Source organism: Delphinapterus leucas, chromosome 18 (assembly GCF_059928025.1).
Source record: "Delphinapterus leucas isolate spDelLeu-1000000601 "Yukka" chromosome 18, BTC_Dleu_Yukka2, whole genome shotgun sequence".
Classification (NCBI taxonomy): Eukaryota; Metazoa; Chordata; class Mammalia; order Artiodactyla; family Monodontidae; genus Delphinapterus; species Delphinapterus leucas.
In genome coordinates, this window is record NC_143146.1 from 74,717,045 (window position 1) to 74,840,415 (window position 123,371).

The 123,371-nt window shown below is 46.3% G+C and overlaps 1 protein-coding gene across 2 annotated transcripts; it reads right to left on the reverse strand.

Annotated features, from left to right (window-relative positions):
- Positions 1 to 59,720: 59,720 nt before the first annotated feature.
- Positions 59,721 to 101,545, reverse strand: WASF3 (WASP family member 3). 2 transcript variants are annotated; one of them, XM_089899706.1, is made up of 8 exons: positions 98,124 to 101,545; positions 80,656 to 80,790; positions 78,199 to 78,352; positions 74,547 to 74,664; positions 66,465 to 66,631; positions 65,410 to 65,673; positions 63,738 to 64,105; positions 59,721 to 61,795 (listed from the first exon to the last, which is right to left on the reverse strand). In XM_089899706.1, exons 1-8 carry the CDS (start codon positions 98,254 to 98,256, stop codon positions 61,638 to 61,640), a joined length of 1,497 nt encoding a protein of 498 aa, XP_089755832.1. In that variant the 5' UTR covers positions 98,257 to 101,545; the 3' UTR covers positions 59,721 to 61,637. The 2 variants fall into 2 exon arrangements, with proteins under 2 accessions (XP_089755832.1, XP_030618325.1); XM_030762465.2 differs by lacking the exon at positions 66,465 to 66,631 and adding an exon at positions 69,498 to 69,673.
- Positions 101,546 to 123,371: the final 21,826 nt, after the last annotated feature.

A 123,371-nucleotide genomic window follows, 5' to 3' on the forward strand; every position in this document is an offset into this window, starting at 1 on the left:
CTGTGTCTATACAACCAGTGGGAGAATTTCTGGACAGCCCATCAACTTAACCCATTCAGATGTTGGAAGACCAGTATTTCAGGGTCCTTGGGGAATCATCTGTAATCAGGTAACCTCATTGGTCCGCCCCATTGTGCCCGTGGTGGTCTGAGGTCCATTCTGGCAGCCTGCGTGCTGAAGCCCTCTCTCCAGAGCACCTCCCAGGGCAGCGCGAGTGTGAATCGAGCCTACACTTGAATCCGTGCCTCCTCTCTTACGTCACTTACGGTAGAGGAGAAGGGTTGAAACATTTCAGAAGTGGGAAAGGATTTTCAGTCCACAGAACTGGATGACCCATCTCAACCTTTAAAAAATTCTTCAGGGCTTCCCTGGTGGCGCAGTGGTTTAGAGTCCGCCTGCCGATGCAGGGGACACGGGTTCGTGCCCCGGTGCGGGAGGATCCCACATGCCGCGGAGCGGCTGGGCCCGTGAGCCATGGCCGCTGAGCCTGCGCGTCCGGAGCCTGTGCTCCACGGCGGGAGGGACCACAGCGGTGAGAGGCCCGCGTACAGCAAAAAAAAAACAAACAACAAAAACCCCCCAAATTCTTCAACATGTGATGGAGTTGGTAGGTTGAATGTGATGAGTCTTGTTTGTTTTTAATCGCTTGAAAGTTAATAGCATCTCCACGGGAGAAATGACTAAGGTCAGTTGGTTTTGACGAGAGCTGGGAAATATCCATAATGAGGTTTGAAAGCAATACATGTGTTTTTGTAGAAATGGTGGTTGCCATTTGCATATCTCTAATAGTAATTATAATGATCATAGTAAGTACGGTTTTTCACCACGTGTTGTGTGCCGGGCCCCGTGCTGGGCGCTTTACCTGCTCTGTTGCTGTATTCACAAAAACACACATTTATAGTTAAGGAAACTGAGGCTCAGAGAGGCTAAGAAATTTGTCCGAGGCCACAGAGCTTCAAGGGTAAAGGAAGGATATGAATCCAGGGTTTCCGGAGTCTATGCCTGTCTCCTTCCCTGCACGGGACTAACTTTGATGCCTACCTGGATATGAGGGAAATGATATGTAATATGTTAATGTCACTAAGGTTTTAGTCCTACAATTAAGACATAAAGCTTCCTGTTTAAAATTACGTGGGGGACTTCCCTGGCGGTCCAGTGGTTAAGACTATGCGCTTCCAACGCAGGGGGGCGCAGGTTCAATCCCCGATCAGGGAACTAAGATCCAACGTGCCACGTGGTGCAGACAGAAAGTAAAAAAATAAAATAAAGTAAAGTAAAATAAAATAAAAGGACATGCTATTAGACAACAGTGTTTTAAAAAAATACAATAAGATTACGTGGTTTGTGACTATCAATGTGGTCCTACCTACAGGAACGAGGCCTGTTTTTATTATATTCAGTTCTCTTCTTCCCTAAGCATTTCCCCCGTTTGGCGCCAAGGCCATCCCCCAGAGGCACATGGCAATATTTTAATGCAAAGAGGTGAGGGCACCCTTATTGTGCAGAGATTTTCCCTTCATTTACTATTTTAAACTTCCCGTTATATACTTACATCAGTATATAATGGTCTTATAAATATTAGCTAAATGGCTGCTTTTGCCTCCTGTTTTTAAAACATCTGATTTCAGCTGAGATTTTTTCAATCAACTGTAACATGTTCTTACTGTTTACTTTCAATTGTGAAGATTTCTGGATGTTTATGTGATTTCCTCAGAGCTTCTTTGTTTCTGTGGGGTTAATGATTAAGAAATGTGCACGTCTTGATATATATGTGTACGTCTCTGTCTGTGTGCGTGTATACATCTATATATGCATATATACGTTCAAGAATGTGAACTTTGCAACAGGACTAAAAACATCATAGAAAACAATCATATTTCCAACAGTCCTAAGGTTAGCAGGTAATCTTTTACTCCATTTGATTAAAACTTTCAGCTACCAAGATATTTGTATTATTTCCAGTAGAAAGAGTTAATCCTGTAACAATGACAGTTCAGTTACTTTACCAGAATCCTTAGTCAAGGCTAATTATCCAGGTAGTGGCTATCCTGGGTTTTGTTTCCTTTTATCCCTGTAACTCTGTTTCTTTGTCTCAGTCACGTTTGTTTCTTGGCGGTAAAGGGGGCTCTCTTCCCTCTTGGTACCTGGAGGCAGAGGGGGTGATGGGAAGAGCACCTCCTTTCCCAGAAGCCTAAATGGAACAGTCGTGTTCAGTAGGGGAAAATTCCTCCACTGACTTGGCAGGCAGGAACAGTCTTGGAGTCCTGCAGAATTTAAAGCAGGATTTAAACACGTTTAAAAGAGAAAATGAGAAATAAATAAAAGTATTTTGGAGACGTCGTAAACTTTTTGTTTTTAGAGAACTGCTTACTCCATTATTAAAATAATGATTAACTTTATCTCATGATAGTATATACATCATATGAAATTAGGACAACTTACCATTTCAAATTTAAAATACATATTAAGTAAGTGACTGCGATGGTGTTTTATTAAACAACGTTTATGTTTCCACTTTGATTATATGTCTGGTGTAATGAAGGAACAGACTGCTTTCTTGTCCCCTTTAAAAAATGGAATAATTATTGGATGGTTTTGATATCTGGTTGGAATTTTAAAATCTGGTTGGAACTTTTAGAATCATCAAACATAGTTTATATACATCAAGGAAGTAAAAACATGGTTGGAATTAGCAAACAGATCTACTGACCTCTGGCAAACAATGCAGAAAAAATTACTGGTAATTTCGACTAGGGATCCTCAAAATTGAAATATTTAAAAGGCATACAGATCATCTGAGATTCTTATTAAAATGCAGATTCTGGGCTTCCCTGGCGGCGCAGTGGTTGAGAGTCCGCCTGCCGATGCAGCGGACGCGGGTTCGTGCCCCGGTTCGGGAGGATCCCACATGCCGCGGAGCGGCTGGGCCCGTGGGCCATGGCCGCTGAGCCTGCGCGTCCGGAGCCTGTGCTCCGCAACGGGAGAGGCCACAACGGTGAGAGGCCGGCGTACCGCAAAAAAAAAAAAAAAAAAAAAAATGCAGATTCTGCTTCAGGAGGTCTGGGGCATTGCTAAAGTTCTAGCAAGTTTCCAGGTGATGCTGACAGTGTGTAGCCAATACTTTGAGTCACAAGGCTAATTGTCATGCCTTTAGCGTTCTTAAAAAAAAGTATATATATATAAACCTCTGATAAGGATAAATAATTTTTTAAATATATAATTATAATATAAATACACACTTAAGTTATATAAATATAATTATATAATATACAATACAAATAAAATACAATACACATTTAAATTATAGTATATTAAATATATATTATATATATATATTTAAAGTGTTCATTCTTGTCAGAAGTTAAAAGGTAACTAGTATGAACTTTGAACTTTTCCTAGAATTTCTCAGGATCTAGTAAAGACTTTTTCCTTGTTAGTATTCTCACTTTTTGAAATTCGGATTACTATTACCTTCGGGTAATTCTTTCAGAACTTAATATAACAATGCAATATATACATGAGTATACATAGCAAGAAAGGTTTTCATCTCCATATTTTCAAGAAGGATAGTTTTCCCTATGACACATGTGGTTTGTATTTGGGGGGCTGTGTGTGCCTGCATGATTTCATCTTGAAATAACTGAGATGAAAACTTTTGTTCTCTGTGTCCTAAAATTCAACTGAACTGATCCTAAAGCAACCCTTTTCTAGCCAGGCAAATCAGAGAAATTTTAAATATCTCACCTCGATTTTTGACATTTATCTGTAATCTTCTGTTATTTTCAGCATTGAAAATGCTATTAATGTTAACAGTTATGATGGTCATTACATCCACTGTACTTCTTTTCGGCCCAAGGACGTAAGAGTATTTTTTTTTCCAATAGAAGTATGTTAAAGTACATAGTTAAAGTGGATTTTAATAGATAACTTAAATATCTCCACAGTATAAAATATTTACAGAAGAAATCCAAGAATTTTTTAATCATAAAAATTCAAATAATAGCATCAAAGCGCCAGGGAACAAATTTTCAATTGAAAATAAGTTTGGAGCAGAAATGAAAGCACTTCCTAGGGCACAGATTTCCCTAGTAATTGACTAGTTGAACAGACAATTACAAGTAGTGTATATTAAAAGGAAAAAAGAACATCTTAATGGCATTCTCTGAAAGGTAACAGAAGTCTAGGTTACTGAGCTAAAACCTAAGGGAAAATTGGTTTGATCCAACTCTATCCTTACTCCTTCCAGGATCCTTTTGAAATAGGAGCAAATTTATTCTTGGATGCTATAGAATCTGACAATCGGAAGAAAATTTACAGAGTGGAATCTTCTATATCGAATCTAAATCATCCAAGTCAGGGTATCTTTGGAAACTAGAGTCCCACACTTACCCTCAAAGCTTAGCAGCATTTTAATATCCCTAATCACAGTCTTCCTTGTAACACTCTAATTCTGCTTACCTTGGCCCAGCCCTGGAGATGCAGAGAAGGCCCTAGTCACAGTCAACATTTATACATTGAAAATATCCATTAAACAGCATTCTCTTCTTCTTCAAACAGTGTTATCCCAATGACTTAAATCATTTTTCCGGATTGATTTCATTTTATATCCTTTTGATCCTTTTCCTTTTGATCCTTTTTTCCATGTCATCTACCATTTCTCTACAGCCTCTTCAACTCTAGTAATCAAAACTGGGCTCCAGTGGCCCACTAAATGTGGAACTTCTTGAGGCAGAACGACCGATTACCCTCTGCATCTGCTGGCCGGGTGGCCATGGGCCTTCAAGCAGGGGCCCCAACCAGAAGCATCAGCATCTCCTGGGAACATGTTAAAATGCAGAGTCTCAGGCCTCAGCCCAGACCTACTGACTCAGAAACTTGGGACGTGAGGCCCTGCAGTCTGCCATTTAACAAGCCCCCCAGAGGGTTCTGATGCACACTTGAGTTTGAGAACCATGCCATGCAGCTCTGACCAAATCCCGACATCGTTCTGACATAACTAAGGGCATTGAGATCTCATCAGGCCTAGGACCCCACTGGCTTTCCTGCTGCCTGAGCCCTGATGGATGATTCTGGTTTGTGGTGTGCTGCCTTGCACTAATTACTGTGGCACTTGTCGCTTTTTTGGGGGGTTATTTCCTAATTCGTCAAGGTCAGTTGAACTTCTGCCCCTTCCAGCAGGGCCGTTCCACTGTCATGCACCACGTATGTCGTGCTGGATGGCAGTCTAATGGATGTAGAGACACTTCAGTGAGAGGGGAAAAGTCCAGCCAGACCTCCTGCTTGGCATCGTAGAGACTAGTCTGGTGCTTTTCCTGTACGTGACCTATCTGTGAACCTTCCAGAATATTCCACAGGCAGGGCGGTGGTCCGGCCACGCATCATCTATCCACACCCACCATCTCCGGCTGTGGGACTTGCTACTCACACCCACACGTGCATGTACACAGCACACCCTCGCCCCTCCTCTCTCACTGTACGTACCTCAGCCTTCCTTCTCCGTTGCCCAGGTCTGAAGTCGTCGGTGGGGTGGGGACGCCCAGAGGATGAGGGCCTCGAAGGTGGTTGACTGTGTGTCTGACCCTCAAGCTAGTTCAGTGGTGCCAGGACAAGAACACGGACATGACTACACAGGGAGCGCGGTTCCTACGATATAGGCTGGCGGTCACCTCACCCCCCGCCCCCAGTACACACACATCAACCTCCTCATCCTGTCGCTTACAGTCCAGAAAGGTCAGGAAAGAAGAGCAATAGTCAGGTATTGAGCAGGACTCCTGTGGATTCTAGGGACTGCCTGGAGGCTGGAGCCAAGCTGCATCTGGTGACTCAGCAGAGTAAGATGTCATTTCCATGGGCGCGTACCCTTCCAAACCACTGCACTGATTTGGTCACTTTTCTTTAGGAACGTTTGAAGCGATGAGAACATTACCTGTTTTAAAGATCAAAAAATGATTATTAAAGACACTGTCTTTGTCAGTTCAAGATCCAGTGTAAGAGGCAGCACATCCTGCAATAAAGGACACAGAGGCTCTTTGCCCCCTGAGGAGGCTTTGGGACAAAGGTGGCTGCTCTCCCAGCCCAGTGACCAAATGCTTCACAGATGTGAATGCACAGGAGAATTTGGCTTGTCTTCAAGTGAAAATCTAGGTATTTTCGAGACATCTGAATCCAGAGTTTATGACTGAAGTTAAGTGAAAACACTGGTCTCGCAGCCCCCAGCGCTACCCCAGGGACCTCGCTCCCTCTGAATGTTTCCACCCCGTGGGAAGGTTGTCCTGGGACAGGGGCTTCCTCTCAGCCCTCCCACCCTCAACAAACTTAACCTTGTAAACAGGCTCCACCCGGGGTGAGAAGCAGAGCCGGCCCTGGTTCAGGCTGTTCTCGTTCAAAAGCCATCGCTCTGCGTTTAGGTCATTGCTTTAGTTCTGGGACAGGTGACAAATCCTGAGAGGTCTTTTCACTTTTGAAAAGTGAAGCTTATTTCACTCTATCCCACCCTGCTGTTGGTGTGAAGATGGTTTCTTCCATCTCTCAGACTTGGTTTCCCCTCTAGTCACTGGCCAGCTCTTACTGACTTCCTCCAGGAAGCCCCCCTGGGTTGAAGAGGTTTGGGAAAGAAAACCTATCGGCCTCAGTGTGCCTGCCTCTACCTGCAGACCTACCAGAGTGACAGGGCTTGAGTCAGCAGTGTTGACCATAGCTACCATTTCTATTGGAGTAAAAATAGGTTTATGATTGTAAGAGGGAAGATGTCAATCAATGGCTACGTAGTCTTCATGAATAAAATGATTGGGAACACGGGCTCTGGACACAGACCACCTGGGTTCACATCATTTCCGATTGCCGGCTTTGGGGTGCATTACACAACCTCTCTGAACCTCCGTGTCCTGGTTTTATGAAACGAGCATGACCTAGAAACCCACCACACAGCCTGGTGATGTGGGGCACAGGAAGGGTTTAGCATGTAGCGCTTTGCACAGACCTACTTGAATGTTATTTTGCATTAGTGCTGCTGCTAATGGGTGTATTGACTTACTCATTCTTTTTTTTTTGGCTGTATTGGGTCTTCATTGCTGCGTGCAGGCTTTCTCTAGTTGCGGCGAGCGGGGGCTACTCTTCGTTGTGGTGCACAGGCTTCTCATTGCGGTGGCTTCTCTTGTTGTGGAGCACAGGCTCTAGGTGTGCGAGCTCAGTAGTTGTGGCTCACAGGCTTAGTTGCTCTGCGGCATGTGGGATCTTCCTGGACCAGGGCTCGAACCCGTGTCCCCTGCAGTTGGCAGGTGGATTCTTAACCACTGTGCCACCAGGGAAGCCCCGACTTACTGCTTCTTCATACCCTTGAAGGTAGTATTTGAAAACTAGCCTTCAAAGGGGGGATGCTTACACATCGCAAGTTGAGAGCCAGTCCTACAAGGCTCCTCCTCCTGTGGACCCTGGTGCTCTGCTCTGCTTGTCCTGGAGCTCAACACACTTCTGGGCCCAAATCGTCCAACAATTTATTCGCTTAATAAGTGACGCTGCATTTCAGAAGTCATTGCGTTTTCAACACAGGCGCTATGATGTTTGCATGCCCAAAACATCAGTACAAAACTTCACAGACGCACTAGTCAATGCCATTCTTTGTCACAGCAGGGCTGGCAAGCTCGGAAGAGGGATTTGCAAATTTGAAATTACAGGAATATAGGTAAATTGAAGAAACTCTCAAAATATGCTAACCAACAAAAACAGAATTTTTTTAAAAAGCAGGACAGCTGCTTTCTTAGTTCTCCTGAGGGAGAAAAGCACAGATTGTCTGTTTTCCAGTCAGCCAAGTTTACAGGCTTTCTAAGAAGACGGTCTATATATTTGATAAAAGATTTCACTGAAAATGATGGATTTGGCAGTTCATTTCAGCATAGCAGTCAACTGACTCACAGAACTTGAGACCCAAGAATAATAATCCTTACGTCAAGCAACATCTAGTAAGAGGATATTCAGTGGAGTGTGTGTGTGTGTGTGTGTGTGTGTAAACTATGTAGTCTCATTTTAGGTTTTGAAACAGTTTGAGAAACTGTTGAGGATATATAAAATCAAGCTTGATTTTTCTGCAAAAGGTATGAAATAAAATGGGAATAGGACAAAACTGAAGCATTCAAGAACACATACTCAGTTTTTCCAAACGTGTTTTTATATACTTTTAAAAGCATACAATTCCATAATTAGTTATTCTTACTGTCAGTGTTACATATTTTGGATTGTATAATTTTGTTTGGTAAATATTTAGAACTATCAAATGTAAACAGTTACTATTAAAAGCTGTATCGGGCTTCCCTGGTGGCGCAGTGGTTGAGAGTCCGCCTGCCGATGCGGGGGACACGGGTTCGTGCCCCGGTCCGGGAAGATCCCACATGCCGTGGAGCGGCTGGGCCCGGGAGCCATGGCCGCTGAGCCTGCGCATCCGGAGCCTGTGCTCCGCAGCGGGAGAGGCCCGTGTACCGCAAAAAAAAAAAAAAAAAAAAAAAAGCTGTATCAGTGGTTACTTAAGAGAAGTAAAATAAAATAACCATCAGCCCTATTTCTGTTTATTCCTATGTATGTCTATCTATTTTTATCGCCTAGAAAAACTCTGGAGCGGGGCTGTCTGATGGAACTTTCTGTGGCAATGGGAAAGTTCCACGTGTGCTATTCGGTACGGTAACTGCCAGGCTTGTGTGACTACTGAGCATTTGCAGTGTGGCCAGTGAGACGGAGGAGCTGAATTTTTAATTTTGTTTCATTTCAATCGATTTAAATGAAATTTAAAAAGCCATGCGGCTCTTAGCTACTGTACTGCACGGCACATATCTAGATGTGCACTACCTCTCTCATGCAGACAACCACAAGAAAGACTCGTTCCTTTGGGTTTGTTTGATTTAGGAGTCAGCCAAGGCAGGGAATGCCCAGGATCCCGGGATGGATGTAGAGAAGGGTCACCCAGAGAGCTTCCTAGACCAATGGGTCTCGGGGGTGTGGAGTCGGCTTTACTGAGAACAGTTCTCCATGGGTCAGTCCTTTGGGGTTGATAGCAACTCATGGAGCCGTGAAGGGTGCACACACACACCCCAAGCCAGCCCCAGACAACCAAGCCAGCCCCCCGGCTTCCCACCCACATGATCTGCTTGCTGTGCGTGGCGGCAGTTCAGACCCCTCCCTGTGGTTCCATCTCCCGCCTCACTCCTTCCTGAGTGTGGACGCTGAGGTCTGGGTCAGATCCGAGCCCCCAGGTTTACTGGCTGCCACACGTCTCGGGCCAGGTGTCCTGTGCTAAGGTGGTTGGTTTGTGCCTGCCGTTGGGGACGCCTGTCCGAGTCCTGGGCTCTCGCTTTCTGCCTGTGCCGCCTCGGGTGAGTCATTTCACTTCTATAAGCACAAACGTCCTCCTCTGTGAGATGCTGCTCTTGAGATCACGGAGATACAGTTGCATCCCTGACGGACTCCCAAGGGGGCTGTTGTTATTATTGTGAACGAGAATCTTCCTGAGTGTCAGCATAAGCAAGTGTCCCCTGACCTAAAAAAAGTCAGATATTATTTCCCAAACAGGTGAAGCAAGCCTAGAGAGATGAAGGGCGGCATCCACAATCACAGGACTCGGAGTGGGTTGGTCCACTTCCCGCTTCCCAGCACAGGGCTCTTCGTCTGAGGCTGGTCTAAAGTGATGGAGCAGAGGAAACTTAGCAGATTTCAGTGAGACTCTTGTCACACTAAAGAAGTAGAAGTCCTGGTTCATTGACTGACACTTCAGAAAATTCAGAAAAGCACAAAGGAGGACACATACATGTATCATTCTTTTTTTTTTTTTTTTTTTTTTTTTTGCGGTACGCAGGCCTCTCACTGTTGTGGCCTCTCCCATTGCAGAGCACAGGCTCTGGATGCGCAGGCTCAGTGGCCACGGCTCACGGGCCCAGCCGCTCCACGGCATGTGGGATCTTCCCGGACCGGGGCACGAACCCGTGTCCCCTGCATCGGCAGGCGGACGCTCAACCACTGCGCCACCAGGGAAGCCCCGTCTATCATTCTTCTACCCACTGATAACGACTTGGAGTAGTTGTGTATTTTCTTTCATTATTCATGAATGCTTCTCTAAAACCTCAGCTCATACTGTTGTAAGTGATGATCGCTAACACATACAGGGCCCGGCACAGTGCTGCGTGCCTCACCTGCATTCTGTTGTAGACCATAATTTGTTAACATGCTGTTTTGTCACTTCATGTATGGTGAACACATTTCCACGGGCATGGCCTGGTCTCTGACCACATACATACTTTTTAGTGACTCTATAGAATTATATCAGATGCAAATACTGTTGTTATTTAACCAGTCCTCTTTTTATTGATTATCTAGCCAATTTCCAGTTTTATTATTGGAAACACACTTTAAGGAATAGCCCCGAACGCACATTTGCCCACATCTAGGATTTTTCTCTAAAAATCCTAGAAGTGGGGGAGTTCCCTGGAGGTCCAGGGGTTAGGATTCGGTGCTTTCACTGCTGTGGCCCGGGGTTCAATCCCTGGTCAGGGAACTAAGATCCCACAAGATGTGGAGCGTGGCAAAAATATAAACAAACACTACATAACTTAGTATTGTTTGTCTTTCATTTGTATAAAAATTAATATGATGCTATTTGCATCCTTTAAAAAAACAAATTAATTAATTGAAAAAATCCTAGAAGAGGAATTACTGCATCAAATTTCCAAACTGCCCTCCAGGTAACAATTCACAATCCTACCATCAATTCATGCAGATGTCCTCAGTAGATTCGATTTTATTCTAGGTATGTTTGCACACATGACGAAGCCAGGATGATTCGCATGATTCTGCTGAGTGAGTGACGGCCTGGTAGGTCATACCCCAATGGTACAGTGGGCTCCATCTCAATCCAGAGGCACAAAGAGGAGAGATGTAAGACTCCAGGCAAATGCGGAAGGAGGGCTGAGGACGACCTCGCCCCTCCCCTCGGCACCGGTTGCATTTCTGTTAGTCGATGCGCCCATGTGGGGACACCATATTTGGAAATGGTTACAGATAAATTGGAATAAATTCAGTTTAAAAAGTGATTAAAGGGTCAGGAAATAAAGTCGATGGGGAAAGATGAAAAGAATTGGATTATCTGTCCTGGAGGAAAGGAGGCCAATTAGTGACCTAATTACTACCTTAAAGTTATAAAGAACTTGAAAGAGAGCGTTTTCTTCAGTATGAATGGAGTATTGAATAAGAAGGATAGATCATATTAAAACTGGATTTTTTCCAGTTGGATACAATGAAAAGGCTTTCAATGCATTATCTCATTTAATTTTTTTTTTTACATCTTTCTTGGAGTATAATTGCTTTACAATAGTGTGTTAGTTTCTGCTTTATAACAAAGTGAATCAGTTATACATAAACGTATGTTCCCATATCTCTTCCCTCTTGCGTCTCCCTCCCTCCCACCCTCCCTATCCCACCCCTCTAGGTGGTCACAAAGCACCGAGCTGATCTCCCTGTGCTATGCGGCTGCTTCCCACTAGCTATCTACCTTACGTTTGGTAGTGTATATATGTCCATGCCTCTCTCTCGCTTTGTCACAGCTTACCCTTCCCCCTCCCCATATCCTCAAGTCCATTCTCTAGTAGGTCTGTGTCTTTATTCCTGTCTTACCCCTAGGTTCTTCATGACATTTTTTCCCTTAAATTCCATATATATGTGTTAGCATACGATATTTGTCTCTGTCTTTCTGACTTACTTCACTCTGTATGACAGACTCTAGGTCTATCCACCTCATTACAAATAGCTCAATTTCGTTTTTTTTTTATGGCTGAGTAATATTCCATTGTATATATGTGCCACATCTTCTTTATCCATTCATCCGATGATGGACACTTAGGCTGCTTCCAGCTCCAGGCTATTGTAAATACAGCTGCAATGAACATTTTGGTACATGACTCTTTTTGAATTATGGTTTTCTCAGGGTATATGCCCAGTAGTGGGATTGCTGGGTCATATGGTAGTTCTATTTGTAGTTTTTTAAGGAACCTCCATACTGTTCTCCATAGTGGCTGTACCAATTCACATTCCCACCAGCAGTGCAAGAGTGTTCCCTTTTCTCCACACCTTCTCCAGCATTTATTATTTCTAGATTTTTTGATAATGGCCATTCTGACTGGTGTGAGATGATATCTCATTGTAGTTTTGATTTGCATTTCTCTAATGATTAATGATGTTGAGCATTCTTTCATGTGTTTGTTGGCAGTCTGTATATCTTCTTTGGAGAAATGTCTCTTTAGGTCTTCTGCCCATTTTTGGATTGGGTTGTTTGTTTTTTTGTTACTGAGCTGCTTGTAAATTTTGGAAATTAATCCTTTGTCAGTTGCTTCATTTGCAAATATTTTCTCCCATTCTGAGGGTTGTCTTTTGGTCTTGTTTATGGTTTCCTTTGCTGTGCAAAAGCTTTGAAGGTTCATTAGGTCCCATTTGTTTATTTTTGTTTTTATTTCCATTTCTCTAGGCGGTGGGTCAAAAAGGATCTTGCTGTGATTTATGTCATAGAGTGTTCTGCCTATGTTTTTCCTCTAAGAGTTTGACAGTTTCTGGCCTTACATTTAGGTCTTTAATCCATTTTGAGCTTATTTTTGTGTATGGTGTTAGGGAGTGATCTAATCTCATACTTGTACATATACCTGTCCAGCTTTCCCAGCACCACTTCTTGAAGAGGCTGTCTTTTCTGCACTGTACATTCCTGCCTCCTTTATCAAAGATAAGGTGACCATATTTGCATGGGTTTACCTCTGGGCTTTCTATCCTGTTCCATTGATCTTTCTGTTTTTGGGCCAGTACCATACTGTCTTGATTACTGTAGCTTTGTAGTATAGTCTGAAGTCAGGGAGCCTGATTCCTCCAGCTCCGTTTTTCGTTCTCAAGATTGCTTTGGCTATTCGGGGTCTTTTGTGTTTCCACACAAATTGTGAAATTGTTTGTTCTAGTTCTGTGAAAAATGCCAGTGGTAGTTTGATAGGGATTGCATTGAATCTGTAGATTGCTTTGGGTAGTAGAGTCATTTTCACAATGTTGATTCTTCCAATCCAAGAGCATGGTATATCTCTCCATCTCTTTGTATCATCTTTAATTTCTTTCATCAGTGTCTTATAGTTTTCTGCATACAGGTCTTTTGTCTCCTTAGGTAGGTTTATTCCTAGATATTTTATTCTTTTTGTTGCAATGGTAAGTGGGAGTGTTTTCTTGATTTCACTTTCAGATTTTTCATCATTAGTGTATAGGAATGCCAGAGATTTCTGTGCATTAATTTTGTATCCTGCTACTTTACCAAATTCATTGATTAGCTCTAGTAGTTTTCTGGTAGCATCTTTAGGATTCTCTATGTATAGTATCATGTCATCTGCAAACAGTGACAGCTTTACTTCTTCTTTTCCGATTTGGATTCCTTTTATTTCCTTTTCTTCTCTGATTGCTGTGGCTAAAACTACCAAAACTATGTTGAATAAGAGTGGACAACCTTGTCTTGTTCCTGATCTTAGTGGAAATGCTTTCAGTTTTTCACCATTGAGGACGATGTTGGCTGTGGGTTTGTCATATATAGCCTTTATTATGTTGAGGAAAGTTCCCTCTATGCCTACTTTCTGGAGGGTTTTTTATCATAAATGGGTGTTGAATTTTGTCAAGAGCTTTCTCTGCATCTATTGAGATGACCATATGGTTTTTCTCCTTCAATTTGTTAATATGGTGTATCACATTGATTGATTTGCATATATTGAAGAATCCTTGCATTCCTGGAATAAACCCCACTTGATCATGGTGTATGATCCTTTTAATGTGCTGTTGGATTCTGTTTGCTAGTATTTTGTTGAGGATATTTGCATCTATGTTCATCAGTGATATTGGTCTGTAGTTTTCTTTCATTGTGACATCCTTGTCTGGCTTTAGTATCAAGGTGATGGTGGACTCGTAGAATGAATTTGGGAGTGTTCCTCCCTCTGCTATATTTTGCAAGAGTTTGAGAAGGATAGGTGTTAGCTCTTCTCTAAATGTCTGATAGAATTCGCCTGTGAAGCCATCTGGTCCTGGGCTTTTGTTTGTTGGAAGATTTGTAATCACGGTTTCAATTTCAGTGCTTCTGATTGGTCTGTTCATATTTTCTATTTCTTCCTGATTCAGTCTTGGCAGGTTGTGCATTTCTAAGAATTTGTCCATTTCTTCCAGGTTGTCCATTTTATTGGCATAGAGTTGCTTGTAGTAATCTCTCATGATCTTTTGTATTTCTGCAGTGTCAGTTGTTACTTCTCCTTTTTCATTTCTAATTCTATTGATTTGAGGCTTCTCCCGTTTTTTCTTGATGAGACTGGCTAATGGTTTATCAATTTCGTTTATCTTCTCAAAGAACCAGCTTTTAGTTTTATTGATCTTTGCTATTGTTTCCTTCATTTCTTTTTCATTCATTTATTTCTGATCTGATTTTTATGATTCTTTCCTTCTGCTCACTTTGGGGTTTTTTTGTTCTTCTTTCTCTAATTGCTTTAGGTGCAAGGTTAGGTTGTTTATTCGAGATGTTTCCTGTTTCTTAAGGTGGGCCTGTATTGCTATAAACGTCCCTTTTAGAACTGCTTTTGCTGCATCCCATAGGTTTTGGGTCGTCGTGTCTCCATTGTCATTTGTTTCTAGGTATTTTTTGATTTCCTCTTTGATTTCTTCAGTGATCACTTCGTTGTTAAGTAGTGCATTGTTTAGCCTCCATGTGTTTGTATTTTTTACAGATCTTTTCCTGTAATTGATATCTAGTCTCATAGCGTTGTGGTTGGAAAAGATACTTGATACAATTTCAATTTTCTTAAATTTACCAAGGCTTGATTTGTGACCCAAGATATGATCTATCCTGGAGAATGTTCCACGAGCACTTGAGAAAAATATGTATTCCATTGTTTTTGGATGGAATGTCCTATAAATTTCAATCAAGTCCATCTTGTTTAATGTATCATTTAAAGCTTGTGTTTCCTTATTTTCATTTTGCATGATCTGTCCATGGGTGAAAGTGGGGTGTTAAAGTCCCCTACTATGAATGTGTTACTGTTGATTTCCCCTTTTATGGCTGTTAGTATTTGCCTTATGTATTGAGGTGCTCCTATGTTGGGTGCATAAATATTTACAATTGTTATATCTTCTTCTTGGATCGATCCCTTGATCATTATGTAGTGTCCTTCTTTGTCTCTTCTAATAGTCTTTAAAGTCTATTTTGTCTGATATGAGAATTGTTACTCCAGCTTTCTTTTGGTTTCCATTTGCATGGAATATCATTTTCCATCCCCTTACTTTCAGTCTGTATGTGTCTCTAGGTCTGAAGTGGGTCTCTTGTAGACAGCAAATATATGGGCCTTGTTTTTGTATCCATTCAGCCAGTCTGTGTCTTTTGGTGGGAGCATTTAATCCATTTACATTTAAGGTAATTATCGATATGTATGTTCCTATTCCCATTTTCTAAATTGTTTTGGGTTTGTTATTGTAGGTCTTTTACTTCTTGTGTTTCTTGCCTAGAGAAGTTCCTTTTGCATTTGTTGTAAAGCTGGTTTTGTGGTGCTGAACTCTCTCAGCTTTTGCTTGTCTGTAAAGGTTTTAATTTCTCCATCAAATCTGAATGAGATCCTTGCTGGGTAGAGTAATCTTGGTTGCAGGTTTTTCTCCTTTGTCACTTTAAATATGTCCTGCCAGTCCCTTCTGGCTTGCAGAGTTTCTGCTGAAAGATCAGCTGTTAACCTTATGGGGATTCCCTTGTGTGTTATTTGTTGTTTTTCCCTTGCTGCTTTTAATATGCTTTCTTTGTATTTAATTTTTGACAGTTTGATTAATATGTGTCTTGGCATGTTTCTCCTTGGATTTATCCTGTATGGGGCTCTCTGTGCTTCCTGGACTTGATTAACTATTTCCTTTCCCATATTAGGGAAGTTTTCAACTATAATCTCTTCAAATATTTTCTCAGCCCCTTTCTTTTTCTCTTCTTCTGGAACCCCTATGATTCGAATGTTGGTGCATTTAATGTTGTCCCAGAGGTCTCTGAGACTGTCCTCACTTCTTTTCATTCTTTTTTCTTTATTCTGCTCTGCAGTAGTTATTTCCACTATTTTATCTTCCAGGTAACTTATCCGTTCTTCTGCCTCAGTTATTCTGCTATTGATCCCTTCTAGAGTATTTTTAATTTCATTTATTGTGTTGTTCATCGTTGCTTGTTTCATCTTTAGTTCTTCTAGGTCCTTGTTAAATGTTTCTTGCATTTTCTCTATTCTATTTCCAAGATTTTGGATCATGTTTACTATCATTATTCTGAATTCTTTTTCAGGTAGACTGCCCATTTCCTCTTTAGTTGTTAGGTCTGGTGCATTTTTATCTTGCTCCTTCATCTGCTGTGTGTTTTTCTATCTTCTCATTTTGCTTATCTTACTGTGTCTGGGGTCTCCTTTTTGCAGGCTGCAGGTTCGTAGTTCCCGTTGTTTTTGGTGTCTGTCCCCAGTGGCTAAGGTTGGTTCAGTGGGTTGTGTAGGCTTCCTGATGGAGGGGACTAGTGCCTGTGTTCTGGTGGATGAGGCTGGATCTTGTCTCTCTGATGGGCAGGTCCACGTCTGGTGGTGTGTTTTGGGGTGTCTGTGGCCTTATTATGATTTTAGACAGCCTTTCTGCTAATGGGTGGGGTTGTGTTCCTGTCTTGCTAGTTGTTTGGCATAGGTTGTCCAGCTTGCTGGTTGTTGAGTGAATCTGGGTGCTGGTGTTAAGATGGAGATCTCTGGGAGATTTTCGTTGTTTGATATTACGTGGAGCTGGGAGGTCTCTTGTTGACCAGTGTCCTGAAGTTGGCTCTCCCACCTCAGAGGCACAGTACTGACTCCTGGCTGCAGCACCAAGAGCCTTTCATCCACATGGCTCAGAATAAAAGGGAGAAAAAAAAGAGAGAGAGAAAGAAAGAAAGAAAAGAAGGAAGGAAATAAAAGTAAAATAAAGTTATTAAAATAAAAAAATAATTATAAGAAAAAAATTTTTTTAAAAGCAAAAAGCAAAAACGGACGGATAGAACCCTAGGACAAATGATGAAAGCAGAGCTATACAGACAAAATCTCACACAGAAGCATACACATGCACACTCACAAAAAGAGGAAAAGGCGAAAAAATCATAAATCTTGCTCTCGAAGTCCACCTCCTCAATTTGGGATGATTCATTGTCTATTCAGGTATTCCACCGATGCAGGTACATCAGGTTGATTGTGGAGCTTTTATCCGCTGCTTCTGAGGCTGCAGGGAGAGATTTCCCTTTCTCTTCTTTGTTCGCACAGCTCCCTGGGGCTCAGCTTTGGATTTGGCCCCGCCTCTGTGTGTAGGTCGCCGGAAGGCGTCTGTTCTTCGCTCAGACAGGACGGGGTTAAAGGAGCCGCTGATTCGGGTGCTCTGGCTCACTCAGGCCGGGGGAAGGGAGGGGTACGGATGCGGGGCGGGCCTGCGGCAGCAGCGGCCAACATGATGTTGCACCAGCCTGAGGCGCGCCGTGCGTTCTCCCGGGGGAGTTGTCCCTGGATCCTGGGACCCTGGCAGTGGCGGGCTGCACAGGCTCCCCGGAAGGGAGGTGTGGATAGTGACCTGTGCTCGCACACAGGCTTCTTGGTGGCAGCAGCAGCAGCCTTAGTGTCTCATGCCCGTCTCTGGGGTCCACACTTTTAGCCGCGGCTCGTGCCCGTCTCTGGAGCTCCTTTAAGCAGTGCTCTTAATCCCCTCTCCTCGCGCACCAGGAAACAAAGAGGGAAGCAAAAGTCTCTTGCCTCTTTGGCAGGTCCAGACTTTTCCCCAGACTCCTTCCCGGCTAGCCGTGGTGCACTAACCCCCTGCAGGCTGTGCTCATGCCACCAACCCCAGTCCTCTCCCTGCGCTCCGACAGAAGCCCGAACCTCAGCTCCCAGCCCCGCCCGTCCTGGCGGGTGAGCAGAGAAGCCTCTCTGGCTGGTGAGTGCCGGTCTGCACCGATCCTCTGTGCGGGAATCTCTCCACTTTGCCCCCCGCACCCCTGTTGCTGTGCTCTCCTCTGCGGCTCCGAAGCTTCCCCCCTCCGCCACCCGCAGTCTCCACCCGCGAAGGGGCTCCTAGTGTGTGGAAACCTTTCCTCCTTTACGGCTCCCTCCCACTGGTGCAGGTCCATCCCTATACTTTTGTCTCTGTTTATTCTTTTTTCTTTTGTCCTAACCAAGTATGTGGGGAGTTTCTTGCCTTTTGGGAGGTCTGAGGTCTTCTGCCAGCGTTCAGTAGGTGTTCTGCAGGAGTTGTTCCACGTGTAGATGTATTTCTGGTGTATCTGTGGGGAGGAAGGTGATCTCCGTGTCTTACTCTTCCACCATCTACCCGGAAGCCCTCCATGACTCTTTTTAAATTATGGTTTTCTCAGGGTATATGCCCAGTAGTGGGATTGCTGGGTCATATGGTAGTTCTATTTGTAGTTTTTTAAGGAACCTCCATACTGTTCTCCATAGTGGCTGTACCAATTCACATTCCCACCAGCAGTGCAAGAGTGTTCCCTTTTCTCCACACCCTCTTCCAGCATTTATTGTTTCTAGATTTTTTGATGATGGCCATTCTGACTGGTGTGAGATGATATCTCATTGTAGTTTTGATTTGCATTTCTCTAATGATTAATGATGTTGAGCATTCTTTCATGTGTTTGTTGGCAGTCTGTATATCTTCTTTGGAGAAATGTCTCTTTAGGTCTTCTGCCCATTTTTGGATTGGGTTGTTTGTCTTTTTGTTACTGAGCTGCACAAGCTGCTTGTAAATTTTGGAGATTAATCCTTTGTCAGTTGCTTCACTTGCAAATATTTTCTCCCATTCTGAGGGTTGTCTTTTGGTCTTGTTTATGGTTTGTTTTGCTGTGCAAAGCTTTGAAGTTTCATTAGGTCCCATTTGTATATTTTTGTTTTTATTTCCATTTCTCTGGGAGGTGGGTCAAAAAGGATCTTGCTGTGATTTATGTCATAGAGCGTTCTGCCTATGTTTTCCTCTAAGAGTTTGATAGTTTCTGGCCTTACATTTAGGTCTTTAATCCATTTTGATCTTATTTTTGTGTATGGTGTTAGGGAGTGATCTAATCTCATACTTGTACATGTACCTGTCCAGTTTTCCCAGCACCACTTCTTGAAGAGGCTGTCTTTTCTGCACTGTACATTCCTGCCTCCTTTATCAAAGATAAGGTGACCATATTTGCATGGGTTTACCTCTCGGCTTTCTATCCTATTCCATTGATCTATCTTTCTGTTTTTGTGCCAGTACCATACTGTCTTGATTACTGTAGCTTTGTAGTATAGTCTGAAGTCAGGGAGCCTGATTCCTCCAGCTCTGTTTTTCGTTCTCAAGATTGCTTTGGCTATTCGGGGTCTTTTGTGTTTCCATACAAATTGTGAAATTGTTTGTTCTAGTTCTGTGAAAAATGCCAGTGGTAGTTTGATAGGGATTGCATTGAATCTGTAGATTGCTTTGGGTAGTAGAGTCATTTTCACAATGTTGATTCTTCCACTCCAAGAACATGGTATATATCTCCATCTATTTGTATCATCTTTAATTTCTTTCATCAGTGTCTTACACTTTTCTGCATACAGGTCTTTTGTCTCCTTAGGTAGGTTTATTCCTAGATATTTTATTCTTTTTGTTGCAATGGTAAGTGGGAGTGTTTTCTTGATTTCACTTTCAGATTTTTCATCATTAGTGTATAGGAATGCCAGAGATTTCTGTGCATTAATTTTGTATCCTGCTACTTTACCAAATTCATTGATTAGCTCTAGTAGTTTTCTGGTAGCATCTTTAGGATTCTCTATGTATAGTATCATGTCATCTGCAAACAGTGACAGCTTTACTTCTTCTTTTCCGATTTGGATTCCTTTTATTTCCTTTTCTTCTCTGATTGCTGTGGCTAAAACTTCCAAAACTATGTTGAATAAGAGTGGTGAGAGTGGACAACCTTGTCTTGTTCCTGATCTTAGTGGAAATGCTTTCAGTTTTTCACCATTGAGGATGATATTGGCTGTGGGTTTGTCATATATGGCCTTTATTACGTTGAGGAAAGTTCCCTCTATGCCTACTTTCTGGAGGGTTTTTATCATAAATGGGTGTTGAATTTTGTCGGAAGCTTTCTCTGCATGTATTGAGACCCTTTTATTTTTAAATTGATGCATAGTTGACTTACAGTGTTGTATTAATTTCTGCTGCACAGCAAAATGACTCAGTTATATATATAGATACAGATTTTCAGTCATATAGATATCCTTTTTTTACATTCTTTCCCATTATGGTTTATCACAGGATATTAATAGGGTTCCCTTCTACGGTAGGACCTTGTTGTTTATCCAACACTTTTGAATAAATAAGACCAATTCCACCACTCAGCCAGTCCACCTTCCTGTTCTATGGGTAGTTCACACACATGTGGGATGAAAAGAGCAAACAATAGTTATCGCAGCACCCTTTGCAATAACAAAAAACGGCAGGTTGGAAACCAACTCATATCCACTAATAAATCAGGGTTAAATCCATGAAGTTCTTTCCATACAATGCAACGCGATGCACTCATTAAAGTTCAAAAAGCCAGCTCTTAAGTGAATAAGATACGGAATAATCAAAAGCATATCGTGTTAACTTATGTGGAAATAAATGAAGAGCAACAGGTGCAGACCATTTATTCCATGCCTGCCCGGCCTCTATCACGTGTGTCTGGGCAGAGACTCCAAGGCAGGCAGAAGAGTGGGAGGTCCTAGTGGACCCAAGGGAAGGTTTCAGGTGGGCCCTGACTGGAGGCTGCCGGGGTGGGGCGGCTGGAAGCAGGCCAGCCAGGAGCAGGGCGTCCTGTGTCATTGGTTACGGGGACGTATTTGGCCTTCTCTCGCGGGTCCTAAGTTGGAAGCAGGGCCAAAAATTGGGAACGTCTTATTTTTCGTGTCAGCAGAATCTTTTGTAGAGAAGAGCTGCTTTTGTTTGAGTCAGTGATGGCCAGGGTAGAAGCCCGTGGATGCCCAGATTAACGAGCTCTGCATAATGAAAGGGGGACGGGGAGACTCAAAGGTAGAGTGGAGACAGGGAAAACGGAGAGAGCGAGACCCCAGGAGTGGCCACTGAAGAACAACTTTGAGAGAAAACAAAAATAAGGAATGGGGATTTAACTAAGCTGGTTGCTGTGAAGTGTGGGAGGTCACATCCTGTCATCCATTTCCCTGTGAATTCTTAAGGAAAATCGGCACTGCTCAGCCGTGCTTTGTACGTGGGCTTGCTTTGGGGAGGGGCTGCAGCGCAGTCAGGGTTGCTATGGGAACAACCTGGGGGCCACCGTGGGAGATTAGACACACAAAGTGATGCCGCAACTCGTTCTTCTCAGGTAGCGCTATCTTAAAGCAGGCCCTGCCTTTGTGGAATTTTGTGTCCGCTAAGTTACTGTATTTTCCTTAGTCGTACTTTGGTTTTCAGGTAACGTTATCATTTCAGTAAAACAGTGTCTGTGGACAAGAAAAAGTCTATAGGGGTAACTGGGATTTGAACATAAAGGAATTTATAATCAGCTGGAGGCCATGTGCAGGGATCATCTCTTCCAGAAAGTTCTTAAGGCGCCAGGCTTTTAAGATAAGCAGTGGCACAAAATATCCAAAATGATGAATAGCGTGGGAATGTCACCATCCCTCTGAGTTTCTAAGTGAAGGCGCAATCTTGCTTCGTCTTACTGGTACCTTGCGTGAGCCTCTCCTTGAGGATATGAGCTGGGTCTCCTGAGGTCCTCCACACATTTTAGTATGAAAATGAAAATTGCTTGGGATGCTGGGATAAGATTTATCCTCCAATATGAGTTTTCTCCTTCTCTTAGTATTATACCCAAATTTTGGCTGGGGTACATGCCTGCCCAGAAGAAAAACTACACTTAACCTTCCTTGCATCTGGGATGGCCCATGGGATAGAAGCAGGATTGGTGTCCACAACTACCTAGAAATGTCTTTAAAAGGAAGAAACACACCTTTACCTCCCTTCTTTCTTCTGGCTAGCTGGAATGCATATGCGATGGCTGGAGCTACAGCAGTTATCTTAGCCTTGACATGAAATCTGTTTTGCTGAGAATCAAGGCAGAAGGATCTGGGTCCCCGACATGTGGCATCCCATTCCAGTCCATACCACTTACACGGATTAAATAGATTCCTTTGATTATTGACAAATTGCCCTCCATTGATGGGGGAGGTGCTCAGGGGCAAGGAGGTGTACAAAATCAGATGTTTTGATATGAACTTGCATGTAATAGGGGCTCAATATATTATTGTTTTATGTGAATTGGGGGAAAGATGAAAATTCCATAGAATGAACATTTGGGAAAGAGTGAATATCCCTGACTCTTATAGAGATGAAAATAAAATGCAGGGCTGTGGAGGCAGACCAACTGCAGCCAAGACTGAATGCTGTATTTTAGGGGGAAATAAAGCATCGTCTAAAATAGTCACCTCCATCAGCAGGTTGCTGGCAGCGCAGCCCACCACCCACCCGCCCCTCCTGGACGGACAGCTCACAATAGCCCCAAGCACGCCGTCCACTGTTCAGGAGTAACCTCAGTGAGCTGTTCTCGGGCAGACGTGGCTGAAAGGCTCGTTGAACACACCCAGTAAGGACAGGGATCAGAGGCTAATTGCGGGAGTCCAGGGCAGCTCTGCAGGGTGCCACCTGGTCCTCCTCCGCCCTCCCGCTGTGCTCCTCCACCACAAGGAGTCAGGTGGGACCGCCCAGGCACAAACGTGGCACTCATTGTTCCATGGAGCCTGCAGGGATTGCTTTGAGGGTTAGTTTTTTGCAGAACAGGGAAAAGTCAATGCACCACACACGCCCTCTGGAGAAACACTCTGCAGTGTATTCGCTCTGCCAGCCAGCTTTGCGTGGGGACCAATAGTCAGTTCCTGGAACCATCTGAAGACACTGCAAGAGGCCCGTGCAGGGGCTGCATGCTGTCAGAGCACAGTCTGGAGGCACACAGGGCCCTGAAATAGCTGAAGGGGCCTAAAGCCAGCATGTGTCTCCCAGGCAGGCCTCCCAGAGTGGAGCTGGCTCATTAGAGGCAGTTTGCCTGGCTGGGTAAACTGATGTGGATATTGATGTGGGAGGGGCATAAGGAGAGCTCGTGCTCCTGGAGCCCCCTTTGCACCCAGGGAGTGGAGGATGCTCCTGCCTCTCAGGCTCCCGAGGACTCTGTCACAGGCGACCACATCCCTCCTGGGGGCTGAATTTGGTCGTGCATCTCTATGTATAGTATCATGTCATCTGCAAACAGTGACAGCTTTACTTCTTCTTTTCCAATTTGGATTCCTTTTATTTCCTTTTCTTCTCTGAGTGCTGTGGCTAAAACTTCCAAAACTATGTTGAATAAGAGTGGTGAGAGTGGGTAACCTTGTCTTGTTCCTGATCTTAGTGGAAATGCTTTCAGTTTTTCACCATTGAGGACGATGTGGGCTGTGGGTTTGTCATATATGGCCTTTATTATGTTGAGGAAGGTTCCCTCTATGCCTACTTTCTGGAGGGTTTTTTATCATAAATGGGTGTTGAATTTTGTCAAGAGCTTTCTCTGCATCTATTGAGATGACCATATGGTTTTTCTCCTTCAATTTGTTAATATGGTGTATCACATTGATTGATTTGCATATATTGAAGAATCCTTGCATTCCTGGAATAAACCCCACTTGATCATGGTGTATGATCCTTTTAATGTGCTGTTGGATTCTGTTTGCTAGTATTTTGTTGAGGATTTTTGCATCTATGTTCATCAGTGATATTGGCCTGTAGTTTTCTTTCTTTGTGACATCCTTGTCTGGTTTTGGTGTCAAGGTGATGGTGGCCTCGTAGAATGAATTTGGGAGTGTTCCTCCCTCTGCTATATTTTGCAAGAGTTTGAGAAGGATAGGTGTTAGCTCTTCTCTAAATGTCTGATAGAATTCGCCTGTGAAGCCATCTGGTGCTGGGCTTTTGTTTGTTGGAAGATTTTTAATCACAGTTTCAATTTCAGTGCTTCTGATTGGTCTGTTCATATTTTCTATTTCTTCCTGATTCAGTCTTGGCAGGTTGTGCATTTCTAAGAATTTGTCCATTTCTTCCAGGTTGTCCATTTTATTGGCATAGAGTTGCTTGTAGTAATCTCTCATGATCTTTTGTATTTCTGCAGTGTCAGTTGTTACTTCTCCTTTTTCATTTCTAATTCTATTGATTTGAGGCTTCTCCCGTTTTTTCTTGATGAGTCTGGCTAATGGTTTATCTATTTTGTTTATCTTCTCAAAGAACCACCTTTTAGTTTTATTGATCTTTGCTATCGTTTCCTTCATTTCTTTTTCATTTATTTCTGATCTGATTTTTATGATTTCTTTCCTTCTGCTAACTTTGGGGGTTTTTTGTTCTTCTTTCTCTAATTGCTTTAGGTGCAAGGTTAGGTTGTTTATTCGAGATGTTTCCTGTTTCTTAAGGTGGGCTTGTATTGCTATAAACTTCCCTCTTAGAACTGCTTTTGCTGCATCCCATAGGTTTTGGGTCGTCGTGTCTCCATTGTCATTTGTTTCTAGGTATTTTTTGATTTCCTCTTTGATTTCTTCAGTGATCACTTCGTGTTAAGTAGTGTATTGTTTAGCCTCCATGTGTTTGTATTTTTTACAGATCTTTTCCTGTAATTGATATCTAGTCTCATAGCGTTGTGGTCGGAAAAGTTACTTGATACAATTTCAATTTTCTTAAATTTACCAAGGCTTGATTTGTGACCCAAGATATGATCTATCCTGGAGAATGTTCAATGAGCACTTGAGAAAAATGTGTATTCTGTTGTTTTTGGATGGAGTGTCCTATAAATATCAATCAAGTCCATCTTGTTTAATGTATCATTTAAAGCTTGTGTTTCCTTATTTATTTTCATTTTGCATGATCTGTCCATTGGTGAAAGTGGGGTGTTAAAGTCCCCTACTATGAATGTGTTACTGTAGATTTCCCCTTTTATGGCTGTTAGTATTTGCCTTATGTATTGAGGTGCTCCTATGTTGGGTGCATAAATATTTACAATTGTTATATCTTCTTCTTGGATCGATCCCTTGATCATTATGTAGTGTCCTTCTTTGTCTCTTCTAATAGTCTTTAAAGTCTATTTTGTCTGATATGAGAATTGTTACTCCAGCTTTCTTTTGGTTTCCATTTGCATGGAATATCATTTTCCATCCCCTTACTTTCAGTCTGTATGTGTCTCTAGGTCTGAAGTGGGTCTCTTGTAGACAGCAAATATATGGGCCTTGTTTTTGTATCCATTCAGCCAGTCTGTGTCTTTTGGTGGGAGCATTTAGGCCATTTACATTTAAGGCAATTATCGATATGTATGTTCCTATTCCCATTTTCTAAATTGTTTTGGGTTTGTTATTGTAGGTCTTTTACTTCTCTTGTGTTTCTTGCCTAGAGAAGTTCCTTTCGCATTTGTTGTAAAGCTGGTTTGGTGGTGCTGAACTCTCTCAGCTTTTGCTTGTCCGTAAAGGTTTTAATTTCTCCATCAAATCTGAATGAGATCCTTGCTGGGTAGAGTAATCTTGGTTGCAGGTTTTTCTCCTTCATCACTTTCAGTATGTCCTGCCACTCCCTTCTGGCTTGTAGGGTTTCTGCTGAGAGATCAGCTGTTAACCTTATGGGGATTCTCTTGTGTGTTATTTGTTGTTTTTCCCTTGCTGCTTTTAATATGCTTTCTTTGTATTTAATTTTTGACAGTTTGATTAATATGTGTCTTGGCGTATTTCTCCTTGGATTTATCCTGTATGGGACTCTCTGTGCTTCCTGGACTTGATTAACTATTTCCTTTCCCATATTAGGGAAGTTTTCAACTATAATCTCTTCAAATATTTTCTCAGTCCCTTTCTTTTTCTCTTCTTCTTCTGGAACCCCTATGATTCGAATGTTGGTGCATTTAATGTTGTCCCTGAGGTCTCTGAGACTGCCCTCAGTTCTTTTCATTCTTTTTCTTTATTCTGCTCTGCAGTAGTTATTTCCACTGTTTTATCTTCCGGGTCACTTATCCGTTCTTCTGCCTCAGTTATTCTGCTATTGATCCCATCTAGAGTATTTTTCATTTCACTTATTGTGTTTTTCATCGTTGTTTGTTTCATCTTTAGTTCTTCTAGGTCCTTGTTAAATGTTTCTTGCATTTTGTCTATTCTATTTCCAAGATTTTGGATCATGTTTACTATCATTATTCTGAATTCTTTTTCAGGTAGACTGCCTATTTCCTCTTCATTTGTTAGGTCTGGTGGGTTTTTATCTCACTCCTTCATCTGCTGTGTGTTTTCTGTCTTCTCCTTTTGCTTATCTTACTGTGTCTGGGGTCTCCTTTTTGCAGGCTGCAGGTTCGTAGTTCCCGTTGTTTTTGGTGTCTGTCCCCAGTGGCTAAGGTTGGTTCAGTGGGTTGTGTAGGCTTCCTGATGGAGGGGACTAGTGCCTGTGTTCTGGTGGATGAGGCTGGATCTTGTCTCTCTGATGGGCAGGCCCACGTCTGGTGGCGTGTTTTGGGGTGTCTGTGGACTTATTATGATTTTGGGCAGCCTCTCTGCTAATGGGTGGGGTTGTGTTCCTGTTTTGCTAGTTGTTTGTCATAGGATGTCCAGCACTGTAGCTTGCTGGTCGTTGAGTGAAGCTGGGTGCTGGTGTTGAGATGGCGATCTCTGGGAGATTTTTGCCGTTTGATATTATGTGGAGCTGGGAGGTCTCTTGTTGATCAGTGTCCTGAAGTTGGCTCTCCCAGCTCAGAGGCACAGCACTAACTCCTGGCCGCAGCACCAATAGCCTTTCATCCACACGGCTCAGAATAAAAGGGAGAAAAAGTAGAAAGAAAGAATTAGTAGAAGTAGGAAGAAAGGAAGGAAGGAAGGAAGGAAGAGGAAAAGAAGAAAAGAGGGAAAGAAGGAAAGGATGGAGGGAGGGAGGGACGGTGGGAGGAAGGAAGGAGGGAAGGAAGGAAAAAAGAAAGAAGATAAAGTAAAATCTAATTAAGTTATTAAATTAAAAAATAATTATTAAGAAAAAATTTTTTTTTTAAAAAGGATGGATAGAACCTTAGGACAAATGGTGGAAGCAAAGCTATACAGACAAAATCTCACACAGAAGCATACACATACACACTCACAAAAAGAGGAAAAGGGGAAAAAATCATAAATATTGCTCTCAAAGTCCACCTCCTTAATTTGGGATGATTGGTTGTCTATTCAGGTATTCCACAGGTGCAGGTACATCAAATTGATTGTGGAGATTTAATCCGCTGCTCCTGAGGCTGCAGGGAGAGATTTCCCTTTCTCTTCTTTGTTCGCACAGCTCCCAGGGCTCAGCTTTGGATTTGGCCCCGCCTCTGCGTGTAGGTCGCGGGAGGGCGTCTGTTCTTCGCTCAGACAGGACGGGGTTAAAGGAGCCGCTGATTCGGGGGCTCTGGCTCACTCAGGCCGGGGGGGAAGGGAGGGGCATAGAGTGCGGGGCGGGCCTGCGGCGGCAGAGGCCGGCGTGACGTTGCACCAGCCTGAGGCGCGCCGTGCGTCCTTCCGGGGAAGTTGTCCCTGGATCTCGGGACCCTGGCAGTGGCGGGCTGCACAGGCTCCGCGGAAGAGGGGTGTGGAGAGTGACCTGTGCTCGCACACAGGCTTCTTGGTGGCGGCGGCAGCAGCGGCCTTAGCGTCTCACGCCCATCTCTGGGTCCCGCGCTTTTAGCCGCGGCTCGCGCCCGTCTCTGGGGCTCCTTTAAGCAGCGCTCTTAATCCCCTCTCCTCGCGCACCAGGAAACAGAGGGAAGAAAAAGTCTCTTGCCTCTTCGGCAGGTGCAGACTTTTCCCCGGACTCCCTCCCGGCTAGCCGTGGCGCACTAACCCCCTGCAGGCTGTGTTCACGCCGCCAACCCCAGTCCTCTCCCTGCGCTCCGACCGAAGCCCGAGCCTCAGCTCCCAGCCCCACCCGCCCCGGCGGGTGAGCAGAGAAGCCTCTGGGGCTGGTGAGTGCCGGTCGGCACCGATCCTCTGTGCGGGAATCTCTCTGCTTTACCCTCCGCACCCCTGTGACTGCGCTCTCCTCCGCGGCCTCGAAGCTTCCCCCCTCCGCCACCCGCAGTCTCCGCCCGCGAAGGGGCTTCTAGTGTGTGGGAACCTCTCCTCCTTCACAGCTCCCTCCCACGGGTACGGGTCCCGTCCCTATTCTTTTGTCTCTGTTTTTTCTTTTTTTCTTTTGCCCTACCCAGGTACGTGGGGAGTTTCTTGCCTTTTGGGAGGTCTGAGGTCTTCTGCCAGCGTTCAGTAGGTGTTCTGTAGGAGTTGTTCCACGTGTAGATGTATTTCTGATGTATTTGTGGGGAGGAAGGTGATCTCCGCATCTTACTCTTCCGCCATCTTCCCCTCGTCCCCTGCCCTTGATTGTTGAATGTAGTTAACCAGGTGTCCTGGGTGGGCCAGAGCTGAGGCTCAAACTGTCCAACAAGTAGAGTCCGTGCTTCTTCAGGAACCTCTTTATGGCCCTAATTTTCAGCTGGGGGCATACACCCGACCTTTGTCTACAGCTGACACCCAGACGTCTACAGGCCCATGTGACATACATGACGGGGGTGGCAGATCGAGGTCAGTTTTCAGTGAGCGCTATCAAGCCTCCCAAGAAAAAGTGCACCACGGGGACGAGGAGGTTGGGCAAAACACACAGCCCCCGCTCCTGGTCAAGTTTCCAGAGGGTGTGGTACTTAGACCCACCCTCACCAAGACACCCGGCCACACTCATGGTGCGGCCTGAGGAGCAGAGTAGCTGACTCTGGGACTTGCGGGGGCCCCTCCCCGAGGTGCCATCAGGGTGGTAGGTTCTCTTCTGTCTCTGGGTGTCGCTGACTGGGAGAAAATTGCAGGGCCTGACATGCAGGCAGAGGAAGACATGGCCTACCAGGTGGAACACTGGTGGCTCTGCCAGCCTTCCATGCAGGGTGGGTGGCACCTGGCCTTCTGTGCAGGGTGCCCAGAATCACCCAGGACTGCTGCGTGAGGCCTGATGTCATTGTTCGAATAATTGCTTTCAGACCAGCGGAGAAGCCAAATCCTTGGGTGGTTTGTGGGGGGGGGGAAAAAAAGAAAGAAAACCACAATCTAAACTACACAAAAAAACAACAACAACCCAAGTAGGGAATGTTTGTCCTAGAGACTGTAAGATAGGGACTTGAAAATCGCCAGGCCACACGCAAGCTTCTCGACTTCAAGCCACAGACTTGAGGCGGACGTTCTAGGCAAACCTTCCAGGAATCTAATCAGAATCACACTGAGTGCCCGTCAGTCATTTTTCTGTAAATGTCTGCCCCTTAAAGACGACGTCTTGCTCGGCTGTGACATCTCTCAATGCACCCGTGTCACAGCCGCCCTGGTGAAGCTCGTGTCTGGAGAAGAAGGTCCCTCAAAGCTGCTGTGAAGTCATCGGCTCCCAGACCCTCACAGCCGTCCCTGGAATCTCACTGAGGGACGTGGGGACCTGGGGCACACATCATGGTGCCCAGAAGTGCCAGCCCCTCCGCGAGATCACAGCAGCCACAGGAGGCCCAGGTGCTGGGGGCACAGAGCCTTTGCCCCAGAGGAGAGGGGTGAACAGACTACAGGCGTGACAGACGCAGGCTGATAGCTTTTAAGCCGCCCCCCTGCATCTGTTCACGGCTGGTCAGGAGCCCCCTATGGTACATTTTATGCCTGTCAGACATTCGAACCACAGGAGCCCCTCCCAGCCTGTGCACGACCCTCGCCCTGGCCCCAATCCCTAAATACCAGAAAAACCCCACGCCCGTCTTCCCCTGCAATCTCAAGACATTTGGGGACCTGCTTGGGAAGCCTGCCCGCTCTCCCCAGGAAGCCTCCTTGTGTGAGTAAAGAACCTTCTACACCTTCTTGGCGTGTGCGGGGTTCATTGTTTAAACACCTGGGGCCAGCTTCCGATGAGACCCACCCTGGTTCCGCAGGTGCCCCCAGCGTGGCCACAGGGAGCACGGCCTTGGGCTCTGGATTAACGAAATGAAATGCAGCTGTTGAGTGGGGGTGCAGGTGGGCCCCTCCCCCACCGAACTGTGCACACAGCTAGGATCGGGGGCCAGGTGTGCCTCAGAAGACATTTGCATAAAGCTTTTAATTAAATTCGCTGGCTGATAAGGTCATTCACGAGGAGCGCTGCTGCAGGCCTTTAGGGGAGCCCATCCTAACCCCCCAAGACCTTGCATCCTGTGGCGATCAGTCAGTCTGCTAGGGCTGCCATGCTGGGGGGCTCAAAGCAAGACATCTTTCCCTTGCGGTGCTGGAGCTGATGGTCCAAGGGCAAGGTGTAAGGGGGGACTGTTCCTTGCCACCTCCAGCTCCAGCTCACCCCGTGTTCTACAGGGCAGCATCCTTGGACAGGCGTGAGGAGGGCGCCCATCCTGATCTCTAAAGAGGTCTGACGGGAAGGTCTGCCCTTGACACTCCTCCGCTCTGCCCAGCTACAGGGGCTCCAGCACGCAGAGTGGACCAGCCAGCACCCTCCCCTTGCCGAGTGGCCTCCTGAGGAAGCTGCCCACGCCCTGTCTGGAGGCTTCTCTACTGAGTTTGGCCATGGCTTTAGGGAACCGTGCAGCAAAATCCCAGCTCTGGTCCCCTAGGAACTCGGGACCTGCTGGCCCCCAAACGAACTGGAACCCTCCTCCTGCACTTCAGCACTGACTAGAGCAAGGCTTCCACAGGCTTCTGAACACAAATCACGGTAAGAAACATGACACCTCACAACCCTCTACGCACGTACACTAATTGTTCTATTTCTTTTTGCTGATGCTGTTTATGACCTAGCAAGTCGATTTCACACCTTCTAATAGATTGCAACTCGCATTTAGAAAAATACTAGACTAAGGAATTCATACCTCGGGGATCTGTTCATTCTTTCAGCGAAAAATTTTGAGTCCCTCCCACACGCCATGCCGACTGGACACCTAATACATAGTGCCGAGCTAAGAGGAAATAATCCCCGGCCTCAGGAAGGATACGTTTTACAAGGTGGGCATTCAGTAAACAAGTACATTTGTAACCGTAAATTGTATGAAGGGCTTGGGAGGAAAGAGCAGGAGAAGGGGACAATTTGTCTGATGTGATCAGTGAAAGCAGCTCTCCAGGCAAAGGGAACTCCGTGTGCCATGGACCTAAGACCGGGGAGAACTCGACAAGTTCAAGGATGAAAACCAAAAGCCAGTGGACCTGAGCGCAGTGAGCCTGGTGGACACTGCAGGTGGGTGGCAGCCAGAGGTGGCAAAGCTGCCCCATCCAGTGAGGGAGCGGCTGTCATGGGCACCGCTGAGTGTTGGAACGTGTGTTGAGATGTGTCGTTCCTGGAAAATATACCAGGATTGCCAAGACTTAGGGAAAGAACAATGTCAACTATCTCAGCAACTTTTTATATTGATTTCGTGTTGATACTGTATTGGGTTAAATATATTATTAAAATTCATTTCACTTTTTAAAAACTTTGCAACGTGGCTTCTAGAAATAGAAAATTACACACGCGGTTGGCATTTGTGGTTTGCCTTAGAATTCTCTGCAACGTGCTGCAAATCGCAGAGGTTTAATCAGGAAGGTTATGAAATGACCCGGCCGCTCTTCGAGAGGCAGATTTCAGGAAGCAGAGTGACACAGAGACTAGTGGGATGGGGACGCCCCACCCAACAAAGAGAGGGGGAGCGGGAGGGAGAGAGCGCTGACCTGGATGAGGGGGGTCGTGAGGACAGAGAGAGGGGGATAGTGTCCAGATGTGTCTTGGAGGGCGTGTTTGTGAACCCCAGCACCTACCCTGAGCATCGGGAAAGGAGCCTGTGGCCACCTCCTTAGTCTTATGCGTGTGGCGCATAAATCTTGCCTATGTCCCTTAGTGGCATTATTAGTAGCAATACTGCCGTGTCCCTTAGCCTGTTTTGGTACGTGTGCCAGCTACAGCCACCCACTATTACCTGTGAGATATGGGCAGATCCCTCATTTTAGCATTTATGTCAATAAGGGGGGCATTTCTATTTTGAGCCAGAGCCGACACCTTGATCATTCCTTCAAGAGTTTAGTTCATTGCACATGATCAATATTTAATATAACTTCCTCGGTTATTAAAGCTCTGCTTCTTTAAAAACAAAGATTTGCTCTCTCCTGCCATGGGACTCAGTGACACCGGAGCCCTGGGAGCCTGTGATGCTGGTCACTCTGTGGTAATGATGGATTCCCTTCGTCTGCAGGTATATTCTTCTCTTTGTAAAACTGCACTTGATTGGGACAAACGCATGGATGATGTTTTGAAAAATGACCCAAACTCAGCTTTTGGGAGAGAGTAAGATCTCAATATAACCAATCTTTGCAAAGAAGAAAGACAGGAAGGTAATAAGTGACTCAAAAGAACACTAGGGTTGGGGACAGGAAGGGCCAAGGGCTCCCCAAATAAGAGGCTTGTTCGGTTCAAAGTGCTAGTGATGGGATCACCTTCCAACGTGGTCCTAGGAGTCACAATGCTTGGGTTTCAAATCCTCATTCTGCCTCTGTGACACAGGCACGTGAACTCAATCCTCAAAACAGCTCCCCCTTCCCTGTGTTCCAGATGGGGAAACTGAGGCACGGAGAAGTTAACATACGCAGAGAACTTAGAAGATGGCTCAACACGTGGTGAGTCCAATATAAATGGTAGTTACTCGAAAACTGGCAGCTGGCTAAGGGCTACGCACGAGATGAATAGGGTTCATCTCCTAAACTACCAGCAACGGTAGCAAGGTTGCAGGATACAAGGTTAATACACAAAAGTCAACCGCTTTCCTATTCACCAGCACAACCTGGGCACTTGGACTTTTGAAATCGCCCCAGGTGATTCTTATACACAGCCAATGTTGGGAACCCCGGCTCCAGGGCATTAAGGCACCCCTGACCCACCAACCGAGGCCTGATGAACAGGTGGCTTTACATGATCGTGATATCAAGTTTGCATTCTGCTAAGAAAAGTCAGCTATCTTGCTATTTTGCTACCCTAATCATGCTAACGTTGTAGTGCATGGCATAATTTGGAATCTTAATGAGAACTACTTTCTTAGTCTTAATTGGATTCCAAGTTACATTAATTCTTCATAAAATCTCTCAATATATTATGCTTACTAGGCCAGAAATATTTTGTTCACGCTGCATTTTAAACATGAGAGAGAGAGGGAAAAGAAAAAAGAACAGAGCAGATAGCTCATTTTAAAATACTCTGAAAGGCAAAAGCAGCCCTTCACACACGCCAGCGTGGCAGACGTGGATTTAGTCCCAGCTCACGTTGTAGAAACGAGACTTCTTTTTGCAGGAAACGGAAAACAGCAGCCCAGGAAGCAGCGTGACTCGGGACTCATGACCTGCCCGGCTGGAGACACACCCCTGCCGAGGCCACCTAACCTCTTTGAGCCCCTGTTTCCTCAGGTCAGGAAAGAGAAGAAACCGGCTCTCACTACCTGTGTGGGGCAGGTGCTGGGCCAGGCCCCTGTGTTTACAACTTAATGAGATAAATTATAAGATTTGCTTTAAGTCAGGTGAAATGGAGGCCCAGGCACATGAAGTAAATCGTCCAAAATCACACAACCAGGAAAGGCAGAGACAGGACTCAAAGCTGGGTACCTCTGAGTGCAAAATCTTTCTGTCTGCATCACTCTGGCTTAACAATTCCAACTGAGATTAAAAAAAAAACCAGTTAAGACCTGAAGACACCATGCCAAGCAAAATAAACCAGACTAAAAGGACAAATACTGGGTGACTCCGCTGACACAAGGTGCCTAGAGCAGTCAGATCACAGAGACAGAAGGTAGGATGGTGGGTGCTGAGACTGGGCGTGGCAAGAAGGGAAGTTAGTGTTTAACGGGGACAGAGTCTCCGTTTGGGAGGATGAAACATTTCTGGAGATGGATGCCCAGGGATGCGGACACACACGACGCTACTCAGCTGTCCACTTAAAGATGGCTAGGATGGTAAATTTTATGTTATGAGAATTTTACCACAAGAAAAAAAGATAAACTATATTTAAAAAAAAACCAGGTGCTGAGAAATGAGCAAATAGAGGGATTGAGACCCACTTTAGGGCATGAAAAGCAGTGGAATGCCTGAGCCCATGACTGCCTGCCCAGCAGCTGGCTCCTCCCACCAAGGGCTGAGCCCAGGGATTCGTCCTCCAAGGCGGGAGGGAGAGGAAACCCAGAGCTCCTGATGTCAGGTGCCTGGTGACCTGGGACAGCTCCTCAGTAACTTTTCCAAACCCCACCAGGAAGCCAACGACATCAGTTGCCATGAGACGCGGTAAGACGCGGCTTTGCTTCAGGCTAACCCCCTCACCCCGGGGGAGGACGATCCGGTGGCCAGGGGCAGATGTGCTGCACCGCATCCTGCAGGGGTTCATCCACTGGGGGCCCGACTCAGCAACGGCCCCACCCCGGACCTACTGAATCAGAAGCCCAGGGAGGGACCCCGGCCATCTGGGCTTTAACATGCCCCCCAGGTGAGTCTGCTGGCCGCTGGTGTTTGAGGACCAGCTGTGTGTCTCGCTCCCCATGAGGGAAACACAGTCACCTGTGTACTCACGGAATCGCCAACAGGGCTTTTAGAAAACATTAGAAACACGGAGACGGGAGGGCTGTCATGACAAATGTACACTCAGTGTGGACGGCCTTGGTGACAGTAGCTAACGTTGCCAGAGTGACCAGGACAGTCAACGTGGTCAGCGGTTCGAGACAGAGACGGGACTCGTAATGCTGGTGACCGTTCTGAGAAGCCAGGGAGACCAGGGTCTGTCCTCAGAACAGGGCAGATGAAAGAAGGAAAAGTGGGACCTTGGAGAGGAGGCACTGAGCAGGGTAAGAAGTGCACCGGAGTGAAGACCAGTGAGATCGCACAGCACCCAGATCGTAGGGGGCAGAGAGGCGGGGCGACAGCCGCAATGTTGGGGGTAAAAGTCACAGACCGTTCTTACCAAGGCCACGCGCTCTTGGTATCAGACCCTGAGCAACCCTGACAGCGAGAAACCCCTTACACAGTCCCGTGTGGGCAGCAGGTGCGTCCCTGGTGGGCACACCGTCAGCGGCCGATGCTGTGTGCTGTCGACTGTCCTATTGTGGCCTCACCCTTCACCCCAGATCGACTGGATTTGGAAGCAGAAGGGGGTCACTTTCACTGTCTTTGAGCAGAATAGTAAAACTCTCAAGGCAGGACTTCTGCTGGTGAGACTTGTGTGTTTGGGACTTGCTGGCCCTCATTCTCTCGGAAAGGGATCCTGAAGCATCTAGGGTTGCACCCCTGCTCACACTGTGATGGACAGGGTGTCAAAGGGCTGTCACCTGAGGCCACATCAGGGATTACACCTGAGGTGAAGGTCAATAGGTCATACCTTATAATCCAGAAAATCCAGCTTCATGTTGCTCTCTCTTTTTTCTTCTTTCAATCTTCCTGAGGCTTAGAGAAAGGCTTCTCTGAAGTCCAGCCTGGTCTTAGTCATACTCTGGGGATATGAAGATACAGTCATAAGTCCCTGCGTGGCTGAATAAGTATAAGAACACATACAGGTTAAAAGTAAAAGGATGGAAAAGATACATGATGCAAATCTAGTCCTAAGAAAACCAGAGTGGCTATTTTTTTAATTAATTTATTTATTTTTGGCTGCGTTGGGTCTTCGTTGCTGTGTGCAGGCTTTCTCTATTTGCCGCGAACGGGGGCTACTCCTCGTTGCAGAGCACGGGCTTCAGGCGCGCGGGCTTCAGTAGTTGTGGCACGCAGGCTCAGTAGTTGTGGCACGCGCGCTTAGTTGCTCCGTGGCAGGTGGGATCTTCCCAGACCAGGGCTCGAACCCGTGTCCCCTGCATTGGGGGTCCAACGTGAAACCATGGCTCCATTGGTTCTGTTTCTCCAGGGAATCCTGACCAGTACGGGGACATGAAGACAGCAACGGTTCTGTATCCGGGCAGGCTCACCCTGTTTCATACCTATTTCTCTGGATGGTGGGAAGCGTGCATCAAGCCCAAGTAGCCACAGGACTCGGGAGACCTGGCCCCAGGGGACCCTCACTCTCACACGAGGACATTCGCCGGGGCCCTCTGCTTCGGCTCTGTCCCGTAGGTCGGGGCTGAATGGCAGAAGGAGGGAGCAGATCCGGCCACAGCCAGGCTCTCGGAAATGGGGCTCGCCACCTCCACTTGCAGATTCCCAGGCCAGGCAACGTCAGGTGCCACAGGCACAGGCCCTGTTTCCTCCGCTCCTGCCTTTCTCTGCTGAGCCTTCTTACCAAGCACACACGGCAACGTAATCCTTCTCACAACACCAGCCTGCCCAGAAGCTTCGGCCCTTAGGGCACCGCGGTTGGAAGACTTTACTGCTCAGAGTGAACGAGGCCAGGCCCCCAAGATGCAGAGCTGACAGGGCAGGGAGACGGGGAGTGCGCTCAGCTGGGAGCCCAGCCATGCAGAGGGTTTGCGTGGGGAGTAGATCAGGGTCAAGGGCAGAACTGAGGTGCCCACCTCCTAGAACCCGGCGCTGAGAACCTGTGGGACTGGTGGATGCAGGGCAACTTCCTGCCGACGCTTGTCGACCTCCACAGGTGGGTCTTGGCTTCCAAAAGAGACTAGAACTTAGAGATGATAATCTCATCTCACCCACCGTGCCCTCGATGGAGCTGTATTGTCACTGAGGCAGCTCAGTTGAGATTTCTACACTGTAACGTGTTTAGAATCAAAGCCACTGATTCAGAAGAAATCCTCCGAAACCTTACATGGAGCAAGCCCGCCTGCTCCATTTCTTTGCACAGGTACCCTAACCTCCAACACCAGAGGGCCAGTTGGTATGTGCCCGTTTCACTCTACTTCTGGGAGAAAAGAAAAGTACTCAGAAGTCTTCAGCGAGGTGAAGCACAAAACCAGAGAGCCGTAATGAACCTGCTGGCAGGAAGATTACGGTGGATAAAGGGGTTTCTCAGGCCCAAGGCGGTAAGTAGCAGAGGTGGGGACCAATTCATTCTTTCACTTGAGGTGCCTTTGGCCATTCAGCTGCTAACTCCAGGAGACTCAGGTCCCCTCCCACAGCGTAAGGGGTCCTCCTCCCATCGGCCCAGGGATGGGAACGGGATGCGGGGGCCAGGGAGGCGAGGGGACGGGGGTGCACACGATGAGGCACGGCCAGAATCCTCCCTCGCCATCCTCGGAGGCCGGCCCTCCCTCCCTCCCTCCGTCTCCAGCCCCCAAGAGGGCCTCAGGGTCCCAAAGCACGGGTGCAGGTAAGTCTGTGGCTTTCCTCCCCCACCCAGCCCCCATCCCAGCCTGTCCAGGGGCCACGGCAGCCTCAGCTGGCCGGTCCAGCTTGCTCTAGCCTCGGTTTCTCTTGTACAACAGCCTGGCAGCTCTGAACATGGAACTTACTTCCTGTGCTTCTTGTCACTTCTGTTTTTGAGTCAGCGGCTCCGTGGAGCAGAAGATGCTGTGGGGAAAAGCTTCCAGGTCAGGGAGGCGCTCACCCACCGGCTGCTCGGTCTGAAGTGACAGCCGCCTTCACTGAACACGCAGCTGTGTCCACACAGCCCCCAACCCCCCATCGAGGTCTCTTAAAGTGTCCTTCAGGCCCATCAGGCAGCGGTTAGAGAGCAGACGAGGGCTACGTGACACAGCATCCTGCCTGTGAGGACCCGCCCACTCAGACCCACGTCTGGATGCAGAACTGACGGCCTGCAGTTGGAGGAGGGCGATTTAATACCTGCTCCTTCCAGGCAGGAGTGAGGACCCAGGCCGGGCACCGACACCAGCCCGCTCTCCCAGGCTCCATCAGGGGCACGTTCCGTGCGGTAGGAAATGCCTACTTTCAGGCAGAAGTAGCCTTGGGAAGCAGAAGTTTTGGGTTAGACCACTCTGACTGCATACCCTACACTCAGAAGGCTCAGCTGGAGGGCCGGGAAGCTGCTGGGCTCCAGACCCCGGGGTGGAGGACGGGCCCAGCGGCAATGTCCACCTGCACTGGGCAGCTGGTCACTTGAGGGCAAGGGATGACAAGGCGGGTGGGAGGCCCCAGAGGGGTGCTGAGGGTCCCTGCGCCGGGTGACACCTCATCCTGGTCCTTTCGGATACATCCAGGCGGCAAGCTTCCGAGGTGCTCGAGGCAGTGCTGACCCCCTGTGGAAGGTCCCTGCGCTTCTCCGTGAACTAGCTTCCCAGCCAGCTGGTTCCGCACGTGTAGCAGCAGCGCTAAAATCCTCTCATCGCTGGATTTGGGTCCACCGACGCTCCCGCTATGGAGTAGGCATCATTCTCACCTTGTTACAGGCGAGGAAACTGAGGCTCAGAAACCGTATGTGAGTAAGGCCAGCAGGTCCGGGGAAGGGCCCAGGGAGCCAGACGGAACCCCCGCCAAGGAGGCGGATGCAACCGACACCCAACATTGCCACAACACCCGAAAGATTACCAAAAAAGGGGGCTGCTTCACACAGCAAGCGCCTCCCCTGCATCCACCCCTATAAATTTTGTTGGCGCCCGCACCCGGGCGCGACTTCTCTGGCCCCTTTCTCTCGGACCAGTGAACCTCGCCCGGGAGCGTTCCCAAATAAAGCTTGTTTAAGCTCTCCTCCGTTTTTGGTGCCCTTCCTTACATTTGGTGCCGAAACCTGGGAGGGGTACCCAGCCCCACAAATTACTGCGGGGCCACCCCTCCCCACCAGGGGACGACCGGCGACCTCTGCTCACCCACCCGATCCGGCAGAAGCGGGGTAAGTTCCTCCTTCGTTCCCCTCGACCCCCGGGGTCCCTACCCACCGGACTTCCTGTCCTTAGCCGCGGCCGCGTCAGGGACTCCTCCATCCTCCCTCCGAGCCTCGGGCGATTGTGGAGACGTCCCAGCCGCCTGACTGCTCTCCGATCCGCCGTGACCAGAGATTGGTCTCTCTCTTTCTCTGTTCACCCGGGGACAGACCGGAGGTCATGGGGACTTCAGAATCCAAACCAGATCCTAAGGCACCCCTGGGGTGTCTCCTGGCCAACTTTACAAAACGGCTTTTCTCAAGATCTCCGCCGCAGGTGGCTCGTATTCTATTCCACCGAGGCCTGGCCACGGTACCCTCTAGACAATCAGTCTAAATGGCCTCCTGAAGGGACTTTCGATTTCAACATGCTCCGCGATTTAGAGAACTACTGCCGCAGGACGGGTGAATGGTCCGAGGTCCCCCACGTCCAGGCCTTCTGGTATTTACGCTCCCGCCCTTCCCTCTGCGTCGATTGTTCCACTTCCCAGATCCTTCTTGCCTAACAGACATCTCCTACATCCAAGCCCCTAATTTCCTTTGACGATGACCCCTCTCCACTAGCCGACCCACCCGAATCTCTCGCCTCCCCCCTCCAGAGTTCCTCTCCAACCCCCACGCTACCCTGGACCGGCCCCTCTCCCTCCCGAACCCACTCCAGCGCCCCCCCACCTCTCCCCCGCTCCCCCCGGCCACCTCCCCCTTGGCCCCCCCTTCCCCCACTTCCTCTCCCTCCGTCTCTCTCCCATCACCCCTCTCCTCGCCAGTCAGCTCACACACCCGCTCTCACCACCACGACTCCCAAAACCCAAACCTTCTCTGTCCCTTAAGAGAGGTGGCCGGAGCGGAAGGATTAGTTAGGGTTCATGTTCCCTTTTCCCTCCAAGATCTCTCTCAAATAGAAAAGCGATTAGGCTCCTTTTCTGCCGACTCCTCCCGCTACATCAAAGAATTTCGCTACCTCTCTCAAGCTTACGATCTAACCTGGCACGACATCTTTGTGATCCTATCTTCCACTCTGACCCCCGACGAGAGGGAACGAATTCAAACTGCTGCCCATAACCATGCAGATCAGGTCCACCTCACTGATAACTATGCCCGTCGGAGCCACTGCCGTTCCTGGCACCGATCCGGGCTGGAGCTATCAGGACGGCCAAGACGGTCACCGCAAACGTGATCTAATGATCCAATGCCTCTTGGCTGGTATGCAGGCTGCCTCCCACAAGATCATCAACTTCGAAAAGCTAAAAGAGATAACCAAAGAGCCCAATGAAAATCCAGCCGTTTTTCTCACCCGCCTTACAGAGGCCCTAACTCTCTACACCCGCTTGGACCCTGACACCCCCGCAGATGCAACGGTCTTGGCCACCCACTTTATCACCCAATCAGTCCCTGATATCAGAAAAAAACTTAAGCGGGCAGAGGACGGCCCCCAGACTCCCATCCGAGACCTGGTAAAAATGGCCTTTAAAGTCTACAATGCCCGTGAAGATTTGGTAGAGTCCAGCTGACAGGCTCGGATGCACCATAAGGTGGCCCTCCAGACCCAAGCCCTCGTAGCCGCCCTGCGGCCGGCCATCTCCCTTGGACAACATCCACGGGACCCGCCGAAGGCAACCCCGCCAGGGGCCTGCTTCAAGTGCGGAAAAGAAGGACACTGGGCTCGCCAATGTCCCAATCCCCGGCCTCCTTCCAAGCCCTGCCCTGGCTGCGGGCTAACAGGCCATTGGAAGAGTGACTGCCCTACGGCTGGCCCTCCCTCAGCGCCTCCACGCGGAGGGCGAACCGACCCGACGGCTCTACCACTCGGAACTCCTGGGATTGGCTGACGACTGACATCACCCGGACTCGAAGACCCCCATCACCCTTGCCGAGCCCAGGGTAACGCTACAGGTAGCGGGTAAGTCCATCTCATTCCTGGTGGACATGGGTGCTACCTATTCGGTCTTGCCTACATATTCTGGGCCAGTTTTTCCTTCCCAGATCTCGGTTATGGGCATTGACGGTAAGCCGTCCTTCCCGCTCCAGACCGGCCCCCTCTCGTGTTACATCGAGAGGCTCCCTTTTACTCATTCTTTCTTAGTCATACCGTCCTGCCTGGTTCCTCTGCTAGGTCGTGATGTTCTCTTCCAATTAGGGGCCTCTCTCCAACTGGCCAGGCTTGATCCTAAGGCCCCCTCCTCTCAACTCCTGCTCCCCCTCCTCGGTCTGGTAGCGGAACCCTCTCCCTCCTCCCATCTCCCCCAACCTGATAGACCCCCAGGTCTGGGATACATCAAAACCCATAATAGTGACACACCACCCCCCTGTCCTAATCCGTCTAAAAGACCCCTCCAAGTTTCCATCCAGGCCCCGATTCCCCAGCTCTGAGACTCATCTAAGGGGCTTACAACCTATTATCACCAGATTCTTAGACCAGGGGCTCCTCGTCCCCATGGACTCTCCCTGCAACACCCCCATCCTGCCTGTCGGCAAGGCCTCAGGAGATTACCGCCTGGTCCAGGACCTCCGACTGACCAATGAGGCGGTAATTCCCCTCCACCCAGTTGTGCCAAACCCATACACTTTGCTCTCCCATATTCCCCCGTCCACCACCCATTTTACAGTCCTCGATCTCAAAGACGCCTTCTTTTCTATCCCCCTACACCCTTGATTCCTACTTCCTTTTTGCTTTCACCTGGACAGATCCGGATACCCAGGCTTCCCGCCAGCTCACCTGGACGGTTCTTCCCCAGGGCTTCCGCGACAGGCCCCACCTCTTTGGCCAGGCTCTAGCGCGGGACCTCGCTTCCTGTTCTCTCACCCCCAGTATAGTCCTCCAATACGTGGATGACCTCCTCCTCTGTAGCCCATCTCTCAGCCTCTCAAAACAGCACACTGCTGACCTCCTCAATCATCTCGGCTCTCGCGGCTATCGGGTCTCTCCAGCCAAGGCCCAACTGTCTACACCCTCAGTAACCTACCTGGGAATCCACCTCACCCCCACAACAAGGAGCCTGACAGCCGACCGCACCCAGGCCATCCGCGACCTCCAACCTCCAGAGACAGCTGACCAGATTCTCTCCTTTCTGGGCCTAATAGGATTTTTCCGACACTGGATCCCTAACTTTGCTCTTCTTGCTAAGCTCCTATATTTAGCTGCTAAAGAAACCCCCCAAGGACCCCTTACCTCTCCCTCCACTGTTCAACGGGCCTTTCTCACCCTCAGGGACACCCTGATATCCTCCCCTCCCCTCTCTCTGCCTAACCCAGACCGTCCTTTCCACCTCTTTACAGATGAACGGACCGGAATAGCTACTGGACTCCTTGCCCAGCCCATAGGGCCTTCCTACCACCCCGTGGCCTACCTCTCCAAACAACTTGACCCAACCATTCGGGGATGGCAACCATGCCTCCGAGCTGACCAAACAAACACTCAAACTGACCCTGGTCCGCCCGCTGACTGTATTTTCCTCCCACCGACTGGCCAACCTCCTCAGCCATAAGTCTCTCTCTCTCTTGGGCCCCTCCCGCATCCAGGAATTCCACCTGCTGTTCATTGAAAACCCTGCTATCTCCCTCGACCTCTCCCCCGCCTAAACCCGGCCTCCATCTTGCCTATCTCTGATACCAGGACCTCCCCTTCCCACTCCGGCCCCCAAGTCGTAGAGGCCCTCAGCCCGCCGAGGGAGGGACTCTTTGATACTCCACTGTTAAACCCGGACCGCACCCTCTTCGTAGATGGCAGCTCAATACTCGGCCCCGACGGACGCCGCCGGGCGGCCTGCGCGGTAGTAACCATCTCAACCATCATCGAGGCCAACCTTCTCCCAGAAGGGACAGCCTCTCAAAGGGCTGAAATGATAGCACTCACACGGGCCCTCGACCTCTCTAAGGGCCAAAGGGTCAATATCTATACAGATTCTAAATACCTTCCTGATTGCGCACAGCCGTTCAGCTCTTTGGAGGGAGCGCGGATTTTTGACCACCAAGGGCTCCCCGGTGGTCAACACCTCCCTCATCGCAAAACTCCTGGATGCCGTCCAGCTGCCCGAGGAGGTGGCAATCATCCACTGCAGGGGCCACCGGCTCCCTCTAACCCAACAGCACAAGGTAACTCCAACGCCGGCTCCGCGGCCCGCGAGCTCGCCAAAGAGGCCCCTCCAGCTCCGATCTTGTTCCTCACCACCTCAATCCGACCCGCATACGACCCCCACGAAGAGACGGCCCTACTATCCAAAGGGGGCCACCAGGCCGAAAAAGGATGGATTTTTATGGACAACAAAGTTGCCCTCCCTTCAGCCCAAGTGGCCAGCCTCCTAGCAGACATCCGCAAGTCCCTACACATTGGCCCGAGGGCGACGTTCCGTTTCCTAGATCCCCTCTTTTACATGCCTGGACTCAGAGATGCCATCTCAAAAACTCACGCGGCTTGCCAGACTTGCGCGTCCGTCTCTCCACGAGGAGGGCTACGGCCCCGAATCCCTACTCACCAGATGCGCGGACACCAACCTGGCGAGGACCGGCAGACTGACTTCACCCATGTGCCCCGCCATAAACGCTTCCGATATTTGCTCACTCTCGTTGACACCTTTTCAGGTTGGATCGAGGCCTTCCCAACGGCCCAAGAAACGGCAGCTACGGTCGCCACCATCCTTCTCCAACATATCATCCCCCGATTTGGCCTGCTGATCTCCATCCAGTCGGACGGCGGACCCACCTTCGTGTCTCAGGTGGTTCAACAGGTTTCTCCGCAGCCGTATGCAAGAAGCCTCTCGGGTGGCGGTGAATCAGATGCTCCTCCACCCACATGCCTCACTACCCACAGAACCCCCCGCTGCCGCCCTCCCCTAACCTCCGGACCGCTGGCCGCCCGACTCCCTTCCGGCGCCCCCGTACAGCAGGAAGTAGCCAGAGACCAAACGTTGCCCCGTTACACCAAAGAAGTCGGGATGTAAGGCCAGCAGGTCCGGGGAAGGGCCCAGGGAGCCAGACGGAACCCCCGCCAAGGAGGCGGATGCAACCGACCGGTCTTCCCGCTCCCCGAGGGGCGGAACCAATGGCCCTGAGGCTGATGCAGCCGACACCCAACACTGCCACAACACCCGCAAGATTACCAAAAAAGGGGGCTGCTTCACACAGCAAGCGCCTCCCCTGCGTCCACCCCTATACATTTTGTTGGTGCCCGCACCCGGGCGCGACTTCTCTGGCCCCTTCCTCTCGGACCAGTGAACCTCGCCCGGGAGCGATCCCAAATAAAGCTCGTTTAAGCTCTCCGCTTTTGGTGCCCTTCCTTACAGTGGCCTGCCCAGGGCCATGCAGCCAGCGGAGGGCCGATGGGCGACCAGAGCTCCGGCCACAGGCAGGGCCCTGCTCCCCGCTCCACCTCCGTGCCGCCCCTCCCCTAACCCCACCCTCTCCTGATCACTGCAGCCTTACAGTGAGTCTTAGGCAGGAGCGCCAGCCCTCTGACTGTTTCCTCCTTCAGCATCGTGCTGGCTGCTCTGTGTTTTGCCTCTTCCAGCCACACCCTCTCCTGAGCCCAGCCCCCCTGCACCGCACCCTGTGGCCAGGCCAGGCGCCTGCCTGCCCATCCTCCAGGAATAGCGGCCGCTGTATAGACCGGTGCCAGCCCACAGCCTGGCAAAGGGCTTGTTTTGTCTTAGTCTGGTTTCCCCCCAGCAGACTGCGGGTTCCTGCGGGACCGCCGTGTGGGAGGGGTCCCTGCCCTAATCCTTCATTCCTTCATTGCCCCCTCTTGCCCAGCCGAGAAGCAGTAGCTGTTCTTTCATACCTCTTACCTCTGCACTCCTCGGGGTCCTCTTAAGGAATTAACCACCTGGTAGGACTTCACCTGTTAGGAATTAACCACCTTGTCTTGTTCTACTTAATAATTCTTTATAGAATTCCCTGGTGGTCCAGTGGTTAGGATGCCACATTTCCACTGCGGGGCACACAGGTTCAATCTCTGGTTGGGGAGCTAAGATCCCGTAAGCTGCAGGGCCAAAAAAAAAAAAAATCTTTATATTAAAATACCCCTGTTCCAATAAGCAGTAAGTTTCTGTCTCCCAATTGGACACTGACAGGCCCCCTGCAGAGTTCCAGGCTGGCAAGAGGGGGAGTGTCTCTGGCAGACTCCCCGCCCCAGGGCACAAAGCAGGGTGGGGATGGGGGGTTGGCGGACGGGGTGTGCCTGCGGAGATAAGGGAGAATCACTCAACTACGAACTGAGGGTGAAATAAAGATGTTTTCAGATGAAAAGAATGAGTTTTTTTCCATCAGCAGATCCTCACTAAAACAAATTCTAAAATAACATACTTCAGGACAGAACGAAGTGATCCCAGATGGAAGTCTGAAATACGCAAAGAAAGGACGAGCAAAAATAATAATAAATATTGGGATAAATCTAAAAGGACATGAAACAATGCTATCTTATGAGGTTAAAAAAAAGGAACATGCAAGTCAGATGGCGGGGGGGAACTATGGACAGAATCGTATTTCCCCAAAATTCACACGTTGAAGCCCTACTCCCACTGTGATACCATTTGGAGGCAGGGCCTTTGGGAGGTGATTAAGTTATGAGAAGGGCCCTCATGACGGGATCGGTGCTCTTATAAGAAGAGACCCCAGGGACTTCCCTGGCCGTCCAGTGGTTAAGACTCCGCCTTCCAGTGCAGGGGGTGCGGGTTCGATCCCTGGTCAGGGAGCTAAGGTCCCAAATGCCTCGTGGCCAAAAAACCAAGACATAGAACAGAAGCAATATTGTAACAAATTCAATAAAGACTTTAAAAATGGCCCACATCCAAGAGTAAATCTTAAACAAACAGAAAAAGAAGAGACCCCAAACAGCTCTCCCTCTCCCCCCGCCCTGCCGTGTGAGGACACAGTGGGAAGGCGGCCGTCTGCAAACCAGGACGGGGGGCCCCACCAGAATCCAGCCACACTGGCACCCTGATCTTGGACTTCCAGCCTTTAGAACTGTGAGAAAATACATTTCTGCTGTTTAAGCCACGCAGGCTGTGGTACTTCATTACGGCAGCTGAGCTAAAACAGGGATAAATGCTGCAAAGACCCTTGTATTGTCCTGAAGGAGTGAGCAGACAGGGCTGGCACCCAGGCGGCGTGAACCTGTACATCGTCCCAAGTGAATTGGCCACTAGGGTTCTGATTGGTCCGTGTGTGTCATAAAACAAATATTTTCATTACCTCTGCAGAAAATTACTAACTTTAGACTTTGATAAATTAAGCTTTCGTATTATAATTCTTAGAGTAATGACCCATTAAAATTTTTCCATTTAAAACACAGAAACTGTCAGAATGAGGAAAAAATCCAAATATTTGCTAACAAGAGGCATATCTAAAACGTAAGAATACAGACGTTGAAAGTAAAAGGACAGTAAAAGATGCAACAGGAAGATGTTAATCAAAAACAAAAAAGCCACTGGAACATTATAAATATTAGACAAAATAGATTTAAGGCAAAGATAATCACCAGAACGAAGCTCGTGTCATAATGATAGAAGCTCTTTCAGTAGAACAATGTCAGTTTGGTTAAAAGAACAGGTTCCAGAGTCAGTCTGTTCAAATTCCAGCTCGGCTACTGACTATACGTGTGATCTTCAGCAAATTGCTTCGTCTCTGTATTTTTCAGTTTCCACACGTAAACGGGATACTAATAGTAAGTACCTTGTAGGATGGTTAAGAGGATAACAGAGTTAGCATATATTTAAAGCACTTAGAACAATGCCTGCCATGTATGGACATAGTAGGCGTTACACACATAGGGCATGAAATTGCAAACCCTAATAACATGCATCAAAATATGTGAAGACAAGTTTAACAGCACTACAGAAATGAACAGATTACCGGTCCAAATTCTCAATGGGCTATTTTAAACACATCCTCTGAGTGACTAAATATTCAGTAGCAATATGGAAGAGTTGACAATACAAAAAGTCTATGGACACATAAAACACTGCATCCAGTAACGTATACGTTATTTTCCAAAATTTGCCGTATACTGGGCCGTAAAGTGAATCTCATCAAATTTCATACAAAGCATGCGTGAAATCATGAGAAACATGTTCTAGAACTACATGCAGTAAAGCTAGAAATCAAGAACAAGCCAAAAAACCTAGAAAATCCTCATTTGGAAATTAACATTTCTAAATAATTCACACAAGTTGGAAAATGTCTTGAACTGGGTGCACCGTCACTCCCCATTGTACAGAGGAGGAAACTGAAGAATCGGTCATTTGAGTAACTTGCCCAAGGTCACAGAGCAGAGGCAGGATTTGAACCCCAGAAGCCTGATTCTAGAGCCTCACTCTTTACTGTCGTACTTTACTGTTTCCCTTAATTGTAGAAAAATAAGGTGAATGTTATGATGGTCAGCAGCAGTCTTTCGTCTCTATATCACCATGTCCAGCATATCAAAAGGCCTTTATACATTTAAAAATAATTGATCCGTTTTTTTAGGTAGGTGAACATTTACTTGGTTACAAAATTGACAGGTACTGAAAGGGGAGTGTAGCAGAGATTCCCCTCCCCACCCCCAGACAGCCGGGTGCCCTCCAGAGGTAATGCTGTCACAATCTTATGGGTCCTTTCAGAAATATTTTATGCACATATAAACGAAGACATATATTTTTTCTTTTAATCTAATGAATAGCATATATGCACATTTTTCTGCTCTTTGTTTCTTCACTTTAATGATCTATCTTGAAAATCACGTTAATGCATTTGAAACACCCTCATTCCTTGTACAGTTGCAGAGTATTCCATTGTGTATGTACTATAATGTAATCCATATTCTGTTGCTAGAACAGTAGGTTGTCTCCAATCTTGTTATTTTAAACCGTGCTGTGGGGAATATGTCATTTTGCACATGTTCAATTAAGTCTGAAATACCTATCCATCCCAGTTACTGGAATCTGTCTCGGTTCCTAAAGATGTATATAGCCAGTTACACCAAACCTGAGTTACCTAAAATGATGACATTTATTTTTGCTCACGGATCTGCAGTTTTGCCCTGATGAGCTCTGTCGGGATGGATGTCCCTGCCTCAGCAGATGTCATCTGTGGCAGTTCATGGCGGGGACTCTGAAGGGGTCTTGCCCACTCACGGGGCTGGCAGGTGATGTTGGCTGCTGGCTAGGACCATGGCTGGAACCAGACTTTGCATGTGGCCCCTCAGGTGGCCTGGGCTTCCTTACAACATGGTGGCTAAGCCCAGAGGTGGGTCCTGAGGGAGAGCCAGGCTTCTTGCCTTTGTGACCTTGCCTTGGAAGTCAGGCCTGCAGTGAGGCAGCCCCCAAGTCCCATCAGCTCCAAGGGGAGGGAAATAGAATCCACCTCTTGCCAGTGGAGGGGCAAAGTGCTGGAGGAGAACGTGGGGCTGAAAATACTGTCCTCACACTTTTGGAAAATCCACTCTAGATGTGGATTTGCTTGATCACGCATATGTACAGTCTTTTTTTTTTCTTTTCTGTCCTTCGTTGTTGGCATTGCCTACCATTATTACTATTATTATTATTATCATCTTGGCTGTGTTGGGTCTTCATTGCTGTGTGCGGGCTTTCTGTAGTTGTGGCGAGCGGGGGCTACTCTGTTGCAGCACGCGAGCTTCTCATTGTGGTGGCTTCTCTTGTTGCAGAGCACGGGCTCTAGGCGCGTGGGCTTCAGTAGTTGCGGCACGCTGGCTCAGTAGTTGTGGCTCGTGGGCTCTAGAGCGCAGGCTCAGTAGTTGCGGCGCATGGGCTTAGTTGCTCTGCAGCGTGTGGGATCTTCCCGGACCAGGGATCGAACCCGTGTCCCCTGCATTGGCAGGTGGGTTCTTAACCACTGCACCACCAGGGAAATCCCCTACCATTATTTTAAAAAAAATTTTTATTGGTGTATAGTTGATTTATCAACACAGTGTTGTGTTAGTTTCTGCTGTACAGCAAAGTAAATCAGTTACACGTATACATGCATCCACTCTTTTTTAGAGTATTTTCCCATACAGGTCATTACAGAGTATTGGGTAGGGTTCCCTGTGCTATACTGTAGGTCCTTATTAGTTATCTATTTTATATATAGTAGTGTGTGTATGTCAATCCCAATCTCCCAGTCTATCCCTCCTCCTCCCCCCGGTTTCCCCCCGGTAACCATGTTTGTTTTCTACATCGGTGACTCTATTTCTGTTTTGTAAATAAGTTCATTTGTGTCATATTTTAGATTCCACATATAAGCGATATCACATATTTGTCTTTCTCTGTCTGACTTACTTCACTCAGTATGACAATCTCTAGGTACAGTCAGTGTTGACAGATGTTTGCTAACTGCCCTTTGGAGAATGTGTCCCAATTCACTCCTAACAGCAGGGTGCGAGAAACACATGCAGGACGGATTGAGGGAAAGAACGGGTTAGTGGATGTGCCGCAGGAGTGAAGCTGGTGCACCATGTGGCCACTGGGCGGCGGAGCTGCGCCCTCGGGAGGCTCCCTAGCACTTGGTGACACGCACTTTAGCAGAGGGAGGCCGGAAGCTCCCTGCATCCGGTCCGTACTTCGGGGTCACACGGCACGGATGCCTCGGTGGACGGAAGAGGGGAGCCGGGATCACAGATTTCCGTTTCTCTAGCTCATCTGTACAGGGGGCGTCTGTTCCCCGTGGAGAGTCCTCCCCAAACCACAGGACCGGGATTCAGAACCCACCTGTCTTCTGCAGGGGCCTCAGGGGGTGATGCAATTCCTTTACAGGCAGGTTTCCAAACGGCCTCCGTGTTAAGCCGGGAGTCGCTCCGCCCCGGGAGAACAGGAGACGCTGCTCTGCGGCCGGGACCGTGTGGATGCTGAGCCCCGCGCTCCGGCTGTTGCCCAGGCGATTCCAGGGGCGCCGCTCCTCGCCCCACCCTCCCGCGTGCAGAATCCTCAGTCGCTTCCAGGGACCCCAGACCAGAGACCCCGAGACCACGGGCGTTGTGGGCTCCGGGCTGGCATCCTACGGGCAGCAACACCCACTCTGCAAACGTCGTTTGCGGAACCTCACATCCTGAGATGCAGGCCCGCCCTGGTGTCGTCATCATAGAGATGCCTATTCCTGACAGACCCAGTGGGGACGTCCGCGTCCACCCCTGAGACCCGGGCGGGGCTCGGGACCTGCTGGAGTCAGGGAGGGTCGCGGGAAGCAGCACAGCGCCTCGGGACATCCAACAATTTGCTTTTAGTCCAAAGTGGGGGACCAGCAGCCCTCTTCGGCTGAGCCCTGCCGCCTACCATGAAGAGGCCGTGTTGCCCCTTGCACGGGCTCATCTAGTTCTGGGGTCCATTTGTGCCCCAGCCCCTCGCTTCCACCTGCAGTCCAGCCTCAGTCCGGCAGCGGGGAAGGCTGCCCAATGAGTCCTCCTGCAAATTTCTCCAAGGCCTGGGAAGGCGGGGGCGCGGAGTCCCATCAGGAAGGCCTGCTTTGAACCTCAATCCTGGGACCCTGGGCGGGTCACGTGGCCTCACTTTTCTCACCTACGAAACGGATCACAGCCCCCACGGCACAGAATGGCTGTGTTCAGTCAGAAAGCACACGCAGCCATCCTAGCGTGAGGCCTGCCACGGGGGGCTGGCAGGGGGTCAGCCCCTGTGCCCGTCCCGCCACTCTGGCCCTGCCCTGACCTTACAGCTCCCAGCCCTGATGCCTTTGTCCAAACGGGAGATGCAAGCGTCCTGGCCACACTCACAGCAGAGACGGGCCACGCTGAGACCAAGGCTGCCGGGGCTCACGAGCCTCCCTCCAGCTTCCGCCCCACGCTCTGTTCCTCCAGCTGACGTGGACAGGCCCTTGGGGACACGGCAATTGCTCCCCCTGCATCACCTGTGTTGGGGGGCAGGTTGAGTGTCAGGCCCCGAGTGCCGGCTCCACCAGGGCCCAGCCCCGCCTGACCCTCTGACCCTCTGCTGGACTAGATGGATGCTGGACTTGGCCCTGAGCCCGGCGCTGGTGGCTCCAGGCCACAGAGGGGTGAGATGCCCTCCTCTCCATGCCGTGGCTGGCCCCTCACTGCCCTCTATCCCCATCCACTAAGGAGCCTGAACACGGGGAAGCCTGCCTCCTACCCTCCCAGGTCGGAAGCGAGGCCTCTGTGCTAACCTCCTTTCGGGATTGCTTTCTTGCGGTGGCCTCGGAACAGACTGCGTATGATTCCAGCGGGCAGGGCCGGGAGGGGTGGGCAGGCTCCAGCAGGCTCCCTGGGCCCCCAGGCTGAGCACAGGCGCGTCTTTTTCATGCAGAGGTGGAGGGCCCGCCGGGGCGTTCATTAGTCTCTTTGACCGCTTGTCTTCGCAGAGGGCACATAACCATGGTACTAGGTGTGGGGCTGACTGGAGGATGTTTATTCTGTTTCCCATTTAAAGTCAGTTACCACATGGGAAAGGACAACCTAGGGTGCTCCCCACCCCGGGTGGTTAGGGACCCACCCGCCTGGGTCAGCTCTGCAGACCAACTGCACCCGGGGCGAGGAAGCCCCCTTCCCCCCCTCCCCACCCCGCGTGACGGGCCAGGACCCCACAGCAGCATCTTTGTAAGACACGCGGCCCGAAGAAAATCAAGGAAGTGCTTGGCTCTCTTTCACGCCGCCTTTGACGCTGCCCGTCCCCTCGGGGCAGGGCACCCCCCGCCATCATAACCTGCCCCACAAGCTGGTTTTATGGGCCATGAAGGGAGATACGGGAGCCTTTAAGAGCGGGGTGCCCACAACCCCAGGAGAGAAGTCCCGGGAGCTTGGGGCCAATTCAGGCACCTGCGCGCATCACGCCACCTTGTTCCCACCCCAAGGACCCCACGGCAGTAGAAACAGAGAGCCAGACTAACATCCCCCAGTCCAGCCACGGGAGGACGAAGCCCTGTCCAGCGAGTGACGTCAACGGGGACAGCCCCCAGGCAAGGGTCAGGCTCCAGCATTTGTCTTCCCAGGTTCTGAGGCCAAGAGCTCAAAGGGGCTCCTAAATTACCTGCCCCGGGACCATAACATCTCGCAGGGGCTTTGGGCAGCCAAGACCCATCGATATAAACAAGTGAGAAGCTTGGTGGAGGTGCCGAGCCGCAGGCAGGTTTGGAAACGAAGGGACAGCCGCCCTGAAAGGAACATGGAGCTGGGCCACCGGATGTGAAATTAGGGATGGCGATTCTGCATCCCTGCGCCTGGGGTCCAAAGACGAAGATGACCAGCAGGGACTCAGCTCACCCCCGAGTGCACCAGGGCTGCACAGAGCCTCCTTCAGGAGCCAGAGTGACAGACAGCCCCTTCCTGTGGTCTGGGGCCCAATGTCCAGTCCATTTGGTGCCTCTGCCGGCTGAGCAACAGCCTAGGTCACCGCAGGGGCATCTCTGGGCTCCTATCAACCATGTAAGGGCAGGTGCTGACCTGGTGTTTCTGGAACTTTGGTGTCCATAAGAATCACTTGCGTGACGGGATAAACTGTGGATTCCAGAGTCTCGTGCTCAAGGTTTGGGAGAGGGCCCGGAAATCTGCATTTTAACACGCATCCCAGGTAACTTTGAGGTGGGTAGGGTGAGGGACCGCCCCGGGAGAAAACCCCGGCTCTGCTGGTAAGACAGGGAAGGGGCGCCTGGCCTGGCTCCTCCCCCCACATTCAGGAGCACCTCGGCTCCGATGCCAGGCTGAGTCCTCTGTTAACTGCCTTGGGCCCCTGTGCCCCCAGCGTTGCCTCAGAACCCGCTGTGGCCGCCAGCTGGCGGGGGGCGGGGGGGCGGCGGGGGTGGGGAGTGGAGGGGCGGGAGCGCCCTGGAGGGGATTACAAGAATACCCCGCAGTGACTCACTCAGCTCTGCCTCAATGCACAGGCCGCTGAAACTCTCTAACTTACAAACCAAATGAATGCCTGGGTCCTTGAAATATTTCAAAGGAGCTCAAAGGTAACAACACCCGACCTTAATTATCAAGGTCATAAAGTCTCGATTTCGAGCGGGTACATTTCGAGCCACCGTCACGCGCGCATGCAGAAGGCAACGTCTGATCCAGGCGAACGCTAAGTTACACTCACGTCTGCAGGATGTGAAGGCTACGGGCTCTTCAATAGCCCGACTTCGATTTAAACTGGTTTTAGGCCAGAACAGCCGAAGCACATCCTAGAATATTAAATGCTCTGAAGTGTCACTTCACGGGAAGGCTTGGTAGACTTTAATTACTCTCAAAGGGCATATTTTCTTCATTTATCTTCACTGTGAACCAGCTACCGATTCACCACCTCTAGCTAATCACGGTGCCGTGTTTGAAGCTAATCACTCAGATCACAAATGTGCGGGATGAATGCAGTGGGGGGTTTGGAAAGATGACAGAAGCAAACATTCACAACAGAGCTGTTGTGTTTGGGCAAATACATGTCCAGCAGGTGTCAGCTCTGTGAAGAAAGTGTACTTTGAAAGCAAATCTCTTTCTCATCTAAGTCCCTGTCAAGATAGATACCACTACAAGTTACCCACACCTGCAAATTCCATATGTAAGTCTTCTCAAGCTCTGACATACCTCTGGGTTAGCGCTGCCTTCGCAGCACACAAAGCTGGCGCACAGTACCAGGCGCTGTCAGCGGCGTGAACGCTTCTTGGTCCAAGGATACGACAATCAGACAGCGATGATGTCAAGCAGTGGTTCTCAAACTGTTAAGTGGTGAGACCATATTTTCAAATGAGCCCCCAATAACAGAATTTACATTTCTAACACTCAATGAAAACATTAAGGTTCTTTGGGGAACGTAAAAATTCGAGACTGGGGTTAATTAAGGCCGGCAATTTGCAAAAGTAGCTTCAATCTCCACATTATTTATGTACTGTGTTTTGCCGGCGGTTTAGAGAATATCCGGATTCACAGACATGAGGAGATGCATACAGCAAGCGTTTCAGAGCACACCACGCGTGCAATCCTTCTATACCGTATGAATAAAGATGTCGCAAGTTTTATTGCAGAGTCCTTGCAAAAACAGGTTTGCCTGGTAGAAAATTTGAACCGTTGGTGGTCTGTTATATTTTGGTATTCAACAACAGTCTGCATTTTTAAAAATCACATTTAAAAATATTTTAAAAATAAACATTGCATCAAATATTTACAGACTGAGGGCTCCTGGGAATGAAGGACTAACCCACTCCAGACCAATTCTTTACAGAAAACAATTATAAACTGGACAAAATAGACCTCACAACTATTTAAGGCACTGGAGAGAAATCAAAAAGGCAGTAGAGGAAGTTGATGCTTGGAAGGAAAGAAGTTTGGTGCATTTCCTGTTTTTTAATGGCTTTTTTGCCTGAGGACAGGCTCCATCCTGCCAAGCAGGGCAGCTAAACTTGAATAGAAACCCTGAAGCCTTGCTGGCGTATCCCAAAGTCCACTGGCTTAAAGAATAAGAGGACCAAGTTCAGAGTGACCAGAGTAGATAGAAAGTGGAGGAGGATCCAAGAAAGGAGAGCCAGAGAAGGGACATTCTGTGAAAAACTGCCCACCTCCCGTTGATCCTGCAACTAGGTCTGAGCAACGCAAACTCCAGGCAGCCTAAGCTAAAATAACTTAAAAGATTTCTGCTGTTATACATTGCAAGGGGAGTGGGGACGCATTGGGAGCTTAATTCTAGCCATGTTAACTCTCTCTCTTAAAAAAAAAAATTGGCACTTTTCAGAGGAACATAAGGGAATCCAGAGTCTCTAAAATGAGTTATTCACCGAGTTTAGGATACAAACCCAAACTACTAGGCATTGTGCGCTCAAGAGAGGAGGCCGTCAATAGAGATTCATCCTGAAAAGATCCAGATGTTGGAATTAGCAGGCAAAAATTTTTAAAGAGCTAGTGTAACTATGTTCGAAGATGTAAAGGAAAATAATTTTAATTTTTTTGCCGTGCCGCGAGGCATGCAGGATCTTGGTTCCCGGGCCAGGGATCGAATCCGCGCCCCCTGCAGTGGAAGCTCAGAGTCTTAACCGCTGGACCAACAGGGAAGTCCCGGAAAATAAGCTTTTAATAAATGAACAAGTAGGAAATCTCATCAGAGAAACTATAAAAAAAGAACCAACAGCAAATTCTAGAATGGAAAAAAAAGAACAATGAATAAAAGATATACTAGATGGGCTTAAGAGCAAATTATAGATTACATATGAAGATCCAGTGAACCTGAAGATGGAGACATAAAAATTATCCAATCCGCAAAACAGGAAGAAAAAGAATTTTTAAATCGAAAGAGTCCCAAGCAATTGTGGGCCAACATCAAAAGGTCTAACATATGTATACAGGCAGACCTCGGAGATGCTGAAGGTTTGGTTCCAGAACACTGCAATAAAGTGAGTCACATGAACTTTTTGGTTTCTCAGTGAATATAAATTTATGTTTACACTATACTGTAGTCTATTAAGTGTGCAATAGCAATATATCTAAAAATTAATGTAAATACCTTAATTTAAAAAACTTTATTGCTAAAAAATGCCAAGACAATTAACAATAGTAACATCAAAGATCACTGATCACAAACCACCATAACAAATATAATAATGAAAAAGTAAAATATTGAGACAGTTACCAAAATGTGATGCAAAACATGAAGTGAGCAAATGCTGTTGGAAAAATGGCACCGACAGACTTGCTTGAGGCAGGGTTGCCGCAAAGCTTTGATTTGAAAAATATTCAGTATCTGTGAAGGGCAATAAAGCAAAGCACAAAACGAGGTCTGCCTGTAACAGCAGTATAAGAAGGCAAGTATGGAAAGGGGCAGAAAATATATTTGAAAAAATAATGTCCAAATATTTCCCAGATTTCATGAAAGACATAAATTTACAGATTCAATATCAGTGAACCCCAAGCAGGATAAATACAAAGAAAATCACATCTAAGGATGTGGAGCAACATTGCTGATGGCGATAAAACAGTATATCCACTTTGCAAAAGTCTGGAAGTTTCTTATAAAACTAAACAGGCACCTACCTACGATACAGAAATGTCACTCCTAGATATTTATCCAAAGATAGATGAACACGTATGTCCAGAAGGGACTTGTGTTAAGTCTTATCCAAGAAAATGGATAAACCCACTGTGGTATAATTCATACAAAGGAACAGTACTCAGCAATAAAAAGGAACTAACAATTGACACATGCAGTAACGTGAATGAATTTCAAGAACGTTACGCTCAAAGAAGCCAGATGCAAAAGGGCACGTACTGTTTTATTCTATTAGATGAAGTTCTAAACAGGCTAAATTAACCCATGGAAAACAAACAAACAAAAAGCTAGAACAGTGGTTGCTCTGGGGACTGGAATAGGAGAGAACTGAATCTGAAAGCGCCCGAGAGAACTTTCTGAGGTGAGGATAATGTGTCTATCTTGATGGGATTTGCACTACACGAGGGCACACATTTTAAAACTCATTGAATGGTATACCTAAGATGTGTGCATTTCACGCTAAGTATGTTTTACCTTAAAAGATTAAATGCAAATATTAAACTCTAATTTATGATATACTGAAGTGCTCAGGGGTGAAGTATACTGGAACTTTGAAATGCATAAAATAAGGTGGATTGATGGATGGGTGGATGGATAGATACGGGTGCATGGGCATTTACTGAACAGGTCTGCTGTGGAACAGGGGTGCCACAGTTTGAAAATAAGACTTAAGAGACCAAGTTCTGCAACCCCAGCAATGGCCAGATTCCCCATCTTTAAGGCTAGGGAGCTGGACTAGCCTAGCACTAAGAAGCCTTCTAAATATAATATAAATAAGTAAAACTGACCTAAGTAAAACGAATACGCTACATAGAGTATTAGTACTAAGGCACGAGGCTGTCAAGATCAATGAATAACCAACATGCTGCAAATATGGAGAGATTTTCTAAACGTTTGAAGCTGCAGCTGTGGTGGCTTAGAAAGCCCCCTCAGGGGCTCCCCTGGTGGCACACTGGTTAAGAACCCGCCTGCCGATGCAGGGGACATGGGTTCGAGCCCTGGTCTGGGAAGATCCCACATGCTGCGGAGCAACTAAGCCCGTGCGCCTCAACTACTGAGCCTGCGCTCTAGAGCCACAACTACTGAAGCCCGCATGCCTAGAGCCCGTGCTCTGCAACAAGAGAGGCCACCGCAATGAGAAGCCTGCGCACCGCAACAAAGAGTAGCCCCCGCTCGCCGCAACTAGAGAAAGCCCGCACATAGCAACGAAGACCTGATGCAGCCGAAAAAAAAAAAGCCCCCTCGGTCCTGAGTACTGGGCCCAGGAAGGTCTCCATCCTATTTGTACCCCATCTCATGACACCCCCCTTCTTCTCGCTCCATTTCACTGATACTTGGGTTCCATGGTCACCTGTCACTGTCTTTCCCACTCAGCAAACACCAATGCTGTCCCCGCTATTGAGAAACTCCCTCCCTGCCCTTGGCTCCCAGCTAATTTCTGTCCATTCCTAGACCTCAGCTTCCCCTGGTCCAGTCTAGACTGAGCAGACCTCACCTCACCCCTGACTAAAGTACACAGACAATGATCGAAATTACTTATTCGACAACATATGACGTCTTTCTCTTTAGACGAGATGCTCCATGAGGGTTAAGACCGACCTGTGCCTCACCTTTAGCAAGTGGCCTGCAGATGCCTACGGCCCACATCCCCATCTGTCGACAAGGTGTCCGGCACAGTTCTGTGCACTTTACGCGGGTTATTGCATTTACACTCTTCTTAAGCCTTCGAGTGTGTGTTGACGAAGGCTTCTCTTCTGCTCTTTGCTCTTTCTTCTGCAAACGACCATCAGTCAGCAAAGATGTGTGGACCCCTATGAAGTGCCAGGTGCTGTGCTCAACAAACCGGCTGTAACAGTAAACACGAGGCCCCACGTCTGTGCTGCGGAGCCCAGGCTGTTGCGAACACACCCAGATAGAGTGGGAGCCGTGCGTCCAGGGACAAGGAGGAAACACGGGGTACCTGGCAAAATGCTTCATGTTTTAAAAATTGCACACAATTAACTTTTGGTGAAAAAAAGTAACTGGAAAATGTCATTCATCCAATCACTGCACAAGCAGGGGCTCGCCATCGAGGGGTCGGGCCGTGCCGGGAGGGTCTCAGGACATGCAGAGGAACGTAGCACACGCGGAGCACACCATGCACACGGGCAGCTCGGGGCAGCGGCCACAGCAGCCTCGACGCCAGCCTGCTCCCGCTAAGGCGCCCCTCTTACCCCCCGACCCCCTGCAATGCTGCAGTTCAGGTCCCCCGAGAACCTTCCCCGGGCCAGCAGCTGATCTTCACTCTGTTCCCTCCCACAGGAAGCAGAGAGAATGCCCCTTTCAAAGGTTAAATGGAAGCATCTCAGAAGCAATCAATGCTCCAGAGTATCAGTCGCTATGATAACCGAGACTGGATGCAGTCGAGACGCCTCTGTCTTCTGGGCAGGTTGCTTCCTGCTCTGGGAACGGCTTCTTCTTTCTAACTATACCAGTGCTTTCCCGACTCACTCGAGAATCCAACCTGAACTCTTGGCTACACAAGAATTGTGCAGAAATTTAAATGGAAATCAGAGCAGTATCTTCTGTTACCTAATAATGAAAATGCTAATTAAAAGCCCCACCCTTGGGCTTCCCTGGTGGCGCAGTGGCTGAGAGTCCGCCTGCCGATGCAGGGGACACGGGTTCGTGCCCCAGTCCGGGAAGATCCCACGTGCCGCGGAGCGGCTGGACCCGTGAACCATGGCCGCTGAGCCTGCGCGTCCGGAGCCTGTGCTCTGCAACGGGAGAGGCCACAACAGTGAGAGGTCCGCGTACCGCAAAAAAAAAAAAAAAAAAAAAAAAAGCCCCACCCAACCCCCAACTTCCCCCCCGCCACGTCCCCACCAAAGATTAAACATACAACACTGTTATAAATAAGCGAAAGTGTTTAGGGTTAAAAGTGTAATTTTATTTAGATGTTACTTGTACATAATCTATAGTAAGATATACAAACAGATAAAAATTGTTTACTAGGAGGTTTTTTTTTTTATACCACTTTAAATTCAATGTACAACAGCATTGGTGATACTGCAAGATGACAGACTCTGGTTTAGAAAACAAAAATTACTTGCTACTGTTGCTGACACATTCCCATGAGTGTTCAATGGATGAAGATGTATCATGAATTTCAGCTGCAAATTATTACAAAACTTTCACAACCTAGCCACTTGGTGCTCAGAAAAAATTTCGATATTCTAAAAATTTACTGAAATGAAAATGCTAATTCTCCAACAGTATACTTTTACTGAAGAAAACCATAAGTGACCAAATCTTATGGTTTGGGGCCAAGAACAGAAAATCAACCACATCATGGGTGGTTCTGAGGAATCTTCTCATCCCTCTGCCTGATCTATGACATGAGGAAAAGCTTGTAAGAAATTAAACTAAATACACACTGGGGGAAACGGGACAATTTAAAATAACCTTACAACATACAACTACTTTAAAATGTAAAATCCATGGATATGAGGGATGCATTTACATGTTTTTCTCCATCTGTTTTGTAAATACTTTTTGAAAATGAGAACGGACAATTCAAAATAGTCACTTTTTCCTTTTCATGTACTATCATATTAGAAAAAGTCTGGATTTCATTTTTAGAATAAATCAAATGCGCTGAGAAAAATACTGCAAAAAATAATCTACACTGGATTTTAGTCCTCTCCCCTTCTGTTAAAGGCTACATAACACATCAGGGCAAAAGCTCTTTCACTAGTCAGAATATCAAGTTGAAAATAACTTGCTAATTAAACTACAGGAAGACAACCAATACTTAACAGGCTCATGAATATTTACGGATAAAGTGCCACTAATTTTATCGTAATGAGATATAAATAGAAGAAATCCTGACATGGATAGTAGCTTTACGCATTCTCTCCATCCTGAGGACAGAAGGGCCATAAAAAAAACCAAAGAAGCATTACCAAATGCAAGTTCTAGAATGACACAGGTGATTCCTTATCCAAAGTAAAGCTAAAGACAAAATATTATAAGAAAGACAAAATACAATCAAAACTGGTAAAAGTCCCAAGGAAAATGCCAACACAGTTGGCCTCCACATTGGGAAAAAAAAAAGGAGAGAAATTAAAGAGAGAAACTGAGAAGTTCATTAATAACTACTACTTACAGGCAATAAACGTATGGTGGCGAGCTCCAAGACACAGAAACTCAATCAAGAACCACGTGCCCAGACAGCTGGCTTTAGCTGAAAAGACTCAGATAACCTGGCCCGGGCACTGGGAAAGGTAATACAGACCTGAGGCTTTTCAGAGTTCCAACCTAGGTGACTAAAAGCCCGTCAGGCTGGCCTTACAGGATGACCACGACCTTCCACAGGCCACAAGTGTCCCTCGGGGACACAGACGTGATGGGGGGCCAGTGACGTCCCGAGGAGAACTCATTAACAAAACCCGGCAGTCGGGGTCCTGCTGACATTCTGCCATCCACCCAAACACCTCTGTCTCAGCTACAGATTCCTGGGTCACAACTGAGAGTCACTAGGACCCACAGTCCGTTTGACACACGGTACAGATGAAAGAACTGCTCAGTGGGTAAAGTGTCTCGTACATCTGTGAAGTTATATCTGAGATCAAAGCCTGGGATGTTTATTCCTTCCAAACAAGCAGTTACCCTTCACCCAGCATTACAGAATGTAAGCTCTCATTCATGAGTTTCCCAGGGGTTTGCCTTGGGCAGGAAAATCTGCCTGGGCTCACGTGTCACCACGTGGGAGGGGACAAGGAAGGGACATGACCTGCTCCAGCGAAGGGGCGACTCTCCTCTGAGGTACCTGGTCCAGCCTCGTGTGCTGACGACCATGTGGGAAAGGGACCGATGTGCCTCTAGGACAGAGCGAAGGCCCTACTCGTGCTGGGTCCCTAAATGGCCATAGCACCAGGAAAGGTGCAAAGCTGCCCAAGTCTCCTTTCACCTAAACTGAAGCTGTCAGGATTCAGACCAGGTGGGGCGAGGTGCCACCTGGCCCCTCCTCGGCAGCACCGAGGTCTCCACGTGGCCTCACTTGGCACATGGCTCCGGAAGAGAGGTTGTACAGGGCTCTGCACCCGGGGCCACCCGGGTCCGGGCAGGCTGGCACCCGAGCTGCAAGGACTGCCAAGGGTTCTGCGTGCCGTCGCACACGGCAGTGGCCCTGAAGGAAGAAGGGCTGTTCTCCACTTTCATTACGACTGCACTGCTGAAGCCTCTTACAAAACTCCTCAACAAGCACCGACTCCATGGGTGCCCACAGGGGATCCTGCCTGCAAAGGGCCAAGTTCCCATTTCACAAGAGTGAGCAAAGGAAACGCAATTCTTCAACAGAGCATTCCAACGCACAGAGGCTACCAGGCCGAGAGACTGAAAACAGAAACGTCTAATTCTCCTACTTGTCAAATCTTTCTCTCTAGAACCAACTTCTTCTGAAACACATTTAAAGAAAAAAAAAAAAAGTGGAAACAATATCACTTACTGATGGGAAGACATCAGTCTGACGCAGTCATTAATCTTGCAAAGACCAGACATCAGGCAGCTTCACAAACACACAGCGAGTCTGCAGGATTCTAATGATCAAGGGGAGTGAACCCAAACTGCACTAAGTACTTTCATGGCCAGGAGAAAGGAAGCAGAAGGCTGTTTTCAGGACAATGCAATAGTTACAGCTTATTTCCTCGTGTGCAGCACGGTTTGCTATGTTTCGTGGCACTTAAGTATTCCACAGTAAATACTGAAAAACCCAGAATTTTTGCATGTGCAAGAGCAATCTCACATTATCGATACAAAAGTCGCTAAGCTACGGGATTATAATACCACTATGTGGGCGCCGGGGCCACAGAAATCGTCAGCACACTCCCCAGCCCGGTGCCCTGGGCGCCAGCCTCAGTCGGACCAGTCGTTCTCGTCCAGCTCCGAGTCATCGTCCGAGTCGCTGTACTCGACGGCGATGCGGCGGGACAGGATGGTGGCCACGTCGTTGCCCACGGGCTCGCGCTTGGCTTCCTGCTCCTGCAGTTCTTGCACCTTCTTCAGCTGAATTCCTGGATACACGGGACACGGCTTAGAATGACACCCCTCGGCTTACTGCTCCAATCACACAGAACGGACAGGGAAGTCTACCCGGCTGCTGTTCTCCCTACTGACATTCTCAGAAAAAGCTTGAGAAATCTGAGGGGAGAAGCTTGGGAAACAGAGTTTCATGAGCAAGAAAAAAGGAATGTGCAAAGTCATAGGGTTCTTTACAGCGATGCGTTGAAATGTAAGAAAGTCAGTTACAATTTCAGTGCACACGAGCACCGTGAAAGAAAACTCCAGGACGGCACAGCCTGACCTGGCAGCCACCGGGCACGAGAGGCTGTTTCAAGGTAGATTTACGGTGGCCGGTGGCCCCCATAGTGGACCGTGTTCCTGGACAGCCTGGAACCCAAAGGCTTGGGAAACAGAGCCAAGTTTCTGGCTAAGAGGGCGAGGTAAGTGAGGAAGCTCAACTTCAACAATTACCGTTGAAAATGGGTATGAGATCGCAATCATCTTACTCTCTTACTTTTGTAAGTAACAAAATGGGATATCTAACAATGTGCTGTGTTATTTCCTTAACCTTTTCTTTCAGAGTAATTTCAGACCTCTAAAGTAGCCGTAAGACTAGTAGAAAAACGTTCCCATATAACCTACTCAGATTCCCCAACTGATAACATCTGACCAAATTTATCCTCTTTCGCTCTCATTTACACACACACACATACTTTTTTTCTGGACCATTTGAGAGCTAAGTGGCATATAATGTCCCTTTGCCCCTAAAATACTTCATGTGTCTTTCCTAAAAAAAAAATTGATCAAAATCAGACTATCAGCAGAGATACAATAGTACCATCTATTCGGGCTCCCCTGGTGGCGCAGTGGTTGAGAGTCCGCCTGCCGATGCAGGGGACACGGGTTCGTGCCCCGGTCCGGGAAGATCCCACATGCCGCGGAGCGGCTGGGCCCGTGAGCCATGGCCGCTGAGCCTGTGCGTCCGGAGCCTGTGCTCCGCAACGGGAGAGGCCACAGCAGTGAGAGGCCCGCGTACCGCAAAAAAAAAAAAAAAAAAAAAAAAAAAAGAGTACCATCTATTCTATGAATTTTATTTAAATTTTGCAAATAGACCTAATATAACAAACGAAAAAAGTTTTCCACCAGGTTTGGGATCCGCCATGGGATCTCACCTGTTACATTACTTGCCACGTTTCATTAACCTCCCTTAATCTCTGCGTTCTACGACCTTCATGTTTTTGTAGGACATCCCTCGATGTGGGCCCCTCAGAGGTTTCCTCTGACAGATCCAGGTTACGGATCCCTCTCATTGGACAAGGCTCACAGGTGTCAAAAAGCAAAACACTGTCCTAACAGGACCCCAAACGCGTGATCAGTGAGGTATTCTGACTCTGGGACTTTTTTCTTGACAAAATCATCGTGCGTCAGTAACGTCAATGCATACAAGAGCTCCCCGCCCTGATCTGACCAGAGACGCTCCACCTCTTAAGGTTTCATGCTCTGGGGTTTGGTGTAGGACCTTCACCTGACAAGGGTTTTGCTACTTAAATAAATGTTGGAAATCTACTGGCTTAGCACATCAAACTAAAAATATGAAAAGGCTAAGTAAGTTACATCCTAGGTTTCTAAAAAAACTAAATCACTGACATGAGCTCATTTTCTTTCATTTATACTTTGGCCCTTAGAGTAGAACGCAGAGAAAAAAGATCCAATTAACTAATGATCATTTTTATTATCCGTTTCTGCTCAAGTAAAGCTTTCCTGAATTCAGTGCTTTATCACTGAGCTTACTTTGCACTGAAAAACAAATGTATCCACTATTAAGAAAAGAGAAAACCAAACAAGGCTCCTTCAACCCTCTTCTACCGGCCCTCTGGGGCAGAGGGGGTCCCTGGAAGCAGACGAGGCTGCAGCCGCCGGGACAGGGGGCAGCGTCCCGGGACGCGCACTCACCCATCCGAATGGCAGCGAGGAGGTCGCTCCGGGCGTCGCTCACGGGCGGCTGCGCAGCCTCCGGCCTCTTTGCCTCGGCTCCAGGCGGGCCGTGCATCGGGGAGGGGGAGAGCGAAGAGCCGGCACCTGGAGGGCCCGGTGGCGGCGGCGGGGGGCCCGGGGGGGGCGGGGCTGTGACCACCAGCCCACCGGAGGGAGGGTGGGTAGGACCCGCGTAGGAGGGGCCGGCGGACGCTGGGAAGGGGGGCTGCGTGGGCATCTGGAGGGGGCTGACGAAGGCAGTCTGTGCGGAAGGGATCATGGGCGGGGGCGGCGGCGGCGGGGGTCCTGAGGGGTTGTAATACTCCATGATCTGTGCCGGGAGCATCCTGGCGGAGACACGAAATAAGAGTCACCAAAGAGCAACCCAGGGTCCCAACCTCGGAGGTTCCCGCGCGCCTCGGAGAGAGGCCTCCCCGGACAAGACGCACACTGGCAGCTGAATTTACAACACTGCAGGACACGAACATACACGCTTTGGACCACAGGACCACATAAATCCCTAGGTCGGAATTCAAGAGCATCTACTGACGTGCACCAGAAAGTTAACCACTGAAAACGTAACTTTCTGTGGAACACTGGAACAGCTGACTGCAGAGGTAAGAAGGCAGCACAAATGCATCCTTTGCACGAGGCATCTCAGAAGTGGGGGCTTGAAAACCCATCTTACAAGGGTTCTGTGGCCAATCAGATTGGAAAATTCTGTATTTTATATCGCGTCTCCATGGCAATTCCCCAAGCCCATGACGCCCATCAGAACATCCAAAGCTTTGAAAACCCCTCCAAGCCAAGAAATCTGCTGAGTTCTGTTTAGCCAAGAGCTTTCCAAACCAACTGGACCGCAAACCCTCTCTGCCTGATACTTGGTAAGAGCCACAGAACACACTCTGGGGATCCTGACTTAAAGAGAACCAACCACAGGGAGAAAGCCTCAGGGAGCTGAGGGACATACATTCAGAATGTGACCCACGCTGCTCTGAAGAAAAACACTGTGGATGGAAACACATTTTCAACTTCCCTGGGCGCTGACTCGGAGGGGCTAACTCTTTAAAGACTGAGGTTGTGCGAAAACTACAGCCTATCAAAACACAGGCGGGGGCTTCAATTAACAAACGCTAAACAGGAGGGTCTTTGTTTAGGTGGTGTTCGAATTTTTCCCGAACGACAGAAAACAAGAAGACCTGGTGGCAGAAGAGTATTTGGGTAACAAGAGGTCCGGGTTACATGTACAAGTGTAGCAAGTGCCGCACTGTATAGCTTTCTCCTTTGAGATACGAGTTCTCTGCGGTTCGCCCGGCATATCAGAGAGACACTGGAGCATCTGGGACAGGCTCACAAAACTGGCAGCTCATCCTTTGTCAATGCCTTAGCTCAGTCATTCAGACATAAAGGGAACGTGCGTTCGCGAATACAGACACCAACCTGAGGTTTATCTGTAATAAAAAGGGGGAGCAGCATGACACTGCATTTTTTCACACAGGATTTCTCACGACTGACAGTATCCGTATCCGGTCATTCTTGGCTGCATCCTGGCCTCCACAGTGTGATTATTCAGTGAAAATTCTTCCACCACGCACAGCAAGACCCCAGTGCAATGGCAAGCCACGGTCAGAGCCCGGGAGTGGGGAATTACCCGTAGTCGGCGGGAGCCAGGGGCGCGGGGGCCTGCGACGCCTCTGCGGCCTGCGGCGGGGGCGGAGGCGGCTTCTGGGGCCGGTTCAGGGCCAGGTGCCTGGCCGAGGCCGACGGGGGCCGGAAGTCGTGCTCGGGGGCCTGGGCTGCCGGCCCGCGTGGCGGCGCGTCACCGGCTCCGTGGGAAGGCGTCCCGGGCTGCGGGTGCAGAGTATGGTTGGGGGTGGCAGGATACGAGTAATCCGTGACGTCCGACGCGTGGGACCTGACGGCCAGAACCAGGGGTGGGAGAAAACGACGTAAGTGAAAAAGATTTCCCCTGCCAGGCATCAGCATGTATTTGAATAATAACACGGCCAAGGCACAGAAATCACACGCTTATTCCCTTTCCCGTCAACTAGGTCTAGGCCCACAAGCGACAGTGTAATCACGACTTTATCAGCAAGCGCCAGGGTTACGCGGATTCAGAGCCGCAGCTTTGAAGTGAGTGCATCAGACGGACACGGACGGGCAAGCGGCAGACAGCAGAGCCCCCTTCCTCAACATCGCAGCCGACTCTTTTCTAAGAGAGGCTGCAAGACACACTGTGCTTAACTTGAAAATGGCATCGGAGACCTCAGATTTTAGGGCAACGAAACTGAGAGCCTATGATGAGACCTTATCAAATGGCAGACGAACCGGATACATATTAACAGTAAGAACAGAAAAAGAAATCAAGGATGCGATACGGTGAGTCGCAGTTTTCTTAAACAGAAGAAACATATTTAGCCAAAAAGGAGAGGAGGAGTGCGGTGCCATGCGCAGAGGCCCTCTTGCTGTCTCTGAACGCACGGGTGGGAGGCAAACTCTGAAAGGAATGCACGTCTCGTTTTAGTCAGCAGGGTTCAGGAGGATGCTGGTACCCGGCCGCTGGGGGAGGGGAGGGCTCGGCAACGTCACAGGGTGTTAGTCACCCGGGTTACGGGACGTGTGGTCAGTACAGGGGGCACATCCTCTCGTGACGCCGAAGCAGGGGGCTGCTGAGGCTGCGATCCAAGAACAAGCGGAGCGACAAACCCTCTGGGCGTCCTGTCGTCTCCCGAGCTCCCTGCCTGCTGCAGTTTCCTGGCGTCACTCATAAACTCAATGCCCATCTTCCTTCTCTCCCACTCTTCTCTTCTCGTTCTTACTTTTCTCACACTTACTTGCTGGTTTCTGTTAGGATTCAGCTTGTGTCTCTCCCTCTGAAGGAAAGAGGCAAACACACATCGGGTCTTTGGAATTCAGACAGTAGTGTCCCTGGAGCGTCACACCACACCGAAAAGTTCTTTAAATGGCAAAAGATCGCTGGCTTTTTTCTTTTTCCTTCCCTAATTGCAATATAATAATAACCTGTAACTCACTTTCTTCTCCCCGAAGTGCACTATAAACTCTAGATTACAGTGTGCGTATGACTGCCTTCTGAACTATGGCAACTGCTTGCTGGTCAGAGAGTTAAAAATATTTTCAACGGGGTAAGACTCTGACCTGTATTTAGATTTATCTTATTTTAAAAACGTAAATACCTAAAACTCTGGAGTCCTTGACGATGGGTGCTTGGCTCTGTCGGGGGGGCTACGTCATAGACTGGGCATAACTTTCTAAGGGAAACGGACTCATCTACAAAACACGGGGTGCTTCTGACGGGATGAGCAGCCAGGAACTGGGAATACTCTGGCACAATTTGGAAAGCTGTCCTGTAAAGCAGCTTGGTGATAAAGGGCCGAAAGGAGGCAATACAAACGGCATAATCGGATGGAGGAAAGGAACGGGCGGTGAATGTCCGACATCAAGAATTACAGCAGGAGAGCGGGAAGGACAGGGCTCTGACGAAGGGTGGGTGGGAGACGGGACCGGTCACTCGAGGGGTCACTGCCCAAGTACAGGGGACACCGGTGGGCTGGAGGAGAGGTGAGGAGGGGGGTGACCTCTGAGAGACAAGGACCCCTACAGGAAGGCAGAAATCAGCCACAGAAGACATGGCACTAGTGTGGGCACGAGCAGGTGGTCCTGAAGCTGCATGAGCGTCAGGAATTATCTGTTATGGGAAAGAGAACTTGGAGGAGTGAAGACAAGATGGAAACAGGAGGAAGTAGGTGTAAGCAGTGGAGACCCAGTGGGAGAATCAAACGAATCCCGCAGGGTTCTGTGGGTGGGAGGGTGGGCAGAGTCAGACGTCTGCAACACCCAGGACAGGAGGAGGAAAGGGGCGAGGACGGTGGGCTTCCGGGTCGCTGGGGAGAGCAGTGGGCAGGCACTGCATCAAGTCTTATCCTAAACGTACGCTTAGAATCAAACCATTCCTGACCATCTACAAACAGAGTAAAAACTTACCATCAGTTTATGCAATCGGCTTAAAATATGTCAGTTATATGAACAACTTACACACATACCATGATACTTGATACTCAAATTTCCCTCAGTTATCCTGAATACATCCACTAAAAACCGAGTTTCTAAGTAATACTTAAAACATGAATACAAGAAGTTAAAAAAATCAAAAGATAGAAAACAGAGCAGGATTTCACTTTTGTAAAAAAAAAAATTTGCACATTTACAGAAAAAAGACCAAAGAAAGAAACACACTAAAATGCAAAAAAAGTGGTTTCTTTGGATAACAGGATTATGAATACTTTAATTTTTTCTACAATTTCCAAATATGGAAAGTTTATCTTATTTAATAATAAGAAAAATAGTGATATACTTTAGTCAAATAAAAAATAAAAATTTCCAAAATAATTTAAGGGATATCATCCATCAATTGTACACCCAGTATGGCACAATCCAATCTCAGATTCTAGAATAAATATCAATTATTCAACTGAGGGATTAAAAAAAGTCATTTTCCATCTACCTACTGAAATGAAAGGGAATATATGGAGAATTACAAAGTATATGTTTTGCATGAGTCAACAGTCACAACTAAGTTAGCTGTAAAAAAACAAAACCCAAATGGCCCTCCTGGGAGCTATCAAGTTCAAGCACTTCTCCCACCCAAAGAACCATGGGCACAAGTGTGTCATCATTCTTACTTTCCACAGAAATAAACTGACATAAAGATTAAAACTTGAGGCCAGGGCTCAGTTAAAGCTCCAATAATTCTCTAATAGCTAACCGATCACAGCTTGTACAGAAGAATGACCTAGACCTGCCTCATAGAAAATGACTGACAGCCCTTGTGGGGTAGGAGTACCTATAGGGCTGTAACCACCAAATATTAAAAGCATCTTCCACCTGGCAGTCTGTGCTAAACACTGAGGTTAATAAAGACAAACATAAAAAGAAAACAAACCCAGATCTAACGCAAGGTCCAGGTTGTTGCTGTTTGTGAAACATCCTTGAATCACGTAAGAATTCTCTATTCACATTTTTAAACACTGACGGGAAGACTCCAACTTTACAGAAGCAGAAATAGGAAATTAACCATAAGTTACAATTGACTGGTCAGTTCTTCTCCTTCAGTGAAGCCCTTTTGGGATAAATGCTGCTTACTGACCACATCTTTCACATCTGCAAGAGAGATTTTTACTTAATTGCTAACAAATTTTTAAAATAAACTTCAACAGAATTCTCCTCCTGCAGTTAGAATACATAAGATGAGCGAACTGAAGGAAAAGAATCTTTGTTCATCACTTTTAGAAAAGGTTATCAAAAAGAACAACAGTTATTCCTTGATCACATCAGCCACCACCTACCAATCGGTTCAGATACCAAGTGGCAAAGGAAAGGCAACATTCTAAGCAAAAGAGGCAGAGAGAGAATTAAATGATTATTAAAATTAAAAGGGTCAGTATAGGCAGTTACTATGCCCAAATTCAGAATCAATGTTAAAACAGTACATCTAGGTTAATGGAATGCTCAAGTTAAGCCAGAGAGACAGAAAATCACACAAAGTAACCCAACGTCATAGAAAACTGCTGTAAACTATTATTTCGAAGTCAAAGCATATATACCGTTCATTTTTAAGGAAAGTTTGGAAACACACTGTGGGCCACAGAAGCACAATGCTACCGTGCATTTCCATTTACAGGGAAGCCAAGGCCGGCTTTGCACACACACACGCACACACACCTAGTGTCTGGGGACAGGGATCCCTCGGAAGATGCTCCGTGGTGTACGTTCTGCGACAGCCTGGTGTCGGGTCTAAGCTCTTTGTCATACGCCATCATGTTCCATTCCTGGCGCCTGTTTCTGGCTTTTCTAACCTTTTTCACCTCCCGGGTTGTGCCATCTATACGCTTTTGCTCCTGACGTCCGGGAAGGAAGGCAAGCGTGCCGAGACAGAGGGAAGGAAAAGAGCGGGTTAGTGCAGCGGCCCCGGCAGCCACGAGCCTGGCGTGCAGGCAAGGCAGGCCCGTTTCCATCACTCCCGGGTCAAGAACGTTCTAACACGCTTACCCAACTCAGACCCGACCAAGATAACACATACCTAACGATTTAACGTCGACACATCAGAGTTACCGTGCTGCAACTTCAAGAGTCGCTTACCATCATTTTTGGTCAAGAATTCTCACTTCACTAGGATTTAGCTCGTTTTCAATGTATGACACCTTTTAGATCTCTATTATACTCATGAGATACCTGCCCGCACCAGACAGAGAAATCGTTTCCCACCCCTACACCATTCTGACTTGTTAACGTGCAGTCATCTTTCAAAGCATAATTTTAAATGCTCCATTTCAGTTTGAAAAGGTTATTGCAGAATATTTAAGCGAACCCTGCAACTAGCTTAACAAAAAAAACAAGATAAGAACTTACCTTCCCTCCCGTACAAAGAATCATTCCTGCTCCAGCCCTACTTTGCCAGCAAAAATGTCTTCGATAAATAACTTGGGTCCTACGCAGGTGCTTCTTTAAAGGTGAGGACAGTTACTTCTACGTGTGTTTACGTCCCTCCTGCTTCCCCCGTGAGATCTGCTGACCTTTAGGGAGGTGAACTATGCGCCTTTAAGTCCTACGCTCCCCTCACGGCATCTCCACGCACGGCTCTACAGAGGGTCCACGCTCGGTAAACGCGGACTGAATGATCACGTGCAGGTGAGCGATGGTGCTCACTACGTCCCAGCACCTGCCAGGCCCGGACGGTACAAACGCCAAACAACAAAAGACAAGGATCTGCCCTCATGGAGCTTGAGGTCCAGCGGGGAAGCCCAGAGTCACACGGGTAAATGCACAATTATGAAATGTGCAACAACACGAATGTATTACACAGAGAACGCTGTCCGGTCTGGGAGTCAGGGAGGGTGCCCGAGAGGCTGGGACGAGCTCTGCAGGGTGAGGAGGCCTGAGTCCTGCAGAGGAGGGGGGCAGACGCACTCAAGAGGCCATGGGACAGCATCTCGCCAGGAGAAGCGACAGAAGGCGAGTGTGAATTCGGGCAAACGGTGGGTAAGACCTTGAAGGCTGCGTAGAAATGTTGTCCTGGGAAACCATGAAGACTGAGAGGGGAGGGGCTGGCACGTGAGAGGAGCCCCTGTGCTGGGGACAGAGTCCACGGGGAGAGGCAGGCATGCTGGGCAGAAAGCTGCTCAGGTGTCCAGAAGGAGAGGAGGCCCATGGGAGAGGAGGGGAGCTGTTAGCCCAGGTACCCAGGAGGCTCAAGTGATGTGCTGGCAGACGACGTGAACGTGAAATTCACAGAACACATGCCAAGTGTTAATAAAGACACGGAAAGATGTGCAATTCGTATTCGATTTTTTGGGGGGTGGGGAAGCTCATCAAAAAATAATAATAGTTCATCAGCAGATGAATGGATAAAGAAGATGTGGTACATATATACGATGGAATACTACTCGGTCACAAAAAAGAACGAAATAATGCCACTTGCAGCAACATGGATGGACTTGGAGGGCATTATGCTCAGTGAAGTAAGTCGGACAGAGAAAGACAAGTACTGTATGATACACTTATACGTGGAATCTAAAAACTACAGCAAACTAATGAATATAACAAAAAAGAAGCAGACTCACAGATACAGAGAACAAACCAGTGGCTACCAGTGGTGGGGGGCACATAGGGATGGGGGAGGGGGAGGTGCAAACTAGTGGGTGTAGGGCAGGCTCGAGGATGTATGTACAACATGGGGAATAGAGCCAATATTTTGTAGTAACTATAAATGGAAAGTAACCTTTAAAAACTGTATAAAATTTTTTTTAAATTTTTAAATAAATGAAGATAATACCAAATAATAATAATAATCTTCAGGACTGGAGGAGGCCTGTGAGGAGTATAAACTGGTTCAGTCCTTAAAGGGTCAGGAGCAATAGGATGGTATCTTTCAAATTTTCAAGTTCACATTGCACTTCTGGGAATTTACTCTGACGAAATATGTGCACATGAGCACAGGTACCCCCTACAGTGCTGTAACAGCAACAGTTTAGAAGCAACCTAAATGTTCATTAATTTGGTAATGGGTAAATAGTTTATGAAGCCTCCGAACTTTGGAATATGACACAACTATTAAAAAGAATGAAGTACACCTTTATTACGTCACTGTATGTATATGTCTGTGTGTGTGTGTATACAGGTCAATTCTAGGAATAAAAAATACTCCGTGAAGTGTGTACACATGTATTTATGAACGCCCTACAAGGTCGAAAAGTATGCACATGTGTTACCAGAGGGTGGTTATGCCTGGGCAAGGGAGAAACTCGCCCCCAAATTTTCTAAACGAACGTGTTTACTTCAGGGTGGGTGGGGCATTTTACAACTGGCATGTATTGTGTGAACACTTTTAAAACCAAAAGAGAAAAAAGAAGGGAGACCTCAATATACATCTCACTCAAGCGTCACTGTATTACACTAATTAGTAACTATCACCCTTACTTTTAAGAGATGTATGCTGGCATATTCAGGGATAAGTGTTATATCTGCCACTTTCTTTACAATGGTTTAGCCTCCAGTCTACCCATCAACACGCACCCGACACACACACACACACACACACACACACACAACTATACTAAAATGCTAACCATGAGGTATCTGCATCTCAACTACGCTGCCCACGTTAAAATCCTGAGACTACTGCAAGCTGTTTCCTGCCCCAGGATGATCCTAGCTGCTCCTATCAACACCTGAAAGCCCCTCCGTCCGCCCAGCACGCCTCCGGCATCCCCTCTCACGTACATGCACGCACAGTCGCACACACGCTCACTCTGTAGCTAACTTCTGCTATCAGTCCTTGCACCTCAGTGAGCAACACCGAGACGCCTTCCTCAACTCACCACCTCACCTTCTGCACTGTCACCCCACCTGCTGCTGCCACCTCCCCCAAGGCTTCTCCTTCCCAGCACTGTCACTACAGCCTTACAACGACATGATTATTTGCATAACTTAAAAAAAAATGTTTTTAGACCATCAAACCAAGGAAATTTAATGTTCAGAAACAATGGATGTCTTATCCCCAAATTTTCTAAACTAATTCTTCCTTCAGATAGAATTGTCTGTTCCAAAGTGAAAGTGACTTTTGGGTTTCTAAAATCCTGGGAAATTAAGGATATCTTGCCTCATCTTCTGTTCCTATATAAAGCAGATTTGTATTAAAATTTTCAAATTTCTTTCCCTCTTTATGAGTTCCAAAGGACAGCATGATTATCTAATGTTTGTTTCCCCCGCTATATTTTCATCTCCATGAGGGTGATAATCCTTTCTTTTTTATCACAGCATTTACAAGCCATTCAAAGGAGAACCATTATATAAATGAATGAATAAGAAATTCTCATCAGAATTTTATGTCTTTGAGGAATATGGAATGAGACAAAACTGCCAAGGAAATGACAAATAATTTTGAAGACACAGTAACCAGAGTAGATTAAGACTAAAGAACAGTGGCAAAAAAGTTAAATATTTTTGTCAAAAGTATCACTGATGCTTCTAGGAAATCCTGGGAGGCCACTTTAAAAGCAGGAGATTTTTAAAGGAGAGTACTCTTAAAAGTACTTGGGGGTTTGCCCTGTTACCATAAAAAAGTTCGGGGATTCAGACCAACAGGGCTTTAAATCTCTGTTCCTTTTCCTTTGGAGAGATTAGTATCTTCTTTTTCTTCACCTGAACACTTTGCAGCTTCTTTGCTTGGATATTTCTCCACGTGAATACCCAGCAACTCTTCGAAGATTTCCCATTAAATCTCCCCAACCCATCAGCACGAGAAGTGCACACAGATAACCAAGTCTGTGGAATTCTCTCCCAGAATTCGTGGTAACCTCTCACACTTGCAGTCTGCAACCTATTTCCATGTTCCCTTTCCTAAATCCTGTTTTCAAATCTCAAGTTCTCTTCCATCTCGAACTGTCACTCCTACTGGGCCAATACACCTACTAGATGTCTCAGAACCTTCAGGCAGCCAGCCCACAACATGCTAAGCTCTTAATTCACACACCCTAATATTTGTCAAACAAAGCAGGTGGTCATTTTTTAAAACACAGCTCACATATAAAAGGCTTGGCAAATACCTGCCTTTGGAGAGTTAACTCTGATTTTCAATGGTTTAAGTCTAATTTCTGGGCCCCAAAGGGATAATTTTCAAAGCAGAAGTTCCTTAATCTGAGAGTGGGTTTGTCCTCCCAAGAGCGTTTGCAGTACAGATGTCTCTCAACCTTCCAACTTGCAATTCTCCTGCCTACGACCACCCCACCAAAGGGAATCTCATTTTTAGTAAATACTACCCTCCTCCAAATCAGATCACACACGCTTTTCAATCCAATATGAGCCTCTCACCACGGTCTTAATTACAGTTAGGTGACAACCCAACAATTAATAAGGTTAAAAAGACCAAAGCAGAAAATTCTAACTGATATGGAATGCTGACTACTTGACGAAATTTGAAGAGCAAGAGAAAAGTTATAAACCACAGTTCCGAACAAAACTGAAATTTCAGCCACTGTATTTATTAAAGCAAAGCAAGTATTAGAGAACAAATCAACAGTATTTATTGAAAATAGTATTACTGTGTTAGACTGAATGGTATCTTCATGTGACAAATGCAACCTCTAAAAAAACTTCACGAAATTCAACATCCCAACCGTTTATAAAGAATTTACTGATTTTAAACTTCTAATTTCTAAGGGAGAATCCCATTTACACATTTATACGCACGTTTCCCATACTAGAATTATTTACCTTTTGACGTCTTTTCTCTTTCCTTTTGTCTTCTGTGTCCTGTAGCATTTTTTCTTTCCAGAGGTCAAAGAAATAGGAAGGATCAGTATAGAACTTCAGCCCGTCCTTTTTATCATCTCTATAAACCAATGTATTACGAGTCGGAGGGGAGAAAAGGTCGTTAGAGAGTTTCATATGGGGTAAACATTAATGTTAATTCTAAATCATGAGATAACATCTACGTGAGGAATTTGAACTGTCCTTATACACTGTTAAGTCTCCCAATTTTCCTTATTTGGAAGAATGTGTGAACATGCAAGAAGAGCACTTTTTTTCTAGAATAATGAAGTAAAAGCTACTCTTGCACATTTAGATTTCGGTATAGCCAAGTGCTGCCCAAATCACAACATGGCTCGTAACCAGCAAGATTTAGTTCCACAGTTATTTCAAGGTATGTTCTGTTTATTCCAATGGGGGCTACACACACAGATGGATGGATTCTTAGTATATATATACATTCACTTCTGCTCTGGAGCGACAATGTTATTAGGATAAAAATTAGCAAGTACTCTGTGCTTTTCTCTTAATCAGGTTTGCCCAATGTCTACAATTCAATTAGGAAAGGAGCAAAAGGTTCACGGTGTATAAATGTAACTAGGATAAAAAGTGATGACCTAGATAGTTTTTTAAATGGAAGTAACCGGCAAAGACAATTCACTTGTAGCCATTTCATTGTCAAGAACTGCTACAATTACTATATTCTAAAACATACTTCAAGTCTTTTTAAAAAATATTTATTTATTTATTTTGGGCTGCATTGGGTCTTCGTTGCTGTGCACGGACTTCTCACTGCGGTAGCTTCTCTTTGTTGCAGAGCACCGGCTCTAGGCACACGGGCTTCAGTAGTTGTGGCTCACGGACTCAGTTGCTCCACGGCATGTGCGATCTTCCCGGACCAGGGCTCGAACCCGTGTCCCCTGCATTGGCAGGTGGATTCTTAACCACTGTGCCACCAGGGAAGCCCCAAGTCTTTATATAAGTTATTCATTTATCATAAAGCCAATAAGAATGCAGCCAATATGAATCCAAAGTTGTAATATAAATCAATAGATAGCAAAGCTCAAAATAATCATGATAAGAAGGGAACACTCTATTTATTCTACTAATGCTTTAAAAAGTATCTGGCCTGTATATTACCTTCAAGAGAAGGCAAAACATTTACATTTAAAATTAGCATGTCAGGGACTCCCCTGGTGGCGCAGTGGTTGGGAATCCGCCTGCCAATGCAGGGGACACAGGTTGGATCCCTGGTCTGGGAGGATCCCACACGCCGTGGAGCACCTGAGCCCATGTGCCACAACCACTGAGCCTGCGCTCTAGAGCCTGTGAGTCACAACTACTGAGCCCGTGTGCCTAGAGCCCGTGCTCCGCAACAAGAGAAGTCACCGCAATGAGAAGCCCGCGCACCGCAACGAGGAGCAGCCCCTGCTTGCCACAACGAAGACCCAATGCAGCCCAAAATAAATTTATTTTTTAAAATTAGCATTTCAATTAGTCATTTAAGGCATACAGAGAAAGAAAAAAAAATCAGAGAAATGAGTATAGAAAAGAGTTTGTGGCCACACAGTCAAAGAAAGTGACATGAATTACTCAAGGAAACCTGGTCTTGAAGTTCCTGCTATGCTGTGTTCTGTAAGCTTCTCAGCATCAAATAAAGAGACCCAGGCTTTCATGAGGGTCATCTGGTAGCTCTGTCTTAAAGTCGCTAACAAATCAGCACAATTCACTCTGTACTTTAAACTTTAATTACTTAAAATCCTTTCTTTTCCAAATTTGCTAAGTGAGAAGCAACCTGCACTACTGAGATTTTATCAATAACATTATTGTGAAAAATATAAATTATTTCCCTAAGATACTAGGCCTTCAATATAGGTGAAGACAGAAAAACTGAGCAGGAACTTGCTGCAATTTTAAGATGTATAAAATGCACCTTCTTTTTTTCAAAAATGGAGCTAATACTTAACGGAATAAATATGTTTAATAACTTAAGCAAATGTTAACCCTGACATCAGAACATAAGCAGAAATGTCCTATGTTTATCGCAACTAAACATTCGATTTTTCAGTCACATTGTACATCTCATATTTAAGACTGCATTGTGACTGTGTCATATTTAAGTCCAAATGCAAAAGTTTATGTGTTTTCTTACCCCAAACATTTCTGTATTAATAAAAAGTAGATTTGAGCTGGCACTACTATTCTTAAATACTATTAAAAAGTCAGACATTTTTCTTTTCCATAAGACTGAGTAAACACACAATAATATAATATATAAAGGTCGATTCATTTTTTATGCAATTAAACATTTTAAATCACCACAAATATTTAATCATGATCTTGAATAATCAAATACAAGTGGTTCATTGAATTTTCTGGGTTTCTTTTTTCCTTTAGAACAATGTATTTAGTGAGGTTTCTTAGGAAAATTTTACTAAGTTCTCATGGCTCTGGGCTAATAAGTAAAACTGAAATTGTCCCAGAAAAATGTCTATTGAACAAAAGCAAAGTCACAAGTTAAAACGTTAGGCTTACAATACCACTATTCATCTACATCTTTAAGTGAGTGTGCTAAAACCTCCAGAAAAGTATGCTTGTTTCATATAAAAATGTGGACCCTGGTCCTCTCCCATCATGGTTTCCATGGAATCTCTATTACATTTTTTGGAGAATCTTTCTGTCCATGCTGAAAGACAGGGATGCAGTCTGAATTACTGCTTTACTAGCAGAGCCGCAACAAAGCACAGCTCCAAACGTCTCCTTTTGGACCCTGCGGAAGGATAGTTAATTCAGACCCAAAAAACCTCTGGGCACTCTCTGAGAAGGGCCACTGGGCCCAGGAGGGCAATAATGGGCGTGAAGGACACAGTGATTTCAGGAAGGCCTCTGCAGGGGTACTACCCAGCAGAGCTAATCCTGGGGGACCGTGGGGACCCCACCACCAGCCTGACTGAGCTCACCAGAAGCTGGACCAGTGAGCGCGACAGTGGGGTGAAAAGACAGGGAAGTACAGGGAAGTACATGAAACGGGAGAGAACACACGGATGTGGCCAGCGGGAGGAGAGGAGTTCTAAAGGGCATTTTTAGTTAGTTTCTTAATATTCATTTTTTGCACATTTTCTATTCTTTTTCCTGGAAGTTTGGTCCTAATGATGTGTCCTACCACTTCACACAGAAGGTTAATTTCTTGACTATATATTCACTCTTAGAAACCTCTAATGCTGTAGAACATGTTTTTCTGAATTCAATAACAAATGTCTGCAGGGCTGAAATGCTGAGACAGGTGTTTTGCTGCATTAGAAGTGAATTATGCAGTTCCTTTAAACTTGATTTTGAACGCGAGGAACAACACAATCACACAGGGTTATTACATAATGTGCCCACTTCTGCTTTAGATATCTGCATTTAAAAGCTAACATGAGCGCTCCCGCTTCTCTTGGTAAACTTATTTATATTTTGAAAGACTCAGACTTCAGCAATTCTGTAAATAACTAATTTCACTGTGGCTAACACCACAATTACCGTTCTCAAAGTCTGAAAAGATATTTTCACCGCACTGCTCGCCTCTCTCAACTTATTTACACTGAAAAGGCTCTGGGGGTACACAAAGCCGTACCTGTATGGTGTAAGGATATTCAGAGGAGGTGGTTTATCACTCTGGTTGTAAATGTCAGCAACAGGATTAGGAATGCTGTTCTTTGAAACCACCTGCTGGTCTTGGACTGTGGAACTTTTGAAAGCTTTTTTCATGTTGATATCCTGTAGTGACACTATTTAGAGAAAAGTCCAAGTCAGGTGATATGGAAATATTTTAGAAACAAGTATAATTTGACTCACAATCAAAAACATCTCCTAGAATAGCCAAATAATGTCTTTTATTGTTCACTTAAAACCATGCTTAAATAGTACATGCATTCCCTCCCTCTGATAAACAGTTATCTCTGTGAGTCACGCCTTTCCTTCTTCTGTAGTGATATAATGATTTCATGGAACCTAATATTAGAGCATCATTCTTTACTCACATAGCATTTCTCAGAAACCACACAGAAATAGAGTTATAACAGGAATGGAAACACAGTACCCCTGGTTATCGTAGGGGGGAAAATCACTCAAACAGTTAATACCAGTTTAATTACAATACATGTGGGAAATACTTCTGCAAAAAACACACAAACGTAAAAACTGCATTAAATTTTTCTGACACTAACATTAAGGAGAGAGGGCAAAGCTTTTCAACCTACCTGTAGTCCTAGAAATTAAGCAGCATGATACAAATCTACACTAAGGGATGAGAGAACCAGGCTAATTATGCTCATGTCTTGAGTTTGTACAACATGTTACATCTCAGGTTTCAACTCATCTGACCTCCACACAGACTTTTTGAGGTGGGTAGACTGTTGCATTAACCCACTGGACCAATGAAGCTGACGGTCAGGGGTGTTAAATGACCTTTCCAAGGTCACCCTGCAGAACAGTGGCAGGCCCAAGTAGAGCACAGATTTCCTAACTCGGCCGAGGGATTTTTCTACAGTTACATCCATGGCAAGGAAAGTGATAAGGTAAAATCTTGATTGGAAAGAAATTTTAAGGATATGAGATATGCTGTAGAATCTCATGAGATTTAACCTACAGACTAACCTTCTCCAGTGTAAGGTTTATCACAAGCGTTACAACTGCAAGAACCAACAAAAAACTGAAGACAGACAAATATTTTTTAAAAAAACACTTGTGATACCATTTGAAAAGTGAATGATTGATTTAAAATGTTAAAAATTTCTTATCTGAATAGACCAAGCAGCTATTCAAATTTTTATTTTTTAAAATAAGAGATAAGTTTTAAAAATCAGACTTAAAAGAGCACAGCTTCAGCTTGCTACTTATTGTTCGAAAAGTCAGAAAGAATGCTCATAACAGATATTAAAATATCAATGTTCTACATTTCTGTTAAATTTTTAGTTTGCTAATTTAATTTTGACCTTTGAAAAAGATCTGAACATGAGAAAACATGTTTTTCTTAAATGATGAGGGATGAATTCCATAAATAACTATATTAAAAAAAAGAAAACCTTCTTATTACTACTACTATTAAAGGCCTAGTAGAAAAATCAGATGCTAGGATTGTTTTAATGCAACAAGAGAAATTGTAAGTACCCTTATATAAAGGTAAAAATAACTTTTCAAAGTAAATATAAAATGGCACATCTTGATTTTGGGGGACAGATTTTTTCCAGTCTAATTTCAGTCTTTTGTTCAAAAGAGACAGCAAGTGGAAAAATTCTAAAAGGAATTGTTGAATATTCATTTTGTTGAAACTACCCCAATTTCAGGGTATGACCATCAATTAACTACACAGCACCTGTCAACACTAACTTTGTTTTAAAACCCTGAAGCCTAGAGGCCTTCAGTAAATGTTATTTCTGGGTAGTTAACCCAGCAGGATCAGCGGCATGACTTAGAAGCCTCGGCCCTAAGGAGAGCAGCAGGTGATAGCACACCCTCCCCCTTAGCTGGACAGAGTCTGTGATTTTAAGTAAGAAATTATCTTTACTACCAATAACTACCAATGACGTCCATGAGGACTTCTAATACTGAATGCATTCAAAGAGTCCTTTAAAACAAATACTACATGTGTAGTTTATTTAAAAAGAGAGTGTGGGGCTTCCTTGGTGGCACAGTGGTTGAGAGTCCGCCTGCCGATGCAGGGGACACGGGTTCGTGCCCCGGTCCGGGAAGATCCCACATGCCGCGGAGCGGCTGGGCCCGTGAGCCATGGCTGCTGAGCCTGCGCATCCGGAGCCTGTGCTCCGCAACGGGAGAGGCCACAGCAGTGAGAGGCCTGCGTACCAACCAAAATAAAAAAGAGAGTGTGGCACACAAGGCAGACAAGATAGGACTCTCTTAATTACTAATTAACCCCATTGTTGTGGGTTTTCCCCCTCACCGTTCTTCTAGAAAAAGACAAGATGAAATAACGGCATACGACCCCAAGGAAGAAGCAGGAATTACCCTGAGATCAACCACTCCTGTCCCGTCCGCATCACTTCCAGCTCACAGCCCTCAGGCAGTTACCTACCCTCTTCCACTGTTGAGTCCAACTGGGTGACTTTGACAGCAAGGCGATCGATTCTGTCTTGAAGAGAATTTGCTCGGATGTAGAAGTTGTTGGCCTCATTAAACAACTCACCAAATATGTCTTCAGCATGTTTGCCTGGAGAAAGGAACGCATGGGAAAGGCCACCTGGTCAGAACCCACATTCTCACCCAAGCCAAACTCCAATCTCAACACGTGCGGGTTTGCGCAAATGATCACAAAAATAAAGTATCACAGTCAAAGGCCTGTAGAATTTTTCAAAATTTATTAGGCATGTTCACACATATCTGAGACTGACCCCAAGTTGTAGAATTTTAAAATGCCCCAAAATGGTATAGAATTTTTACTTGATTGTTCCATGAGCTATCCCACCAGTTGCTTTCCATTAAACTTCTTTAGAAAAAACTGCTCTCTCATTTTGCATGCTGCATGTATAAACATCTCAGGACCTACGGTTTCCCTTTACTTCCCAAGGTAATTCAGTAAATCATGTTGTTTTCTAAACTTAGGATTTTACCTCATTCACAATCGGAAATGTTAGACATCTTATATGGCGCCGACAACTTTCCAATAGCATTAACTTCTTCTAATTCATATTTCAAAATCTAGGTATACAGTGCTGACTCTGGCCCTCCCTAAAAATCGACATGTTGAATTCTGAGTTAAATTTTTCTCTGTGGATCACCTCTTCATGCTTGTGAGTGCTAGACATACTTCCCAATTTTTCTTAAAGTTTCTGAAAGTTTAACAAGCAAGATAGGAATCAGTATCTTACGATGAATTTCCAAATCCAAACGCTACTCCTTTATTCTCTCAACAAACATCTAATAACTGCCTACTGAATGTACAAGGCATGCCTGCATCCTCTCTCCCCGGACAGAGACACCACTATTTTTTTTTGTAACTAGATTTCATTTTTTAGACAGTTTTAGGTTCACTGAAAAACTGGGCAGAAAGCAGAGAGTTCCCATGTAACACCTGCCCCCCCCACACACACATAGCCTCCCCTGCTATCAGCACCCTGCACCAGATGGCACATGTGTTATAACCGATGAACCCACACTGACATGCCATTATCACCCCAAGTCCAGTCTACATTAGGGTTCACTCTTGATGTAGGACATTCTCTGGACTTTGACATGTATATATAATGACAGGGATCCACCATTGTAGTTATCATACAGAGTAGTTTCACTGCCCTAAAAATCCTTTGTGCTCCAGCTGTTTACCCCACCCCATCTTGGCAACCACCGATCTTGCTTTTACTGTCTCCACAGTTTTGCCTTTTCCAGAATATCATAGGATTGAAGTCATATAGTAGACAGCCTTTTCAGATTGGCTTCTATCACCTAGTGATATGCACTTAAGGTTCCTCCGTGCCTTTTCATGGCCTGATAACTCATTTCTTGTTGTCACTGGATAACAACCCATTGTCTAAAGGTAACACAGTTTTATTTATCCGTTCACCTACTGAAGGACATCCTGGCTGCTTCCAGTGTTTGGTGATTAGGAATAAGCATTTGGGTGCAGCTTTCCGTGTGGATCTAAGTTTTCGACTCACTTGGGTAAATACCAAGGAGCATGACTACTAGATTCTACGGTACGAGTATGTTTAGGTCTTTAAGAAACAGCTAAACAGTCTTTCAAAGTGGCTGCACCATTCTGCACTCCCACCGGCAATGAACAAGCGTTCCTGTTGCTCCACGCCCTTGCCAGCACTTGGTGTTGTCAGTGTTTTTGCATTTTTGCCATTCTAATAGGTGTGTAGTGATATCTCGTTTTAATTTGCACTTCCCCGATGACATGTGATGTGGAGCATCTTTTCATGTGCCTGTTTGCCATCTGTACACCTTCTCTGGTGAGGGGTCTGTTCGATAAAAAGTCTGCACACAAATTATATGTTTTTAAATACTGTAACTAGATGTGGCACCCAGAGTTAACGTTTGTTTGCTGCCTTGTCAACTCTTTCCTGAGCGAGACTTGTGCATCTAATTACCTCATAAACATCTCCACATGGATGTCCTGCAAGAATCTCAAAGCCAGGACAAGTTCTCATAGGAACTCATGTTCACCTTAACTCAAACGTGCACCCCCACTGACCACCCCGAAAGAAGCCCAAGTGAGAACAGAGTCCTCCGTGACAGCTCCCTCCCTCCACGGCCACTGACACCAAACCTCGGCCCCTTACGCCCCCAACCCCTCGGCTCTGGCCCTCCTTGTTTCTCGCCCGAATTACATCAACAGCTTTGTTTCTCTGCCTCCAGACTGACCTTCCACTCTCAAATCCCTGCAGCACGCTGCTACTGCGCCGATCCTGCACGGCTCCCAGCAGCCTAACGCCACCCCTGAGGCTCTCAGCAGGACACGGGGGGCCCTGTGCACCTCAGCGCTGCCCCTTTTCTGGGCTCCAGAAGAACGCACTGCCGAAACCTGCCCCACTTGCTCACAGACCCTGTTAGTCCCTCCTCAGGTTCGAACCTGTGCACTGTCACCTCGCTCAGAAGATGCTGAAGGCCAGTTACGGCCCAGAAGGTTCTACGTGGTCCGGCTCATCTGCCTCGCTGGCCCATCCCCTGCTTCCCTCTCCCTCCCACGCCCCACGCGGGCAACACGGGCCCCTGCTGACGCTCAGCTGCGCTGGCCACGCCCGCTCCTTCCCAGGCTCACATCTCCTGCCCCTCCTGCCTGGGCCACTGCTGCCATCCAGGTCTCGACCCAAGGTCACCTTCTAAGGGAGGCCTTCTCCAGCAACTACAGCTAAATGACCATCGCCTCCCGCCCACACTCACAGACGTAAACAAACACACACGCAGCCCGTCCCTGCTGGGCAGTATTTTTCTCCCGAGCACTTACCACCACGTAGTAAGTTACACACCCGTACTTATTCATCCTGTTTCCTGCCTGGCTCCTGCCACTAGGACATACGATCCGGAGAGGAGGTCTCTCCTCGGTCTGTGCGCTGCTGTTTCAGTCGCCAAGGTCTAGGGCGTGCCTGGCTCATCACAGGTGCTCAAAAAGAGTTTTGAATAAACGAATAAAAATGCATACACTTAAAATCAATCCTTCCAGATGCAGACTGGGGTCTGTGAGATCAGAGGCCCCCCTCTGTGTTCGCAAATACAGTAAGTCTGTTACATACGAACCTTCAAGTTGTGAAATTTCAAAGACCCGAACATGCGTTCCCAGGTGCAGTCGTGTGAATTGGTTCACGTGTCTGGCGTACACTGCCACGTGCGTGCATCCTCTACACGTGGCTGTGCTTCTGTGTGCGTTACCGCACAGCACTGTAGAGAGTACAGTAGTCCAGTCCCTTTATTTCAAGTCCAGAAGCAAGTGTAAAAGCAGCAATGACGTGGCTGGTACTACTGTACTTTTCAAGGTACTGTACTGTAAGATTAAAAACGTTTTATTGTTTGTGTTTGTTTTTTATGTATTATTTGTGTGAAAAGTATTATAAACCTATTACAGTACAGCACTATATAGCCAACTGTGTTAGCTGGGTACCTAGGTTTTGTTGGCCTTATGAACGAATTGGACTTACGAACGCACTCTCAGAACAGGACTTGTTCACATGTCAGGGACCTACTGTACCCAAAGGACGCCTCAGTCACAGGACGCATCACATGCCCCTATTCTTGTCTTTATTGACGGAAGTTCTTTAAGGGTGTGAGCCATGCCTTATCCGCATTGCTTCTCTGCACTGTCTGTGCTGAGCCTGTGCTCAGTATCTCTTGAATAAAAACACATAACCTGTACCAGTGTTTTCCTGTTAACAAGGACACAGCCAACAAAGGCTCCCTGCTCATGTAAGTTTGGGAAATGCTGGACTAGAAGGATTAAACGTGTATCTATGCCTCAGGGCATCTTAAAATCTTTAATACACTCGTGTGTGTTAGGATTCTGCAGAAGCCCCTAGCACACCCTGTTTTCAAACTGACTGGGCCTGGAAACACCAGTAACACCTTTCAGAAATAATGTTTTCTGAAGCCCATTTGGGAAAATGCCTGCCCGTTCACCGGGATGACCTGTAGACAGAGCACCGTGTTCCGAATGCTTTAGATCCAGGTCTAGCAGTTGCTTATTTGGAATGCCAGACGTAGTCAAAATGGAACCAACTGATTTTTGTTTTTCTACTTGCCCATTCATGGTTAGAAAAAAAAAAAAATTCCAGTGCAACTCCAGAAGAACCCTTTTCCCTTCAACTCTGCAGAAATCTAATTAATAGGGACAGCGTATACCAGCAAGAACACAGGCATATACGGCACAACCTCTTGCAGAAGAGACATCAGCGTTCTCACAGCACAGCAAGCACTGCTGAGAAGCACACTCTGCTAGATGCTAAATAAGTTGAAAAGGGTCAATAACACGGGCCCTTTACCTTCCATGCTTAACCCTACTTGAAAAGAACATACAACTGCTACTATACCCCCATTGGAAGTTCTCAATTTATAAAAAGAAACAGAAATTAAAGACTTGCATACTTAATCCCTTCCAGCTGCTGAAAGCTGACGAGTGACTAAAGAGAAGGAAATGGAAGAACTATATTTTCCGATGAACAAGAATAAAGTGTTGCAATTACAGCATTCCGTTTTGCAAACTGTAACTTATTCGAAAAGCTTAATTGTACTCACTCTTCCAGCGGCAAGTCCAGTAACAGCTACACTAAAATAATTCTGAATTGAATTAAAGACCACACAGAGGTAAGCACCATTTATTCATTCTTTACTGACAAAGAATCCATTTACAGATTTATTGGCACCACCACGAGCTTACGTCCAAGTGTGTCAGGTCGCGAAGTGCACCTCCCAACTGCCAAAGCATCAAAATTATGTGCAGATTTTCTGCTGTATTTAGGATTTTCGGGAAACAATCAGTGTGTCTGTGAGAGTCCTTTCTGCGGAACAAGGAACCAGTCATAATGAGGTCCTTCAGAAAGTTTAATCCGTACACCCAGCACCTTGATCTTGGGTTCGTCACGATTTTGGCTTTCCATTTTCCACTAAAAGGAACGAGGCTCCTTGAAAAAATGACTGATTCTAGGGATGAGGGTGAAAAAGTACAAGATGTACAAGATGTGCTTAGAATATCTTGGTGTGCTTTTCAAAAACAGCAAAGAAGTATTCAGAGAGTGGTGGGGACATGTCCAAAGGACACAGGAGCCAGCATGAAAGGGTCCCACTGGCCAAGTCTGGGAAAATGTGAGTACTAAGACAAAAAATCAAGATGATGGCTTATAATCCACGGAATAAGAGTCCATGAGTCCATACTGTTGTAAATAAACGAATGAATGAATAACAGACAAAGAAGTGAAAGCACTTACATCAGAATTCCAACTAATAAACGCAGAAGAAATTAGGGAATGACAAAAATCACCATTCTGTAACCACCCCAATAATAAGTGCTTTGGCCAAGGATCATCCATGGATGCTAAGACTACTGGGTAGAACTGGGATAGAACATAGTCTCAAAGTGTCTGGGAACAGGACAGAACATAGTCTCAAAGTGTCTCCCCACAAGATACCTACTAATTACATAGGGGATAAAACTTTACAGTACAGAAACCCACAGACAAAATGTTAACCAAGCAATCAGAGTTCACAGGGGCAGTTACGGGACAAGCCAGTAACGTGTGCTTCCAGATAGAATGCCCTGAGTAGGAGGTGTCAACCCTCTGTGACAGTCCTGAGAACATCTTAAATCTAGTCATGAGGGAGCATCAGAAGATAGACCAAGGAATGGTCCATAAAACCATGGCTGGTTCCCCTTAAAATGTCAAGATGTCAAGTCATAAAAGTCAAGACAGACTGAGGAACTGCTCCAGATTAAAGGAGAAAGATAGAAATAGATATATGTTTGTATATATAAGAACTATATATGTATGTGTATGCATGTATGTACACACAGAGACACAGGAGGGGACAGAGGAGGAGAAAGCAGGGCAGGAGGAAAAGAGAGGAATTTCTGAGAAAAAGAAAAGATGAGGTAAAATAATATGTGGGTGAAAGTTTGAGAATTCTTCATACTCTTTTTGACCTTTTTGTAAGTCTGAAATCATTTCAAAATTAAAAATTAAAAAATAGGGCTTCCCTGGTGGCGCAGTGGTTGAGAGTCCGCCTGCCGATGCCGGGGACACAGGTTCGTGCCCCGGTCCGGGAAGATCCCACATGCCGCGGAGCAGCTGGGCCCGTGAGCCATGGACGCTGAGCTTGCGCGTCCGGAGCCTGTGCTCCGCAACGGGAGAGGCCACAGCAGTGAGAGGCCCGCGTACCGCAAAAACAAAAACAAAAAATAAATTTATTACTGTGTCTGTAATAAAGTCCAACTGCTTCTGAATTCCATGAAATAATGTCATAATTATTGGGCCCTACGTTATTTTTTTTTCCTTTTTAAAGTTTCACTTTTTTCCTACTATGAAAGTAATCCATGCTTACAAGAAATGTAGAAAATGTGGAACCGTAAACAATAGGAAAAACGGCCCAAAGTCCAATCTAAGACAGCAACTTCTAACACTCATTTCTTTTGTCTTTGTTGTATTTATAAGTATGTATAAAAGTTAAAAAAACAAACAAACAAACAAAACAGGGCTTCCCTGGTGGCACAGTGGTTGAGAGTCCGCCTGCCGACGCAGGGGACACGGGTTCGTGCCCTGGTCCGGGAAGATCCCACGTGCCGCGGAGCGGCTGGGCCCGTGAGCCATGGCCGCTGAGCCTGCGCGTCCGGAGCCTGTGCTCCGCAACGGGAGAGGCCACAACGGTGAGAGGCCCGCGTACCAAAAACAAAAACAAAAACAAAAACATAGCATACAGCCTGATTCTTTGAAATGTCTTTGTGGGTACATAAAAGCAACACAAGCTCATGGAAGAAAATTTGCAAAACTCAGAGAACAATAAAAAGTAAAACATGTCACGCATAGTTAACCACAGTGAACTCTTTTGTACACTTGTTTACAACACCCTTTCTAAGCATTTTATAAGAACTAAGACAACAGATGCTGGTTGTTATGCATTTTCAGCTTATTCAGCAAATATGTATCAAACACCCACTGTGTACCAGGCACTATGCTAGTCACTTGAAGAAATACAGCAATGAACACAGCTTTTATTATATGCAGACAATACCACACAGACCATAAATAAACACACAATCCATCACATGACAAGTGGTATGAAGAAAACAAAACTGCAAGAGAATATGGTAGGAAGTGGTTGACACTCAGGTGGTCACAAAAGGCCTCTCTGAGGAGGTGACGTTTGGGCGGACGGTGGCTTGGAGGTGAGGGGCACCTTCCAGGCAGAGACAGGCTGCAGGTGAGGACAGCGTTCAGGGAGGAGGGCGAGTGGCGGAGGAGGACGGGGAAAGGGATGTCCTTCCCTTGCGGTGGGGGGACCAGAGTGGGGCGGGCAGGTCCCACAGGGCCCCCGTACAGCAGGGCTGGGGCAGCAGAGGTGGGAGCAGGTGTGCGGATTCAGTACACACTGTGAAGATGCAGGAAGAGAGAAGGGAAAGACCACGGCAGCTGGAAGAGCAGAGCCCCCACCTGCTAAGATATATAGGGGGGAAGAGAGAAGAAAATCATTATTTCGGTTTGATCACGGTGCACGTGAGATGCTTCCGGAAGCAGCTGTACACACAAGTTTGAGGTCTGGGGAGAGGTCATACGTTTGGAAGCCATCAGCGTGAAGGTGGTATTCGGGCCACCGCGGGTGAGGTGGCCTGGGAACCGGGAGCGGGGGAGGGCTTGTGGCCACACCCTGGGGCCCCACGACGCAGAAGAGCTCGTGAGGCGAGAGACACCCTGAGGGTGCTGGCCCGAGGCAGGTAAGGAAGCCCTCCAGGGCGGGGAGGGAGTTATCAGGGGTCGAACACGCCTGAGACTGAGCACGGGACTTAGCAACGTGGGTGTCACTGTGGGTGACCCTGACAAGCACAGCCTCAGGAAAAGATGCAACAGAACTTCAGTGGAGACAAGAGACAAGCGGGGGGAGGGTAAAGGCAGGAGTGGTTCTTTCAAGGAAGCTTGCTGTGAAGGGAGCAAGAAATGGGGTGACGGGGAGAGGATGACCTGAGCGTGATTTCTCAGTGTGTTAACATTCGGTAGGAATGATGCGGACGGGGGTGGGGTGGAGGACACGGGAAAGACGGAGCTTAACCCAGTCCTGGAGTGAGTCCTGGGGTCAGCACTGTAGAGCAGGGTGGGCAGGGCGCCGGTGCACAGGCAGATCGGAGGGCTGATCTGGCAGGAGGGGGGTGTTTGGTTCTCCCCTGAATGCTCTTATTTTCCCAGGGAAATAAGCAAACCACCAGCTCAGAGTTTGGGGTGGAAAGAGAAGATGTGACACAGGCACCTCCGGGCGGGGAAAACTAATGAGCGAAGGAATTTCAGCAGGACTGCCAAGCAACCGGGTGCTCACCTGAGGAATGCTCGTGATTTTACACTTCTCTTCTTTCCTGATATAAGCACTTAAAGGTACAAATTTCCCCCTAAGCACCTCTTTACGTTAATCCCACAAATACACTGGTGATTTTGTGTGTTCATTACCCACACAGTTAGAGACAGTTCGCAATTTCCTTTTTGATTTCTTCTTTGACCCAAGGAGTTATTTAGAAGCTATTGCTTGCTTTTCCAATATGTGAGAATTATCTAAAAAGGTTATTGTAATTATTTCCTATTTAACACCATACTCTTTATGGTACCAGTCCTTTCAAATGTATTATTCTCTGGCTAAGCATATGTCCCACCTCGAGGAACATTCCATGTGAACGGAACATTAGAAGGATGTGTATTCTACAGGTGGGCGTTTAGTGTCCTGTAAAGCTCAATTAGGTCAGATTGGTTGGGAGTGTTGTGCAAAACTTCTATATCCTGGTGAGTTGTGATTCTCAGAATCTGTCTGTCTTTCCAAATTTGGGGACAGCGGTTTGCCCTGTGACCTCAGTTCTCTGAAGGATCTAAGAGAAGCTGGTGGATTTCGGTTTGTTGAGCTCCTTTCCTGTTATGCAGGCGGGAGTGGCTTCTAAGTTCCTGAAACGCCGGACTGGAGTCATCTGTGGATCCTGTTTCTACTAACTTCTCTTTCCCTTAATTATGAGTCATGCTTTTCTCCTTTCCCATGTGTCTCCTATTTTAATTTTTTGCTGGACAACGTGTGTAAAAGACTAGTCAAGAATGAAGTAGACAGGGCTTCCCTGGTGGCACAGTGGTTGAGAATCTGCCTGCTAATGCAGGGGACATGGGTTCGAGCCCTGGTCTGGGAGGATCCCATATGCCGCGGAGCAACTGGGCCCGTGAGCCACAACTACTGAGCCTGCGCGTCTGGAGCCTGTGCTCCGCAACAAGAGAGGCCGCGACAGTGAGAGGCCTGCGCACCGCGATGAAGAGTGGTCCCCGCTTGCCACAACTAGAGAAAGCCCTCGCACAGAAACGAAGACCCAACACAGCAAAAATAAATAAATAAATTACTGAACTCCTACCCCCAACATCTTCTTTAAAAAAAAAAAAAAAAAAGAATGAAGTAGACAACGTTTACTCCTATGGAAGGGGCTGCGGCAAGGAGGAACACGACTGAACTCGGGACGCTGGTAATCACAATCGTGGACCTGAGAGGGGAGTGATCATGGTTAGGACAACTTTAGAAAACAACATCAAAATCCTTGAAAATCTTCCCTCAAAGTTTTTAGATGATAATAACAGTGTAAATCACAACCATCAGAAAGACACCTGCAAGTCACTGAAGACACGTTACCATAAGCCTATGAACTCATGAAGTGGAAAGAATACCGATGACAAAAGCAGAGAGGTTTGATGGCAGGCTTGACTGAACATTCGGACGTGGCTAGCTCTCCACACGTGCTCTGGACAATTAGTCTACACTTAAACCCTGCCATGTCGCAACCTGTCCAGGGCAAGAAGTGAGAAACGGCCCCCTCGTCGTTTCTTCTGTTAAGGAAGTGTTTCCGATGTTCCAGGTGGGGCGGTAAGTGCTTGGATTCCCAACAGTCCTGCCTTTGTGGGGGACTCTCATTATACTCACCTCCAGTTCTACGGCTGACGGAGTTGTGCCTTATACTTTCCTAAGTACACATTTCTCTTACCTCTGTTCACTGGCTTCCTATTTTTATCCACAAGTAATGCAAATACTTATCTCAGATTGAAGCAGTAAACGTTAAAAAATTCGTGCTGTTTCTTCCAGTCAGCTCTGTCCACTACATTCATACGTCTTCTCTTAAAGTACTTCAACCCAGCCTTAACCTGCATGGAAATGAACTTATGATCTATTTCTTGCATATACTGTGTTTACATCTTCCCTTTCACTTCAAAAATCCCATTTGGCTAAGAACATCCAAGAAATCTATTCAGTGCATGCCTTCAAAATACTTAAATCTCTATTCTGACTAGAACTGCACTTGGTATAATCAATTAATACAACCCTGAATTTCAGATCCAATTACATAAAGCAGATGTATTATACTGCAAGCCCTCAAGGAAGCATTTTTATGACGATTTGGCATTTGGCTTGATACGAGACATAATACGTACCATAAGGAGTAGCAATAAAAATAATAATCACTAATTAAAATCTGAGAAAACAGAATTTCTTTCTCATTTATACAAGTACTCAATGTAGAAATGAATAGGAAATAGATTGTGTAATAACTTTTTTTCAGAGACTCACGTTTAAAATTAATGGAGTCTGAAAATTTTAGACCATTTGTAAGAACGATCCTAGCTCTTTGTGAGGAAGTTTGATGACCTATAAGATGTAAGAAATCTTAAAAAAAAAAAAAAAAGTGCCAAAAAAGACTACTGCCTCCCTGACAAAGAAACATGCGCTTATGTCCAACAGCAAGACAATGGTTAATGATACTGTATCAATATAACACAGTAATCTCTAGCTATTAAAAATGTGTCTTAGAAGACTCAACAGAGATGTTTACTATATACAAGTGAGTATAGGCTACAAAACCGTATGTATGAGGTATCATTTTTATAATGATATATACAAAGCATTATCAATGATTTCCCGATTAATAAAAAAATTTGTAATTTTTTTCCTTTGTGCTGTCCTGTGCTAAGTTCTCTATATGATCTTATTAGTACCATCAAATATAACCAAAAACTTTGGGGCAGGGGAGGCACCTAAGGTCTAACTCCTTTCCTTGTGACATACTCTTAAGAAAGGAAAGGGAAGACAGCTATAATCACAAGAACGAAGTGAAAGAAGTGGAAACCAGCCGGGGAGGTATTGAAATGGATTTGCGTCATCCTTGGCACAAATGCCCTATTTCTTTTTTAAAGCAAATTATATTAAAATGACACTATAATATCAGTAGGAATTTGATTGCAAGACACTGTAATTTTTTTTTTTTTTTTGCGGTACGCGGGGCTCTCACTGCTGTAGGCTCTCCCGTTGCGGAGCACAGGCTCCGGACGCGCAGGCTCAGCGGCCATGGCTCACGGGCCCAGCCGCTCCGCGGCATGTGGGATCTTCCCGGACCGGGGCACGAACCCGTGTCCCCTGCATCGGCAGGCGGACTCTCAACCACTGCGCCACCAGGGAAGCCCAAGACACTGTAATTTTAATTGAGCAACTAGCTGATAAGAACAAGAGCACTCAGATAATTAATCAAGGAAAACGATGAAAAAGCACTCCTGATTTAATGTTAACTGCTATACTAAACTGTCATTATTTGAAGAAAAAAATATCAATATTCCATTACTGGAAAACCACGTGACACACGAATGTTTTCTCAATGAAGTAGAGCTGATTCACAATATTATTTTAGCTTCAGGTATACAGTACAGTGATTCAGTATTTTTACAGATTATCCTCCATTAAAAGTTATTACAAGATAATGGCTGTAAGTCCCTGTGCTGTACAATATATCCTTGCTGCTTATCTGTTTTATACCTAGCAGTATGTATCTCTTAATCCCATACCCCTATCTTGCCCCTCCCAGTGGTTACCCCACTGGTAACCACTAGCTTGTTTTCTATATCTGTGAGTCTCTGTTTTGCTACATACATTCATTTATTCTTTCGATTCCTCATATAAGTGATATACAGTATCTTTTTCTGACTGATTATTTCACTAAGTATAATGTTCTCTAGGTCCATCCATATTGCTGCAAATGGCCGAATTTCATTCTTTTTTATGGCTGAGTAATATTCCACTGTATACATGTACCACATCTTCTTTATCCATTCCTCTGTCAATGGACATTTAGGTTGCTTCCATGTCTTGGCTGTAGTGAATAGTGCTGCTATGAACACCGGGGTGCATGTATGTTTTCAAGTTAGTGTTTTCATTTTTTTCTGGATATAAACCCAGGAGTGGAAGTGCTGGGTCATATGGTAATTCTATTTTTAGTTTTTTGAGGAACCTCCGTACTGTTTTCCATAGTGAATTCACCAATTTATTGATACATTCCCACCAACAGTGTACATATCCTCACTGACATTTGTTATTTGTAGACTTTTTGATGATGGCCATTCTGATAAGTGTGAGGTGATATCTTGCTTTGATTTGCATTTCTCTAATAATTAGAAAAGCTGGATATATCACCCTCCCAGACTTCAGACTATACTACAAAGCTACAGTAATCAAAACTGCATGGTACCAGCACAAAAATAAACACACAGATCAATGGAACAGAATAAACAGCTCAGAAATAAACCTACACACTTATGGTCAGTTAATCTACAACAAAGGAGGCAAGAATATACAATGCAGAGAAGACAGTCTCTTCAACAAGTGGTGCTGGGAAAACCGGACAGCTGCATGTAAAAGAATGAGATTAGAACATTTCCTCACACCATATACAAAAATAAACTCAAAATGGATTAAAGACCTAATTGTAAGATGTGAAACCATAAAACTCCTAGAAGAGAACATAGGCAGAACACTCTTTGACATAAATCACAGCAATTTTTTTAATCTGTCTCCTAAGGCAAAAGAAACAAAAGCAAAAATAAACAACTGGGACCTAATTAAACTTAAAAGCTTTTGCACAGCAAAAGAAACCACTGACAAAATGAAGAGACAATCTATGGAGTGAGAGAAAATATTTACAAATGATATGACTGACAAGGGATTATTATCCAAAATATACAGACAGCTCATACAACTCAATATCAAAACAAACAACCAACCCAATCAAAAAATGGGCAGAAGACCTGAACAGACATTTTTCCATAAAAGACATACAGATGGCCAACAGGCCAAGTAACACACTATTAACCAAAACCACTTTAAAAAGTGGCTTTCCTTCTCCCTCCCACTCCCCTCCCCACACCGTCACTCATATTAGAAGTTAGTAACACTCAAAGGAAGAAAATCTGAAAACTACTAAACACTAATTTTTTATTTTATTGGACAAAGCTTTGAAAGCTTTTGATACTTATTCTCTAATTATAAGGCTGTTCAAGTTACAAATTTCCTCTTCCTCATTTCTATGACTGTTCTTATACTCAATACCAATAAGCAATATTTTTTCATTGAAAAGAAACAATTCCCTGAAAAGCCTGGGAAATATCTAGTTCTGACAAAATTTCTGGCCCTTTAAAGTCAAGTGTCTAGTTTGGATGTAGTGGGAGCACTGTAACCGGTAAAAACCTAAAGATTTCCCCAAAGTTACGTAGAGTCACTGGGGCTTCAAAGGCCTATCTGGTACCAGGACCAGGTTCTCTTGTTTGATGTAAAGTTATTTAAACCCTCATGACCCTGAACTGTTCCCCCATAGATGTGATGAGAATCAGAACGATCTGGTGAATCGGGCTCTCAATTGCTAGTCTTCCTTTTTGGAAAAGACCAAAGAAACTCCTTCTGGCCCCTTGGTCTGTTCTTCCTTCCTTAGACCCACTAGAGAATTAGCTACTCTGGATTACGGCAGGAGGACAAGTCTGCTGCTCAGGCAGGTATGACCACTCTAGGATCAAGGCAAATCCCTAAAGTTCCCCTTGGGATTCCCCCAAGATGGCCTTTGTAGACAAAGTCTAGCCTCCCTCTGTATCACTTATAGGAAGTTCAGATGACTTTACATCACCTGTCCTAATCTGGGAGTGGAGGTGTTGGGGCAGGGTGGGCAGGATCCTACTGAATGACGGTCAGAAACTCAAAGGAATAAAAAAATAGACTCTGTTTTGACTTTATCTTGAAAATTCATCCTCAGTAATAGACGAATTTTAATATGACAGACTCATACTTTCCTAAAACTTCACTTTAAAAATAACTGATGAATGATTAGAAAATTAGAAAACAACACAAAAACTCTACTCAGTGCTCTGTGGTGACCTAAGTGGGAAGGAAGTCCAAAAGGAGGGGATATATGTGTATGTATGGCTGATTCACTTTGCTGTACAGCAGAAAGTAACACAGCATTGTAAAGCAACTATACTCCAATAAAAATTTAAAAAAAGAAATCTATTTATGTCCAGGAAAAAAACAGAAAAAAACACTGTTTTATTGATTTATAAACATTCTTTTAAATTCTTATTTTCCTTAACAATTTTAGATCATAAAAATTTTTTTGCATATACCTTTTCTCATCTCCTATATTTCCACTCAGTGGGGAAAAAAACCTACAAAAGCTAAAGATTCACCCAAAATGTAGACGTCACTCATCATGTGTGAGAGTTTATGGCAGGTCATAATTGCATATGTTGCCTACTGTATGACCATATTGACGTCAATTATATATGCTTTTGTAACTTCTAAGTAGGGACCCAGTTGACTTTATTTGCTGTAGGCTGCACCTAGAGGAGTACCGAGTGAATAAACAGGAATAAATAAATCACTGGTTATCAGTAACTTGCTGCTCCACCACCAATTAACAACCATCCTCGTTTTCTGAGGTTGCACCCTTGGCTCTCGCGCCCCCGTCCTCCCTGGGCGGCGAGCACGGGGCACCTGGGCACCTGTGAGGGTCTGCCGTGAACTGGCCACGCGGCTCCTTGACCGGGAGCGGGGCCATCAGTGCCACCCTCCTGCCTCGCCGGCCCGGGGCCTCGCTCGTGCCCAGCGCCTGTTTCTCTCCCCGCGCCCTCCTGCCTTTCTTCGGCCGCTGGCTTCCTCTAGCTCCTTGCGGCCTCCCTCCACCCCCCGCAATAACCACGCAGGCCTGCGATGGCCACCGGGACCTCTCGGTCCTGGGCCACACCCCAGCGGTAGATCCCACGATAAACGAGCACACGTGCTGTGTCTTAGTTCAAACTTCCTGACAGAACACGACTGGCCCAGACAGGCTTTTCGATCCAGACACGCAGCATCTGACTTCGTAGGTCACCCCGATCACGATCCCTGCAGTGATTCCTAGCATCTTCTGTTCAAGCTCCCCCAGTGATTCTAGCAGAGAATCAGGGCTGAAGCAGGCTGACTGGGGTTGGACTGTGCTTGAGGCCAGGACCCATGCCTGGTCCACTCACGAGGCTAGAGCAGGATGTGTGTACAAAGCGTCACCACGGCTCCAGTGGTGCACTGTTTCCTACTGCTGCTGTAACGAATTTTCACAACTTTAGTGGACTAAAACAACACAAAATTACCATCTTACAGCTCGGGAGATCAGACGTGTGAAGTGTTACCACTGGGCTGAAATCCAGGCGCTGGCAGAGCTCTGTTCCCTTGGAGGCCCCAGGGGAAAGTCCAGTTCCCAGCCTTTTGCAATGTACAGAGGCCACCTGCACTCCTTGGCTTGTGGACTCTTTTCCTGTCTTCGGAGCCAGCAACGGTTGATGGATCCTTCTCACATCCTATCACTCTGACACTCCTTCCTCCCACTTAAAGGACCCCCGGGATTACATGGGGCCGCCAGACAGCCCAGGATAACCTCCTTCTCGTGAGGTGAGCTGACGAGCAGCCTTAATCCTGCCCTTGCCCAGTCACACAGCACATCTGCGGGTTCCCAGGGTGAGGATGCAGACATCCTCAGAGGGGCTGTCATCATTCTGCCTACACACGGGCTCTACAGAACAAAACGTACCCTGCGGGTAGTTTCACTTAGAAGAGACTGCGGCCAAGCAGGCACCTCTGATGTAACACTGTGCACGAGGCATGGTGTGGTTATTCAAACCTTAACAGTTCATGTTGGTTTTCATCACTTAGGCCTTATGTCAATAGACGTTTCAGCCGTAAGAAAACAAGAGACTGAAAAAACATTCTTATGGAGATATATGAATGCACACAGAAATACTTTCACCCTTCAATAATTTACAAGGTATCCTCCTGTAATTATACGAATTTATACATTTTACCAACCACCACTACCAAAAATCAATTATAATTAGTTCAGATTCCAGAAGAAATCTATTTTGAAGCACATTTTAAGCAATTTCCAAATGACTTTTGTTTAGCCAATGCTTATAGACATAATATATCAAAAATATACCAATAATGATGCGCTACAATTCTTCTAAAGAAAAAAAAATACTCATCCATAGTGTTTCTTCTTCAAAACAAATAAAAGCACTTGAGTTGTTTTTAAAACCACTCTCCCCTGCCTGACGCGGCCAGGATGTGAAATTTCATGGAGAATTTTCTCATTATTAACAGAGGTTCTGAAAATTTAACTGTGAAAACCTGTCATCCAAAATGCAGTGTGAACCATCTAAACTGAAAAGGAGTGGGATGAAGTGAGAAAATAAGATCACGACGTAAATGTAAAAGTTAGGGAGAAAGACTGCAACTTCAAAAAGCTTTGAAGGAAAAGCATTTTCATGCATATGTGAGGCTTAAGAAATGGAATATTTCTTGGGTATTTCATATTCATGTTCAAAGTTAGAGTAACAGGAAGTCCTCTCTTCCTTACGCTTGTGTTTGCTTATATTTCTACAATCTGTGTATGTAATGTGTACATGGCACTGCGTACGTGTAACCATCAACTCATCTGCTGACCTCAATTTGGAAGTCAATACCTGCATTTTAACCTTCAGTACGTTAAAATCAGCAAGTCTCACTAGCTTGGGGCTTGATTCTTTGATTCATTTGGAATATTATTCAATCAACAAACATGTACTGAGCCTCTATTCTAACGCCGGGCATATCACAGGTGTGACCTAGTTTCCAATTCGTTACACTGAAAAATAATTAGTCCTGTCCAAGTTTAATGCATAATTCACGTTTTTGAAAATGCCAATTATTTTATCCTCATTTTTAATAAGCTTTTAAAAATGAACACTACTTTAAATCTACACCTTTGGTGGTACCCAGTGACTTGTGAACTGGTCAATGCTAACTTCGTCACACGAAGCTGGTATCACCAGACCAGTGAGGGGTCCACAGCTGATTGCACGCTGGGAAATTCAAGAGGGAGGATGGGAGGGAGGGAGGCTCTCTCCTTCAAAGCTGCAGCCTCTTCTCTGGACAATCACATAACTACTGAATTGAAATCAATTTGCTAATTTGTTGAAATATGTCACTGGTAATCAGAAGAAAGGAGCCCCAAGGCAAGACACTCACTCAGACTGCTCAGCTGACGTATGATGGCAGCCAGGGTGCTGTTGGTCACACACTCGAGTTCACTGGGGATGCCCTCGGGCAGGGCTCCCCGGCACAAGTGCCGGGGTTCGATGTTCCTCTTCACTAAAGGCATGGCTCACAATCTGAAAATTAAAAAGACAGTTTTAAAAGCTCATATTCACGTTTTAACAAGCCTAGAGTTTCAACTCCCTGGAAAACTGACTCTTTTCCAGGAATCTGCATTATCCTACCATTTCTATGTGAGAGAATCGGCTCAATATGCAACAGATGTCGAATTACTTACATGAATGCCACAGACTTCAAAGATATACGGACAGCACAATCCTACTTTGATAGAAAAAGGATGTACGCAAGATTTCCAGTCAAGCATTAGCGACTGAATACGTGCATTTTTACCTTTCCCCCACTCCGCTAAAATGACAAGAGAGAGGAAAGGCACAAGCCCACACGTACTAAGAGAGGAAAGGACACAACAGCCCAAAACCACAGGCAGCGCTTACAGACTAGGACACAGGAAAGGCCGAACCTGGGCTGCCAAGGAGGGAGCAGGACGGAGCCCACCTACCTGGGCGAAGGGTCACCAGACACTCAGGAAAGCCTTCCCCATTATCCTGGGAATTCAATCCACTTCTCCCCTCAAAAAGTACATTATACATCCAATGACATCTCAGCTTTTTGTTTAAGGAGGTATATAGAATTTCAAGCCTACCACCTATACAGCAAATCTACTGCCCCCTACAGCAGGAGAAAACCCAATGACTGGGACACACTGTCACCCTGACAGGGTGCCCACAAGGCCCAATTCACAGGAGCAGCAACCCAGAAAAGCCAAGGAGCCTGGTGGCGTCTGAGCAATTCTCGTTACATGAGACAAATAATACCTTGTTTAAGTCACTGTTGCTGGGTGTTCTGTTACTGAATTAAATTTATTCCCAACTGGTACAACGGCTCACCTCAAGAACCCGGAACTAGCGAGGCACATGGTAAATCTTTCTTTCCTTCCTCCCTTCTCCATTACCTCTGTTCACGCATCCCATAAACACCTGCTGAGCACTGACCCGACACCGGGCAGTGTGCAAGGTGACGAGGACCCCATGGTGAGTGAAACAGACAAGGCCCCTCCCCGCCCCCCTGGGGAAGTGAGACATCGGTCCAACCGCCCAGGTCAGTGGACTCAGGTTATGAAGCCCCCTGGGGGACCCTGGGCAGCCTCTCTGTGGACGTGACTGCTGAGCTGAAATCACAAGGGTGGACAGGGCTCTAGCAGAGGGCGAAAGGCGGGGGCAGCTGCAGAGGACAAGTTCTGCTCAACTGGCCAGTGTTTTTATCAACTATTTCCGCCTCTTGTCCATTAAGGGGCTGGTTGAGCACACCGACCACATCTTCCAACCCAAATACTACTTCATCCACCAACCTAGGTGCACAGCCTGTGGTACATCACTTCACCCCTCCATGCCTTCCTCTCCTCCCCACAAAACGGGGATCACAACGGGACCTACTTAATGCGTTATTACATAATAAACCACTCAGAACAGGGCCTGGACACTCAAACAATGTGACTGATTATATTAATTTTATTATACCTCATATGTTGTTATGATGTTAATTCTGACTCTGATTATAACAATAAAAAAGCAACAGTTCACTCGTTGAAAATAAGGCTGAACCACAGAAGACGGATAACAACATCTACATTAAAATTATGTCTAAGAACATATATACACTATTATGTATAAAACAGATAACTAATAAGAACCTGCTATATAGCACAGGGAACTCTACTTCACTTTGCTGTCCAGCAGAAACTAACACAACACTGTAAAACAACTATGCCTCAACTTAAAAAAAAGGAAGGTAGAACTGCACGTAATCTCAATAGCCGTGGATCCATCGAACACTGAGCACCGACTGTGTACCGGCCCGATGCTGACGTCTAACACCTTCATAAATTCAAGTGGGAGACTGAGAGGTACCATAGGAGAAGGGACTGGAATTATCTAGAAACTGAAAGAAGTGAGGAGAAGCCCCTGACCCTTTCAACTGAAAGCCTGTGGGCCTCCTTCCGTGCAGACACTGCGGTGTCCACTGGGCAGGGTGGGTTTAACAGGCCTCATGATGCTCTCACTGGCCTTCCAAGGCCATCCCATTCCCCACTCCCATCCAGAGCATCAGACTGGGATGTCCCAAAGCCACATCACTGATGGGAGAATATCTGAGTCCTATTTGGGGGACTAGTTTGGGGAAGTCGGGCACCCAAAGGAACTGTTAGAGTCTGGTTCATCTCAGTGATGTTAGCCATACTTCTACATCCGTTCCTAAAATTGTTTTTCTTAACGTACACATATGCTGACATTAGGAAGACACGGGCACTGCCTCCCACCCCGTCCTTAAACATCTCATGATTATTAAGAATAAGAAAGGGACCAGGTGGTGATGAGAGAATCTTTATATGCGTAAAAATAAACTAAAAATTTCCCAGGGTGCCAGAAAAAAGAAATGATGTCAAAGAAGAGGTACACATCCAAGGAAAGCGTGTTAAACTATGAAAATTCTAGATATACTAGTCTCTAGTCAAAAGTGTAACTATGATTTATGCCATTTCTTCCTGGGAGAATCAATTGGAGCAAGAGGCTGGTAACTAGTCATAATAAACTAGAAAATCTCATAAGGAAAAAAAGAAAAATCATTAACAAACTTAATAAAAGCATAAAGTATAGGAAAGAAAAATACTGAGAACCAATCAGCAGAGACTGGAAAACTAGACGGAAATTAGGCAACAGCAACTACCATGTACATAAAGAGGCAGATAGCACTGCGGGGGCGGGGCGGGGGGGGCACAGCTTCTACAGGCGCAGGTGAGCAAGGGATGCGGACGGGACCGCAAGGCTCTGAACCCACCTGCTCAGGACGCTGCTCAGTGAGAACGGCCCACACGTGAACTAGCTCTCGAGTAAGTTCTCACAAGAGGGTTGTACAAGGGCTTGGGGTAGACATGAGCTCGGAGCCGAGCGCCGACTGTGTATATAACATTCTCTTCCACGTGCATTTGTATTTATTCAAGATGGAATGTCCCTCCTTCCCCATATTTTTCGACCTCTGACAGCCCCAAAACTTGCCAGTCTGACACCCCCCGGCCCACCACCCATATTTCTTTGGATCCGCCGTCGTTCAAATACACAAAATCCTAATTACACACGCACCCCGCAGACGTCCCACCTGCACGTGCAAAGCAGGCCAAGCGGTCACCACCTCCCCCTCCTTCCCTGACTGGGTGGCTCTCCGACGTCAGATGTGCCATCACGTCGTCGTCCTGGCGTATCTGGAGCTAACACCGCCGTTTCCCACAAGCCGTCCTGAAAACCACACCAGCCTTTTCGGAGCCTCCCCCTGCCCTGCCGCCCTGCCGCCCTGCCCCGCCCCCACTGAAGTCCTTCACGTTTACACCTGAGACACCCCCTCCGGCATCGGTGAGCTGCCTGGAGGCTCCGTGTGTCCCTGACAGACGTGCTGAAGGCGCCCACCCGAACACTCACCTGTGATGCTATCAGGGCACAAAGGAGAAGAGCTTAAGTCTCTGCAGGGGCATTAACCACATCTTGTCTTTTCTGGATTCTCATGCTTCGACACCTGAGCCCACGCTCAGCCTGCAGGGGCTGCCCCTCCCGGGACTGGCCAAATCCTGAACTCGCCTTGCCCATCCAACCCACCAGTGCAGGGCCCTCGCCACCACCTCCACCGCTCTCAGCAGGCCACCTTCCACCTGCCCTAATCACCCGGGCGCCAGGCACCAGGGGTGACCTCACACCCCCGAGCCCCTGAGATTGTTCAAATGAGCTGCTCCTAAACCCGCTCACCCTGCCTCACCCGTGCCTCCGAGAAAATCCACAATACAGGCTCCTTCCCCCATATCCCCCCCCACTCCCGACGGCCCTGGTGCTTCCCCGTGTGGCTCCCTCCCCCGGGAGCTGGGAGCGACTCACTCTCTCGTCAGTGGCAGTTGTCTCTGGATCCACTGGCTTCACTACACCTCGTGTTTCCTATTAATACACCATATTCTAAACAGTGAGAGGTCTGAGAAGGATTCAGAAGAGGCTGCGTTGTCAGACGCTCACACAGCTCCCCGCTTACTATCCCAAGCACCCCGCAGAGCCGGTGTGCCTGCACTGGGCCAGCACAGACGGTGTCTCTCCCCCCAGGGCAGACCGTAAACTGCCCAGATTTTGGGGCTGAGTCTATCGACTCTGTTCCCCACAAAGCCCTTCACAGCCCACACCATGGCTCGAGCATCCCAATGATGCCTGCTGACCTCGTGCCCATATACATACACACACATATGTCTATCTGCCCCTCCCTGGGCCCCTGGCCTATTGTTGTTCAGTATTTCAGCTCTAATTAATCCCAGCCTTCACTTCTCACTGTCATGATACCTAGATGTGGGGTTCCCGCACCTGTCTAAATACACAAGACAACAGAGAGAGAGGACATGCTGCCATCTGTATAATTTTAGAAGAAGGGTTGCATTTCACAGATCCTTTTGAAAGTTCTAATCACCCAGCAATGACTTTTATGGCTTTCCTGTCAGTGTGAAGTACTCTAACAGATGTATTTTTTCCCAGACAGCCTTTATCTGACACGAATCCAGTTTTGAATAAATGGAAGCGCAAGGAAGGGGTGAAGGAGAAAACGTTGAGTCGATCGATTCTCTTGAAAACGCTCTGCAATTACCGAAACAGACATGGAATGAGCGAATCCAACCAGTCACCAGCAAACAACTTCCATGTGCTTCACCATCCCATCCCTGGAACATCCCAACCATTCTTCAAAGCCGCCCTACGTGCTAAGGAACAAATGCTTAAGGACTACTGGAGGTCGCATGAGGTTTACTGTCAAGCCTGCAGTTTGTCCAACTTTTCTGGGAAATGTCTCAGTTTACAGACACAACCTGGTTCACGCAACTGTGAACTAGATTCCAAGGCACGACCGAAACCAGGCCAGGGTCCCTCCCCAGGAACCTGGAAGTGGGACCACGATATCCAGATTAGTTGCTGCTCTTTGGAGCAGCAGAGACGGAGAACTCTTCACCACTTGAGAGGGAGGCTGACGGTCAGTCAGCAGCAAGAAATGAGAACGGGACAGCTGAGGGGAACCAGCAAAGACCAGACAGCGACGGGGCTCCCAGTGGCTCTGCCCAGGCTCCTGCAGGCCTCAGCCAACCAGGATGGAACCTTCTCCTACACCCCCACCTCGGGGTCGGACGTGCATCACACAGGATGCCTCTTCCAGCCTCCTCTCCTCTTTTCACACAGGCACATCCCCCGTCAAACTTTTGCAGGTGGGATCCCATAAGGACACAGAATAATATAAGCGGACATTAGACTTTGATTTTTGTGTCACCTTTCCAAAATAACCCCGAGTCAGTGTGTACTAATTACACCTTCCGTGGCTTCCTTACAGGCTGTATGGAGGTTCACGTGAAAATGTGTGCTGGGCAACAAAATGTAAGATCCTAATGATCTTATTACTTTAATATTAATATCACATTCATTACTGAAATAAGATACTTAATATTTCCCATCTAATTTTGCTTATTGCACAATTAACCTAAACCTGAATTTTTCCTGTAATTTTACTCATTATGCAACTAAATGTCTGCAAACTGGCATTCAACTTCTCCAAGTGGTACTCTTGTGATTAAAGTCAAAGGATTAAAGAATTTCAGAATCATATCAATGTGTTTTCTACTTTCACTCAAACTTTCCTATCTTCCAATAGCTTATTTATCCTCTTTTTAAAATTCCATATACTGAAACTCTTCAGTTTTCCTACAGCATCATTAATTGGAATGCTTTTTTTCCTTAAAAAAGAAATTATAGAAGCAATTCCACAGATGTTTAAAATAGTATGAAGTTCTCAGAATGCCCCTTTCCACAGCCATTCCTGTCCATGTGAACCATCTGGAAGATCTCTTTCGGGCGAGCAGTCGACTTAGTAATACAAACACAATGAGTGGATTTTTCCAGATATCCTACTGCGGGGTGGTTTTCAGTTGAATTTCATTGTGTTCAGAGGACATGCTTTGTCTGACTTTAACTCACTTAAATTTGCTGAGATTTGTTTTATGGCCCAGAAACCCACGATTGTGATCATTCCCCAGTTTATATTACGACTGTAGAAAGGGTTGATTGGATGCAGAGTGTAACTTAAAGAAAGTGCACTAAGTCCTTATTACATATTTAAAACTATATTACTGATGGCCCCGGTTGAGTGTATAAAACTGACAAAACTGTGATGGATTTCTGTCTCCACCCTGCAGCCATAAAGACTTCCTGAGGCTGGAGAACACGCACAGCTCAGAGAACCTGACAGTGTTAATGATGCTTTCTTTTCTGCTCCCGACGTGCTGGTAACCTCTGCTCTGACTGCCACATGCCTGGCACTTACAGCGCAGCACGTAGCAGAGGAAATCACATGCCCAGACTCTCCTGCACACAGCAGACTACACGTGTGCCTACTGCATATGTCTGGATTTTTAATCACATTGACTTGTATGTAGGAGTTGTGTCCTCAGAAAAAACGTGATCCCAGCACATGTGGCCCCATCCCTGCACCCACACAGAGCTGGTCCTCTGATTCCCACCATATTTCCCGCTGTGCCCCTTTTACTGTGAGGGGCAAGGACCGTGTCTGCTCCTCCCTGGCTTTATGGGACCCCGCCTGCCTGCTGACATTCCCCGGAAGGTACCCCCAACGCCGTCACATTCCCGCAGCCAGAGGAAGAGCCTGGGCCTCCTCAGCGCCCACCCTGTTCTGTGATCTTCTAGAGCGACACTGCCCTCCCCTCTTTTACGTAAGCTTCAGAGGAAAGTCGTGATGAAGTCGGGGGGCGAACTGGGGGAAAGACTGCATAAGTGTAACAGTTGTGTTTCACTGGGATAAATGTCTAGGCTTTGTTACTAGAACATGGTCTGTAGGCTCCTGCATGATGAGGGACAGAAAGGCGCAGAGGAACCGGAGGCCCTGGGTTCCAGGCCCAGTTCTGCCACCAGCACTGAGTGGCCCTGGGCAGGTTTCTTAACCAAGGTGGGCCTCGGTTTCCTCCTCCGAAAAAACAGATTTGCTCTCACAGGGCCCCCGAGCTCTGGCGTGCTTTCTTTCCTTCCAGTTAGATATTCAGCTGGCTTCCAGAAATATCCATATTGGATTCGCCTGTGCTCCAAACACCTCGTGCATTTTTACTATACTTTAGCCAATGGAAATACAAAGAATAAACATCAAAAATAAGACAAAATCCCTTTCCTCGAGGAAGTAATGGTTCAGTGAGAGAGGCAGGCATATCAATAAAGTTACAATCCAGGGTGACAAGCACTAGTTTAAGGTATTTCTCATACCTGGGAAATTAAAACACAACTGGAGGGCTTCCCTGGTGGCGCAGTGGTTTAGAGTCCGCCTGCCGATGCAGGGGACACAGGTTCGTGCCCCGGTCCCGGAAGATCCCACGTGCTGCGCAGTGGCTGGGCCCGTGAGCCATGGCCGCTGCGCCTGCGTGTCCAGAGCCTGTGCTCCGCAACGGGAGAGGCCACAACAGTGAGAGGCCCGCGTACCGCAAAAAAAAAAACAAAAAAAAAAAACCACAACTGGAAAGACTTCACTGGGGGATGGGGAGGTCACACCGCTTCACCGACCCTGCAGCGCACGCTCGGCACACGGAGGCTACTCAGGAAACGTCAGGCGGTGGAGGAATGCAGTTCGTTTCCAAGGGTTGGAAAGTATCATCTCGTTTTTTGCTCAACAGCCTCAACAAGTAAATAATAAGTACCCCAGGGGAAAAAGCAGATTTATGTCTATGGAATAACATAGTGATATGAAACCCCTGTCAAGTGCTTATTTTTGGAGGACGCTCAGAGATAAGAAATGGTCGCTTGTCTTTTATGGGCTACAAAACATCACCTGGACATTTTTTCAGGTGGACGCTAACATCTGGTTCTAACTGAAAAGGCAGAGAGTAGAGGTTGAGGCTGAGATTCCTCTGCACCAGCATGTTCACCACTGGCTCCTGTCTTGTCGTTTGTCTGCTGTAGAAAGAAACCTCAAGGCCAGAAAAAGTGAAGAAAATAACCTACCACGAGTGGGATATGGAGAAGCAAGTGGTGAAGAGCATCCAGTAAGTGAAGAACAATCCGTGGTCTCTGCCCCGCCCTCCTCTCGGGGGTGGCCATGGGGCTCAAGAAAGCTTCTCTTCTAGAACCTTCCATCAGTTATCTGGGTATCTATATTGAAATTGACTTTTAAGCTCTGTTATGTCCTTCTTTAGTTTGGACTGTTTTTTTTTTCAATTTAAAGTGATGAAATAAAATTATTTTTAAGGCAGAACAAGAAAATGTTTAAACATAAAATTTTCTCTGCCATTTGAGCCACTACCCTCCCCCCCTCTTTAGTGTGCACTTTGCATCTGTATCACACATTATATTAACTGGATCCCCTTAAAGACACAGGAATGCCTGCTCACCCAAAAAAAGCAACTTCCTACTGGTGCCAGTGAGGCAATGACTTAGGAATAACACTCCTTTCTCAATCCTGAAAGAGGTCACCGTGACCCACTACTCGCCTTGTTGGGCTCACAAACTGTCAATATGTTCCTTTGATGTATGACTCTTTGTCTCAAAAACTTACATAACGTGTGCTCTGACCTCCGATGAGCAGTCTTCAGGGATTTCTAAAAGACTGCCTCCCGGGTTATAATCTTCAGGATGGCTTGAATAAAATTTTCTCTTTCTTTCTTAGATTGCCTATTGATTAATTTTTCATCAACAAATTACTAAATTCCTTTTAGATGTAAACCGCTTTAAAAATATATTCGTATTTTATTTCTAAGTCATTTTATAGTGTCTTGGTATCCACATAATCACTCAGTACATTTGGGACTGTAGAATATACTTTATATTTGAGCCTACACCTGTTTTCTATTTCTCTGTTGCACATAAAAGTTTATTCTGATTCATGTTACTAATCCAGGAACCTCAGAGATGCTTTTACCGGGAACTGCTTTCCTTCCCTGTTTTGACCAGCCAGACAAAACCAGCTACTTAAATAAACATTTTTTAAGATAAATGGAACCTGGGAGATCTAGACTGTAAAATAATCCCAGTCACTCCCAAAAACTTCATTCTAGAGTAAAGGGGGAAAAATTGCTAGTAAAATGGATGAAAGTACAAATCACTTATTGAATGAAGGTCTTATATGCAAAACATACAAAGAACTCTCAAAACTCAATAATAAAACTATCCAATTAAAAACATGAGCAAAATATATGAACAGACACTTCACAGAAGACAGACAGATGGCAAATAAGCACCTCAAGGACATTTCACACCATCAGTCATTAACCATGAAGGAGATGCAAATTAAAACCACAAGGAGATAGCACTGCACACCTATTAGAATGGCTGAAGGCAAAACCACTGACCACACCAAACATCAGTAAGAATGTAGAGAAACCGGAACTCTCTGCTGAAGGGAATGTAAAACAACCCAATCACTTTGGAAAACAGTTTGGCGTTTCTTAAAAAGTTAAACGCACACTTATCAGGATGACCCCCCAGGAACCATTCCACTCCTGGGAATTCATGCAGAAGAAATAAAAGCATATGCCCAGGGACTTCCCTGGTGGTACAGTGGTTAAGACTCTGAGCTCCCAATGCAGGGAGCCTGGGTTGGATCCCTGGTCAGGGAACTAGATCCCACAGGCATGCCGCAACTAAGGAGCCCGCCTGCCGCCACTAAGACCCAGCACAACCAAATAAATAAATTAATTAAAAAAAAAAAAAGCACATGCCCACACAAAGACCCGTACATGAATGTTCATACAGCTTGATTTGCAAAAGCCAAAAACAACCCAAAATAGAAACGACCCCAAAACCCATCAACGGGTGAGTGGATAAACAAACTGCACTTTTTTTTTTTTCTTTTTTGCGGTACGCGGGCCTCTCACTGTTGCGGCCTCTCCCGTTGCGGAGCACAGGCTCCGGACGCGCAGGCTCAACGGCCATGGCTCACGGGCCTAGCCGCTCCGCGGCACGTGGGATCTTCCCGGACTGGGGCTCGAACCCATGTCCCCTGCATCGGCAGGCGGACTCTCAACCACTGCGCCACCAGGGAAGCCCAACAAACTGCACTTCTTAGCAACAACGTGGAACGAATTACTGATACGGGAACCAACAAGGATGAATCGCGGATGGTTATGCTGAACAAAGGCCAGACAAAAAAAGAGTACACACTGTAGGGTTCCTTCTATGTAACTATGATACTGTGATTTATAATAACAAATACGTATTTTGTCTTCATCACCACTAATGGTACAGAGCTCCTTAAACTCTTAGAATTTCCTAAGTGATAAGAGCTATAAAGGGGTCTTTTGACACAAATGAACCCCTCTGAACCACACCTGCATATGTTAATGAAGTGACTTCCGGACCTTCCCTAAGGATGGGGGCTGGTTGCCAGGGGAACCAACCCAGTGATTAGAAGGTTGGAATTTTCAGTCCCACCCCCAGACCTCTGGGGAAAGGAGAGGGGCTGGAAACCATGTTCAGTCACCCACCGCCAACGATCTAACGAATCGTGCCTGTCACGAAGCCTCCAGAAACCCCCCAAAAGGATGGGGTTCAAGAGCTTCTAGGCTGGTGAACCGGATGCATCCACATGCCAGAAGGGTGGTGCACCCCAAACTCACGGGGTTCTGTGTCTCATCATCGAGCTGCTCACTCATATCCTTGAAGGTCCTTCGCAACAGCCTGGTCATCCATCTAGTGGGTAAACTGGTTTCCTGAGTTCTGTGCACCATCAGGCTCAGACAGGGGTCACGGGAACCTTGGATTTACAGCCACTCGGCCAGAAGTGCAGGTAACAAAGGAAGCTGGGGGGCTTGGGTGGGGGGATCTTGTGGGACAGGCCCTTCACCTGTGGGATGGGTGCTCTCTCCACCAGATAAATGTCAGAACTGAGTTGAACTGCAAGCCACCTGGCCGGTGTCACCAAACTGCTTGCCGTGGGGACACTACATGCCTGGTGTCAGAGTGAAGAAGCAGGAGACACACAGAGGACTGCTTTTCCTTTACAGTAACATTCTGGAAACGCACACCAATCTCACGACAGAGAGCAGATCCATGGTTGCCTGGAGGTGCGGGAGAGACGGGGGCGGGGTGGGGGGGGGGTGACAAAGGCCGGAGGAACCTTCCATGGGCGACAGCGTGCGCGCTCACGGCTGTGTGCACAGGTCAGAACTCACCAGGCTGCACCTTTCAAACATGTATCATTTACTGTTGGCCAGTTACGCCTTATTGAATGAAGGTCTTATATGCAAAACATACAAAGAACTCTCAAAACTCAATAATAAAACTATCCAATTAGTTCAAAAACTGGATCCGTGGGGTTGGATAAGAGATAAGAGCAGAATACAAATTGGGAGATGCCTGGAAAATTATTTCATATTTAGATTTTGACACGACGGTCAGGGAGAAAGAATTACTGTGAGCCACAGACACGGGACGAAAGACCACGACAGAAAAAAACAGAGAAAGATAAATTTAGCAACTCGTCAGGCGCCACAGTTAATGGCTCGATGAATACAGCAAACAGAAATGCTAACTCACTTCCTAGGAAAAGTTTTCCTCCTACAGAGTTCCATCCTCCAAAGTGGATGTGTCCCCGCTCCACAGTCAGGGAGCGGGCAGTGCAAAAAGTGAGCACAGGCAGCCGTCCTGAAAGGGGCCTGGCCCTGGCACAGCAGCCGAACAAGCCAGGCCAGCGAGCAGAATCCAAGTTCTTCAGGATCTCAATCCCACTACACCCCAGTCCTCACCTACAAGACGGAAGCAACGCCTGCCTGCTCCCCTCCGAGGGCTCCGATGACACCTCCGATGACATGGTACACCAAGGCCACGAACAGCGTAAAGTGGATCCCAAACCCCAGATACCACCCCTGTGAAGGAATCAGTGCTTACCTGACACATTAAAAAACGAACTCTGTGCCTCCCTTTTCCCTTTAGTTGGACAAGAAGGGGAAGAATGGCTTATCAGCACCACAATCAGGCTGTGCTGCGTAGGAAAGGCTCATAAGCTGCTCAGCGCGGTATTATCGTCACTATTTATGACCCACGCTAAGTACCTGTTACATGAATGCCCTTTTAAATGAAACGAAAACTGTCAGCTTCTTATTCAAAGTACAGTAAACATATGACCCATGGACACTTTATAAACACAACAGTAAACTGAGTGAACACTGCGTTATTTTCATAACATGAAACACATGAATAAACCCTCAGAAGCTAAAACCATCCAGAGTGGCTTTAGCACTTGTGAGGGTGAATTGATCTCAGAGAATTTTCAGGGACTCAGACTCTACCTGTATGAACTATGACCTCAAGGTTTAATTCTCAAAAGCCTCTAGTTTTTGTTTCTAATTATTTACCTGACCATAAATTGAAAGTCTTCTCCAAGATTAGGCAGCATCTCCTCTTCTTGTTAAGGAAGATGCAGCACTTATTTTTCTCTGCCCTACTCTTTTGCACCAATTACTTGAGAACAACGTTCACCAAACAAATTAATGAAGAAAATCCCAAATGCGTTAAAAATAAATGTAAGCTCCTAGAGGAAACAACAAATTATAAGATATAAAATTAGATCATTTACCAAGTGTGTAAAGAAAACACTAACAGCAGAGCCTGAAATACCCACTTGGACCATATGGAGCTTCCACTTTTGTTGGTCAAAAATAGCCAAACGTTGGCAACTCATACGAACGACATCCTGAAATAAGGTCAAAATAGCAGAAAAGCTGTAGAACCTACCAACTGTTCCCTAGCAGACATGCTACAGATCTTGAGTCTGTATTTTTAGAAACCAAAAGCATCCTGGTGGCAATATTTTTGGCAACTAGAAGCTGTGTTCATGAAAGATAGTTAAGATAAACTGAATGGTTATTTTAGTTAACCACTCCCAACTGTTTGCACTATGCAAGTACCAGAGAAATACTAGTAAAATATCTAACATTTGCAACACTTGGTCTCAAAACATCAAGCCTGGCATCCTATGGGCTTCACTCTTCTTAACACAGTCCAACAGGTGAACCGTGACCATTCGGGGTTTCTAGTTCACTTTACAGAAAATCAACCAAAGAAACAAAATCATAAAGCTAACGATGGTAACCCCGTTACAGATGATAAATGGGAACATTTTACATACCTGAGCATTTTATTATATACGTTATGTCATTTACACCCCACTACAACCTTATGGGTTGGCACTGCCCTCGCTTAACAGATAAAGAACTCAGGGCTCAAAAATTAACTTATCCAAAGTGACATGATTCATAAGTAGAAGAACTTAAACTCAAAACCAGTTCTGCCACATGCCGTGGAGCGGCTGGGCCCGGGAGCCGTGGCCGCTGAGCCCGCACGTCCGGAGCTTGTGCTCCGCAACGGGAGAGGCCACAACAGTGAGAGGCCTGCGTACCGCAAAAAAAAAAAAAAAAAAAAGTTCTGGTGGGTGCCAAAGTCTTAGCATGTTTCTGCAGCTAAGACCCTCTACCAGCATCACCATCCGAGGATCCACGGTCTCTCAGATGCTCTGAGGAATATTTTCAATGTTTTCAGCAGCTTATCAAGATTATTATCCTCCTTTTACAGATAAGGGAAATGAGGATCAAGGATTTACGTGGATTTTGCTCAAAAGCTTAATTAAGCCTCTATGTTTTTAGCATCTGAACCCAAGATCTTCCATAACTTCTAAATTTACACTCCTCCTCTGTGCCATACCAAGTACCGAGCACCAAGTGACAGGGCCGGTAACATGTAATGAAATGCACACAATTGTTAAATTTGTTTAATATTTGTAAGTATTCTACTTAGGCTGAAAAACAATTTCATTGCAAGAGACTTAGAAATGATTGCAGTAAAACCACCCAGAGACGCTGTCCTAATTCTCCCAGACAATTGGGACCACGACTCAAGATTCCCTCAGTCCCACACTGCCAACCACCGCAAAAATGAGCAAGTACTTGGAAATTACATAGCAGCCATTAAAAGGCACAATATGTGTCTTATATTATTACACAAAACACGTCAGTATATTCTAAGAACTGTTAACTCCTCCAAAGTTAAGTGAGGGTTGTAACAGATTTAACAAATAACGTTGTTTGCCCTCACAAAATTTTAGAGGACATCTTTATATTGTTTCAGAGAGCCTTTTTCTTTAACTTAAAAAACAAAAGCTATTTAATGAAGTTTAAACCAATGTGTAACTTTTAAATACTACACGTGGCTTTCCAGTTATATCAACGGAAAGAAGAAGATGCTGAAATAAGACTCTCACAATAGATTATGCTGACTTTTAAAACTTTAAAGAACAGTAATTTAAACCCACAAGTGATATAAATGTTGCCTTGCTTTTATGATTTTCAGATCATGACCACAGAACCCAAAATGTAGTAGATTTTATGTGCTGGCATTTGACAGCTATTCCCCAACTCCTGTTCTCCCTTCTATATCACAGAGGCTGGCAGGCTAAACCAACATTTCTCAGGCCCCTTGCTAGGGGAGTTCTAAATTTGCTTTTGCTTCTTTCCCTATCCATATGCCTTTTATTTCTTTTTCCTGCTTTATTGCACTGGCTAGGACCATTCTGAATAGGAACGTTGAGTGACTAGCCTTGCTCCTAACGTCAGGCAAAAGCATTCAGTCTTTCACCAGTAATTGTAATATCAGCTGTAGGTTCTTCATAGACAGCTTTTATCAAGTTCAGGAAGCTCCCTTCTACTCCAACCTTTTTGAGAGTTTCCTTCTGTTCTTAGTTTTCTGAGTTTTTAATCATGACTGGATGATGAATATTGTTAGATGCTTTTTCTACATCTATTGAGTTGATCATAGGGGTTTTAAAAATTCTGTTGTTTAGTTTGTTGATATTGTGAATTATTCCTGCATTTCTGGAATAAATGGTCCTTTGGCATGATATATTACCCTTTCTATATAAACTGTATTCAATTTGTTAATATTTTGTGGAGAAATATCCGTTTTTTGTATCAGAGTAATACTGACCTCATAAAATAGTGTTCCTTTCCTTCTGTTTTCTGAAGGGTTTGTATATAATTGGTATTATTTCTTTCTTAATAGGTTGGCAGAATTCACCAATGAGACCATGTGGGCTCAGAGCTTTCTTTTGAGGACAATTTTTAACTACAAATTCAATTTCTTTAATAAAGAGCTATACAAGTTACCCATTTCTTTTTTTTTTTTTTAAGATTTTTTGATGCAGACCATTTTTAAAGTCTTCATTGGATTTGTTACAATATTGCTTCTGTTTTATGTCTTGGCCTTTTGGCTTGCGAGGCACATGGGATCTTAGCTCTCCAACCAGGATCAAACCCATACTCCCTACATTGGAAGGCCAAGTTCTTAACCACTGGACTGCCAGGGAAGTCCCTATCCATTTCTTCTTGAGTGAGGTTTGGTAGGTTGTATCTTTGATGGAATTTGTCCATTTATCTAAGTTATCATATGTATTAAGTGGCTCATAATATTTCCTTATCTTCCTATTAATATCTGTAGGATCTATATTGATGGTCTCTCTTTTCTAATATTAGAAATTTTTCCCTCTTCTCTCTCTTTTTCCTGATCACTATGACTACAGGTTTGTCACTTTTATTGATCTCATCAAAGAAACAGCTTTTGGTTTCACTGATTTTTTTCCTATTTTTTTTCCTGTTTTTATTTCATTGTTTTCTGCCCTTATCTTTATTATTTTCTTCCTCTGCTTGTTCTGGGTTTAATTTGCTCTGTGCCTTCTAGTTTCTTTTTTTTTTTAATTTATTTTTTTGAAGTATAGTTGATTTACAATGTTGTGTTAATTTCTGCTGTACAGCAAAGTGATTCAGTTATAAATATATATATTCTTTTTCATATTCTTTTCCATTATGGTTTATTACAGAATATTGAATATAGTTCCCTGCCTTCTAATTTATTTTCTTTTTTAACATCTTTATTGGAGTATAATTGATTTACAATGGTGTGTTAGTTTCTGCTGTATAACAAGGTGAATCAGTTATACATATACATACATCCCCGTATCTCCTCCCTCTTGCATCTCCCTCTAACACTCCCTATCCCACCCTCTAGGTGGATATAAGGCACTGAGCTGATAAAGTAAAAGTTTATATTATTGTTTCAAAACTTCTGTTTTCTAATATAAGCCTTTAACACTATAAATTTCCCTTTGAAGTACTGCTTTAGGCACATCCCATAAATCTTGATATGTTATATTTTCATTTTCATTCAAGGTATTTTCTGATTTCCCTTGTGACTTCCCCTTTGACCCGTGGGACCTTTATAATGTGATATTTAATTTCAAAATATTTGGTGATTTCCCAAACATCTGATACTGATTTCTAGCTTAATTCTGCTGTGGTCAAAGAATTCAGACATATTCCTGGAAAATTACCTGTAACATGAAAGTATGGGAATCAACATCAATTTTTTGATAGGAAGTTACTGGAGTGCTATGGCCAGGGTCAAGGTGAGGCAGGATTAGAGGTCAAGGCTTCTGGCATGCCCCACACACAGAAATCAAGAGTAATACGTTCTCTCTCAATACCAACTCAGAACCAAGACTTGTTATTCTCCCTCTACCCTTAATGCAAAAAAGGACAATTCCACAAACGTCAAGTGATGTTTTTCACTCTGTAAAGCAGGCAAGACAGACGGCAGAATTTTGTACAGAAGGAAAGTGAGGTTCCAAGCAGGACCTGCCTTCCTAGTACACCATCCTCGTTACTCTTGAGGCATTCCTCAAAGATAGGGAAATACAGGTCATTTAAACCCGTAAATAATTCAAAACCTCATCTGAGCCACTGTTGGAATCACCACCTCACTTCAGAGTGAGTTACAGTAACACCTGAGGAGGTTTAGGTTTTATCATCTTGGCTTCTCATACCCACTCGTTATTAACAAGATCCAAAAAATAATGAACTGGTTAAACCTCAGGAAACAGAAAGCAAATGGGCAAGATATATAGGGGGGGAAATGAGACCCCAGTTTAATGAGTCAAAAACTGCATATCCATACTTGTTCACGTAAAAATTAACAGGAAATGAATATATCAAATTATAGTTTTTCTCTTTCAACCTCTCACTGTTGACTAGGACCAAAAGCTCTAAAATATTATCTGCGGTTAATATTTATATATTAAAATATATTGATGTTTTAATATTTTGAAACACTAACATATTTTATCCTACTCCATTTCAAATTCAAATTCTAAACTATAATGTTATAGAAATTAAATGGCTTTAAGGGTAAAAGGCACACAGTCTTACCGTGTAACTGTTGACTTATGGGTTGCAGAGATGTCCCTCAGGTAGCATCACCACTTTGGCCCAGATATCAGTCGTAACAGCAATCAAAATTAAAACTAAGAAGAAAGAAAAAAAAAAAATTAAATACCGGCAAGCAAAACGCATTCACGTCTCCAAGAAAGTCTTAAATTCAAATTTCACATTCCAATAATTTCGTCAGGGGAGCTCTAGTCCCAGAACTAGTTCTTTTTAAGTTAGCTTAAGCAGAGAGCTAATAAGGAATGTGAATTCCGGTATAATTCCCACTCTCTATCCTGGAATAAGCTCTGAAATTAACTTCAAGGTATCTAGTAAATAACAGCCGAAGGGAAGAAAAACAAAAAAGCCCAGTATACCACAGGTCTATTCAACTGAACTGCTTACACACATTTTAGGTTTGTGACTGCCCACAATTAACTGGATACAGATCATTCGCATAAGAACTCAAGTCAATAAAAATCTTGGTGGTCACTTCACAAATATTTTAATAGTACATGTGGGGATAAAACAGTAACGACGACTTAAAACCTGCTGAATTGACCCTAGAAAGTGTTTCCAGGATAAGAGATTTTAACAGCAAGGCTACAGAGTTATCTGAAGATAAACACTGTTTGTGGTACCAAAAATATAGTACAGTTTCCTACCCAAATAGAGTCACCATTCACTTAGGAGAATACATTTAAGAAACATGTAGAGAACAAGCATTCGTTCATTCGGCAAAACATTTCTAAGCATCTTGCGTAAGCTGGCCCGCCTTTAAACCCTGCAGACACAAAAATGACTGAGAAAACGCCTGCTCATGAAAGAACTGAGTCTTGCAAGGGTGACTGATGCGCGTAGATAATTATAATACAACAGGGTAGATTCGGGAAAGAGCGGGGCAGCCCAGAAGTGGGCTGGGGTATAGCAAAAGCTTCGTGGGAGGTCAAGGAAGGGTGGGGGTGGGGGGAGGGGGAAGGCCGTGCAGGCCCTGGAAAGGAGGGGGTGTGATCTCCGTAGGGAAGGAAAGCAACCTGAAGTCTAGAAGGGACTGTCTGGCTGTGCGTGAACTGTATGTGGGCCAGTGGATAACGAGAACGTCCACAGTTAAGACTGTCACCATCCTTTTGAAAGTGCGAAAGAAAACAGAAAGGTCATTCGATAATGCTACGCATGTCCTCCTAGTTTGCTCAGTTAAAATTAAAAGCAGCACGTGATTCTCTCTCCCCTCCTTCGGAGCGGCTGGACAGCACTTGATGATGCAAAATGTAAAAGTGACTTTTTCCTGTCGTTTGCATAAGTGATCATCCTATTTCCAAAAACAGAGGAGCATCCCTGGGTTTCAGATTATCCAGGCCAATTTCACCTGAACCAGATCACCTTATTTGCATGATTTTGAAAGTAACCAGCACTATGTAACTATACAACTAACTGTACCTAAGGGCAATCCAAATGTGTGTGCCCTGGACGCCCCTTTACATTCGCAATCATGGGTTAACTCTTCCTTTGGGAAACACAGCTATGAATTTTCCCATTTGTGTGAAAGGCTATGGAAGTAGAATTTTGTTACTAGTTACCACTTGGTGAATGCCTTACTGAGGACTAAGCAGAGTGCTGAGTCACCTATGATTAACTTAATCTTCACAAGGCAGGACGGAAAAATGTTGCCCGCCATCAAGCTAGCCGCCGCTGCAGCTGCCCTGATGGTGCGCCCTGAGGGGATTCAGGACAGAGAAAAACAGGATACCGGTCCTAGACAGTTAAGATGCACATCTAAGGAAGAATTTCAAAGAGCCCAGACTCTTGCATCTTCCCACACAAAGAAAAACACTAAAATCGTTAACTTGAGATGTTTGGTTTTTGTGATGGCAGTCATCTTTAGATGTTCCACTACATGCCCCAACCCCCCACCCCCCGCCCCCACCCCACCACCCCCACCCCCGCCAGCAAAAACTCCTATCCTGGCTCCCTCCTCACCTCTTTGGAATACTTCCTCAGAGTATCTGAGAGGCTGTCTCCCGGGCTATAGTCCTTGGTAAATTCCCAAATAAAACATAACTCGAAGCATTTAGCTTTTGTGATTTTCTTCAGTCAACACAGGTAACATCTCCGTTAAAAAATGAGGAAATTGAGGATCGGAAGGTGACTTGCCCCGGCCGACACAGCTTGGAAGAGGCAGAGCCAGGACAGGGCTGTCTGGCCACCACCACTGTTCTTAATTACTGTATCAGATGGCCTCCTCTGGACGTGCATACGTGCATTTTTCTTTCCTACTGAGCTGATAACCCGTCTAACCTAAGTCAGGAACCACGAAGGTCTTGAAGAGTTAACTGGACTCTGTGAATGTGTTGCCTTACTTTACAGGGGAAAAAGCGTATGTTGAACTCCTTTGAAGGTACAGGTTAAGGTTATTAAGTGTGAAACGCAGCACCTCTACTAAGAGGTGTTGCATTAGCACAGGGAAACACATTTATGTGAAGCACCAGGATTTACATGGTTTCTGTCGCTGGTTAAGCCCTGGCCATGGTGCTGAACATGCCACTCCGGCTGCACCTGGGAGCACAGCCACCCTTAACTTCCTGCCAACTGGCTTGCATCTGTGACGCTCCCCTGCCACGAACGCCTCTCCTCGTGTGGCTTCCGTGCATCCAAATTGGCTCCAGTCTTTACAGCGCAACCTGTGAAGCCTCCTCCACCCACCGTTCCTCCCTCTATCAGTTTAATAAACACCTGCCTGCTGTGGTGATGTGTCAGGCTTCATGTGCCCCGACCCTGGAAAGCCAAAACCCAATCCTGCACCCCCAAGAACCTCTCGATCCCCCAGAAGAAAGGCTGTATCAACAAGGAATTGGTATTCAGTGTGACAACTGTGTGTGCGTGGTATCGAGAGCGGGGGGGGAGGGGCGAGGGGCAGCCAGGGTGGGGTGGGGCAGGGAGGCTTCACAGCTCTGGTAACACTGTGGCCTTAATTCAGATGACAGATGACCCAGACCTACAATAAGATGGGAGAATTTATGAATGGGAATGAACTTGGGAGAGGTAGGCACTGAGTGCTAGAGCGGATGGGCACCGAGGGGTCTCGGGGGTGGAGCCCAGGAGCAGAGGCGGGAATGCCAGGCTCAGCCCCCCGCAGTGATGGGCGTGTTCCACACGTGGACGCCGGCCCATGTGGTGGGCCCAGTCACAGAGAGCACTCGACCGACCACTTTACCTGTGCCGAGCGTGACTGAGGGACTGAGTTTTCCATTTTATTTCTTTTGAATTAATACTGATTTGAACAGCAATACGTGGCTAGTGGCTACGGGCCTGAACAGTGCAGCTCTTAGCATTGCAGACTCGAGATTCTGAGCTGAGGGGCTGTCACCAGACCTGGGAAAAGGATCCCCAAGAGAAAGGGACGCGGACACGCAAATATCTGTTGAATAGATGGACGAACAGGCCAACGGACAGAGTAACGAAGTGGGTGGTCTTCAAGGATTCCTCCCTCTAAAATCCCATCGAGAGGTGCCTGTCCTCGCCATTCGGGTCTAGAGTAATGCCCTCAACATGGCGGCATCAAAATGTACTCATGCTGGCTCCAGATCGCAGCCTCATCCTTAAAATACTACTACTAACTTAAAATTCCCTATACTATGAATTCCTTATACTCTGAAGAAAACAGAGAGAGAGAAAAGGGGGGAAAAGGAAAAACTACATTTTTGAAACCATAATTTAGAAAATAATCATAGATTAAAGATAATCAATGAAGCCAGGATAAATTGCTGTCTAGTAAAATATGTTATTTTCTAAGAAAATGAAAGAAAGCAGGGAGGGGAGAGGAGTAGCAGCTTTACCAGGAGGTCAGGTAATTTCAAATACATTGCAGACCCTTCAGCTCCTAAGCAGTTCAGCTGACATTTGGTCTATACTCTTCTGTACTCTGATGAGAGAAAAGACTGCATTTACTCACGAAATACTTTATTTTGTTCTAGAGAGCATTTTAAAAGGTCAATGATAATAAAGTTTTTCCTAGGAATATGCCCTTTCCTCTTAGTTACCTACAACGTCCAAAGTCAACATGAAAGAAAGAACTCTGTGACATGAAAACATTTAACCTGAGAACAGGTTGTGTCTAAGTAACTCACTGGTAATCTGCCAATATTATGCTAATCTGATTGTATTAGGATTTGTTTACTATTTTGGTCCTTGCCATCTCACCTAAGCTTCTGAATTCCAGTTTTCCAGAAATGGGAAGCCGGTACATACAACGCACACACGTGGTCCAGGACAGCAGTTTCTGCACTGCATTCCAGGGCCACCTTCTTCACCAGGCTCAGATTCTAAGTTCCTCTCCATCCAGGAGGTCGTGTCATCAATGTTCTTCACTATGCACATAGCAAGCTCTACTTACAAGACTGTTAGACACTCTGCAACATGCAGACTCCATTATCTTCAGAGAAACATCTCATCAGCACGTCTAACGGGAATGTTTTTAGCTAGAAGCATGTCTAACAACACGACAAAACAGCAACCTCTGTGCTGCCTTGCTCGGCCTCACAGGTCGGTTATCTGAGCTTCAATTCCCACGGCTAGAATTGCCCTGCATCACTTAGATCAGAGCCACACGGAACACACTTAGCTGGCCCCGCAGTTCACCTCAACGCGTAAGTGAGCTCTTACGTAGGAGGGATGAGGAATAAGATACGGTCTTGGTGCCCAGAGAGCTTTACCTGGTGAGGAAGGATGTGTGTGTGTGTGTGTGTGTGTGTGTGTGTGTGTGTGCGCCCATAAAACAAGCAGCAGAAGGAATACTGCTGTACACAACACAGAAACAGTGTCAGCCGACACTGACTGAACACCTACATATAAGCCCATTCCCAGTTAGGGGCACATTCAGTTAACAATTAATAAAACCACATTAATTATTCTATGAGGGTGCAAATGAAAAATTCTCCCAGTTTTTTTTTTTTTTTTGCGGTACACAGGCCTCTCACTGTTGTGGCCTCTCCCGTTGCGGAACACAGGCTCCGGACGCGCAGGCTCAGCGGCCATGGCTCACGGGCCCAGCCGCTCCGCGGCATGTGGGATCTTCCCGGACCAGGGCACGAACCCGCGTCCCCTGCATCAGCAGGCAGACTCTCAACCACTGTGCCACCAGGGAAGCCCTAATTCTCCCAGTTTTAAGTAATTTGTTCATTTAAAAAGTATGCATCACAGACCTAAATACTAGCGTCATAAAACAATAGTTTCTTCCCCTTAACCTGATGAACAGTAACTACCTAGTGAAATAAGAAGACAAAATGATCAATTCTTGATATAACATGGCTGTGCAGAGAGCCACAGCTGGCCCATACCTCTGGGCTAACGGTCCCCAGCCAGAGAACTGAATAACGCAGATCAAGATCTGGGCCACATCAACCGCCCATGATCTATTCAGACACTTAGTTCCTTTCTACAATACAGGAGCAACACAGCCATGAGTCAGCCAGCAGGGACACGACATACAGAAAGACAGCACACCGAGGTCCGAAAGTGCTAAGTGGCAAGAGAGATCCGTGCACAGTGTCGTGGGAGGAAAGGACCAATGCCGGCTTCAATAAACAAGACTTATAATGTGCGTGTGGAGCAAAGCGACACCGAGAGACTGATTCCTGTCCTCTGAAACGCACAGAGGATGCGAGGTTAACATAAAGACAAGTGCTACCTCACCACCTAAACATGAAGACATCACGAGGGGGTCCAAAAGTTCCCAGGTCCAGAGCTTGCTCATAAAATAGTGTGTACTGCCTGCCTGGGCAGCTACAGGATACGCACAGGCCAGAGTTGTAAGGGCCCAGAGATCCACCCGCCATTCAGTGCGGACTCCCCTCTGCCCCATCCCTGGATGCTTCTTGTGAACACTGTTCAGGGAGAGGAATGTGTAACCTCTCGTTGAGAACCCAAGCTCTGTATTCGGTTAAAGCCTGTATCTTTAACACTTCAAACCAATGCTCTCTGTTCTGCCCTCTGAAACCAGAGAATCTACCAAAGCCTTCAACTCTGCAAGCTTCCAAGGGTCTGAAGGCACTCTGGCCTTTCCCAGGTGCTCCAGTCTGCCCTTCACAGACGCAGGGACAGCAGGGGAGCCGAGGGAAGCAGCACACCCTCTGTTTACGCGGCCAGTCGGGCTGTTCCATCGGCTTTACCTTGGGGTCCCTGACACCGCCGCCCTGCCCCCACAGGGACAGGCCAATTCCTGGGCAGGGTCTGCAAGCTTCCCTCCCATCACTCCTCCCCACACTGCCTTCATGCACACACCCTCCACACCTGCATCTCCCCTCCCCCCACTTGCATCTCCCCACACCTGCATCTCCCCTCCCCACACTTGCATCTCCCCTCCCCACACGTGCATCTCCCCACACCTGCCCTCCTGCCCTCTACCTTCTGACCAGCGAGGGGTCACTTCCACCGCAAAGCTCTGCTCAGCTGCTGGCAGATTCCACCCCCTCCTCTGTGCCCAGCGAGTCAGCCAGGGGACAGAGGATGCCATGGTGCAGTGGGCTCTCAAGCCAGGATTCAGCTCAAACTGGCCTCCCACTTACACCCTCTAAGGCAGGTTATTTAAGCTTAAATTACCCGAAATACAACGAGGGCGAGAATCAAAGGAGTGATCCCTGGGACAAGCCTGGCCTCACACGTGGTAACAAGCCCCTGAGAACATCCATCACTGACCCGGCACCACTCCTGCCTGTTGCCCGGGCACTGTGACAGCCCCCAGCGTGGGAAGAGGGTCACCCACGTCCTTATACCCGCAGGGCTTCACACAGAAAGGAGCTCCGAGCACACAAAAGCCTAAAAGCAAGATGACTGAAGAAGCCCAGATTTAGTTCTGGTCTTACCCGTTTGCCTGGTTATCATTACTGCAACACAAAGTACCGCACTGCCGAGAGATCAAAGAACTCAGAGGCGGAAAAGGTTCGGAAATTCACGGTAAACAATCAGTTTTCAAAGCAAAAGTGCATTTTCTAGTTATGTGTTGCTTCTGCCTACCTGTGACTGTTAAGCTTTTATTAAAAAAATATATATATATTTTAACACTCATTGCAGAGAGGTCTGGCCCTGCGCCACCACCGGAGTCTGCACTCTTCTCTATCAAAGACCTTTCTCATTTTCTTTTTTTTAATTCCTGGCTCAATGTTCGGCACACAAGCAACACTCAGAAAACATCTGTCAAATAAGTGAACTTTCTCAAATGACTCGGTTAAAAAAATCATCCTGCATCTTCGTGACCTACTTCAACCAGTAGTGTCCTGTGACCTGGTGCTGGCCCTGTGGTCACCATTTCAAGGGCTGCGCTCCGCCCAGGGAAACAGCAGGAGAATTGGGGTCAACGGAACACCACTTTCAGGGCAACCAAACAGTTAATGAGCTTTTGCGGAATGGGCATAAAAAGATAAAATAATAATAACTTGCACAGGATAAAAATAAGGCTTCCAGCTTGAAGAAAGATTGCTGACTGGGAGCAAGTTTTCAGAAAGCTGTTTAGCAACATTATGGAACAATCCACAACCACCAAACACAAATGTGGAGTGGGACCAACTGGCAGCGGCACGCCGTTTGCTTTCGCAATATTCACAGGCAGCTGGAGAACGGAAAAAACAAAGGAGCGGCAGGACAGATGCAGGAGACAGAGGGACAGAACTGACCATCGGGGAGGGATGGAGGACAGGGAAACAGGGGGAGGCCTAGGGACCCCTGAACACTTGTTCCAGAGTCCCGCAGATGACAGTTACAACAAGCTTACCCGTTAAGACATCCCTCCTTAGAAACGGGACACTGTGTCCTTGGCCGAGGTCCTGGCACCCTTCCTGTTGCTTGTGACCCCACAGGGATGACAAGCCAACGATTCC

What these genes read in the sequence shown, in the direction of transcription:
- WASF3 (XM_030762465.2), bottom strand. Translation starts at nt 98,256, where the DNA reads ATGCCTTTAGTGAAGAGGAACATCGAACCCCGGCACTTGTGCCGGGGA. An exon ending in AATATCCTTACACCATACAG is followed by an intron (nt 74,665 to 78,198) that starts GTACGGCTTTGT and finishes ATTGGTTTATAG; the next exon opens with AGATGATAAAAAGGACGGGC. An exon ending in TCCCTGTCCCCAGACACTAG is followed by an intron (nt 65,674 to 69,497) that starts GTGTGTGTGCGT and finishes TCTGGCCGTCAG; the next exon opens with GTCCCACGCGTCGGACGTCA.